Source organism: Mercenaria mercenaria, chromosome 4 (assembly GCF_021730395.1).
Source record: "Mercenaria mercenaria strain notata chromosome 4, MADL_Memer_1, whole genome shotgun sequence".
Classification (NCBI taxonomy): domain Eukaryota; kingdom Metazoa; phylum Mollusca; class Bivalvia; order Venerida; family Veneridae; genus Mercenaria; species Mercenaria mercenaria.
The window spans coordinates 15,313,717-15,457,895 of NC_069364.1; the positions used below are offsets into that span (position 1 = coordinate 15,313,717).

Genomic DNA, 144,179 nt, shown 5'->3' on the forward strand with positions numbered 1-144,179 from the left:
CGTAACATGAAAACGGCCATGGTGACATTCACTTTTGATCGTTGAAACTAATGGTAGACATATGTAAATTAAACAAAAATCTGTCCATAGAAAAAAGTTCTAGGCAATGTCCTGTGAATTTTGTAATGTTGACCAACAATAGTGATTATAAATCATAATTCCACACGTCATTGAATGTATTATTTTACAATGTACTAGAAAGGGTAAACACCTATTTATTTTAGGTGTAACACTGTGTTGTTTCGCATACTTGCGCATGCAGGGTATTAAAAGATTAAATTTCGAAGTTTTAGCATCATTTTACGGTGTTCCCACTGTTGCGATATCCGCAGCAAATGTTAAATGCCATCGTCGTAAAATAGTATTACGAGGCATTTTTTCTTTTATTTATGTTATTACCTGCCGTTCGTTATTTATCCTGCTAAATTTCTAAAGTGGACTGGTCCATCATTTAATTTGGGCAGTACCACTTCAAGGGAGTGTTCACTGAAATGACTGAATAGCAACGCGTAGGCTGATCTTGGTCTGCACTGGTCGCAAAGGTAGAATCACTTTCAGGCTAAAGGTTAAACATTTAACTGATCACTGTTTTTCCCATTTCTGTTCATCATCAAATAATAGAGAAAAAAAGTGTTTAACGTGAAAATTGAACAGCCTACAAAACATTTATATTATTCTTAAAAACAACTGTCAATTTACTGATTTATGCTTGATTTCCGGAAAAAGGGACCACATAAGGGGCCACACATCTGAGCAGTTTAGCGATTTTAAAAAGTAACCATTTCATAGAAATGTTACATATTTCACATAGGTAAAACATCGTGTTCATCGCTTCATAAATGTAATTCTTTTTACAGGGGCTTCCTATTAAAAGGATTCTTTGAAAGAATCTCAAGCAGGGTATAACTTTTGAGCGAAGGCTTCCATTGTCGACAGGTCGCCGACTTAAAGTCACGTACCCTTCACCGATAGGGGCTCAAAATCTCGCTATTCATATAAGGAAGTTATCCAGCAGGCTTAAAGAAGGTCAGTGGTTCTACCAAGGTAGCTCATGCCTGAAATAATGTCTGGAGAGGCACGTGCGATCTTCTTCTACCACCATAAGCTCGAAAACTTCGTCTTATTTTCGACGACATACATTGTTTCTTTGTCGTTAATAGAAAATGAATAGTCTAGTATCTAAATGGATGAATTAGATATCTTAACACGCATAATGTGTTCTATATAAAGTCGCTCTAATTAAAATTACTGATTTTGTTAAATATGATAAAAACTGTAAGATGATGCTGTATATGCATAGAACACAACCAAGCAAATAATAGCAGACTCGGTTTGATTGAGTCCGTTCATGGGAGGTAATGGGTTTAATTGAGTCCGTTCATGGGAGGTAATGGAATGTGCACCGACTTAACAGAAAATATGTTATAGTAATATTGAATGGATTACATGATCTGATCCCAAACGACCAGAAAATATAACAACACTAAGTCCAAGTACGGGGAGACTTTTTACAGCCGCCACACGGCACTTAAAGATTGCTGTTGTGATAGATAATAAAGTCTGTGGAAAAGTCCTTAGGAAGCATAGAATGCAACCATGCAAAATAATTGCAGACTCTAGTTGATTGAATATGTTGATCAGAGGTATATCACACACGCCCTCTGGCATCGGCTTAAGCTGAATTCTATTACAGTAAAAATTAAATGTATTCCATGATCTCAAACAACAAGGAAATATAACAATATAATATGTAAATCCTAACATAGGCTATAAAGTAGAAAGCAATATGCAGTATTATTGTAACAAAAGCTGATACTTTGGACACCTGAGTAAAGGGCGATTTGAAATACATCTGTCAGTATCTTAGGTGTTCACAAACAAATTTGAAGAATGTTTATGCATGTTGTGAAGTGTTTATTTTCAAACGTTCATAACTATTCAAGTTATTCGTCATAAAACGATAGAAATAAAAAGAGGTTGCATTTGAGTACAAATCAAAGCAAATTACTGACGTTAGCAGTGTGTGGATGGACTCATTTTATGCGTACTTTGCATAACATAAGATTTAAACATATTGTATTGTTGTTTTGAATATGATAATTACAATAATATAAAGAGAGACTCCGTGGCCGAGTGGTTAAGGTCGCTGCATTTGATTACTTGCCCCTCACAGGTGTGGGTTTAAAACCACCCTTGGGGTATAAAATTGTTCGTGTGAAGAAGCCATCAAACTGACTAAAATGTCGATGGTTCTACCAGGTTATGCATAAGACAAAGCCCGGGAGCGGTGGGGTGGGTTGGGGTGCGGGGTTAGGTCTTCTTCTACCATCAAACGCTGGAAAAGTCTCCACCTGACCTTAACTGTGTCGAGGTAACTCTAAACACACCGAAATTAAAAAAAAAAACTTCCTTAAGTAATACAATAAAAAGCGAGTACAAAGACTTCGTAAACAATAAATCGCAACAAACAACTATCAATTTCGTGAATAAGACACTTCCTTATTATCATTTTTGTAAAAGTACCTGTACTGATATCAGTTAAGTTGGTCTGCAGTTCGCAGTTCGCAGTTCGCGTTTCGAATTGCGAACTGCAAACTGGTCTGCAGTTCGCAGTTCGCGATTCGAATTGCGAACTGTAAACTGGTCTGCAGTTCGCGATTCGAATTGCGAACTGTAAACTGGTCTGCACTTTACGATTCAATGTCAACGGCGCTGACTACACTTCCTGCGCATTGCAGACAAGAATGCATTTCACAGTTGGTCTGCAGTTCGCGTTTCGAATTGCGAACTGCAAACTGGTCTGCAGTTCGCGATTAGTGTTGCGAACTGCAAAACATCTGCATTTTACGATCAAATTTCAAAGTGCAGTTGATAGCACGTCCAGCGCATTGGGGCCAGAAGCATTTAAAATTTAGTTAAATTTTCTTTTCGGGTTTTTTCCAACAGCAAGGGCCCGGGGTTCGCGTTCCAAAGGGCAAACTGCAATCTTGCTGCTGATTACAAAAAAAATTTTCAAAGTGCAGTCAAATAAACCCTTTTTGCGCATTGCAGCAAGAATGCATTTCACATTTTGGTCTTAGTTCGCGTTTGTTTTAAATTTGTGAATGCAAAACGGGTTGTATTTCGCATTTGCGTTTCGAATGCGAACTGCAAAACGGCTGCAGTTCGCAGTTCGCAGTTCGCGATTAAATTGCGAATTTGCAAATGGTCTGAAAAGTTCCCCGATTCGAATTCGAACTGCAAACTGGTCTGCATTTCGGGTTCGTTTCGAATTTGTGAACGGGACAAAATTTTACGATTCAAATTTCAAAAGTGCATCTGATCACACTTCCAGCCATTGCGGAAAAGAATGCTTTTCAAAATTAGTCTGTAGTTCGCATTTCGCGTTCCATCTGCGAACTGCAAACTGGTCCCCCCAGTTGCGTTTCAAATTTGCAAACTGCAATCTTGTCTGCGATTAAAAAAAAATTTTTCAAATCATTTGATCAGCACTTTCTTGCCTTTCCCCCACAAGAATGCATTTCCCTTTGGCATAGTTCGCCGTTTGTGTTTCCAATTGCAATTGGAACGCCAAACTGGTCTGCGTTCGCGTTTCCGTTTCGAATTGCGAACTGCAAACTGGTCTGCGTTCGCAGTCGCAGTTCGCGTTCAAATTGCAAACGCAAAACTGGTTGCAGTTCGCGATTCAAATTTCGAACGCAAACGGTCTGCAGTTCGGGTTTCTTTATTGCAAACTGTAAACGGGCACAACTACGTTTCAAAAAATTTAAAAGTGCAGTCTGATCAGAAAACTGTCAAACGAATGCGGACAGAATGCTTTTATAATTATTTGGGGTAGTTCGCATTTCGTTTTCCCCAACTGCGAACTGCAAATGGTCCACGTTGCGTTCAAATTGCCAAACTGAAATTTGGCCCCTGATTACAATAAAAATTTTTCAAAGTGCGTCTGATCCTTTCTTGCGCTTTTGCAGAAAAAATGCATTTCAAGTTGGTCAATTTCCCGTTTGTGTTTAAATTTGCGAACTGAAAACGGTCTGCAGTTTCCCCCGATTCGAATTCAAACGCAAACTGGTCTGCAGTTCGGTGCGTTTTCGAAGTGAACGGGGACACAATTACGTTTTCAAATTTAAAAGGGGCATCCTTGATCAGCCCCGTCCCAGCGCTTGGGGACAAGAATGCTTTTCAAATTAGTCTGTAGTTCGCATTTCGGTTTTCCAACGCAACTGCAAAGGCCCCAGTTCCCCCCCCCCCCGTTTAAAATTTGAAAAACTGCAATCTTGTCTGTGATTACAAAAAAATTTCAAAGTTCAGTCTGATCAGCACTTTTTTCGCTTTTGCAAAAAAGAAGCTTTTTAAAACCCGTTGGTCTATAGTTCGCCGTTTTGTTTTTCCCAAATTGCAAAACTGCAAAACGGGTCTGCATTCCAGTTGCTTTCGAATTGCGAATTTGAACGGGTCTCCCCAGTTGCAGTTCGCGATTCAAATTTTCGAACTGCAAACGGGTCTGCAGTTCGGTTTCGAATTCGAACGCAAACTGGTCGCATTCGGGATTCGTTTTGCAAACTGTAAACGGGTACAACTTACGATTCAAATTTCAAAGGCAGTTGATCAGCACGTCCACTCATGCGGACAAAATGTTTTCATAATTAGTCTGTTGTTCGCATTTCGCGTTTCCAACTGCAAAACTGCAAACTGGTCCACAGTTGCGTTTAAATGCAACTGAAATCTTGTTGCGTTACAAAAAAATTTCAAAGGCAGTTGATCAGACTTTTTGAGCTTTCAGACAAAATGCTTTAATTGGTTTTTAAGTTCGCATTTTGTGTTTCCAATTCGAACTGCAAACTGCCCTGAGGTTACAATTGTATTTTATATGTCAGAAATAATCCAAATTTAGGTGAGCTATAGTCAGACGGAGAGGCATTTTTTAGTGGGCTGACAGTGATTTGAAATCCGGGCTGTTATTTCAATACCCGGGGAAATTCCGTTCAAATGAAACTTTCTTTGAAAAATTCTACAATTTAATTTTTCGTTGTTTTTTAATACAACTGGCAATATAATTTTGTTTAAAAATTGAAATAAATACAAATGACGTAATAGAAATCACAAAATTTGTAAAGCTAAATTTTTTTACAGGAAAAAACGCACTACTGCAAAAAGCTGCCCAAGACTTTTTCATTTTTTTTTATATGTCAGTTCATTGTTTTATGATTTTTAATAAGTCCAAAATACAATAGAAATGTTTTGAGTTAAAACATTCCAAAAGAAAAATGTTATAACTCATGACAGTAAACGGTGGGCTTTAAGCCATTCAAGAGTTACATTACCCCTATTGGCTGTAACGACCTTAAATGGGTTAAAATGCTTACATTGAAACAGTCACAATATATATAAACGATAAAATAAAGATAAAAAATACAAATTTTTCACAAAAAAAAAAAATTCACGCGCTCGTAAAGAAATACAAACTACAAATATTAAAGATTTTTAAAAAATTTTCCCCTTGCCACACCGGGGGAAATTAATTAAAGAAATCAAAAGAATTCAAATGATTTTAATTCAGTTTTCTTAAATTTTTACGTATTGCTCGTAAGAGTGCATTAACTACCTGAGCGTAGAAGGAAAATTTGGCAGTAAAAGGTCTAAGAGATACCAGTGAATTTCTTTTTTCTTTCTAGTTTCCTTTTACTCATAAACAAACCAAAGAAGATTGGTCATACAGGAGGGAAATTAACCAGACCGGGAAGTGACTACTAATGTTTACATGTAAATTTTCCAAAAAGAGTTCCATGTAAGGATGAAGTTGGTATAATGAGTGAATGAGGGGGTGACAGTTAAAATTTTTTGGGTTAGTTTTTGCTTATTGTATTTAGAAAGTTTTAGACCTTTTTTATTGTAAATTTCTGGAATAAATTTTATCTTTGGAAAAAAAAAATTACCACGCAAATTTCTAAACGGCTGTTTCTGGGGCATTTTTAGAGGGTGATGTTTTCGAAACAGATTATTTTTCTTAAATAAACATAACTGTCAATTTTTTCTATTTTTTTTAAGAAGAAGTTAACTAAATGACCAATATGGTTTTCAATCATTTAAACTCTAAAGTGCGAAAATGAGGTCTGAAGTTTGTTATTAATTTAAAAAATAAGGAATTTAATTGGTAGAATTTGGGAACCACATGACAAAAAATTTACAAAGACGTTTGGGGAAGGAAAAGTTCGGGGAAACTCCGTTAAATGAAACCCCCTTTTTTTGCGAGGGAAACCATTCAATTAAAGAGCCGAGAACCCCCCGGGAAAAGGTTTTGTTTCCCCCGATGGCGGCGCACCCTATATTTTTAAAATTTTTTTTAAAAAAACATAAAGGGGGTTCATCCCGTGAAAACAGGGGTAAACTTCACCCCGTTTTCCCCCGATACTTGCTTACAAAACCCCCCCCCGGTTTGTAGGGCGGCTCCTCCAAAAAATGTTACAAAATCAATGGAAAAAAAAAACTGCAAAATAGAGAAGCTCCCTTCAAGATTTTTCTTTCTCTTTTCTTTTCCAGTTTTTCAGATCGCATTTGAAAACGTGAACTGAAACGCAAAATGCAGACCAAAATGTGAATGCATTCTTGTTAAATTTTTTGGACAGTGCTGACGCGCACTTTGAAATTGAACCGTAAACTGCACCAGTGCGTTTCAAAACGAATCTCGAATGCAGACCAGTTTTCAGTTCGAATTTGAATCGCGAATGCAGACCATTTTTTCAGTTTGCAAATTTGAATCGCGGGAACTGCGAACTGCGAAGCGGCCCGTTTGCAGTTCGCTTTCGGGAAAAGCGAACTCGAAACCCCGCGGACCGTTGCAGTTCCCCAAATTTGAAACGAAATGGGAAAATGTAGACCAGCGTGAAATGCTTTTTTGCTGCATTTAATGGAGAAGGGGGGGGGGGAAAGTGCCGACTTTCCAATTTTGTTTAGCAAACACTTTTCCCATTACTTTTAAGGGATAAGAGTAAGCTTAATTTTTTTTCATTTTGAAACTTGAACTAGGCCAGTTTTCAGTTCGCAAATCGAAAAGGCGAAAATGCGAACAGCGGACCCGTTTGCAGTTTGCAATTCGAATCGCGAACTGCGAACTGCAGGCCGTTTGCGTTGCAATTCGAAAAAAGGGGATCTCAACTGCGGACCAGTTTGCAGTTCACAATTTTGAAACGCAAACGCGAACTGTAGACCAGCTGTGAAATGCATTCTTGTTGCAGTTTTTAATGGGAGAGGGAAGTGCAGGGTTTTCACATTTATGTTTTGCAAACCTTGCCTTTTTCTTTAAGTATAAGAATAACCTTCAAATTCATTTCATTTTGAATCTTTAACGCAGACCGTTTGCAGTTCGCAAATTTGAATCGGGGAACTGCGAACTGCAAACCGTTTGCAGTTCCCAAATTGAATTATGAACCGAATTGCGAACTGCGAACTGAGAAAAAGCAGACCATTTGCAGTTCGTAGTTTTTGAATCGAAAACTAGGACCGCAGATTGCCGGCACTTTGCAGTTCTACGAAAGGAGGAAATGCAGACCATTAACCATAAAAGACCAGCTTGGAAACCGCGCAGTCTGGTAGGATACTGCTGTTCATTTTAAAGCCTACCTTAATTAGAGAAACCATTAGCGAACAGCAGGATCCTGACCAGACGAGCGGATGCGCCCAAACTGGGCTGGTCCCTGCTGGTCGCAAACCCCCTATGTTTTTTTTCTCATGGGACGGCTCAAAATTTTATATTTGCAAAAAACTGACCTATTACTTAAAAATAAGGAATAACGTTCAAAAAATTTTTTTTTTTGAATCTTGACCGCGACCAGTTTGCAGTTCGAATTAAAACAAATGCGAATGCGAACGCAGACCTTTGCAGTTGCAAATTCGAAACGCGAAGCAGACCAGTTTGCAAGTTCGCAATTTTAAACAAAAGCGAAAAGACAAAATGTGAAATGCATTTTGTCCAATGCGCAAGAAAGTGTGATCAGACTGCATTTAAATTTTTTGTAAGGCAGACAAGATTTGCGTTTTTCAATTTGGGAAAGCGAACTGCGGACCATTTGAGTTGCAGTTGGAAACGCGAAAGCAACTGCAGACTAAAAATAAAACATTTTTGTCCGCAATGCGCGGACAGTGCGATCAACTGCATTTGAAATTCGAATCGTAAATGTAGCCCCCGGGGTTTCGTTTGCAATACGAATCCCGAATTGCAACCCGTTTGCAGTTCGAATTCGAATCGCGAACGAGACCGTTTGCAGTTCGCCCCCCCCCAAATTTGAAACGCGAATGGAACTGAGACCCGTTTGCAGTTCCCCAAATTAAAAACAAAACTGCGAACTATAACCAACTGTGAAATGGCAAAAAAAGTGCTGTCAACTGCACTTTTAAATTTTTTTTGTAATCAGCCGACAAGTTGCAGTTGCAATTCGGGGAACGCGAAACTGCGGACCATTTGCAGTTCCAGTTGGAAAAGCGAAACGAACTGCAACAAAAAATTTTAAATGCATTTTTTGCGCAATGCGTGGACAGTAAGTCAAGCAAGTCAAAAATTTATGAAATGTAAAAAGGCTCCGGCCCAAAAAAAAATACGTAAATTTTATAAGAAATATATAAACAGTTCTTCCACAAAAGTTACATATCAATCGGATAAGTTAAAATTACTAATTTAGGTTTAGCACACGTCGAATTTAAACAAGGCTGCTGAATTCATTTAACAGGCAAACTTTTTTTTAAGAGGGTTTTTCAAAAAATACAATGCTGTTAATTAACACCTTTTTATTTTCAGAGCTAAATGTTATAAAAACTTTTTTTACTTCGTCAGATTACCAATTAAGAAGATATGATTTTGGATCTCACTAAATTTCTCACATTGAAAAAAAAACAGATATTTTACTTCAACAAAACTATTTACTTCATTATAACAAAATTGGCAGATACGGATACAGATTTCCCAAAAGGTGTATGTTGTGCCTACCCGTTTCAACATCAGCTTATCTTGAAAAAACGAAATTTTGAATTTTAGTTGTATTTAAAAAGGGAAAAATTTTTTGTAAGGTAAAGTTCTGTATTTAAAAAAGTTTTTAAAATGTTTTTAATGGGGGACATCTACTGATTTTCGATAACTCTTTCCAGTTTTTGTTTATTTTCAATCTGGAGTCTTTGACGAAAAAAAACTAACGAAAAATATCAATTTCCAACATCAGTGAAACCCAAAAAAAACCAAAACCATACAAAAATAACAATGTTTGAACCAGTAGCCCGGGGATTTTACCTCGTTATCTAAAAATTTTAGCAAAAAAACCCGGTTTTGGGTTTGCAAAATTTTTCCATCGTATTTGTTAGCTGATCGACTGCCTTTTAAATTTGAATGTAAAAGGGGCCCCTTTACGTTTGAAAACGAATCCCGAAAATGCAGGGCCATTTGCGTTCAATTCAAATCGCGAACTGCAACCGTTTGCTTTCGAATTCAATCGCGAACTCGAAATGAGACCAGTTTTCAGTTTGCAATTTGGAAAAAAAAATGCGAATATAGACCAACTGTGAAATGCATTCTTTTTCCCAAAGCGCAAGAAAGTGCTGATCAGCTGCATTTGAAAATTTTTTTGTAATCAGCAGAAAGACTGCAGTTTAATTCGGAAAAGCGAATGCGGACCCCGTTTGCAGTTTGCCAGTTTTGGAAACGCGAAAAGCAAAATCCGACAAAATTAGAAATGCATTCTTCCGCAATGCGCTGGCAGGCTGATCGACTGCACTTTGAAATTTGAATTGAGACTGCAGCCCAGTTTAAAAGTTCGCAATAAAAAATCTCAAACTGCCCGACCAGTTTGCAGTCGAATTTGAATCGCGAATTGCAGACCAGTTTGCAGTCGCAATTCGAAACGCGAACTGCAGACCAAAGTGAAATGCACTTGTCTGCAGGCCAGGATGTTGATCAGCGCACGTTGGGCATTTATTGTGAAGCGCAAGACCAGTTTACAGTTTGCCCAATTCGAATGCGAACTGCAGACCCGTTTGAGTTCGCAATTCAAACGCAAACTGCTAAATCAGCCAAAGTGAAAGTTTTTTTCTACAATTTTTCCGGGGGGAGTGTGATCAGACTGCAACCCTTTTAAATTTGAAAACGAAAACTCAGAATAGTTTGCAGTTCGCAAACACGAATGCAAACGCAGCCGTTTGCAGTTCGCAAATTTGAAACGAGAACTGCAGACAAAAAGTGAAATGTTTTTGCTGCAATGTGCAGGACATTGTTGATCGACTGCCGTTGATTTTTGAATCGTAAAAAAAAAAAAACCATTCGTTCGCAAATTTGAATCGCGAACGCAGACATTTGCAGTTCGCAATTCGAACGCGAACTGCGAAAATGCGAACTGCAGACCAGTTTGCAGTTCGCAAATTTGAAACGCGAACTGCGAACTGCGAACGCAGCCAATTTAATAAAAATCCTGTACTGTCTGACATCGATTAAAAAACAAAATACAGTGCTTTTTTTAAAGCAGCTCTCAACTAAAGTCTTTTTACCACTTTACAAGGAAAAAATTTTATTTTTCTCATTTTTGGGGTTCGTTTTCCTAAAAAATTTCGAGAAATGTCATCAGGTTCAATGCCTTTATTTCATGTTTGCATGAGTAGTAACTCATCAGCCGGTCCTATTTCTTCATTAAGTAAATCATATGTATATAAGTATTAGATTATATAATTTGAAAATAAATATAAACTTAAAGTTTTCATACACAATCTTACCTATATGCAGCGGAACCAATGTCAGGAAAATGTAATACATGTGCTAAAATATTTCAATTAAGTCACACTAAACGTCTAGTATGGAACGACGCAGCTGTCTTATGTCGGGTGATTTCATATTATCTTGTGTGTGGTGTTAACTTGTCAATACAGTGTCTTATTATAATAATAAATATGTTAAAACACTATGTTATCATGTCAAAATGTGGCGTTAACTTGTCAAAGCAGTCAGTGTAATAGCCATGTTATCATGTCAGAGTACAGTGTGATCATGTCTACAGACTGTGCTATTATGTTTAAAAAACTAGTCAAGATCAAAATTAATGATACTTAAACAAGATCACATAGCTTTTTGACATCATAAGTCACTGTTTTGACAAGTTAACATCACACTTTGACCTGATAACATGCCTAGTTAACTTGATAAGATACTATATGGACAAGTTAAAATCACACTTTTTTGACACGATAACATTACATATTAACATAATAAGACACTGTGTTGAAATGTTAACACCACACTTCGACAAGTTAACATAGCTTTTTTTAAATAATAGCACACTTGGTAGAAAAAAAAAACACATGGTACTTCGACATAATAACATAGCTTTTTAACATACATGTAATTAGACACTGTTTCGACACTTTAATACCACACTTTGACACTTTGACATGATAACATAGCTTTTTTAAATAATAGGACACTGTTCTGATTTTAGTTAAGTTGGTCTGCAGTTCGCAGTTCGCAGTTCGCGTTTCGAATTGCGAACTGCAAACTGGTCTGCAGTTCGCAGTTCGCAGTTCGCGATTCGAATTGCGAACTGCAAACTGGTCTGCAGTTCGCGATTCGAATTGCGAACTGTAAATGGTCTGCACTTTACGATTCAAATGTCAACGTGCAGTCTGATCAACAATGTCCTGCAATTGCAGACAAGAATGCATTTCACAGTTGGTCTGCATTTTCTCGTTTCGAACTGCGAACTGCAAACTGGTCTGCAGTTTGCGATTCGTGTTGCGAACTGCAAACTAGTCTGCAGTTTACGATTCAAATTTCAAAATGTGCAGTCTGATCAGCACTGCCCGGCAAATTGTAGACAAGAATGCATTTCACATTTGGTCTGAAGTTCGCAGTTCGCATTTCGAATTGCGAACTGCAAACTGGTCTGCAGTTCGCGATTCGAATTGCAAACTGAAACTGGTCTGCGCTTTACGATTCAAATGTCAACGTGCAGTCTGATCAACACTGTCCTCGATTGCGACAAGAATGCATTTCACAGTTGGTCTGCAGTTCGCGTTTCAAATTGCGAACTGCAAACTGGTCTGCAATTCGCGATTCGAATTCGAACTGCAACTGGTCTGCAGTTTGAGATTAATATTGCGAACTGTAAACTGGGCTGCAGTTTACAATTCAAATTTCAAAGTGCAGTCTGTCAGCACTGTCCAGCGCATTGTGGACAAGAATGCATTTCTTTAATTAGTCTGCGGGTTTGCATTTGCGTTTCCAACTGCGAACTGCAACTGGTCCGCAGTTCGCGTTCCAAATTTTGCAAACTGCAATCTTGTCTGCTGATTTAAAATAAAAATTTCAAAATGCAGTTGATCGCACTTTTTTTGCGCATTGCAGACAAGAATGCATTTCACAGTTGGTCTGCAGTTCGCGGTTTCAAATTGCGAACTGCAAACTGGTCTGCAATTCGCGATTCGAATTCGAACTGCAAACTGGTCTGCAGTTTGGTTTAAATATTGCGAACTGTAACTGGGCTGCAGTTTAAAATTCAAATTTCAAAGTCCCGTCTGATCAGCACTGTCCGCGCATTGTGGAAAAGAATGCATTTCATAATTAGTCTGCAGTTTGCATTTCGCGTTTCCAACTGCGAACTGCAAACTGGTCCGCAGTTCGCGTTCCGAATTGCAAACTGCAATCTTGTCTGCTGATTAAAATTTAAAAATTTCAAAATGCAGTCTGATCAGCACTTTCTTGCGCATTGCAGACAAGAATGCATTTCACAGTTGGTCTATGTTCGCAGGTTGTGTTTCCAATTGCGAACTGCAAACTGGTTGCAGTTCGCAGTTCGCGTTTTCGAATTGCGAACTGCAAACTGGTCTTGCAGTTCGCAGTTCGCAGTTCGCGATTCGAATTGCGAACTGCAAACTGGTCTGCAGTTCGCGATTTGAATTCGAACTGCAAACTGGTCTGCAGTTCGGGATTCGTATTGCAAACTGTAACTGGGCTACAATTTACGATTCAAATTTCAAAGGGCAGTCTGATCGCTAACTAATACAGATGGTAACTCTAGCTACCCTAAACGGTGTTATTTTATGCTAAAAATCTTCGATACGTAGGTAGAATCACCTGGGCTACTCGGTCAAACATTGTTATTTTTGTATGGTTTGGGTTATGTTTGGGTTTCACTGATGTTGGAAATATTGACTACTTCGTTAGTATTTTCGTCAAAGACTCATAGATTGTAAAAAACAAAACTGGAAAGAGTCTATCGAAGAATCAAGTAGATGTCACCATTATAAACATTTTAAAACTTTTTTAAAATACAGACGTTACCTTTCAATAAATTTGCCATTAAATACAGAAGTTAGCAATGTCAAAATTTCGTTGTTCAAGCCTAAGTGCATGTTGAAACGGGTAGGCACAACAATACACCCTTTGAATCTCGTTTCTTCGTATCTGCCATTTTGTTATAATAGAAGTACACTAGTATTGTTGAATGTGAATACCATGCTTTTTTTCAATGTGAGAATTTAGTGAGATCCGTAATCAGTATCTTCTTAATTGGTATTCATCTGACAGATGTATACAAGGTTTTTATAACATACTTAGCTTTGATAATGAAAAGGTGGTTATATCTAACAGCATTGTTCTTGAAAAAACTTTAAATAATGTTTGACCTTTTAAAATATGATATTCAGCAGCCTATGTTTACTAGTCAACTGTGTGTGGCCCTATGAATATGTATTTTAACTTATCCGATTGTATATGTATACATTTTGTGGAATCACAACGTTTATATATTTACTTACTTTTATATTATGTAGTGTATTTTGGGCCGGAGGCCTTTGTTACTTTTTCATAAACTTTTGACTTGACTTGACTTGACTGCCCAGCGCTTTTGCGGACAAGAATGCATTTCATAATTAGTCTGCAGTTCGCTTTTTCGCGTTTCCAACTGCGAACTGCAAAACTGGTCCGCAGTTCGCGTTCCGAATTGCAAACTGCAATCTTGTCGGCTAAATTACAAAAAAAAATTTCAAAGTGCAGTCTGTCAGCACTTTCTTGCGCATTTCACAGTTGGTCTATAGTTCGCAGTTTTGTTTCGAATTGCGAACTGCAAACTGGTCTGCAGTTCCCCAGTTCGCGTTTCGAATTGCGAACTGCATAACTGGTCTGCGGTTCGCAGTTCGGTTTCGAATTGCGAACTGCAAACTGGTCTGCAGTTGCAGTTCGCAGTTCGCGATTCGAATTACGAACTGCAAACTGGTCTGCAGTTCGCGATTCGAATTCGAACTGCAACTGCTCTGCAGTTCGGGATTGGGTATTGCAAACTGTAAATGGGCTACAATTTACGATTCAAATTTCAAAGTGCAGTCTGATCAACACTGTCCAGCGCATTGCGGCAAGAATGCTTTTCATAATTAGTTGCAGTTCGCTTTTCGCGTTTCCAACTGCGAACTGCAAATGGTCCGCAGTTCGCGTTCCAAATTGCAAACTGCAATCTTGTCTGCTGATTACAATAAAACTTTCAAAGTGAAGTCTGATCAGCACTTTCTTGCGCATTGCAGACAAGAATGCATTTCACAGTTGGTCTATAGTTCGCAGGTTGTGTTTCAAATTGCGAACTGCAACTGGTCTGCAGTTCGCAGTTCGCAGTTCGTGATTCGAAATTGCGAACTGCAAACTGGTCTGCGGTTCAAGATTCAAAAAAAAATATTTGGGACGTTACTTTATAGCTTTAAGTAATAGGTCAGTATTTGCTAAATATAAAATTTTGACCCGTCCCATGAGAAAATCAACATAGTGGGTTTGCGCCCAGCATGGATCCAGCCCAGCTTGCGCATCCGCTCAGTTGGTCAGGATCCATGCTGTTCGTATGGTTTCTCTAATTGCAGTAGGCTTTAAAAGTAAAACAGCATGGATCCTGGCCAGCCCTGCGCGGATGCGCAAGTGGTTCTGGATCCATGCTGGTCGAAAAACCCACTATGTTGATTTTCTCATGGCACGGCTCATTTTGTTAATGGTCTGCACTTCCTCCTCTTCAGTAGAACTGCAAAGTGCCGGCAAGTCTGCGGCCCCTAGTTTTCGATTCGAATACGAACTGCAAACTGGTCTGCAGTTCCCCAGTTCGCAGTTCGCAATCGTAGTTCATAATTCAAATTTGCGACTGCAAATGGTCTGCAGTTCCAGTTCACGATTCGAATTGCGAACTGCAAAACTGGTCTGCAGTTCAAGATTCAAAATGAAAATGAATTTGAAGGTTATCTTATACTTTAAGTAATAGGCAGTGTTTGCAAAAACATAAATGTGAAAAGTCTGCACTTCCCCCCCTTTTCCATTAGAACTGCAGACAAGAATGCATTTCACAGTTGGTCTACAGTTCGCAGTTTGCGTTTCGAATTTTTGAACTGCAAACTGGTCTGCAGTTCGCAGTTCGCCTTTCGAATTGCGAACTGCAAACTGGCCTGCAGTTCGCAGTTCGCGATTCGAATTGCGAACTGCAAAATGGTCGCTGTCGCAGTTCGCAGTTCGCCTTTCGAATTGCGAACTGCAAAACTGGCCTGCAGTTCGCAGTTCGCAGTTCGCGATTCGAATTGCGAACTGAAAAAATGGTCTGCAGTTCGCGATTCAAATTCGAACTGAAAACTGGTCTGCAGTTCGAGATTCGTATTGAGAACTGTACACTGTGTGCAGTTTACGATTCAAATTTCAAAGTGCAGTCTGATCAGCATGTCCAGCAAATGTAGACAAGAATGCATTTCACAGTGGTCTGCAGTTTGCAGTTCTCAGTTCACGTTTTCAAATGCGATCTGCAAAACTGGAAAAGTAAGGAAGAAATAAAAAAATCTTGAAATGGAGCTTCTCTATCTTGCAGAATTTTTTCCAATGAATTTGTAACATTTTTATGGAGGAGCCGGCCATTCAATTACCGGTGACAATTAGTAAGCTTAAATATAAAACAATGAAAAATGTAGAAGTTATAGCATGTTTTTCACGGGATGTAACATTTCATGTTCTTTAAACTTAATAGTGACGTGCCCGCGCATAGGGAGAAACTTATACTTTTTCCTGGCGGTATCGTCTGCTGTTTAATTGAATTGGATATCCTCGGCAATGAACGTGTTATTACGAATATTAACGGAGTGTCCGAGGCACTTCTTCCTTTTCCCCTTTCAGTCTTTGTGAATTTTGTCTGTAAGTTACATTCTACCAATTCAGTTCCTTATTTATTTCATATTACAATGTAATAACAAAACATTCAGACCTCATTTTCAGCACTTAGAGCATTCCAAGATATGAAAACCATATATGGGGCATTTAGTATAACATGTCTTCTTATCCCAAAAAAAAAATTTTTGAAATGTTTTATGTTGTATATAAGAAAAATAAATCTGTTCTGAGAAACATCACCCTCTAAAAATGCCCCCATGAAACAGCCGTTTAGCAATTACGCGTTTGGTAGACATTTTTCGCAAAGAAAAGAAATTATTCCAGGAAATTTACAATGAAAATGGTCTAGATCTATTCTCAATACAAAAAGCAAGGGAAAAATAAGCCAAAATTTAACTGTCAACCCCCTCATGTCACTCATTTACCAGACTTCATCCATGCATGGAAACTAAATTTTGGACTACTTCACATGTAAAAACTGGGTAGTCACTTCGGTTTGGTGTAATCCGTCCTGTATGGACCAATCTTCTTGGTTTGTTTTTGAGTTATAAAGGAGAGCTAGGGAATGAGAGAAAGAAATTCATGGTGTTCTCTTAGTACCTTTTACTGCCAATTCCTTCTACGCTCAGAGTAGTTAATGTTTCTCTTACGAGCAATACAGTAAAATTCATAGAAAACTGAATTAAAATCATTTAGAAATTCTTATGATTACTTCAATTAATTCACCAGTCGGTGTGGAAGGAATATTTTGAAATATCTTTAATATTGTATTTTGTATTTCTTTACAGAGCGCGTGTTTTTTTTTTTTTTTTTTTTTTTTTTTTTTTTTTTTTGTGAAAACTTTGTATTATTTTATCTTTATTTTATCAGTTGATATATATTGTGACATGTTTCAATGTAAAGACATTTAACCCATTATAAGGATCGTCTACAGCCAAACTTTAAAGTAACTCTTGAATGGCTTAAAGCCCCAAATCGTTTACTGTCATGATGTTATAACATTTTTTCTTATGGAATGTTTTATCTCAAATACATTTCTATTTTTATTTAGGACTTATTAAAAGGTCATAAAACACATGAACTGACATATAAAAAATAAAAAAAAAAATCTTGTGCAGCTTTTGCAGTTTGTGCGTTGTTCCTGTAAAATAATTCAGCTTTACTTTTTGTGATTTCTTTTTACAGTACATGTGTGTATATCATTTCAATTTTAAACAAAAATTATTTGCCCTTTGTAAATAAATCAACGAAAGATTAATTTGTAGGTTAATCAAAGAACTGTTTTTTGACGGAATTTGCCCGGATATTGAAGTAATAGCCGGAATGTTCAAGTCACTGTCAGCCCACTCAAGAATGCTCATCTCACGTCTGACTATAGCTCACTGACTTTGGATTATTCTGACATATAAAATATTCAGATTGTAACCTACAGGTCAATTTCAAGCTTGAATATTGCGTTTGAAGCCTGTATTGATTGTCCAGTCAGAGAGAGAGGCTAATTTTGCGATGAACTGCCCTGAGACGGGCTAATTTTGCCATGAACTTTACCTATTTCTAACTTTCTGAAACAGAACAATTTGATAAATAGTAACGAATATTAACGAAAATAGTCCACACACAAGCAAAGTACGCGGTCGTATTTTGACAGTGTTTAAAGCGAAATATATGGGGCTTATTGTACAAAATATTCATAGATAGTGTCTATAAAGAAGAAAGTCCGTATAATCTCGTCCTGGCAAAACCAGCATATTACATACATTGCTAATAAAATTCCAACATTTAACACCATTCTTGCCGCCCCTTGGATATGTCCAAAGGTAGCACTGGAATGGCTCATCGCAGATCCCCCCCCTTTTATTGTCTTGGTATTATAATGGGAAAAATGACATAAAAAATCTGCAAACGGTCAGTACTAGAGCTGGGCTTTGATCTTGGGTTAGAAACATTACTTTATAAATCTTGTTTGGTTTATGTAAGTGGAGCTTTGATATGTACAGGGGTCTAATACTTTTAGAGATTTTATCTATTTGTGCCATTGATAAGTAATTTGAATTAAATTGTCCATAACTAATTGGAACGACGACATTTTTTGTGCAGTCGCAATTATGCACTCGGCACTAAGACCTGCATGATGGCCAACATACCTTAAATGGGCGTAAGAAGAGAGTTGTGTTTGTTTGTCTGTGCAAAATGTAACCAGTCAAAATGTTTAAATGATCCAATGGGGCTAAAGTGATTGAATATATGTCTCGCAATTTTCTTAAAAAATTTTATGGACATTAAACAATAAATGTCAAATAATTTGTTGTCTCCTTTATTTGTTTTTTAAAGCATTTTTTTTCCAGTTCCAAATGATCGCTAATCAAAGTTCAATGCATTATTCACAATTTTAATTGTAACTGCATTTACTTTTTGACAGAGAGAATGTTTTAAAATCCAGTGATTAATCCCTTTTTTTTATTTTATTAAAAAACCGCTAACTTCAGGCCGTCTTTACGTATCTTTAGAGAACATCAATTTTTCCTACAATACTTTTCAGAAAAGCTCTGTTACAAATGATAAAACAAGAAATGGGGGTTGGATATTTCCCATTAAAATGCCTGCCCGTTGTGGTCTGCTACCCTTAAAATAGCGCATATTTGCTCTAGTCCGCACAATAAACATTTACTTCCCGTTTCGATCTGCAAAACTTGCCATGTGGGGTGTATGAAAATGTAAACTGTTCATTCCATGTAGAATGTATTCAGTAGTGCAAAAGTGTGATTTATTAAAGCACTCGTTCTACACGATGTGCCAAATAAAATGGGGTAAATTAGGTACCATTTATTATGGACTGATTTCGAAATACACGAGCATTTTTTTTACCAATTTACTGGAAGGACAAAACATATAATGTATATGACTTGATTAGAGTAATTTGAAATTATTATTATTTACCATGTTTATATATAGTCCTTTTCATGATAAGCCCGTTTAAAGGCGTTTTACATAGCACAAATGCAGCCACTCTGGTCGCGAAAGTAATCTGACACCGAACGATCTCACCAGATGAAGAGCGAGATCCCTCAGAGCAGATGGAGAGAAATCGTGCTGATCAGACTGCACTTTGAAATTTTTATTGTAATCAGCAGACAAGATTGCAGTTTGCAATTCGGAACGCGAACTGCGGACCAGTTTGCAGTTCGTAGTTGGAAACGCGAAATGCGAACTGCAGACTAATTACGAAATGCATTCTTGCCCGCAGTGCGCTGGACAGTGCTGATCAGACTGCTCTTTGAAATTTGATTTGTAAATTGTAGCCAAGTTTACAGTTCGCAATACGAATCCCGAACTGCACAGCAGTTTGCAGTTCGAATTCGAATCGCGAACTGCAGACCAGTTTGCAGTTCGCAATTCGAATCGCGAACTGCGAACTGCAGACCAGTTTGCAGTTCGCAATTCGAAACGTGAACTGCGAACTGCAGACCAGTTTGCAGTTCGCAATTGGAAACACAAACGGCGAACTATAGGGCCAACTGTGAAATGCATTCTTCTCTGCAATGCGCAAAAAAGTGCTGATCAGACTGCACTTTGAAATTTTTATTCTAATCAGCAGACAAGATTGCAGTTTGCAATTTGAAACGCGAAACTGTGGACCAGTTTGCAGTTCGCAGTTGGAAACGCGAAATGCGAACTACAGGGCTAATTATGAAAAGCATTCTTGTCCGCAATGCGCTGGACAGTGCTGATCAGACTGCACTTTGAAATTTGAATCGTAAATTGTGTCCCAGTTTACAGTTCGAAATACGAATCCCCAAATGCAACCCGTTTGCAGTTCGCAATTCGAACGCGAACTGCAGACCAGTTTGCAGTTCGCAAATTTGAAACGCGAAAATGCGAACTACAGACCAGTTTGCAGTTCACAATTGGAAACACAAATGCGAACTATAGACCAACTGTGAAATGCTTCTTGTCTGCAATGCGCAAGAAAGTGCTGATCTGACTGCACTTTGAAATTTTTATTGTAATCAGCAGACAAGATTGAGTTTGCAATTGGAACGCGAACCGTGGACAGTTCGCAGTTGGAACGCGAAATGAGAACTGCAGACTAATTATTAAAAAACATTTGGTCCGCAATGCGTGGACAGTGCTGATCAGACTGCACTTTGAAATTTGAATTTGTAACTGCAGAAATTTGTTTGCAGTTCGCAACACGAATCGCGAACTGCAGACAGTTTGCAGTTCCCCAATTCGAAACGCGAACTGCAGACCAACTGTGAAATACATTCTTGTCTGCAATGCGCAGGACAGTGTTGATCAGACTGCACGTTGAAATTTGAATCGTAAACTGCAGACTAGTTTGCAGTTCGCAACACGAATCGCGAACTGCAGACCAGTTTGCAGTTCGCAATTCGAAACGCGAACTGCAGACCAACCATGAAATGCATTCTTGTCTGCAATGCGCAGGACAGTGTAGATCAGACTGCACGTTGTCATTTGAATCGTAAAGTGCAGACCAGTTTACAGTTCGCAATTCGAATCGCGAACTGCAGACCAGTTTGCAGTTCGCAATTCGAATCGCGAACTGCGAACTGCGAACTGCAGACCAGTTTGCAGTTCGCAATTCGAAACGCGAACTGCGAACTGCGAACTGCAGACCAACTTAACTGATATACTGTTCTGACAAGTTAGCATCGTGCTTTGACATGATAACATGAAATATCATAACATAAGACAGCTGCGGCGTTCCATAGTATGTCTTTTATTTGTATATTATTTGCTTTGTTAATTTTGTAAATGACCGAAGTGTCGCTCAATAAAGTCTCACTGTAAGAGAAGACTTTTTTGTCCGTTTGGGCGTGTTTATGTTAATCTTAAAAAGACACGTGTAAGAAAGTGACACGCATGTATCAGTATTTGTTCAAATGTCACCAGAATAAAGGATTAGTTTTTGAATCATACAATGCAATCCTGTTATAGCGTAAAATTGCATATTACTAAATTTATGTTAAAGCATAATAACAAAAGCTCACAACAATTCACTCCTTTTTTGTTAAAGCAAAAATAACCTAAACAAAGCCCTAAACTTCCTTTTCATCCGGTTCTAGATCTTCTAAGTCAAACTCATTTTATCAAAAACGTAATTATAGAGCTATAGTTAGTTGGCAGTACACACATTTGCAAAGTTCTATCAAATCAAAAAGCTCGAATATGTTTCTATAAATATAAAAAGTCTAATAGAAATGAAGTCTTAAGGCTATCGGCATCTATTGTGTTGATATGTACCTAAATGAGAAGGTACGTTATAATTAGGAGTCTGTAAAATGCTGCAGGGAGAACATTTAACGTGCAGCAATTGTCAAATTCATCACACCTTTGATCCTTAATTACTTTGTTCATTTATAACTGATCTAAATTACTGACTGAATTGCTATATATGACCGGTTGTCTAGCCAATGACCACAGTACTTTAATGAAGACTCTGCAATCTTATTCGAATGGCAACGACTTGCCTTTCTTTGCTGATGCAGTTTATATGCAACGGCAAGATATAATGGTCCATCTGATAAAACAATACTTGAATCTGATTTAGATACTAAAGTAAAGATCCAGATGATGTCACTATTTGATAAAAGAATAATTTTGTTGTTGTTAAGATGACATTCTGCAGGCATCCAATAAAAATAATTCAGTCAATATCAAATTAACAGCATGCTTCATTTAGCAAACGTGTTCTGTGTCGTGGTTTCACGTATTCTTCAGTATGATCAATGTCTAAGTGTTGTAATGAAATGATAATGATGATGGTGGCAGATTCAATTAAACATTTCTATCAAGACAATTAATCATTAAATTAGGAATAGCAACAATAGTATCTCATTATTGCAAGAAATATCCCCATTGGTTTTTCTCAGGAATTAAACTAAATAATACTTTCAAATAAAATATATCAGGATATTCTTTGAAAGAATAGAACTCAACCGATACAATATAATAGCAGTCTCTGTTTTATTAGGTCTGTTCATGGGTGGTTATGAAATGTGCAACACCCTAACACCCATAACACTGATTAATTCGAACCCCTTGTGTCCAATAACCTCGAGTGAAAGCACTAAAACGCCTGTGTCAGCACCAAACGCTTTACGTAATCTAAGCATTCACGTCACCATTAAACTGCCAGTATCGTGATAGAATTTCTTGTCTTTTAAAATATTTACAAGTTACAAACATCAACATATGTAAATTTTATACAGCTTGTTTTTCAGCGTACTTTCTACCGAAAAACTTGACACAAGAAGATAGAGTTTCGATGTTGATAATGTTTAATGCTCTGTTTGACTGGATCGTATTGTCAATTTCATGTCTATTTCAGTCTTAATGTGGTAAAGTTTTAAACAAAGTGGACTTTGCAGTATAAAAAGAAATGCACATAAATTTACGTTACTTACTGAACACGTTTATCAAAATTTAAACATAAGTGTGCGTAAAAATCCGCCGCTTGAAACTGGAAGCATAAAAACAAAAAAATAAATTAATAATAAGTGCACGCAAAATACGACATAGCGAAGAACCAGTGAAATTTTCATTTATTCGGGATGAAAAATGGTTAAAACATGACAAACACATCATTGCGTGACAAGTATTTATAAGTAAACAACGGAATTTTTTTTATTTCACAATCGTTTAAACAAGAAAATAAGGCGTATGTTTTAGGTGTTGAGGAATTAATTATTTGGCATCTGGAAGTTAAAACGACCACTATGGGATTTGAACATTTGATTTCATCTGCGCTAATTGGATTGTTGTGTCTTAAAGGTATGATATTCAAATTTGATATTAAATTTACATATTATTTACATACAGTCTAATTGATTTATCATCAGTCAAATATGTCACCTCTTTGTTTAAATATGTTACCTCTGTGAAAATAGATTTTATTCTTTCGACTGATGGTTTTCGTTAATTTAAGTTATTGAAAGTTTGTCAGCTCTGACACGAGGCTAACAAACGCAGACGTTTTAAATCATGTTTTTTTTGCAATGTGCGTGTTTTGTTTGTAGATTTTCTTGGAATTCAAAGTATGATGAGGAAATTTCAGTTCTTGCATTCAAAGATTCTGTAAATGATATGATGTCATGAAATAACAATTTTACATGGATGAGATTAACAATAACTACTTTGTTCATTTATAACTGATCTAAATTACTGACTGAATTGCTATATATATGGCCGGTTGTCTAGCCAATGGCCACACTTAACATAGTACTTTAATCAAGACTCTGCAAAATACTATTCGAACGGCAAGATATAATGGTCCATCTGATAAAACAATAGTTGAAACTTTGTTAGATACCAAAGTAAAGATCCATATGATGTCACTGTTTGATAATAGAATAATTTTGTTGTAAAAGATGACATTCTGCAGGCATCCAATACATTAATTCAGTCAATATCAAATAAACAACATGCTTCATTTAGCAAACGAGTTCTGTATCGCGGTTTCGCGTATTCAACAATAGGATCAATGTCAAAATGTTAAAATGAAATGATGATGGCAGTAGAGTTAATTGAACATTACTATCAAGACAATTAATCATTTAATTAGGAGTCTACGTTAGCATGTGTCAGTAATAATAATAGCAACAACAGCATCTCATTATTGCAAGAAATATTCCTATTGGTTTGTGAGAAATTAAACTAAATAAGATTTTTCAAATAATGTATATCAACAGATTCTTTGAAAGAAGAGAACTCAACCGATACAATATAATAGCAGTCTCTGTTTAATTATATCTGTTCATGAGAGGTTATGAAATGCGCAACACCCCTAAAGCCCCTAAAACTGGTTAAATCGGACCCCTTATGTTCAATAGCCTTGAGTGAAAGATATGACCCCAAAGCACTAAAACGTGTGTGTCGGCACCAAACACTTTACGTAATCTAAGTATTCACTACACCATTAAACTGCCAGTATCGTGATAAAATTTCTTGTCTTTTAAAATATTTACAAGTTACAAACATCAACATATGTAAATTTTATACAGCTTTTTTTTTTCACCGTACTTTTTACCGAAAAACTTGACACAAGAAGATAGAGTTTCGTTAATAATGTTTAATGCTCTGTTCGATTCGATCGTATTGTCAATTCATGTCTATTTCAGACTTAATGTGGTAAAGTTTTAAACAAAGTGGACTTTTGCAGTATAAAAAAGAAATGCACATAAATTGACGTTACTTGAACACGACTATCAAACTCTAAACATTAGTGTGCGTAAAAACCCGCCGCGTGAAACTGGAAGAATATTAAGGGGAAAACACACACACAAATAAGTGCGGGCAAAATACGACATAACGAAGAACCAGTGAAATTTTCATTTATTCGGGATGAAAAAATGTTAAAACATGACAACCACATCATTGCGTGACGAGTATTAGTAAACAACATTTTTTTTTTAAATTTTATTTCACAATTGTTTAAAAAAGAAAAAGGTGTATGTTTTAGATGTTGGGGAATTAATTATTTGGCATCTGGAAATTAAAACGACCACTATGGGATTTCGACATTTGATTTCATCTGCTCTGATTGGATTGTTGTGTCTTAAAGGTATGATATTCAAATTCGATATTAAATGTACATATAATTTACATATAGTCTAATTGATTTATTAATCAATCAAAATAAGTGACCTGTTTGATAACTGATTTTTCTTACCACTGTTGTTTTTTGTTATCATACCTAAGTTAATGAAAGGTTACTAGAAAGTTTGTCAGATCTGACACGAGGCTGACAAACCGCAGACGTTTTAAAATCATGTTCAGTGCAATGCGCGTGTTTTGTTTGTAGATTTCTGGGAATTTAATGTATAATGAGGAAATTTCAGTTTTTGCCTTCAAAGATCCTGTAAATGATACGATGACATGAAATAACAATTTAACAAGGATGAATTAACAATAAAGACAGTATTTTATTTCATTACTGGTTCATCCCGGTTATATCGATAGCTACCGGGTTTGGTAACTGTAATATTTAGTTACGAGAATGCATTGACCTTGAAAACATCCTCATCCACATTTTTCTATAATGGTAGACCTCATTAACTACTTATTAACTACTGAGAACCCTCTTGCTATTACTTTTTTCCCGCCATCAACATAAATATCATCATCATCATCATCATTGTTGTCATCATCATACCATCATCATCATTACATCATCATCATCATCTTCTTCACTACAACCACCACCATTACTATTATCATGATTAGCATGATTATCTTCATCGTGAAAAATATTTGACAATAAACATACATTTTAAAAAGATTTTTAAACTTATTTAAAGAAACCAGGAGGTACATTTAGCTACTACATGTATATTAGAATGTTTACAGTGATAGGTGAAGAATGACGTATTGTCTTTTTTGTATTTTGTTTTTGTTATTGATGTATAACATCATTTGTTTAATTTGTTATAAATCACATAATTTGTCAGTTGAAAGAAGGCTCTTTTGAATAAATTTCCTTACCTTAGATTTATTGATATTAATTCTTTGTCTTGTCAATGTCGTGGACAAACCACTTTCTTAAAATAACAACTTTTCATAAAGGGCGTTTCCTGTCGGTACCAAAAAAGTACATTAATTTTTTGTTGGTATCTTAAAGTTACTAACTATCCGCGGTCATGGCATGATAACATTTCAAAGCAAATTACAAATATAATCTTTGGGAAATAATTCATGTCACCTTTATGGTGTCATTAACATTAAAAAATCAAATCTTAGGATATTGAAGTTTTAATAATTCTTTATGGAAAGACGTTTGATAAGAAAAAGCTATTTACAAGTAATTGTCTTTCATATAATATCAAAACTGCAGAGTCCTGTGTATTGGTACTTTACATCTGGCACGCGAAAGGACCATATAACTTCCGGAATCGGAGCGGGCTATGTGTCTTGCACTACCCTCCACAGTCTTCTAGAAGAATACCGATGGCGTCTAAGTATAAGCTGACAAACAAACGTATCAGAACACCATAACTGAGCCACTCCATGAGAAAACCAACATAATTGCATTTGCGACCAGCATGGATCCAGACCAGGATCCATACTGTTCGCTTTCAAAGCCTATTGCAATTAGAGAAACCGTTAGCGAACAGTATGGATGCGCAGTCTGGTCTGGATTCATGCTGGTCGCAAATGCACTATGTTGGTTTTCTCATGGAGCGGCTCATTATCTTACCGTTGAATGCTTAAAAGAAACGACAACAAACTGTGTCAACATACGTTAAATTTTTTGCGGTTCATATAGTATAAAGCTAGAAAAATATGACGTGAAATAAATATATTTATAAGATGTTGAGTGCGATTGCTTAATTAAAACATTAAAAGAAAATCAACTCAGTCTGTTGCGCAATGGATTTTAATGGCACGCCACGCTTGAGACTTTATACAATTATACAAAAAATAGACAGATTCATAAAAACTGTCAGAAGCCCTCGTTGCAAAATGTGTGTTTTGCATTGTAAGGAGTTTAAGGTGACGTACTGGCAAATATGCTCTTGGTTCAATTTTTATATAACAACAACATTCATACATAAAATATCGTCATTTAAAGTATGCTTTATCAACAGAGGGAATAGAATATGAAAGTTGTTTCGTGAATGTGATGCAGGGATGACAGAAAACGTTTTTTTTTTTCACTATTCATGTAGTTTTATTTTGTTCAAAATAGCTATGTACTGTTGAATATTCAAGATAACCCCGCCATCTTAATATAATTTATAATAATATTTACTTACCGTAATGCCTTTCTAGAGGTGGTACCTCTGACCTTGAAAAATGACTTTGCAATTTTAATCAAAGGAGTGTTTCTAACTCGCTCGACAAAAACCTCTAATATGAAATAAGAAACTGCCTCAATCGGGAATTGTTACATTTATACCAATTTAAAGATAGATTTTGGAATAAAAAAACAATACCGCCCATACGTGTACTGATGTACAAGACGTTGCGGTTCGGACAAGTTATGTGGACGCTTATTACGCAGAAGGAAAAAGCGTATTCTTCCAAAAAATCCGAAGTCAGACGCTCTGTGCACGTGCAGGAATGACACATTTTTTAATTCTCATTCGGTATAATTCGATAGTATATCTCATTCGGTATATATCGCATGTTACCGTAGAGGGATCGATCCCCTAATATGAAATAAGGCAAAGCCTCAAAGCGAGCTCAAAGAAATTGGATTTAGCTTAAAATATTATGCATCATTTATTTGTCACAAAGAAACTATTCACTACTCACAAGAATTCAGGAGAACCTATTCACTTGAAAAAGTGTACATTTAGTGTCACCATACCTATAACAGTGAATATCATACGTTGCAAAATTTATGGGAAGCCGGTGTCACGGTGACGTCATTACCGCGTTCCCGTTTCTTTCTGCTTATTAATGACATTTTTTCCATTTTCTGGCCGATGCTTGATCTTTTAAATGAAAATAATAGCGAGCATAGCTCGCGAGCAATTGCGCGAAGCGCAATTGCGAGCGCGTAGCTCGCCTTACGGCAATGTGTAGGCGAATATAACAAAGATGTGCCGAATGGGGCAAAAGTGATTAGCTGAAAATTTTTCCTCTCGTCTGGGCGCCGCCATTTTGGGTGCCGCCATTTTGTTCTACTTCCGTCAAAGTCGGGAAAATTGTTTTTGTTTTTTTTTTAATTTTATATTTGAGTTACAATCTCTATGTTCATTAGGTGTCTTTAATTTTAAAAAAGTTATGTTATGGAAATAATTTCAATTTTGCTTTTATTTACAAAGTGCGTGTCCCTACAGGACAGGTGCTCACAGGAAATGCTTTGTTGGCAGTGAATACAGAACTTCATTTGATTGCTGAATATTATCCATCACTCAAAAATAATGCAAGAAAGATTTCCAGTTGGTAGAAAAAAAAAATATGATTTTCTTTTAAAAGATCAAGCATTGGCCAGAAAATGGGATAAAATGTCGTAAATAAGCATAAAGCCATAAGAACGCCACAAACAGGTAATGACGTCACCGTGACACCGGCTTTCCATAAATTTTGCAACGTATGATATTCGCTGTTACAGGTATAATGACACTAAATTTTTGTTTCTTTTCAAGTGAATAGGTTCTCGGAATTGTTTTAAGCAGTGAATAGTTTCTTTGCCGTTTAAGCTACGCTCGCTCAGAGGCTTTGCCTTTTTCATATTAGCGAGCGTAGCTCGCCTTACGGCAATGTGTAGGCGAATATAACAAAGGTGTGCCGAATGTGGCAAAGTGATGTAGCTGAAAAATTTTCCTCTCGTCTGGGCGCCGCCATTTTGGGTGCCGCCATTTTGTTCTACTTCCGTCAAAGTCGGGAAAATTGTTCTTGTTTTTTTTTTAAATTTTATATTTGAGTTACAATCTTTATGTTCATTAGGTGTCTTTATTTTTAAAAAAGTTATGTTAAATAATTTCAATTTTGCTTTTATTTACAAAGTGCGTGTCCCTAGAGGACAGGTGCTCACAGGAAATGCTTTGTTGGCAGTGAATACAGAACTTCATTTGATTGCTGAATATTATCCATCACTCAAAAATAATGCAAGAAAGATTTCCAGTTGGTAGAAAAAAATATGATTTTCTTTTAAAAGATCAAGCATTGGCCAGAAAATGGGATAAAATGTCATAAATAAGCATAAAGCCATAAGAACGCCACAAACAGGTAATGACGTCACCGTGACACCGGCTTTCCATAAATTTTGCAACGTATGATATTCGCTGTTCCAGGTATAATGACACTAAATTTTTGTTTCTTTTCAAGTGAATAGGTTCTCGGAATTGTTTTAAGCAGTGAATAGTTTCTTTGCCGTTTAAGCTACGCTCGCTCAGAGGCTTTGCCTTTTTCATATTATTTTTTTCAAACAAATGGAAATCATTATTTCATTATTGTTGAGTGATGAATAATTTTTAGCAATTGAATGAAGTTCTTTATTCACTCCGGAAAGAAGTATTTCCTGTGAGCACCTGTCCGCTAGGGTGCGCTTTTTAAGAACTTCCGACGAAACTTTTCAAATCCATCACCAAGTGTGAAAGTATACTTGCGTTACCGTAAAGCTCGATTCTCGAGCAGGCCCTGCTCTTCGAGCTCGCTATTAAACTGATTAGAACTTTTCATCTGTCTTATTTTTATTGTTTCATTGATATCAGATCAAAAAGACTTAAAGTATAACGATAATCTTATATAAAAAAAAGTATTGATGCTTTTAGGCGAATTCGGTCACTTTTGACGTAACTACTTTCGTGCATTCTGAAGATTTAAGTGATAAAAGTCCATGCTCAAGTTACAGTTTTACGTTATTTTCTGACATTTTTCAAATATAAAAGATAATGAAGTTTTCTATTTCATTTCAGTCTTAAATCATTGGCATTCTGTGTGCACTATGACGGCGCTTGCGTTTTCACATTAAGTGCCAGTATTTTTAATGTTATCATTATGTTAAAAGGTTGTGAATTCGAATACCGCCGACAGTGCGCTTGTTCTTAGGTTCGTCTGCCGGCAGTCTGCTATACGTGTGTTCCTTCATGTAAGAGTTGGAACCAAATTAGTTTGTCATTCGGCTATAAGCAACACGTTACCCGAACCAACACAATAATCATATGACAAGTAATATTTGTACAAAATATCTGTTTTATACCTTTCAGACAACCTAAGCATACATACACTTGTCCTTATTTGACGGTATCATATTTTATCAATGAAACTTACTCCCTGTTTACCCGCAGTATCTCGATACGAATATCTTGGTCCGAGAGCTCACGGACTTTTATTGCAACAATTGAGGCCAAAAGAAGTTTATACATTTTTGGAAACACTATTTCATATCCTCCATGAAAACCCATTTCTTAAGTGTCAAAGCCGTGCCTATCTATATTTTGTTCACTTATGTTTGTGATATGGAAGGTTAAACTCACTTGTAAAAATTTAGGGGGTAGGGTAAAGTTTAAGTTTACCAATTTTTTCACTGTTTAATTACAGTAGCTATTTGATTGTCAGTAAATGTATATATGTCAACCAATGTCAGCAAAAAGAAATTCATCAAAAAGGAATGAAGGGCAAACTTGATATTTAAGGTCAAAGGTCAAATTTATGTACAAATCACAAAAATTGGCATATCTGAAATTTATTTTTATTCTTAAAAATTAGTTTGTTATCATAAGTCACTCAGTTTTACTTATGTAATGTGTTTATATCAGCCAAAGTCAGAAATGCAAATCTTGTTGCAAAACGTCAAAGTCAACCCTGATAATTGAAGGTCAAAGTTCATTTTCATGCAAAAAATGTGAAAAATGTTACCTTTACTTTTTTAATCTGTTTAATATGTATTCGCATTATAAGTCACCGAAGTTAATTTGTTTGAATGTCTGTATGTCAGGCAAAGTCAGCAGTGCAGATGTAACCCCAAAACTGCCAAGGGTAAAGCTTATATCAAAGGTCAAAGGTCAAATTTGAGTGAAAAATTGCATGAATAGCTTCCTGTTTGAAATATAAATGCTATTCCTAATCATTATTAGTAATTGCTAGTGATTTATTTTAATGTATAAATATATTATATGTCCCACAATGTCAGTAATAAAGATATCATTTGAAATCAGAAAAGTTCAAATGTGATATAAAGGGTCAAAGGTCATTTTCATGTAAAAGGAAGAAAAAAATGGCTCTTTAACTTTCTTCTTGTTGATAATATTTTGTCGATATTGGTCAACGATATCAGTTCATTTAATGTATAAATGTTAGGCGATGTCTAGTATGCACATACAATTTCAAAACATTCAAGGTCAACCATAATATCAAAGGTCAAAGGTCAAAGGTCAAAGAAGTGAGTAAAATGTTGCAAAGATATCACCTATTTGTAATAATTTTTATTGTTTAAAAGTATTTGTTTTGTCATTTTAGTAACTGATCGTTGTTCATTTTACTGTATATATGACAGACGATGTCATAGAAGAGAAAATAAGTCAAGGTCAAACCTGGTATTGGATGCCAGGGGTCACTTTTGTATAAAAAATCACAACCTTTACCATACTTACTCATTACTTTAATCAAAAATAGCTTGTTGTTATAATTCACTGTTAGCAATTTACTTTAATGTATACATGTCAAGCAAGGTTAGCAATGAAGGTCTTATCCTTATAAGTAAAAGGCAAACCTATTATCAAAGGTCAAAGGTCAAATTTGTGTAAGAATTCGCCAAATAACAAGAATTTTGCAATGATTTTTGGTTGCGGGTTTAAGCCGCTACCGAAGTTAAAGTGTATTTTTGACTATCATAACATCTTTATTTTATTCAGAAATCAAATCCAAAAGATGTTCATGTGCTACACAAAATAGCCCCATTCATGCACAGTGCGGATGAATTATCAATGAACAAGCAATTCTTATTCAGCCTGTATCCACTCACACTAACCATTTATATTATATAAGAACTATCAATGATAAGGTATTCCAGCCCATGGTTACATCACAAGCTGGGTCAGGCAGAGTTCATCTTAGATATGATGCACATTAAATTTGTATTTGTTTCTCATTCATGTATATTCATAGACTGGCATTTTAAACAGAAAATAAATCTACCAAAAACCCGCAACCATCACACATTTCAAGGCTTCGATTCTTTATTGTGTAGGTTATTTCTGTCACTACTAGTAAAACTGATCAGTATTCATTTTCAAATATATACAACTGACAATATCACGGTTGAAATAATAATGAAAAGTAAGTCAAGGTCAAACCTGACATTAAAGGTCAAAGGTCATTTTCATGTAAAAATTCAAAATACAGCATTTTTAATTTCTTCTTCGTTACAAATTATATTGTCATTTTGTTCATTGAAAGCAATTTTGTCTTATGTTTATTTGTAAATCAATGTCAGCAATGCAGATCTAATTTCAAAAACAGTGATTGTTAAAGCTTATATCAAAGGTAAAAGGTGAAATTTGCGTGAAAGATCGCAAAAAGTAGCATTTTTGCAATACTTTTCATTGTTTAAAAGTATTTTGTCATTATTAATATTAATATTTTCTGGTTATTCCTTGAAGTCTCATACATGTATATACATTATCTATATATGGGTCAATGTCTACAGTGGAGATATCATAAGACATGGGTCTAGATCAGTCCTGAAGTTAAAGTTTAAAATTCATTTTCGGGTAATAAATACAAAAGATAGCATTGTTATTTTATTTCTTTGTTCAAACATATCTTGTTATAGCTTGATGTTAATTCATTTTAAAGTTAGCCTTTACTTCCTTACTGCCTTCCATCTTCTTATGGCCGTTTTATATTTTATGATTAGATGCGGCAATGAACTGCATCGTATTCTGCAGGTCGCTGATATCTCTTCACGGCTTGGTCTCAAATTGGATGCCTGTTGGCCAAACTTTCTGGCGTGCTTCTTCCAGATAGGAACAACTCTGCAGAATGTGAAACGGTGTTTGTTCCTCTGATCCGCACTGACATTTAGCTTTCTCTAATTGGCTGTTTAGCTTGTGTAGACAGTCATGATTTGGCGGGTAACCTCCATTTATGTTCTTCAAGTCTGACGCAAAGCTGTTCTTCCACAGAGTCTGAGCTTCTCTGTATGAAGTTTGAGGTTTGGGCTGTATTTATCTGGTTGTGTCTTTGCAAGATTGTGCTCAGCTTCATTTCCAGCTATGCCCATATGTGCAGCAGTCTATCGAAATGCTACATTGTTGTTCTCAGGCAGGAGACTGATGTTTTTCAACAGCTGTCTGATTAAATTGTCTGATGGATCTGCTGAGAGAGCCTGAAGAGTTGACTTGGGGTCTGTTAGGAATAAATTGTCCCTTTTCTCCTCGCTCATACTGTTCCAGTGTCGCTGATGTGAGGGCTTGCATCTGGATCTGTAGTTGGAGCATCTCTTGCCGACTGTATGAGAGAGTATGAAGGAGGAGCTGTCTGAAAATTTGATGTAGGCATCACCCCAAGCTTTCTGAACTGCTTTTTTCACTGATCCATTGGTATATTCTTGGATGCAAGAGTGTGCTGGATAGCGGTTATTGATCATTTCTAGCGTAAGAGATTGTTGGTAAGCCTGATTTTGCTTTCTCTTTTCTTCTACTCCTGGCACCTCAAATGTGATCTTGGGAGCACATTGTCTGGGAAACCATTCATTGGGCTCGAGCGGCTCTGCCTCTGTGTCCAGTGCTGCTGTTTTCTATTTTTGCAGTTTTTGACGATGTGGATAAGACTCTGTCTTATCAGTTTGTTCTTGGTTCTGCTCTCGAATTTTGAGTGGAGTGGGTGGGATGGTAGTCTCTTTGCCTTCTATGCACGGTCAAAAGCTTTGTACTCTCGTCTTGTCTCTAATTGTTCAGGGTTGGCTGTCTTTTCGATTCATTTTATTTGAGTTGTTTTCATTGCCCCTCAGACCTGAAATTTAACCTTGTCCAGTTTATCTTTACTGGTTTTGGAAGCAGGTACCAATGAGGTTGATGCGTACTCTGCTATGTATCGTACGTTGCCTGTGTAGACTTGCAGAGGAATTTTGCATTCACTCCCCAACCTGTTCAAGCCAGTTTCTTTTCATAGTGGCGAGTTTTCAAAGGCCCTCTTCTTTGACCTTTAATGTCAGATTTGACCTTGACTAATTTTTCATTATTATTTCAAGAATGATATCATCTGTTATAAATACATTAAAATGAATAATAATTAGTTAATAGTTTTTAAATACCCTAAAAAATAATGAAAAATCGTTGCAAAAATACTGTTGTTGTTTTTTTTTTGCTCATTTTCACGCAAATTTGACCTTTGACCTTTGGGAATAGGTTTTGCTATGCCTTATTTGAATAAGACCTACATTCCTGACCTTGCTTTACATGTATACATTAAAATAAATTGCAACAGAAAATTCTAACAAGAGCTATTATTTTTGAACAAAGTAATGAGTAAGTATGCTACAAATTGATCTTTTACATAAAAATGACCCCTGACCTTTAATAACAGGTTCAACCTTGACTTATTTTCTCTTCCATGACATCGTCTGACATATATACAGTAAAATGAAAAACGATCAGTTACTAAAATGACAAATCAAATACTTTTAAACCATAAAAATATATTACAAACACGTGATATTATTGCAACATTTTATTCACTTTTTTGACCTTTGACCTTTGAAATTATGGTTGACCTTGAATGTTTTGAAATTGTATGTGCATACTAGACATCGCCTAACATTTATACATTAAATGAACTGATATCGTTGACTAATATCGACAAAATATTATCAACAAGAAGAAAAGTTAAAGAGCCATTTTTTTCTTCCTTTTACATGAAAATGACCTTTGACCCTTTATATCACATTTGAACTTTTCTGATTTCAGATGATATCTTTATTACTGACATTATGGGACACATATACATTAAAATAAATCACTAGCAATTACTAATAATGATTAGGAATAGCATTTATATTTCAAACAGGAAGCTATTCATGCAAAGTTTCACTCAAATTTGACCTTTGACCTTTGGTATAAGCTTTACCCATGGCAGTTTTGGGGATACATCTGCACTGCTGACTTTGCCTGACATACAGACATTAAATCACATTAACCTCGGTGACTAATAATGCGAATACATATCAAACAGATTAAAAAAGTAAAGGTAACATTTTTCACATTTTTGCATGAAAATGAACTTTGACCTTCAATTATCAGGGTTGACTTTGACGTTTTGCAACAAGATTTGCATTTCTGACTTTGGCTGATATAAACACATTACATAAGTAAAACTGAGTGACTTATGATAACAAATTAATTTTTAAGAATAAAAATAAACTTCAAATACGCCAATTTTTGTGATTTGTACATAAATTTGACCTTTGACCTTAAATATCAAGTTTGCCCTTCATTCCTTTTTGATGAATTTCTTTTTGCTGACATTGGTTGACATATATACATTTACTGACAATCAAATAGCTACTGTAATTAAACAGTGAAAAAATTGGTAAACTTAAACTTTACCCTACCCCCTAAATTTTTACAAGTGAGTTTAACCTCCCACATCACAAAGATAAGTGAACAAAATATAGATAGGCACGGCTTTGACACTTAAGAAATGGGTTTTCATGGAGGATATGAAAAAGTGTTTCCAAAAATGTATAAACTTCTTTTGGCCTCAATTGTTGCAATAAAAGTCCGTGAGCTCTCGGACCATCTCTTCAGGGCAAACACCGTAAAGCTTAAGATTTCAATAATAACCATTACATGCTTTCTGTATTCTAAACTAATCATTAACTTTTATTTTAATGTGTCTCTATTGTTCAAATAGTGTGAAATGTAGATGGTATCGTATTATAAACCCCATCTTTATGTTATTTAATGACGGTATAGCTTTTGCAACCCGCATTGTCATAAAAATGGGCACTTAACTGAAACAATTACATTTTGATGGGTGCCCTTTATCTGGGCGTTGAATTTTCACAAAAAGAAAAGACGGGGAAAAATTTGCCGTAAAAAGTACGTATCATTTCAGATTAATGACCTTGCTCATCTCACACGTATCGTTCTTAATATGAGTTTTGTTTGCTCGGTCTGGTCTAAAGGTCACTCCAACATTTGATGACATTTTGCACAATTTTCATTTGTACAGGATGCATCTTGCTGCCCCTGTAGGATTTTTAAAATTTGAATGGAAAATAAATCACAAAATACAGAGGTAAAAACCACACAATTTTGTACAAATATTTCTTACCTTTGATTTATTGATATGATTTTGTTGTTGTCAATGTCCCAGTCAAATCGCTTTAAAAACAGCTGTTCTTAAACAATGTGATAAATGATTCAACTGAAATCACGACTGTCTAATCTTATCTTACTTAGAATTTATACCGTTTGATTTTCAGCTGAAATATATGCACATATCGAAATATCTGATTCTGTTACGTGCCCGGTACACCCGAAGCTGTCTTTCCTTGGAATAACTAGCACTGGCCTCTTAAGTTAGGTGGGAGACACTCAAGAACACCTCAGAAGTCTAGACCTAGTAAATTTCTGAAATTTCTCACACATTTAGATAACTACGGTTTTCATAAAATGTAAACGCTTTAACAAATTCGAACCTCAATACAATGTTGCATATTAACAAAAATATACATACGCTCAAAGTATATGAGCGATACAAATGAGAGAAGTTCATTATAAGGTAGAACAATCACGGCAAAAAAAAAAAAAAAAGAACTTATTCTCAGGAACAGACTCAATCAAACCGAGTCTACTATTATTCTGCTTGGTTGCTTTCTATGCTTCCAGCAGATCTTCTGATAGATTGTATTGTCTATCATAGCAAAAGTCTTTAGGTGCTGGTTGGCAGTCGTGAAAAGTCTTTACATACTTGGATTCAGTGATGTTGTATTTTCTGGTCCTTTCGGATTATGAAGTCAATTCAATATTTGAGCCGCACCATGAGAAAACCAACATAGTGCATTTGCGACCAGCATGGATCCAGACGAGCCTGCGCATCCGCGCAGTCTGGCCAGGATCCATGCTGTTCGCTTTCAAAGCCTATTGCAATTAGAGAAACCGTTAGCGAACAGCATGGATCCTGACCAGACTGCGCGGATGCTGGTCGCAAATGCACTATGTTGGGTTTCTCGTGATGTAGCTCATTTGCATATCATTCCGCTTACGCTGATGATAGAAGGCATGATGGGTGGTACTCTTTTCTTTATAATTAGACATTCAAGCAGTAAATATACAACACTGATTTGGATATTGCAATAGATAAAATTCAGATATTGGAATACATTTATCAGTTGATTCGTAGTTAGTCGAAATCCAAGACAATCGTTTAGCCTATATCAAATAACAACGTATTCAACAGTATCATGACAACGTTCGGATATGTATAGAGTGTCACTTGTTATACGAGTCATCTGGGTTAGTTTGTCAATAATGATACCATCAACAATTTATAAATAAAGTAATACCAATACATACCTTTAATGAAATCTATAAGAATATACTTTTAACCTTAAGCCTGGTGGGGTAAGTGATTTTACCTTTGCGACCAGAGCAGACCAAGATCAGCCTGCACGTCATGGTCTGCACTGTTCGCTATTCAGTCAGTAAATTTTCAGTAAACACCACTTTGAATAATAAATGGCACTACCCAAATTGAATGATAGACCAGTCTGTTTTAGAAATTCAGCAGGGTAGAGGTTAAAACATATAATGCAATAGAAAATTGATAGCAGACTCGGTTTACTTGTGTATGTAAATAAGAGAATAATGAAATTTGCAATTCCCACACGTCCTTTACACCGGCTTAAACGGACAATTATTATTCAGAAACATTTATTGAAATTTTGAAGTCTCCTTTTATTTCAATACATTAACATCCTAAACTTTGTGTTACTGTATCATCTTAATCGTAAAAATGCAAGTACCGTGATAAAATTACTTGTAATTACAAGTTACAAACAAAACTTTTAAATATGTAGTTTTCAGCGCATTTTCTACTGAAAACTAGACACACGGAGGTAGAGTTTCAATGTTAATAATGTATGAGGATACTATTGACGCGATGGTGTTTATTTCAAATGTTAGCGTAAAGGTTTAAAGAAAATAGACATTTCAAAATAAAAAGATTCGCGCATTGCCAACATAAAATAACTTGACTTAGACACATTTGCATGAAAAGGAGCATAAAAAGTAAATGTAAATGCGCTTTATATTGAACTGAAGGTATTATACTAGAAAGATGAAATTCGCAGATGGAAAAGTGCACAAGACATGGTGTTGAGCCATATTTTAGATCAAAATATTAAAACATAACAACGGTACCAAAGCGTCTATTACTTCACATTTGTTTAAAAAGCAACTAAGGTGTGTTAATGAGTTCATGTTTTACATCTGGATAATTAGACGACCAAAATGGGACTTATAAGTTTTATTTCCACTGCGTTAATTGGACTGTTATGTCTTAAAGGTATGAAATTCAAATTTAATGTCAAATTTACATATAATTTGCATATCTTCTAATTAATTGACCTACCAGTAAAGTATGCGACCTTTGTTCTAACATATTTCAGGCATCTCTAGCGTATGTTTGTTTTTTTATTTAATAAGCTTAGAATAGGTCAATTAAAGCGTTGTACTTGCAATGTTTTTTTCATGTAGGTTTTCTCGAATGATTTACATGTTTCTAAAATAATCATATTCATCTTGCCATGGCTTAAATGATCAGGCATTCATTGATCATTCAAATGATACATTATGATTCTTTACACCATTGACAATATTTTATTATAAATTAGTTTATTAAGGTTTTGCCTGTAGCTTGCTTGTAGCTTGTAGCAGTTATCAAATCGAGGAAGGATTTGTGATCTGTTGTAATTAGTTATAAGAACACCTACAATTCCCGACAACATCAGACCTCTCTAGTCATTTAAATCACTCTCACTATTGTTTTCTCGTCATCGGCATAGATATCATCTATATAACAAAATGACCATGATAATAAATGACCATCATATTTATCTTCATCATAACAAAAACATAAACTATCTCTTTGTATATCATGTATACTATAGTGGCGCATTGTCGGTATGTAAAAAATACGTGGGAATTCCGCAAGTCGCCAAACACGACAAAAGGCTCGGTTTGATTGAGCGTGCTCGTGGACGGTAATGGAAATGCATGTTGTTGTCTACGCCCTCTAGCCTAGTATAAGCCTTTTTCTATAGTTGTTTAACAGAATTTGTTTTAATTTGTTACTACTCATAAAATTTGTGGATGAAGAAAAATCCCTCCGAAATAATTTTCCTTACGAAAAATGTCTTCCTGCTGGTAGTATCGCAAACAAATACTTTTCTTAAAATATTTTTTTCTCAAAATGGGCATTTCCACCGCTTAACCCTTAGTCTGCTGGCAGCAAGTGATTCTGCCTTTGGGACCAGTGTAGACCAAGATCAGCCTGCACATCCGTGCAGTCTGATCATGGTCTGCATTGTTCGCCATTAAGTCAGTATCTTTTTGGTAAGCACCCCTTTTTACAGTTAATGGTACTGTCCAAATTAAAAGGTGCACAATTTCATTATAGAAATTTAGCAGGGTAAGGATTAAGCACGGTCAAAGTATCACATTACCTACACGTAGTTGTGTAGCTTTAGCATTTCAAAACAGATTGGGTAAAATCTTGTTTAGAAACTTTCTCAGATAATGTGTTGCTTGAAACATAGACAATTTCTTTAGTTTAATTGATATTAAATTTATAATGATTATCCTCTTTCTCTGTCACAAAATGCTTTTATTTCCCATGTATCAAGCGGAATATTTCAAACAACAAGCTATATTTCCGAAAACAATTGTACTTTTTTATCCTTGTGCATTCTTTTTTTTTTCTTAAGGCAATATTTAGGTGTTTTCTAACTTAGTTTTTTACATTGCATAGTACAGATAAAACTAAGTTTTACTGTTGATTGCTTGTATCTACACAAAACAGAAAATTGCAAAAAAAGTCAATCGTGAGCTGAAATGAAAGTAAAAGGTGACATACGTTGAAGTAGTAGTTCACGTAGTGTAACGCAAATAAAATTATGACATGATTTATGCTTAATTTATTCATAAAAATGATGGATAAGGTAGGCTTTGAACTAAAACAAAAGAAACTCAACACAGTTAAAGCTGCCTTTAAATGGAAATGAAATTTGAAAAATCAGAAGTGTGACAGAGAGATTTTATGAAAAATGAAGGTTTTTATTAAGATGGGGACCACACTCCTTATTTACGCAAAACGAGATTGTACAAGTGCGTAAAACTATTAATGTCCATCATGAAAGTAGTAACAACTTGTCAAGCCAATTATCCGGCTCCGTCGCTGTATTGACTACCCTGCATGATACTGAAATGAGTGGCATGTCATTGGTGGCTCTGTTAAATAGGACTTTGTTATATACAGTAGCATTTAATTTTGATTCTTGTTGTCTCCATTGCTTGATGACACTCCTGTGTTTGATTTTGTTACTTCTTAACGTAGTTGCAATTGTTTGTCTACTGCGTTTGGTTTTGTTGTTTATTGATTCTGTTGCGTTTGATGTTGTTACCCGTTTCTCTATTGCGTTTGGTTTTGTTTCTTGGTAACTTAGTTCGACTGGTTATGGTGCAGTGTCACTTTGTTGCGTTTGATATTGTTACTTTGTGATACTGTTATATTTGATTTAATTTCTCGGCGACTCTGTTGCATTTGATTTTCTTACTTGGTAACTCTGTTGCATTTGATTCTGTTATATTTTTTGTCTTTGTTGCAACTGATCTTGTTACTTTGTGTCTCTACTGCTTTTGATTTTGTTTCTTAGTGATCCAACTTAGTCTGATTGTGTTAATTGGTGAAACACCTGTATTTGATTTATAATTTGGTATCTCTATTGCTTGACGACTACTGCGTTCGAATTTTTTACTTGGTGGTTCGTTTCCGTTTGATTTCGTTATGTTATTGATGTTATTACTTGAAATATCTACTACGTGAGAAAAGACAGCAAAGTTGCTTTTTTGAAATCAGACTTCTAGGAGTTTCCGGGGGAAAACTCCTAAACATGTTAAACTTGAACGGGAAAATGGGCTTTCTTATGTCATTTTCAGTGCGAGTTCTTCCTGATTTTAACCTATTCAGACTTTTTTATCTTCTTTTTTAAATGTTATTTCATTATTGATATTATATCAAGTATGTAGATTTATTGCGTAACTATTAAAGAAAACATTTCAATGCATTTTTTTATACTAAGAAGTCAGAACTCGTCAAAATGTTCCATCTTTTTATCACTTTGGACTAGTTGTATTTTAATTCGTTTTCTAAAGATTTAACGTATCAAATTACTGGCCGAGGTCACCGTTTTATATATTTTCTGGCATTTCTAAAGTATAAAAGATAAAAGAGGTTTTCTGTTTCATGCCAGTCTTGGATCATTAGAAGTTTAGATCAGAGACTGTGTAACTATAATGATGGTGGTTGTGTATATTTATTTTGTTGTCTTTTAGTTAAACATAAGAGATTGTGATTTTGAATATCGCCACTACGGTCTGACTCTCCGCAGTCTGTTAATTTGCTGTCGGTATTATCTGACATGAATGTTCCCTCGTGTAGAAACAAATTACTAAAACCTCTTGGCAACCAACACATTAATAATAACAATTAGATTAGATAATAATTATAATGAGGATAACATGTTTGGCTATAAGCAGTATAACATATGGTCCTCTAAAATAATTATTTTAAAAATTCTACCTTTAGTATTCAGCATATACATTGAAATGAAAGATGTGAATTAAAATAACAAATTATGAACAAACTGATTCTTCATGTCATAATCAGCGTCATAAACAGTATCTCGTAATATGACAAGAATATTGCATATGTATACATACATATTAGAAAATTACGAATTAATAACAAAATGTATATCAAGTAACATATAGTATATGAATAAAACATAAGTAAGTTATAAAACCCATACAAGAAAATAAATGCACAGAAGTTTGACTGCCACGAAATGTACTGAAGGACTCCAAACCGCTTAGAATGATTTTGTAATCCCAATGTAAACAGCCCGGAGAAGCACACTGCAGCAGAAATGCCGCTGCATTAACCCAAACAAAGTTCAAATAATAACATTGCTCCAAATAACATCATAATTACGCAGCAAGTATAGTAATTGTTGTACAAACTATATTTTTATACCTTTCACACTGACACGCGTTTTTACCCTACAGTATCATGTTTTTACAAAATACAAAACGGTCTAATGTACACCATATTTTTACCCGCAGCTTCTTGGCATGTATGTGAGCTATCAAATGTCGCTCTAGGATGACCTGGATATCGATTAGTGTCAACATATATTCTTAACAAATCATCAGTAGATTCTTTGTTTATTGTTCATAGATCATGACATCACAGATATTTCAGATAGGCCATGTGGTAGTCACGTTGTAAGTGTGTTTCTTTGGTGTCTCTTTTATTTGTTGTTTACATTGATTATTGGGTGGTTCTTTTGCTCCTTCGGTATTTTCGCAAACATTAGTTTCTTTCCTACTTAAAGATGTTACTCCTTAAAATATTTAAGAATATACTTAGCAAAACTTCTGACGCATTTCTCGATACTTTGGTATCTTTCAGGTTTTAGTGGAATTTTCTTGAATAAAGCCAGTACAAAAAATTCTTTCACGTAATTTCTTGCATCTCTGCATCTAAGAGACTTTTTATTCAAATGATATCGGAATAAATGATAAATTTTGATTAGTGCATACCGAATAAATAAGAAATTATCATAGTAACAATAGTTAACCAAATAAAATTCAGAATTGTATGTAAATAATAAATAGACTTGATTAAATATACAATACTTGAAATAGGTATTGTAATAGTCAATTATAAATGTTATGAAATTTATTTGTTTGCGGTTAGTGAACATGAATTACTTAGACAGTTATCAAATGACAACTTACTCAGCATTATTGCCGATGTTAGGAATGTTAAAATGAAATCATGTATAGAGTAATTGTAAAGTTAATAAACTTTAGGATCACATGTCTTATTGAACGAAGAGTTCGGATTAGCAAATCCATAATAACAGATAATTGCAAGAAGTTCTTACAAAAAGCAAAGTACACAGTGAGAAAATGATGTTAGAGCAGACTCGATTTAAGTGAATTTGTACATGAGAAGTAATGGCTTGAATGGACTACAATTACTCAAGAGTAGTGTACGCTTTAAGTGAAGGAGGTCTTGGGTTAGATCCCCGACTGCGTCATACCAAAGACGTGAAAAATGATACTGGTAGCTTCCTCGCTTGGTACTCAGTACGTAAAGGGTTGTGTCAGGAAATAAAATAAGTACAGATAGGTATCTCTTACTAGATGCCTAAGCATTGGACGTTAGATAAAGCGTACATTTGCCTTTTACCTTTTTATTTAGTAACCTTGAGTGAAATGCTTTGCACAAAGTACTAGAAAGTCTCCATTTATTTAAATATATTATTATCATCATTACTACCTAAATTGTTAAAATGTCATATCGTGATCAAATGTTTACAAGTTTTAAACGAAACATCACATTTGTAAATTGCATGCATCTTTTTTTCGGCACACTTACTGCTGAAAACTAGACACTTTCAATGTAAATAATGTATGTAGACAGTTTTGACGCTGTCGTGTTAAATTCAGCTTTTAGCGTTATTTGTTAATTAAAGAAAAAAGACAATTCAAAATTAAAAGAAATGCGCCTAACATACTTTTACTTGTATAAGTTTTAAGGTGGGCGTAAAATAGACATGAACATGAAAGCATTCGATTTAAAGAAAGTCACAAAAGGAAACAAATGCTCATTACTTCCGTTGAAGCAGTGAAGTTTTTCATTCATTCTGGATGATAAAGTATTAAAATATCACAACCACATCAGTGCGTGACCATTTTTACTAAAAGACAACTTTTTTCACAATTATTGTTTTAAAGCAACTTAGGTGTGCTGATGAATTCATTTATGCAGCTGGATAACTACTCGACCAAAATGGGACTTGAAAGTTTAGTTGCATCTGCGCTAATTGGATTGTTATGTCTTAAAGGTAGGAAAATTAAATTTTATGTTAAATTTACGTATAATTTGCATATCTTGTAACTGCTTTATTCATTAGTAAAGTATGTGATCTCTGATCTAACAACGTTCTGGCATTTCTTGCGTATGCAGGTTTTTTCCTTATCTTACTTAATCTTAGGAAAGTTTACAAAAAATCTTGTCGGGTCTGACACTAGGCTAACAAATTACAGACTTTATTGCGATGCACGTGATTTTCTATCCTACATATTTTCGGGGAAAATATTTCAGCTATTTAAAGTATATCTTGCAATGACTTAGCGGATCTTGAATTCATAGATCATGTACATGATATATTGTCACGAAATAACTATTTTAATAAGAGTGATAGTACTTCGTTTAAATATCATTTCATTTAGATTTTGTATGTATCTTGTAGTGGTAGATTTTACGATCCGTGAGGAGCATGTTACATGAAGTAACGGATCACTAGGATCCATGCTCGTTACATAGAAGCGCTCTCACAAAAAACTACCTCTGTGCTGTCAGTAAGAATAATGCCACATTTTGTAATTCATGTTAGATATAAGTCTTCATCACAATAATAATAATAATTATTGTGTAATACGTAAAACACTATCTGTATAAGAGATTAGTTATTTTGTGACAGGACTTGAATGCGCGATTGCTTGCAGAATCAAAGGGTTTGAATGTTATATAGTTCTCAAACTATGTTATATAGTTCTCAAAGTAAATTCTAGCCTGAAGAAATAAATTAAATCAAATTTTAACGTAAAAAATATAAATTATAAAACGTAATTTTGTTTAAAAAGTATAAATCATATACAAATCACAAAATTATGTTTTATCAAAGACAGTTTGATTAAAGTATACATTGCATCCCTAGAGATAAACTTTCCAGTGTGACATAGTAGTACAGGAATGTATTCAAAATTATGAATGTTCTAATGACTAAGGGAGTTAGATTATATCCAAAGTGTAACAGTTTTGAATGAAAACAGTGAGACTTCAAAAAATATAGGATTTTGTCAAGGGACATGTTGAACAATATTATAGTAGAATGTGTATTTTCTTTCTAAACGTAATGCCAGTTTTTCTTAAAATATATCAGTAGCTGTTAGAGTCCCCAACTTGACGAATCTGGTTGACCAAGCGCTATCTGACATGCCTGTAATATTTAGAACGTTCAAAGAGGCAGATTGACCCAAAGAACTGCTTCATGAATATTTCAAACGGTCAAGTAGGGGTCATGTGTGATGGTGCATATAATTTTCGCAAATATTCCGCATGCCTTTTTGTTACCGAGTGACTCCTTAAAATGCACTTGATTGTCTCTTTAATCGTTTGCATTTTAATTCTTCGTCACTGCTTTGCATTTGATTTTGTTATTTTGTGACTATATGACTTCGTTACTTAGTAACCTTATTGTGTTTTATTTTGTTACTCTGTTTGATTTTGTAACATTTTGAGTGTTTTTCACTAGAGTTTATAACTTGCTGACCCTTGGTAACTCTCTTGCGTTTGATTCTGTTACTTGGTCACAATTTTGCATTTGGCTGAATTCCTGGTTAACACTTGACTCCCGTGTCCAAAATATTGACATGTGTTTATATGTACCTAACGTGAATGTATTCAGTTGATCTCATATCTGCATATTTTATTGGTCGATAAAATGCCAATTTGGTTGAAATTTCAGATATGAAAAAAGAACATCCAGTTTCCCTAAGATGTGCCCAAAAATGAACACACGCATGAAAGAATACTATACCCCAAGCAGTGTTTCTAACCCTCAGTGGTAAAGAGCAGGTGATTCGAGGTCTGTCTTAATGGGTGTTGAAAGCTTAAGCATTTAACCATTCATACATCTGGATTATGCTCGTAAACGATGTACTCTGTCGAATATTTAAGATCCCTTGCCCCAACTTAAAAACATTCATTCCGGTATATTTTCTTTCAAAAATGGAAATGTCGTTATGACAACTACTTCAAAACTGATAAAATGCCAGTATCTTTTATTCCCGTGAAGAAAACTTTAAGAAACGGACCGCACGCTTTACTTAATTTAATCCGGAAAAAAGGATTTTTCTGTTATAAAAGTTTTTTATATGATTGACTAAAATCGTGTATTAAGATTACAATATAACTAAGTAAAAAATGAAATTGTGAAGCATTCTACAACATAAGATTAATTGCCCAAATTTTCTCAGAAATAGAAATAAATTTCAGACATGTGAAAAAGATAAATTGTTGTTTTTTTGTGTTGTTTTTTTTCATAGAGAAGGGTGGCATTTGGTACTCTTGCGGTGATTTCTAGATAAGCTATCTCTACTTCTTACAGATATATTGCATTTCAAACAGATTAACATCTGCATGAAGTACAATTTTAATTCAGAAAATATTTAAACCTTGGTGGTATTTGTTCCTGGTTGTGAGAGGTTACGGCATATGAGCCGCGCCATGAGAAAACCAACAGAGTGGCTTTGCGGCCAGCATGGATCCAGACCAGCCTGCCCATCCGCGCAGTCTGGCCAGGATCCATGCTGTTCGCTTTCAAAGCCTATGGCAATTAAAGAAACTGTTAGCGGACAGCATGGATCCTGACCAGACTGCGCGGATGCGCAGGCTGGTCTGGATCCATGCTGGTCGCAAAGCCACTATGTTGGTTTTCTCATGGCGCGGCTCATATATCGTATACATTTCACACGAACGGCAGTTTATTGCCATTGTATCAAGCAACTCGTCGTATCCAGTACCTATATGCATTGCCCTACGTTGAAGACAAATTTGCCTCTTTCCGCCCGTTCTTATCTATGTCCTTCCGTCCGTGGGTCACATTTTTACGTGCTGCTCAAAAAGTATGTGATATAGAGACAAGTGCTAATCAGAATGTAAAGTTGTGCATCAAAGGTTTCTTTGACACACCTTCCATTATAATGGATATTTAAAGAGTTTATCCATTGGTTCCCAGCATTTATTAAGTATGAAAGAAAAGGTGGTAAGGTGATTTTCTCTTTCATGCCAGTAATAAACGCCACCAGAAGAATGAATTTGTGATTTAGTAGGAGCCTTGTTCAAGATAAAAGTAATGCTCCAAAGTCGTAATGTTGGACACCATCAATAACCGTAATTTGTACCCAAAATATCAGTTCTCATAACATTAAGATAACATGAACATATTGACACACGTTCTTGTTCCACTTTGGAATACCATCACAAAATACAATACAATGTAAAGTATATTCGTATTTACCCGTAGCTTCTCAACATATACTATCTCTCTACAGCAAACTCCTGGTTTTGACTATTACCTCCATGTATTGAAGACTATTTTAACATTCCTTTGTTGTTCAAATAGAGCAAATCTAGGTGGTGTCAGACAATCATCATGTAATAAATATCAAATGCCGCTATTAGCTTTGACTTACAATTTGCAATAAAATTGGAATTACATTTGGCGAGTGCACTTTACCTGGGCGTTGACTTTTCACACCGAACTAAGTAATAGGCCGTAAAAAGGCTCGGATTAGCAACTTTGCTGTCCTTACACGCATCATTCACAGTATTTGATATCATTTAACGACATTGTAGCTTTTAACCCTTACTCTATTAAATTTCTATACTGAACTTGTCCATCTATCAATTTGGACAGTACCATTAACTGTTAAAAGGGGTGCATACCAAAAAGATACTGACTGAATGGCGAACAGTGCAGGTCGAGATCATGATCTGCACTGGTCGCAAAGGCAGAGTCATTCGTGTCCAGCATGATAAGAGTTAGTTAATTGTATAGGAATTCCCTATGTGAGACCCTCCGGGATTTTTAAAGGATATCGTATGTTCAAAACAGTCATAAATCCCAATATATACAAATGTATCAAATATATTTTGAACATGTTTGTTAAGTTTGGTATAGTGAGATTACTTTTGTTGCTGATCGGTTTTTCATTTATTTAGAATTAGTAGATATCCTGATTCAGACTTTAATTTCATCAAAATCAAATGACACCTTGACGTATTTAACATATTCAATATTATGGCCAATGTCAAACTTGTTAGGTTTTCGTAACAACATTCGGATGACTGTATACGGAGGAAAAAGTCAATAATCTGACTTGAATGACATGTCTTATTTAAATAAGGAGTCTGGTTTATCACATATCAGTACTGATATCATCAACAATATCTCATTATTGCTAGAAAAAAAAATCATCGGTATCTTTATTAGCGAAGCAATTACAATAAATACCCGTTAAGATCTATAAGAATGTCCTTTGAAATGATATAACGCAAGGAGAAAATAGTACACACGGTTTATATATAGGAGTCTGTTTAATGAGAGGGTATGGAATATGCAAGGCTTTTCGGTTTAAAGCGGATCTTTGTTATTCAATAACGTTGAATGAAATGCATGTTCCAAAAGACCAGGAAGTCTCCTTCAACATCATAAACTTTGTGTTAAGTTATTTATTAAATCGTTAAAATGCCAGTATCAAATTTCTTGAAGTTACAAATTTCAAACAAAACATGACATGTAAATTGCATACACCTTTTTTCAGGGCATTTTCTACTGAATAGTAGACACAATGGCTTTAATAATGTACGAGGATTATATTGACTGTAATGTTTATATCAATTAATTACGCATGTATTTTTAAGAAAGGGGACATTGCAAAATGAATCAAAATACGCAAAAAAGGACATACTGCTTGAACATATTTTGAGGAAGAGGAATGTAAAATAATGATATACAATTATGCGTGAAATATCAGTCACACGAAACGGTTAGTATTGTATAAAGTGGACTTTGCATATGACGAAATGCTCGTAAACCGTTTTCAAATGTTTGAGATGAAAAATTGTTAAAGTATGACAACCACAACAAAACATGACAACTGTTACTAAACAATAGTTTTTGTTTTATGAGAACTAAGGTGTTTCCATTTTTTTCGCATCTGGATAATTAGGCTTCCAAAATGGGACTTAAATATTTTATTTCAACTGCGTTAATTGGATTATTTTGTCTCAAAGGTATGAAATTCTAATTTAAATCAAGTTAACATATAATTTGCATATCTTCTATTGAAGAGTGTCATTGACCATCCTGTAAGAAATTACAATAAGTGACTAGAATTACTCTACAACTCTTTTTTTTGTGATTTTTATGATAAAAATGTCTTGCATTTAATTTTGTTGCGTAGTGGCTGGTTCTTAGAGGCATTTTTTTGTGTTTGATTTCGTTACTTTGTGGCAACGCTTGACTCCAGGGTTAATTAAATTAAAAATTACGTGGTCGGTCGACCCTAGAAGTAGAAGATTCTTCTCAGATGCGCATTTTTGTTTTAATGGGCATATGATACTGGATATGATGTTTTTATGTGATAGTTAATATTTATTTAAATATATCTTTAAGGTGGATTTGTTTTGAGTTTTGATATGTTGTATATTTCAAAACTCGATGGATTCAAGATTTCTAAATTTGATTTGGTACGATAATGTGAACACTTCTACAGCATAAGATTTATTAAATAAACTGCCTCAGAAATGAAATGTAAAACTTTTTTTTTGACATATGAATAAGAAAAATATCTTTTAGAGAGGCTGGAGGAATTTGATAAATATGAGAACATTCTCTCGTTATGATTGTCTAGATAAGCTATCTCTGGCCCTGATTAGTCTATTTCAACTTCAAATAACTTAACATCTGCATGAAGTTAAAGTTTAATAAAATATTTAAACTTTGGTGGGATTTCTTCCTGGTGGTTTTCATCAATGTTGACTTAAGTATCGTATGCAAAACACAAATCGTCTAATCGGGTGATACAGAAGCGTTGAAATGTATTGTCATTGTATCGGGCAATACCGTAGCCTGAAGGTGAACTCATTGCCTTTGTCCGTCCATCCGTCGGTCTGCGTGTTCTTGCATCGCAGTTTTGCACGTTGACACACGTATTTGACATAGAGACAAATGTTAATCAACATGTGAAGCTGTGCATCTGGGATTTTTTAATATTTCTTATATCTTAGTGTTCCAATTGTTTAAGATCAACTCTTAGAATAATATTTTAATGTACAGTGCAATCTCTGCAGAGGAACACCCTTAGGGAGATGCAGATATTGACCTCTGTTGAGAGGTTGTGGCTCTATAGAGGTTAAGTTGATAGTAAATTTCAGCTACGGGAAATTTTGAAGATGCTGTTGTGGAGAGGTTTTTGCTGTAGGGAGGGCAGCTCTGGAGAGGTTGCACTGTATTTTTAGCCCATCATCATCATGATGGTGGGCTATTCAAATCACTCTGCGTCCGTGGTCCGTCCGTCCGTCATTCCGTCCGTCCGTCCGTCCGTTAACAATTTCTCGTTATCGCATCTCCTCAGAAACTACTGGGGGGGATTTTGACCAAACTTTGTCAGAATGATGTATTGGTACCCTAGTTGTGTCCCCCTGAAAATCAGACTGGTTCAGCAATTGTTTAGTGAGTTAAGGCCCTTTGTTTATTTCTATAATTTACATATATTTATATAGGGAAAAACTTTGAAAATCTTTTTATCCAAAACCACAGAGCCTAGGGCTTTGATATTTGGTATGAAGCATCATCTAGTGGTCCTCTACCAAGATGATTCAAATTCTTTCCCTGAGGTCTAATATGGCCCCGCCCCGGGGGTCACATGGTTTATATAGACTTATATAGGCAAATACTTTGAAAAACCGCTTATTCAAAACCACAGGGCCTAGGGCTTTGATATATTGTGTGTGACATCATCTAGTGGTCTTCTACTAAGATTGTTCAAATTATCCCCCTAGGGTCAAATATGGCTCCGCCCCGGGGGTCACATGGTTCACATAGACTTATATAGGGAAAAACTTTTAAAATCTTCTTGTCCAAACCACAAAACCTAGGGCTTTGGCATTTGTAATGTAGCATCATCTAGTGGTTCTCTACCAAGTTTGTTCAAATTATCCCCCTAGGGTCAAATATGGCCCCGCCCTGGGAGTCACATGGTTCATATAGACTTATATAGGGAAAAGCTTTTAAAATCTTCTTGTCAATAACATACAACATTTAAAATTTGGACCACATGTATGGTTTTGAGTGGCAAGATGAACCTTGACATGAGTTGACCTTGATTTTGACCTAGTGACCTACTTTCACATTTCTCAAGCTACAGCCTTCAAATTTGGACCACATGCATAGTTTTGTGCACTGAAAAAAACTTTGACCTTGACATTGACCTAGTGACCTACTTTCACATTTTTGAAGGTACAGGCTTCAAATTTGGACCACATGCATAGTTTTGTGTTCGGAAATGAAATTTGACCTTGATTTTGACCTAGTGACCTACTTTCACATTTCTCAAGCTACAGCCTTCAGATTTGGACCACATGCATAGTTTTGTGTACCGAAACAAACTTTGACCTTTACATTGACCTAGTGATATACTTTCACATTTTTGAAGGTACAGGCTTCAAATTTGGACCACTTGCATAGCTCTGTGTTCCGAAATAAAATTTGTCCTTGACATCGACCTAGTGACCTACTTTCACATTTCTCGAGCTACAGCCTTCAAATTTGGACCACTTGCATAGTTTTGTGTACTGAAATGAACTTTGACCTTAAGATTGACCTAGTGACCTACTTTCACATTTCTGTAGCTACAGGCTTCAAATTTAGATCACATGCATAGGATTGTGTACCAAAACAAACTTTGACCTTGACATTGACCTAGTGACCTACTTTCACATTCTTGAAGGTACAGGCTTTAAATTTAGACCACTTGCATAGATTTGTGTTCTGAAGTGTAATTTAACCTTGATTTTGACTTAGTGACCTACTTTCACATTTCTCAAGCTACAGCCTTCAAATTTGGACCACTTGCATAGTTTTGTGTACCGAAATAAACTTCGACCTTAAGATTGACGTAGTGACCTACTTTCAGATTTCCCAAACTACAGCCTTCAAACTTGATACACATGCATAGTTTTGTGTACAAAGAACTTTGTCCTTGAAATTGATCTAGTGACCTACTTTCACATTTCTCAAGCTACAGCTTTTGAATTTGGACCACATGCTAAGTGTTGTGTACGGAAATGAAATTTGACCTTGAGCTAGTCAATAAGTCTTGAAATTTGGAACACTCAAAAATGGCAAATTGGTGGGCGCCAAGATCACTCTGTGATCTCTTGTTAAACATGAAATTGATTAAATTCCTTGCTCAAGTAGCAGGTTTGTTAGCAGAGAATTTAGCAGAAGGATAGTGGCTATTGTTCAGTTCACAAAGCCTCCCTGGCTCTAGAGTATGCCTGGCGTAATGCATACACACACACACGGATTTCGTAGGAATATAAGTAATTTTACAAGGTGGAGTGGGGGATCAAACTCGCAGCCCCTGGGGCCCCTGGCGTTTTACATCTGACAAATACGTTCGCTTTTGACACAGTGTCAGTATGGTGTTATAAAAAGGAAATTAGTAGTAAAATGTCATTTGACCATTATGGGTGTTCGTATACTACCAAAAGCAGGCTATCGGGTTCCCTTCCGGAACACGGAATTTCCGAGTCTCGAACCATCGTTTTCTTGCTTTCGGTCCTCAAAGGCAACCAGTCACATGTCACTGTTTCATATTGTCATTTTTAACTAAATGCAAAATAAAAAATATAAAGTACGCCGGATTTCGGATATAAACAAATAACTCTCAACGGCAAACACTGGATTTCGATTGTCCCCTTCATGGATTCTAGAGTCATATTATTCAAATAGTGCGATGTCTACATAGCATCGAGGATTCACTACGCAATAAACTCCCATCTTTATGTTATTAAATGACTGTACATACAGCCTTTGCAAAATGAATTGTCATAAAAATAGGCACTTAACTGAAACAATCAAATTCTTATGGGTGTAGTTTATCGGGGCCTTGACATTTCACACTAAAGTAAAAACTAGGCGGTAAAAACGTATCGTCTCAGGTTAGTCACATGCATTAGTTGAACTTTTTGGCTTGCTTGTTAGGTTTAAAATCACACCAACATTTGATGACATTTGATGCCATTGTTATGTTCATTGTAGAGGATATCCGTAGGTAGCCTTTAGGAAATCATTTTTATTTAATTGTTATGAATAACCATATCTGTTAGAAAGCACAAGTTATCTTACATTGTACCTGTGCCACTCTTAAAAATGTAAGATCTGACGTTTTTGAGTGAGACATATCTTAATCTTGATGTAAAATAATTTTCATTTCAAGTTTTTTCAAAGGTTTTAAGCAAGTTTTACATATTTTGTGGTAATGTACCATTAAATGAATATCGATATGTTTCGCTCAGTCGAAAATACCAAATGTATTTTTCGCTGTAATATAACCAAACTATATTTTGAGCTGATATTTTAAAAGTTCATTTAAAACACGTGATAATAATTGTTATTTATCATTGCATCATAACCTGTCAAAACTGGAATAATAATCGTTTAAATTCTACTGTAATGGTAGTATGCCAGTGAGACTGTAAGCATATATACTTTCTTTAGCATACCGTATTCATTTAATCGAAAATTTGCAAATGATAAAAAACAAGCCTTGGATAAATATCTAACAGATAACGTCGCGTTCCAAGAACGTTGCTTTTTGCAAACCGTAATTTACAATATCTTAGATGCAGTTTCAGTTTAAGTAGTTTGTTTTCTTTTTAGCAGGTCAAACGCATTATGGTAATTACATTTTGAATATAAAACATGTCATGGAATCTGCATTTTCCTTTCAAAATAATAGCTGAATCACCAAACTATATTTGTTTATTTATAGAATTTTCAAACCGCAGAACAACAGGGACTTTAAACCTTTGCTTTCTTTCTACGTTCCCTAGTATTTTTCAAACTAACGATTCTTAGCACGATTGCTAGCAGATAATTTGGTGACTCATTGGCATCTGATATTGTCTTTTCTGCAGACCTGCATATAGTTGTTTGTTTTCTTACACCTCTGAGACTACTGTTTGTTTATCTCGTTGTTTTATAAATCGTTGTTTATTAGAGTAGCTTTGAGTTTAGTTTTCGGATGGACATGTGATTAGTTAATATCTCTCGTTTTGCATTTCAGTTCTTCGAAGCATTTGAGCTTCTTTTCCACTCGTTTATATATACATTGTTTTCGCTAATATATGGTAATGCAATAGCTTTCTCTTTCCACTTCATTTCTGTGTCGACATGGTATCTGTTTATAGAGACTATTGCGTTTAGTTTTAATTCTAAGTTCTGTTATTTTCTTACTTTTAGGTCTGTGTATGTAATGTACTGGTGCTCTTGGTATTACATTGTACACCATCATTTATCAATTTTTATCATTTGCACTTACTGTTCGGATACTGGTCGAATACCAGTAAGTTTTTGATAAAACTTGGTTTTTCTATATAGTACGAGACAAAAGCAGTGAGTTGATGGCTGTTGTGCAATTTGTTCCTTGGTCGACAGATTGTGAGCTGGTGACATTGTTGATTCATGATATAGATTAATCTTGCTAATAAACGATAAATGCGCGTTTATTAATTATATAGATTAATATTGCTAATAAATGATAAATGTGCGTTTAAGAATTATATAGATTAATCTTGCTAATAAACGAGCGTTTATTAATTATATAGATTAATCTTGCTAATAAACGATGAATGTGCAATGATTGTCGCTGTGTCGCGGCCCAATATTGTTAAAATTGAGATGCGTCAAATATTTTGTCAGTGCCGAGACAGCAGTTGGTTAAACACTCAACATAAAATACCTCGTTCCTTATGGCCCTTTGTTAAAAAATTATGTAAAGAAAAGTCGGCTTGTTTTATATCATCTATGTTATGTCAAATCCATGAGTAAAAACCTTTATAATCTGCTCACTTAAACAGAATTAGGAGCAGTTTTATGTAATATACCAGTATTAAAATATTTTATGTTTTTCTCGTCTTTCATGTCTTCCGAACATGCATAATTTTTACCTAACTAAAATTTTGTAATCCTGTTGAAAATGTTGTTTTAAAAGTAACAACATTTATAGCATATGGGATAAAACGTCTTAACATATTTAAAAATTAAGCAAACGAAATAGAAAAAAATGTTATTGTCAAAGCATCCCATTATCTTTCTTAGTGCTTCTTTAATCATACGTACCGTATCTCTCTGTATCCTATCAGGTAAACAAAAAGATATTTTGTAAGGTAACGCAAGTTGACCCTCACTGAAACATAAGGCAGGGGAATTATCAAGGGGGTGGGGAGTAGTTACAGATCCGTTGAGAGATTGTTTACAATACAGTTGAAAAGCTGAAAAAATGTCCATGGTAATTCCACGACAGAACAAACCACGTCTTCATACACAATAAACATGAATAATTTCTTACAAATGAGAAAAGCATTTTGATATTATTTTTTTTTTTACTTTTTTTTCGCATATTTGAAATGCTTCCTACATTTCAAATTTGAAATATGATAAAATACCTTCTTTTTTTTCTAAATGTACATTGATTAGTTAGTATATCAGAGACCTTGGCATTAAATAATGATTGCTACAGACAGAATTATATCTATATAGTTACGCTTTTCTCATTTCTTATCATTATGTATTTTAAGGCGGGCTAGAATAGTTGTTGTTCTATTTTCAGAAGAAGTGAGTTGGTCGACATTTGCATGTCTTAAGTTTTGTAGGAAAGTTTTGTCAACATACTTAGCTTTTAAGCGAACTTAATTTCAAGGTAATGTCTTGTTGACAACTGTGCATTTGCATGTTTTGTCAAAAAATGTTTTGTAGTTTCTGTTATGCATTTGACGTTTTGGCTGCAAAACGCGCACGTACGTCAAGTTTTGTGTGTGAGAAAGTTGGAAGCGCAAATAACTTTTAGGAAGTTGGCTCGCGCGTGATTCTCTATATTTCGTATGTGTCTTACAAGTAAAGTGTAACTGTTGCATGAAAGTAGTAAGTTTTGTTGCGACCTTGTACTGCCTATGTAGATGTATAGCTTGCTTAAGGTTCTTGGTTGAATTAGCGATACGTAGACAAATGTTTCTTTGTTCAATTGACGAGAATATTTTCAAAAACAAAAAGTATTATATATTATAAGTTGGTCACGATGGAAAACCAGCGTATACGTTAATCTCCTATAAATAAATTTCAAACGTTCGTTTGCATGCTTTGCATATAACTGTAAAATATAATACACACTCAGGACTTAAGTCTGATAATAATAGCCTAAATTGTCATAGAGATCTGTCGCAGTTTAAGCAGTTTTCGCCATCTTGTTTCTACAATTAGTAAAGTTAATGTGAAGTATATTAACAAAAAATATCTCATAGAGTTTATACTGATATGGTGATATGAAGACGAAGAACCGTGTATGAAATCTCTGTAATGCAATGTCATGTGCTATTAATAAGAGAATAGTTTAGTTTTTCAGAAAAACTTGAGGAATTTTATAGATATCGGAATGTTCTCTCGTAATTCATGTCTAGATAAGCTATCTCTGACCCTGGCAAATGAATTGTAGTTTCAGACAGATTAACATCTGCTTTTAGTAAATTTTCATCTTAATAAAACTTGAAGCCTTGCTGGCATCAATTTGACTAAAGTACATCTCCAATTAATGCTACGCTTTGGATCTGAAGACGTGCTATTGATAGCCTCGTTCTGACTACCCTTCCGCTAGCCAATCAGAGCCTTGCTTTCAACATTTTGAAAGTGAAAATAGAAGTTTAAAAAAAATATATTTAGCCTGGGTTTTTCATGTTTATAATTCTTATGACGACCACACCATGACTGCGCCCTCGTGTTTTGATAGGAATTATATGTCACGGTAAGGACTTGGTCACGTAAGGTGTCAGGCAGCCGGTTAGATCAGTCGTTAGAGCACTCGCTCTGTAAGCGAGGGGTCCCGGGTTCGAGCCCCGGACTACCTGCACATTTTTCTCACCCTTTGATGGTTAAGCCAAATGCTTGTTGGAACGAGTCGTCTGACTGGTTCAAATAAAAATAGATTTGCGAAAATACAAATAGCAGTATCGGAAATCCAAATATACAGAAAGATGAATATGAATGTGTCATCCTCAGATCTTCGTTTAGCTGTTCGGCGTTTTTGTTGACTAGTGTCTTATATATCTTTATGTTATCAGCTAAATCACAAGTGATATGCGAAATCACTTAAATTAAAGAAAGATGCTAGATGCACGTATTTGTATTCTTGCTCAGCAAATATAAAGATCGCTGGCATCAAGAAATATCATAGCAGCTAGAAATATTCAAATATTCATATCGATACCGTATGAAGCAAGGACAAAGGGCTTGGACGGTAGCATGCGTTTCTACAACCGTCAATGAAAAGTTAATTAAACCGAGCTTACAACATTTTCATTTTTGTCTTTTTTTGCGACCTGTGGCGTTTCTACATTTAGTGTTTACTTAAGTCTGAATCTATTCCATTACATTAATATAATATCAACTAGTAAGTATTCATTAAATTGTTAAAACACCGGTATAGTGATAAATTTTCTCGTCTTTAACGATATGTTATATGAATCTGAAAGTATAATAAAGGAAAATAACACTTGCAAAGTGAAAAAAATACGTACGTGTAAAAAATAATTCATGATGATGAACCAGTCAAGTTTTTATTTATTGTGAATGAAAAATTACTAAAATATGACAACCACATGAAAGCGTAACAAGTTTTTTTTTATTAGTTCATAATTGTTTAAAGAGCAACTAAGGTGTATTTTTCACGTGGATATGAATTAATTGTTCGCATCTGGAAATTTAATCGACTAAAATGGGATTTAAAAATTTGATTTCAACTGCGCTAATTGGATTGTTATGTCTTAAGGGTATGAAATTTAAATTTTAACTAATTTAACATATAATTTGCATTTCTTATATTAGTAAAAAAAGGAACCGTGTGTTCTTTACATCGTTTGTTTTGTTGTTTATGTCTGTTAATTTGGCAGATGCTGTTCTTCATGGCAATACACGTGTAATTTTGTTATCAAATGAGAAACAGTTATTCAAGGTTATCTTAACAATATAGGTATAGATGACGTTGACCTGTTTCCATCTCAAGGTACATTGGGGCGATTTTACGACAGTAAAAAGCTTTTTTGAAGGGATATGTTCTGAAAAGTTGATTTCAGTTGAACAAGAAACAGCATATCATTCTTGTAAGATAATTCAAAATACTCGAATTTAGTCCCATTTTCAAAACATTATACACCAGAAAACGTTTTGATAATAAGCATGAATATAGGTTCTTTTGATTGTAAATATTTCAAACGGACATTAAAGGGTACATTAAAATTAAAAGGTGATAATGCACGTTGCTTTGACCAACATATCAAACTACAAGTGCTTAGCTTAACAACTTTAGTTTATTTTACTGTATCATTTTTCTTCAGTTTTGACTGTAGTTTGTAGGTCACACTGAGGACCTTGTTACCTGAAGTAACGAGTTGTTAGCATGCATGTTCGTTAATCTGAAGGCCGTCCCATCTACACCTTCCGAGATTGGCAGACTTCTCCTTAGCCACTGAGAACACCTTCAATGTTATTTCATCATTATTTATATATACATCATCATTATCTTCACATTCACCATCATCAGGATTATTGTCAAAACTATCGCCATCATCATTATCATATTCATCTTAATATTCATCATGTTATACCAATATATAGGTGATAATACTACTTAAAATGATATAAAAACTTATAAAATAAACGTTTAGATCTTATTACCTTTATAAAAAGTTACATTCTTATTTAAGTAATTATAAGGTGATTGATGATTCGTTGTCTGTTTATAAAATCCTTTTTACTTTGACGTATAACATTGTTTCGTTTAATTTGTTATTAATCATTATGAATAAATTTCCTTACCTAACATTATATACGTTACAGTCGGGACCAGCACTACATGTACTATCCATAGGCACTGAGTATTCACATTTCAGAACAAATATTTCCTGTAAGAAACCTTTATCATGGCAATGGGCATTCATGGGTTATATAATCTTGTCTCAAAATGAATCATGATGTCAGACTGATTTTAGTGGATTTGTCATGGGGAAAATATTCATATGGAAGTGATTATTTACAATTCGTATTTATATGGTGTCAAAACTGCATTTGCAATGGCACCATAAAAACCTAGGACATGATTTCAAAGAAACTGAAGTATACTTTGGAACGATGTATCTTACCGGATCATTGTGTCTGCTTCTACCAAATGTATATTATAGGTTCCTTTTTAATGTTTCCGTAGAACTGACGAGAATATTTTCAAAAACCAAAAGAATTATACTTTTTAAGTTGGTCACGATGTTTGTTTGTATGTTTTGCACATAACTGTAGTCACACGCATTGAAATATGATACACACTTAGAACATTAAATAGGCAAATTTGCCGTAATTCAAGCAGTTTTCATTATCTTGTTCATACAGCTGGTAAATTAAATGTGAAATATAACCTTTTAATAACTATGTCCGTACTAGCAAAAACTAATTTTATTGAGTTTATACTGAAAAGCTGAAATAAATACACTTAAAGAAAATGAAGTGCCACTTACCATATAACTGAAAATGTAACAATCAGATAAATGAAAAATGTAAATAGTGGGTGACGGAATTTGATAGAAATCAGAACGTTCTGTAGTAATGTATTTCCACATAATGTCAAGTTAATTGCAGTTTCAGACAGATTCAAATCTATCCGATTTAAGTAAAGTTTCATCTCAGTAGAACCTGAATCATCGCTGGTATTAACTGTTAGGGCGTTTGTTATGTCTTATGTCTTATATAGCTGTATATTATCGGCTACATCATTAATGATATGCAAAAATAATTAAACCAAAGAAAAGACGCTGAATGCATGTACTGGTATTCTTGTTGAACATATATTAATATCGCTGGTATCAACAACTAAAGGCCCGTAGGAAGCTTGCCATATGATGCGCAAACTTGCTGGAACAACGTGGGGAGCAAATGAGCAAATACTGAAGACAGTATATCAGGGAATAGTGAGACCCCACTTAGAGTATAGCTCAACTTCCTGGTCCACTACTGCCAAAACTAACCAACAGGCTCTAGACAAGGTTCAAAACCAAGCATTGCGGATCATGACAGGTGCTACGAAGTCTACACCAGTTTCCTTCATGGAGAAGCTAACAGGCACACAGCCGTTACAAGACAGGAGACATGCAAAGGTCCTGCTTCAAGCAGAGAAGTTCAGGTCTTTTCAAGACCATCCCATGAAAGCCAAGTTGGAAGGCTACATCAAAAAATTGGCTCAAACGTAGCAGCTTCGTTCATGAGGCAAAGAAAATCGAGAGCTGAACATACCAACGACTACCCTAGGTAGTGAAGACATTATGAACCCACTAGCGAATGATCTGTCCTCAGTGACAGTGAGACTTGCCATTCCTCGTCTTGACCGCGGGAGGCAAGAGGATGAAGGTATTCGGAAGAGCCTCACACTTGCTATGATCAATGAAGACTCTTCTCCGGAAACATTGACTCATGTCTATACAGATGGATCAGCCACATGCGCCATCAAAGATGGAGGAGCAGGTGTTTTCATTCAATACCATCTGGTAAGAGAGAAACACTACATGCAGTCACGGGAAAACACTGCAGCAATAACAAGGCAGAGACTGAAGCACTCATGAAGGCCGTCTCAATGGTTGAAGACTCGACAGAGGAAAGCTCCTCAGTCGTCTTTCTCACAGATGCACTGTCTGTCATGGAAGCTCTGATCAACAATAAAGCTCCGCAGCTAGCCAAAAGAATACAGAGCCTGAGTATAACCGCAAAGTAGCACTTCAGTGGATTCCACCCCATTGTGGACTTGCAGGCAATGAAGAGGCAGACCAACTGGCTAAGCTAGGAGCTCAGTCAGAGCAACCAACAACACCTGCGAGTTACAAAGAGAAAGTCACCATCATCAAGGCACTTGATCGGTCTGAACAAGTGATGCTGGTCAGGATTCGCTCAGGGCACAACAAGCTCAATGCTCACATGTACAAGAAATACAGACTGACACCATCACCAACTTGTCCATGTGGTGAGGAAAATCAGACTACGGAGCATATACTTCAGAGATGTAAAAGGCATGACCAGGAGCTGGCTGCAACTTGGCCGACAGATACCTCAATCCACCAGAAACTGTATGGAGGCATTGAGGATCTTCGGAAAACCACAAGCTTCATTGAGGCTACTGGTCTGTCAGTGTAGTCGCGTACGAAGAAGAAGAACAACAACAACAACTAGATGCCCACGGGCAACATGTCGAGCCCGCCCTTTGACCCATAACTGTGACTTTGACCTTTGAGATAGAGTCCGTCTCATGAAGTTAAACATTCATGCCAAATATAAACAAGAATCTTCAATGCATGTCGAAGTTATGGGCTGGACAAGACCTGACATGACATTTGGCCTCCAACTGTGACCTTGACCTTTGAGATAGGAACCTGGGTTTTGCGTTTGCCACTCCGTCTTACTGAGGTTAACATTCATGCCAAATATAAACAAGATTGCTCCATGCATGTCAAAGTTATGGTCCGGAAAAACAAATCCGGAAGGACGGACGCACAAACACCGAACAGCCATTTGGACAACTATGTCTTTGCTTCCGCTAACGGGCTCGACGATAAATCATAATTGCTAGAAATATCCAAATATTCCTATAGATGCCGTATGAAGTAAGGACAAAGGGCGTGGACGGTAGCAGCATTTTCACTACAGCCCATAAAAAGGTTCAAACCGAGTCTTTTATCATGTTGGGTCAATCTTTTTCTAATTAATTTAAGTCTGAATCTATTTCATAACATTACCACCAACAAGTAAGTACTCACTAAATCGTTAAAATACAAGTATAGTGATAATGTTTCACGTCTTTAACGATATGTTACATGAAACTGAAAGTATAATAAAGGAAAATAACAGTTGCAAAGTGAAAAAATAAGTACGTGTAAAATACAATTCATGACTATGAACCAGTGAAGATTTTTTATTTTGGATGAAAAATTGTAAAATATGACAACCACATCATAGCGTAACAATGTTTTTTATTAGTTTATTGTTTAAAGAGCATCTAAGGTGTATTTCTATGTTTTGGTGAACTAATTTTTCGCATCTGGAAATTTAATCGACTAAAATGGGATTTAAAAGTTTGATTTCAACTGTGCTTGTTGGATTGTTATGTCTTAAAGGTATGAAATTTAAATTTGAATTAAATTTACATTAAATGACATTTCTTACATTAGTGACTGTGAAATATGGAATTACTAGGTGTTCTAGCATCGTTTTTTCTCTCTTATTTTCGACCTCTTATGTTACTTCATGTTCATTGCAATACATGTGTTTTGTTCGTAATTTTATTACTAAGTTGAAACAGCTATTCAAAGTTTGACATAAACGATTTCGACCTGTTTTGATCTCAAGGGACTATGGGCGATTTTACGACATTTATAACATTGAAAGATCGCATCTTTTCAGTTCAAAAGAAACTTTATGTTTTTCTGGCCAAAAAAAGGGCGCTTCCATCTAAAACTCCCGAGACAGGCAGACCGAGAACCCCTTCATTGTTATTTTCTCGTCATTTGTATATACGTCATCAGTATCATCATCTTCATTATTATTGTTAAAACTACCGCCATCATCATTTTTTATATTCATTAAAATATTAATCTTATAAAACCAAAAAATAGGAATCAAAAAGTTACTTAAATGATATACAACCTAATACCAACTAACCATCTTAATCTTGTTACCTCTATAACAAATTATATTCCTATTTAAGTAATTACAAGGTGAATGATGATTCAATGTCTGTTTGTAAACTTCCTTTTTATTTGAAGTATAACCTGGTTTCTTTTAATTTGTTATTAATCATTGAATTTGTCAGTAAAAAGGAAGCCATTATGAATGTATTTTCTTACCTAACATTACATAAGTTACAGTCGGGACCAGCACTACATGTAATATCCATAGTCACTGAATGTTCACATTTCACAACAGATATTCGGTAAAAGAACCTTTCTGTTAGAAATCTTTATAATGACAATGAGCATTCATGGGGTATATAATTTTGCCTCATTAATATTTAATGAAATGAATCATGATGCGAGCTAGTTTACAGGGGATTTATCACAGGAAAATGTTCATAAAATGGTATCAAAACTGCATTTGTAAGGGCACCTTTAAAACCTAGGACAGGATTTCAAAGTAATTGAAGTATAATTTTGAACGGTGTATGTTTACCGGATTACATGATTTCTAATTACTTCTGCAACATGATATTAACATGCATAAACTTTCTCAGAAATAAATTGTATTTCAGACACATAAATAAGATAAAAAAAAATATCCAGGGAGACTATTATAAATGTTTTATGTATGAACATGCATTCGAATGTTTCTCTAGATAAGTTATCTCTGACTCTGACACGCATATTGCAGTTTTAAACAGGTTAACAGCTACATGAAGTAAATGTTTTAATCATTAAACCTTGATTGCATTTCTTACTGATACTGACTTTTTTACCGCCACGAAATAGTTGGCGACGGCACGTTGTAATTTAGTGTCATTCTATAACGAAATTACGTAACCTGAAAGCAAAATAGATATAATTGCTGAATTTAGCTATTTGTTATTCCCCTACAAACACTAGTCTAAATGTCATATTGATTTGCCTTTGTCCATCCGTCCTTCTGTCTCTACTTCCGTGTGCCCGTATGTCGCAGTTTTGCAAGCTGCTTCTTTAAAATGATATAAAAGTGACATATGGTAGTCTGAGATGAAGTTGTGCACCCAGTGTTTTGCGAGATCACTTTATCCCAGAGTTGCTACCGTTAATTAACAGTTCTACTTGTTCGGTGATTTTAATGCAATTTTTATGATCTAATTGATTGAAATATAATCAAATTCATTGCTTAAGTCACAACAATTTTTTATTATGTTTTCCATGCATTCATAAGTATAAACGATAACTGGTTTACTTTTCAGGCCAGTCGTAGACATTTGGAACTTGAAGCATATGTATTTTGCACCAATGTATTTGAGCCTGTGGTTCACACATTTTCCCCTGTACCTTTACCCAACATCTTTGTGTTTGTTTGTTTTTGTTTGTTTGTTTGTTTGTTTATCTATAGTCGTCACCAGTAACCCATTTTTGCGACTCCTCCAGAAGACTGTTAGTAATGTTAGAGGGAGGATATTGCAAGATACAGAAGATGTTTCGATTCCAGAAGCTTCCCTGGTTCTTAAGCGTGCAAGGTATAACGCACCCATACACGGGACACATCATTATATTGGTATTTTAGTTGGAAAAGCGGGACACGAACTCACGAGCCCTGGTTTCGTTTCCAGGCAGTGTTACCCCTGGACCACTGTGACTGCTCTCACCTATGTGTGTATCTTGGTTGTTTATCTATAGTTGCCGCTAGTAAGTCGTATTGACGGCTGTCCAAGGATAGTGTTAGTAATTTTAGTGTGAGTAAAGTGCATGGTACAGAGGGTGCTCAAGTTCCTGAAGCTTTCCTGGTAAAACACGCTAACACTGGAACATTATTAATATTAGTTGTAGGATAAGGGGATTGAACCCGCAAACCCTGGTTTTGTAATCCGGGATCCGCTGGATCATTATGTATACTCTTCACACAGTATCAACATTATATGAGCCGCACCATGAGAAAACCAACATAGTGCATTTGCGACCAACATGGATCCAGACCAGCTTCCGCGCAGTCTGGTCAGGATCCATGCTGTTCACTTTCAAAGCCTATTGCAGTTAGAGAAACCGTTAGCGAACAGCATGGATCCTGACCAGACTGCGCTGATGCGCAGGCTGGTCTGGATCCATGCTGGTCGCAAATGCACTATGTTGATTTATTCATGGTGCGGCTAATATATGGCGAGGCAGTAGTAAATTATGATACCAGAACATTCTGGTCGTGGATCACGTTTCCTCGTGGAAGAAATTACGCATGGGACTTTTGAGTCTCGAACCAACACAATAACTACTCTGCAATAAAGTAACGTGATTTATTTATACATATATATTGTCACATGTCCTTTTTTTACAGAGTCGTGTTTTAACAAAATAGAAAACATACCCCATTTGCTGCCCGCATCTTTTCTCAGTATGTATATGAACTATCAAAATTCTCTACATAGCAAAATCCGGGTATCGATTGTTACCTACATTTATTTTCACTTAATCGTTAAGTCTTATTTTAACGTTTCTCCGTTGTTACAATAGTGCGAAATTTAGATGGTATCGGGAACTCGTCACGCAATAAACTAATATACAGTAAAGCCTTTGCGCAAGGAATTGGAATAAAATAAGCATTTGACCTTGATGGATGCACCTCATCTGGTGTTTGCGCGTGCGTGCATGCGTGCGTGTTTCTGTACTGCCTATGTAGATGTATGGCTTGCATAAAGGTGCTTGGTCGACTTTGTGATTCCTGAACATGGTTGTAAGGTAAAATGTATGTTTCTTTTGAAATGTTTTCGTGTAGAACTGACGAGAATATTTTCAAAAAACCAAAGGTATTATAATTTTTAAATTGGTCACGATGGGAAACCGACATAATTGAGCCGCGTCATGAGAAAACCAACATAGTGCGTTTGCGACCAGCATGGATCCAGACCAGCATGCGCATCCGCGCAGTCTGGTCAGGATCCATGCTGTTCGCTATTGGTTTCTGTCATTGCAATAGGCTTTGAAAGCGAACAGCATGGATCCTGCGCAGGCTGGTCTGGATCCATGCTGGTCGCAAAGCCACTATGTTGATTTTCTCATGGCACGGCTCATATACGTTAATCTCGTAGAAATATATTTGAAACGTTTGTTTGCATGTTTGGCATATAACTGTAGTCATACGCATTAAAATATGATACAAACTTTGGACTTTTAATAGGTAAATTTTCTGTAATTCGAGCAGTTTTCATTATCTTGTTCATACAGTGGGTAAAACTGAATTTGTAATATAACCATTTAATTACTATGCCCAAACTAGCAAAACCAAATGTTATAGAGTTTATACTGAAATGTTGATATGAAATGAAGTACCACGTATCATATCTCTAAAATAGTAATAATCAGATGAATAATAGTGAGTGACTAAATTTGATAGAAATCAAACCGTTCTGTAGTAATGCATTTCTAGATAAGCTATCTCTGACCCAGTCAAATGAATTGCAGTTTCAGACAGATTCATATCTGATTTAAGTAAATTTTCATCTCAATAAAACTTGAATCCATGATAATATTAACTGTTCGGGTGTTTGTATAGACTCTGATGTCTGTGTATCATTGTCTATATCAATTATGATATGCGAAAATATTTAAATAAAGAAAGGCGCTAAAAGTACGTATTTGTAATATTGGTTAGCATATATCAATATCGCTGGCATCAACAATAAATCATAATTGCTAAAAATATTCAAATATTCGTATCGATGCCGCATGAAGTAATGACAAAGGGTGTGAATGGTAGCTGCATTTCTACCACCGTAATCAGGTTCAATCAAACCGAATCTGCAACATTTTCATTTTTATCATGTCGGGTCCCTTTTTCCTAAATAATAGAAGTCTGAATCTATTTCATAACAATACCACTGATCAACTAGTACGTACTAGCTTATTCTTTAAAATACAAGTATCGTGATAAAGTTTCATGTCTTTAACGATACTGAAAGTAAAAAATAGGAAAATAAAAGTTGCAAAGTGAAAAAATAAGTACGTGTAAAATACAATTCATGACGATGAACCAGTGAAGATTTTTATTTTGTATGAAAAATTGTAAACTATGACAACCACATCATAGCGTAACAATGTTTTTTTATTAGGTCGTTATTGTTTAAAGAGCAACTAAGGTGTATTTTTATGTGTTGGTGAATCGCATCTGGAAATTTAAGCGACGAAAATGGGATTTATAACTTTGATTTCATCTGCGTTAATTGGATTGTTATGCCTTAAAGGTATGAAATTTAAATCTGAAATAAATTGATATTAAATTGCATTTCTTAATCAGTGAAATATGGAACTATGTGTTCTAGCATAGTTTGTTCTGTTGTTTTCGTCCTCTTATCAGTAGGCAGATGCTGTACATGTGTTTTGTTCGTAATTTCATTATTAAATGAACAACAGCTAACGATGTAGACATGAACGATTTCGAGCTCTTTTCATTTCAAAGCATTTACGCGCGTTTTTACGACATCAGTAACGCTTCTGAAAGGCATTGTTCTATTAAAAGATCGCACCTTTCAAATTGAACAAGAAAAACCGTGCTATTCTGATAAAAAATTAAAAACATCAATATCTTGCTTTATTTTCGAAACATATAATAACGTAATTCACCAGAAAGGTAATGAAAATAAGCATGAATATAGGTTCATTTAAACTGTAAACTTGAAAGGTCGCTGAGGATCTTGTAACTTGATGTTACGTAGAGATAGTACCTAAAATTTTAAATTATAAAAACAATTGAAAAACTTGAGTGCTTGCATATTACATTTAAGGCCAAGCATAATACTAAAGTCTGGATTTGATCATTTCCAAACAAGTTTTTAGCTTTTCTGACATTTCTTATCTAATGTCCATGTAACCCCTCTTTGCAGATAGTCCTATCTGTTAAGTCATTGATAATATTTAATTGTACCCCCCCCCCCCCGACAACAAAGTTGTAAGGGGGGCTATACTGGTTTCAGGTTGTCTGGCCGTCTGGCCGTTTGTCCGTAGACGCAGTCTTGTGCGCACCATCTCTCCTTATCCCCTTGACAGAATTTAATGAAACTTCACACAAGTGATTAGTACCAACAGTAGTTGTGCACGGGGCATGTTAGGTTCTTTTAGAAAAAAAATTGCAGAGTTATGGGACTTTGTTTTTTTTTTGTTACCATACTATATACATAGACACAATCTTGTGCGCACCATCTCTCCTCATCCCCTTGACACAATTTAATGAAACTTCACACAAGTGATCAGTACCAACAGTAGTTGTGCATGGGGCATGTAAGGTTCTTTTAGAAAAAAAAATTGCAGAGTTATGGGACTTTGTTTTTTTTTGTTATTATACTATATACATAGACACAATCTTGTGCGCACCATTTCTCCTCATCCCCTTGACACAATTTAATGAAACTTCACACAAGTGATCAGTAACAACAGTAGTTGTGCATGGGGTATGTTAGGTTCTTTCAGAAAAAAAATTTGCAGAGTTATGGGACTTTGTTTTTTTGTTACTATACTGTATACATAGACACAATCTTGTGCGCACCATCTCTCCTCATCCCCTTGACACAATTTAATGAAACTTCACACAAGTGATCAGTAACAACAGTAGTTGTGCATGGGGCATGGGGTATGTTAGGTTCTTTCAGCGACAAAAATTGCAGAGTTATGGGACTTTGTTTCTTGTTAACATACTATGTACATACAGTCTGCATATGCAATCTTGTGCGTGCCTAATCTACCAAACCCTTACACACAATTTAATGAAACTTCACACAAGTGATCAGTACCAACCCTAGTTGTGTATGGTGCATGTTGCATTCTTTTAGATAATTATTCTGCATAGTTATGGGACTTTGTTTTTTGTTACTATACTGTATACATACAGCCTATATACATACAGTCCACATAATTATGCAATCTTGTGTGCGTCAAATTGCAATGTACTGTGTCAGTGCATGCGGGGGGTACATTCATCACCTTTAGTGATAGCTCTAGTTCCTAATTATAATTGAGTAATTGCGGAAAATACTTATCTGACTGCGAAAAAGTTGCGAAATACTTGATAGTGTATGGAAACAGAAAATGTTTTAAGTCTAATCTAACAAATTCTGATACACTATTTAAGCTGATTTTCAAGCATAATGTTGTTTGTATCATATCATAATATTATATCACAATATAATGTAAAAACAGGCAAGAAAATTCTTCATTACCTTGAAAATTAACATCAAATGAAATGATTTACCACGATTTTATAACCGTACAGTAAGTGATTGATCTTTTTAACTGGTGTCATGCAAGTTCATAGATAATGCCATGTAGGATATTACTTGTGCCATCGATCTCTAGCACTATATCTAAGTAACGAGTTACTCGCATGCATGCATTGATATATAATCGTCATCATTATCATCATCATCATCTTCATCATCATCATTATTACATTGAAAACTACAGTTATCATCATCACATTCATTCATTTTATTAACAAAAGCTACTGAAAATGATATATAATCTTACATAAACTAACCATCTAAATCTTGTTACCTTTATAATAAATTACATTCTTACTTAAGTTATTACAAGGTGAATGATGATTCATTGTCTGTTTGTAAACTTTCTTTTTATTTGATGTATAACCTCGTTTGTTTAATTTGTTATTGATCATCTAATTTGTCAGAAAAAAGAAACCCATCATGAATAAATTTCCTTACCTAACATTATATACGTTAAAGTCTGGATCATTCACTACATGTATTACCCATAGTCACTGAATATTCACATTTCACAACAGATCTTTCCTGTAATGGCAATTGGCATTCATGAGTTATATAATCTTGTCTCATTAATATTTAATGAAATGAAACATGATGTAAGCCAGATTTTAGTGGATTTGCCATGGGAGAATGTTCATAATATAAAGAAGTAATTATTTACAATTCGTATTTATACGGTATCAAAACTGCATTTGCAAGGGCACCATAAAATTTAGGACAGGATTTCAAAGTAATTGAAGTATAATGGAACGGTGTATCTTTACCGGATTACATATTTCTACGTTAGTTCTTGGTATGGAAATGTGAACACTTCTGCATCATAATATAAACTTTCTTAGATATAAATTTTATTTCAAACTTGTGAATAAGATAAAAACAAAAATCCAAAAGAGACAGGTATAGTTTTTGTTTTACATATGTGAACATGCTCTCGAATGTTTCTCTAGATAAGCTGTCTCTGACCATGCCACGTATATTGCAGTTTCAAACAGATTAACAGCTGCATTAGATAATTTTTTAATTCATTAAACATTGATAGTACTTGTTACTGATACTGACATTTATATCGCGTACAATACACGGCCACAAAATATTTGAAGACGACACGTAATTTAGTGTCATTCTATAACGAAATATCATAACAATACAGCAATTGATATTGCTGTATTAAGCTAACTGATACCCCCTACAAACACAGCCTGTAGGTCATATTGATTTCGGCCTTCTTTCTGTACTTCCGTGTGCCCGTAAGTCACAGTTTTTACAAGCTGCTACTTGAAAATGATATAGTGGCATACGGTAATCTGATACTGTTGTGTCCCCATTGTTTTAGACGACTTCATCCCAGAAGTTACTATCGTTTACAGATCTAATCGTGCATTTTAAAGATTTAATAAATTACAGTATAACTAAATTCACTGCTCAAGTCACATTTATGATTTTCCATGCACTCATAAGGCGGCATAAAAGGTAATAGGTTTATTTTTCAGGCCAATCATAGACATTGAAATCATGAAGTATGTGCATGTTATGTACCAGTGTGTTTGTGTCTATGATTTACACATTTTACCCTGAACCTTTATCCAACATCTTTGTGTGTCTTAGTTGTGTGTTTATAGTCCCCAACGGTTACTCATATTGTAAGCTCCTCCAGGAAAGTGTAAGTGAGTTTAGGCGCTCAAATTCCAGAAGCTTTCCTGGATCCAGACCGCGTCAAGTGTAAAACACACAAACACCGGACTCTTGTGGTTAGTTTTAGGATCAGGAAATTGAACTCGCAAACCTGGATCCACTGGATCATTGTATCTGCTCAGTACACGGTATCAGTACGAGGTTATCATTCTATATATTCTATATTGAAAGGCAGTAAGTATATTATAATACCAGAACATTCTGGTCGTAGATCACGTTTCTTCATAGAAGAAATCACGCAACAGACTTTTGAATCTCGAACCAACGCAAAAACTAATGTGCAATAAAGTAACATGATTTGTGTCCAAAATATCTGTTATGTTACCTTTCAGACAATCTTGACATATTGTCACATGTCCTTTTCTTACGGTGTCATGTTTTAACAAAATACAAAACAATGTAACGTAAACCATATGTTTACCCGCAGCTTTTCTCAATATAAATCCGGGTATCAAATGTTACCTACGTTTATCCTTTTATTTTTACGTTTCTCTATTGTTAAAATAGTGCGAAATCTAGATGGTATCGGGGATACGTCACGCAATAAACCTATCTTTATGTTATTTAACGAATATAAAAGAACTGACATAAAAATGCGGATGCAATTTATCTAGTGTATGTTTTCAACATATTATTAATGTTTTCATCATATAAGCGACAGAATCTGTCATTTGTCCGTCCGTACGAACAAGATTTTACTGTTTCGTCTACAGCCTACATTAATGATCCAGTTTAATTCATACTCACACTCAACAGTCCTTGTGACAAGACCTACAGACTGACCTATAATATTTAATGACATTGACCCTAATATGAATTTCACCTTTAAACTTAAAACATCATATAACAACATCTTATGTCATACACTCGGGACAATATTCTTTACTTGGAAACACAGATCCTTGCTGGTTAAATTCAGTGCAAGTTACAAAAAAAGAAAAGGTTAGAAAGCACTGAGCACAACAAACACAACCAGAATCTGTCATCGCAAAGTACGTCAACCACAAAAAGAAACTGTTGCTTCAAAAATAAGAAGGATATAAAAACGGGGAGAGGGAAGGTGAAAGGGTAAGAAAACAACATCGCAAACTTATGTAAATGAAACGTATACCTTTTTTTTTCAGAGTACATAATATCTAGACACACAGAGGTAATGTTTCAATGTTAATAATGTATGATCTCTTTCATGTCAATAGTTATGATGTTATTTTCAGTTTTAATGGAGTAAAGCTTTAAAAAACAAGAGGGCCATGATGGCCCTATATCGCTCACCTGTTATCATTGCACTTAAGGACAAGTCTTCAAGGTCAAAAGATCATAATAGAAATCAATCAAAAGAATTATGAGAAAATATAGTTGAAATTTTCTTTAAGTAACTTTAAAAACAAGATTTGAAAACTTGTTGTAGAGGTCCACTAGGCAATGCTACATGTCAAATATCTAAGCTCTTCTGGTTTATTTTTAGAAAATTTTGAAGATTTTTCTATGTACAATCAAGTAACCCCATGGGGCAGGGTCAATTTGACCCAGGGGTCATGATTTGAATAAACTTTGTAAAAGTCTAATAGGCAATGCTACATGTCAAATATCTAAGATCTAGGCCTTCTGGTTTATTTTTAGAATTTTTTAAAAGATTTTCCTATGTAAAATCAAGTGACCCCTGGGGCGGAGTCAATTTTGACCCCGGGGGACCAGGTTTGAACAAATTTTGTAGAGGTCCACTAGGCAATGCCACATGTCAAATATCTAGTCTCTAGGCCTTCTAGTTTATTTTTAGAAAATTTTTGAAGATTTTCCTATGTAAAACCAAGTGACCCTGGGGCGGGGTCAATTTTGACCCAGGGGGTCATGATATGAACAAATTTTGTAGAGGTCCACTAGGTAATGCTACATGTGAAATATCTAAGCTCTAGGCCTTCTGGTTTATTTTTAGAAAACTTTTGAAGATTTTCCTATGTAAAGTCAAGTGACCCCTAGGGCGGGGTCAATTTTGACCCCCGGGTCATAATTTGAACAACTTTACTAAAGGTCCACTAGGCAATGCTACATGTCAAATATCTAAGCTCTAGGACTTGGTTTTTGAGAAGAAGATTTTTTAAATATTTTCCTATGTAAAATCAAGTGACCCCTGGGTGGGGTCAATTTGACCCCGGGGGCCATGATTTGAACAAATTTTGTAAAGGTCCACTAGGCAATGCTACATGTGAAATATCTAAGCTCTAGGCCTTCTGGTTTATTTTTAGAAATTTTTTGAAGATTTTCCTATGTAAAATCAAGTGACCCCTGGGGCGGGGTCAATTTAGACCCCGGGGTCATGATTTGAACAATTTTAGTAGAGGTCCACTAGGCAATGCTACATGTCAAATATCTAAGCTCTAAGGCTTCTGGTTTTTGAGAAAAAGATTTTTTAAGATTTTCCTATGTAAAATCAAGTGACCCCTGGGACGGGGTCAATTTTGACCCCAGGGTCATGATTTGAACAAATTGGTAGAGTCCACTAGGCAATGCTTCACACCAAATATCTAAGCTCTAGGGCTTCTGGTTTTGAGAAGAAGATTTTTAAGTTTTTCCTTTCGGTTGCCATGGCAACCAGTGTTCTGCATGGAATTCAATTCTTTGAACAATTTTGAAAGGGGGCCATCCAAGGAACATCCCTATGAAGTTTCATCAAAATTGGCCTGTTGGTTTAGGAGGAGATGTTGTTTAAAGGAAAGTGTGGACGGACGGACGGACGGACGGACGGACGCCGGACGGTGAGCGATCACAATACCTCACCCTGAGCACTTTGTGCTCAGGTGAGCTAACAAGGAACAATTCGATGTAAAAATGCATATAAATAGCGTTGCTTGAACATGATTTAAAGAAAAGGATGTTACAAGTTTGAATGTATGAAATTAAAAGTGGACTTTACAAATTGAAAAACGTTTAAAAAAAACAAGACATGACTTTTTTAAATATGACATCCTCATCAAAGCATAACGACCAGTCCTAAACAACGCGATTTTTACTTTTTCATAACTTTTTAAAGAGCAAAAGTAGTGCATCCAAAGTATTTTTTCATAGTTGGACAATCAAGCGACCAAAATGGTACTTAAAATTTTGATTTCAGCTGCACTAATAATATATTATAATTCAACTCGATGCATAACAAATCTTTCTTTTTGACATACCAAAAATTGAAAAGATAAGAGAAAACTGCAAAACCGAAAAACTATTCAGATTTCTAGAGTCTTTCTTAACCTTGTTACTTTGAAGTAACGAGATACTTCTATGCATGGTCGTTAAACTAAAGACGCTCTAAGATACACCTCCAGAGATGGGTAGACACTGAAAATGTTCACATACATCATCATTATCATCATCAATATTATTGTAAAAACTACAATTTTGTTTTGTTACAATGATTAAACGTTTAAATAAGTTTGTATGGATGGAACTAAAGATCAAGTGTTAATTAAAATGACAAAAAAATCATTCGGCAGAACTATATGGAATAGCCCTGATGTAACTCGCAATTAAAAGGTATTTCAAAAGGAAACAAAAGACATTTACTTATTTTGGAACATTTAAGATTGTGATGTATATCAAAGCGTTAGAAGATATTTGAAGCTCATAATAATTATTAGCTATACGTCCGCCACACCATACGCCAATCAATCTCGGGAGTAAAATATGGGCAAAGGTCGTCATGGGAACTGCTTTAAAACATTTTTAAAAAAACAAGACAATGTTATGTCGTTACAATTTATGTCATTAACGCGAAGCATGACAGAATTGTTTTATTGCATCGCAAACTTTATGTGCGAGACCGCTTAACTTTAAACTTTAAAAAGAATGATTTTGTGTCATCCCGTAATAAACAAACATATAATTGTTTCAACTCTCACAAGCTACTCATTTATTCTCTGTAGCTTTGTATTTTGAAGAAACTTAACACTTTCAGAAAAAGATAAAATTACATTTTTCTCAGAAATGAAATGATTTCTCAGAAGTGTCAAGATTAATATGAGATGGTGGTGGGATTTTATAAACATCAAGATGTTTTACCATAATGCATGAATTGATAAGATCTCTGAACTTGAAAAATATAGTGCGTAACATCTGCGAGAAATTAGTTTTAAATTTATTCAAACTTGAAACCTTGATTATATACTCCCGATACATTTGAATAAACATATTCGTGTTTTCCTCTATTTTATAATTGATATTAAAGCTATTAAAAGATATTTTAAAGGGACATTTATTAAAATCTTTAGCTATATCGATGACTGAATGCAAACTCATAAACATAGACTCAAACCTGAATTCAACAGCCAGTCAATGGAGGGGCACAATACTGCTGCTAAAGACATGTGACTGCCCAAGACAACATAGAACAAAAAGTCATTTTTTTAAAGTTACTTGATCTTGACTGGCTGCTTAAGACAGGCGGCTGTTTAATACAGGCGGTCGCTAAGGAAGCCTTAAAACGCAGATAAGAGACTTCTCTCTCCCACCAGCATCATTCACTTTATAATATTTGTTTTGTATGGCAACAGTGACATTTGGTGACATTTTATGAAACGAAATCATACTGACCAAATTGTGTACCTATGAAGCACATAATGTCACTGTCCTCGTGAAACTGCTTTCTAAGAATAACTCTTCCTAGAAAATCTGTTTCCAAACGAAGCATAATATCAAGATCTAGTCCTATGCGAATTACCAGTAGAGCAAACTAGAAGATCGTTCTACTAATAAAACGGTTATGGGATATTTATTAAGATTTTAAATACAACTCGTTCATAATACTACTCGGATTATTTTTTCAGAAGACACAATGGTCTTTTAGCTGAATGGATTTAACAGTCATATCTGATTAATAAGTAGCGATAAAACACGTACTTTATTGCAGCTTTGGGCAGCTTATACAAAATTTATCTTTTAAGACTTGTATTGAATCATTAATTATAATCAAAACTGCATGCCTACTTTCTATAAACTATGTTAGAATTCACACTGTGTGGTTGTCAACAGAAGCATAACAACACATGATTGAATTGTGCCACTAAAATAGTGTGAAAAGGATACTGTATTTGTAAAATGGGTAATTATTGTTTCTAAAGTTGCCTGGCTCATAACCTTAATACACTATGACAGAAAATCGCATTCATGAACATGCACAATAAAGCTTTAACGTTTTACAAAATAAACTCTGAAAGGACCGAGATATTTAAACTGTTATATGACTTTGTTTATTGCTTCCACCGGAGAGAAGTAGAATTCCAAACAGCATTTATTGTTTCAGGGAAGAATGTTAAATCCTTCGGTATCATCCTCATGTTTCCTGATGCATTATTTAGTAGTTTTCTAATTTAACTTCCTGTGTGTGTTATGACTGTCAGCGAATGACACCCAAGTATATTGTTTCAGGGTAGGCATATGGTTGAGCAGTTGACTTCAAGAATTAGAAACTCTTTTATAGTTGGTATCGTGGAATTAATGTGGTTAGATTTTAATTTGTTTCTTGGTGAACTCTTATATCTCATTTCTAGGTCAATATGTGGCTAGTTGGTGGCCTTCTTGCCTTTGATTTTTATGTAAACGGTGTTCTTAAGCTTTCAAGTTCTAGTTTCATGTGTATTTTTTACTAAATATTAAATATGCATTTGAAGACGGATTGGAATCTTTGTTGCCTTGGTGACTGGTTACCGTCAGTTATGAGTATGTCTTAAGAAATGGATTGGTATTGTCACGGTATAGGACTTCATTATTTAAACTGGGAGAAAGTGCATAGGTGACCGGGTAGTTCAGTCGGTAGAGCATCGGAACGGTATTCTCGTTAATTTTTCGATTGAAGAAATAGATTGTTTTGAAGACTGTGTCGGCCTTTAACATTTGTAGGATATTTAGCTTTTTAAGAGAACCAAGTGATGTCTTTGGTGGCAACAGTGTGGCTCGTTTATTTCTCGTTTATTTCTGCTTTTATTTTGTACGCGGCTTTCATGTATCACGCTGTTGGCGTATTAAAAAATAAAGGTTCAGGTACATATAATCATAGCAATATTTTGTGCGACATGCAGATGATATGGAGTCCATTAATATGTTTATGTTTTGTTGTTTTTTGTTCTGTTACAACCGCTGAATAAAATTCATTGTAAGGTGAACTTATTATCAAATTTTGCTTTGTAATATTTGGCCATTGAAGTTACTTGCATATGTTTTCTAACTCTAGAAAATGACTAATAATGCATAAGTTCGACTTCTCATTAAGAACGTAAGTCGCAGTGGAAAATGCTTTTAAACTATAAAATGTGAGCTCATTAAAAGCTTGAAAGCTTTGTCTTTATGCTTTAGCATTATAGCCATAGTCGTGTAAAATTAATAATAGACTTTCAGGTTATTAATAGCCGACTGTGTAAGCAAATATGTCACAATTTCAGAAGTTAAATGGAAATATGGATTACTAAGGTCATACTAGCTGCGAGATTTACGTTACGTGTTTTCCATATAATTTATACTGTAAATATTAATAAATTTCTACAGCGTAAAATACCATAATTATATTATCATTTCTCTGAGATAAAAAAGCATATGAGCCGTGCCATGGAAAAACCAACATAGTGGCTTTGCGACCAGCATGGATCCAGACCAGCCTGCGCATCCGCGCAGTCTGGTCAGGATCCATGCTGTCCGCTAACAGTTTCTCCAATTCCAATAGGCTTTGAAAGCGAACAGCACGGAGCCTGACCAGACTGCGCGGATGCGCAGGCTGGTCTGGATCCATGCTGGTCGCACACCCACTATGTTGGTTTTCTCATGGCACGGCTCATATGGTACGTAAATAAGATAAAAAGTTTCGCTTTCAAAAAGACTGGTGGAATTTCTTGCATAATTAATTTCAATGAATTGTAGTTCAGACAGATTAGCACCTGCAGTAAATATTTGTATCTCTGTGAAAATTGATTCTTTAGAAGTATTATATAATGGACCTGCGCATTGCAAGTCATATCATGACAGTATTTTCGGTCAGATCTCACGAGCAGTTACTGTGAGACTGTGAACTGTGTGGCCTCTTAAATATTATTTGCAAAGGAAGTAACAAGTTCTTCCAAAAAGCATATACATTTAAGTCAAATAAACAATTAATTCTGCAGACCTAACTTTCAGTACTTTAGAGCCTTTTAGTACTTTGAAAAAATATCAATCAAAGTATATAGAAATGTTATGCTTATTTAGCTAAGAGTATGTCACAAAGAACAGCTGAAGAGGAGGTAGAAGCCTTTTCCTTTTCTAAGAATGCAATGTTCACTTTATTTTTTTGATGTTTAAGAAATACGTAAGAATATATTTGAGCCGCGCCATGAGATAACCAACATAGTGGCTTTCCGACCAGCATAGATCCAGACCAGCCTGCGCATCCGCTCAGTCTGGTCAGGATGCATGCTGTTCGCTTTCAAAGCCTATTGCAATTAGAGAAACCGTTAGCGAACAGCATGGATCCCGACCGAATTGCGCGGACGCGCAGGCTGGTCTGGATCCATGCTGGTCGCAAAGCCACTATGTTGGTTTTCTCACGGCGTGACTCATATTTATAAGCTGTATTTGATGTGCTCATAGTACCTCTCATGAAATCCTTTAATTCTAAATATCATCAAAAAACTAATCATCATCTCTTGATTGTTCTATTGTTCACATATTGTAAAGTGTAAATGTTACTGAGACATGAGACATATCTGACATTATGGCGTTTACAAAACACATTGCAAACCTTATGACAATATTATACTAAAATTAAATGTATCATTTTTGGTTAATGAATAGCACAAAACTAATGTTGAAACTTATTTAATACACACACACACAAAAAAAGATTTTGGTCTTTATCCAGATGGAAAATTTTGCAAAAAAATATAAATGCTGACGATCTTTTATATGCAAAACGAAAAGTTATTGGCTATAGCTATCATAGTATTTAATGCCTTGTACGGTGTCAGAATAATTTGTATAGGTCATTTGTGGCTGATTTGGGTTCATTATGTGGATAGCTGGATCCCAGCATCACACATTATGTCATATACAAAAGTTAAAGGGAACCGGATATGTCATTACCAACTTTTAGTAACATCTCGAAACCGATAAAGCGGGACAGATCTACCTATCATAAAAATCAATAAAACCAATAATCCAATATCATCGCTATCGGACAGATTCGTTGATTTCCGTACTAATTGTTGTTGTTGTAGTAACACAGGTGAAAAATCGATACTTAACATCTTTGGTCATTATCTGATGCATTTACAGGCGGGCGGTTTGCTAAACGATGTACTTGAATTGAAGGAAGTTTTGGTAATTATTAAAGTGAAAATCAGATCAGATTCTGGGATTTTGATCAAGGGGATTTTGATTGTCTCCCTTCTGGGATATCCTTGCTAGAATTTAAGCAATTATATAATTTTTGGTTTCAAAGTGAAGTTGATTAAGCTTTGTATTATAAATACGGAAGTCGAAAAATTATATAATACTTTATAAATTGTCAAATAAAAGTAATATTTAAGAATATGAATATGTTATCTAAAATATTTAAAAATCGTTACATTTTATACATCGAACACATAGATTTACTTTCTTTTTAAAACATGAAACATCATGCTAACGTATATCTATGTACAGAAAAGAAATATTTTCGCACAAGAAACTGTCTGTAAATAAAATAAATATTCAAGAATATAAACATCGTATATACTTCCTCTATACGCGCTTTCTTTCACATATTATGAACATTAGAATATGAGCTTTTGATTCTAAAATATTTTCAAAATTCTAAACCACTAACGTTTTTCGATTTTCATCGCAAAAGGTAGTAAAAACAGTAAATTCTCATGTATTTCCATAACATAAAGTTTGTCAGTAATTAAGTTTTGAAGCCTTTATAAGAAATATAGCATTTTTTTTCAAGATATCTAAAAAGTATTTTTGTTGTCGAACGATCTGGAGGCCGGTCGCTTTAAAGAAAAAGAAGTATAGAAATAAGACTTATACTTTTAAAAGGAAATACTTAACCCTTACCAAGCTGGACACGATTGGTTCTTCCTATGCAATCAGTGTAGATCATGGTCAGCCTGCAGATCCGTGCAGACTGATCATGATCTGCACTGTCTGCCATTCAGCCAGTAACTTTTTGGTATGCACCCTTTTCATAATTAATAGTACTGTCCAAATTGAAAGATAGACAAGTTCATTATTGTAATTTAGCATGGTAAGTTTCTTATATCGTGCCTAAATAGAAATATCATATTTGCGTGACTTGAATAAGTACTGCTGACAAATACTACTACCATAGTATACTTTAACTATAAATATATTGTTACAGGAAAAGAAAATATTAAATAACAATAACTTCACAAATATCTCAATTTTAGAACAGCGGATTTAACTAAGTAAACTTAAGATTTTTCATGAAATTTGGGCCAGGATCTTTACTCGGTAAATATTTACGGAACAACTCTGTTAACGATGTGACTTGTAAATTTGTACTGATTCTTTCTACTGTCATACGATTCATGAAATAAGGAAGGGTAAAAATCGTAAAAACAAATTTCATGACAGAAAGGGAAAAGACTATATAAAGACAGAAGAAAGTGAAAGACATATATTACAACGCAAAAAAACATAAAACCATAAAATACCTATCACTTATAGTATGTGGGGTAACATATTTTTATGACCCGCCTTGAAACAACACTGACCCGGGTATTGTTTACCCCTAGGCAATATTGTAAAACATAATAAAAGTCAAAGGGTAATTTTAAGATATTTGTTACAATTAAATCAAATAAAAGATGTCGCAATTTTTTAAAACGAATGATTAAAGAATGTACCAAAAACATGCATTAATTGAAGAATACAGAATAATATATACAAAGGAGGTTCGGAAAGAAGCAGAATTATCAGTTCATCAAGGCTATCTTTCAAATTTAAGTTTGGTCATATTATGAATAAAAGAAAATGATTTTTGTTTGTTTAAAAATTATTTAAAAAATCCCATGTGAAGAAAAAAAGATGACCACGTCGGAGATCGGACCCGGACCGCTGCCGCAATAAAAAAAGTCTCCAGATCGTTCGGCAAAAAATAATAAAGATATCTGGAAATTAATAAATTAATCATCGTTATATTTCTTAAGAATGCTTTGAAACTCAATTACTGACAGATTATATTTTACGGAAACACATGAGAATTAGTTGCTTTAAGTATATTTTGCAATGAAAATTAAAAGAATTTGTATATTTAATGCGAATTGAACACTAAATCCTCTATAGCGTTATTTTAAACGACAGCGGATCTAGGTTTCGGCGTTTCTGAGTGTTTTTTTTTCTGTCAATGTAAAGTTGCCTGCAATTTATAGGTTTTGAACTATAACAATTTGTACCCACAAAGTCAGACTAGCAGACGACAACATTTTCCGTAACAGCTTCCGAGTACTTACGGATAACGGCGGAAAAAGCCGGAATTTTTTAAGAAATGTTCACTGTACACACTAAAATGCAAAAAGGACCAAACAAACTATTATAAAATTTAAAACAAATTACACATAACGAAAACTGAATAATTTTTCTACATTTTTAGGGGTATCGAATTTTTGATTTTTTGCTGAAAAAATCTCATTTTATCTGTTATATTTGAAAAAGTCAGTTTTTTTTACCCGTTTCCTTCAGAGTCTATATGAACTGAGGTGGGTCTATTTAAAGTAAAAAAGGACCAACCAAATATTAAAATATTTTTTTTAAAAAAATATTCATAATATCCGGAATAAATTAATCTTTAATTTGTGGGGTATCGAATTTTTGATTTCCAAATAGAACTTTTTCTATTTAAGTTTAAGTATTTTTTTCCTTCTTTGTTTATATAGGCAAATTTATCGATTTTCCAATAGATCGATGTTACTAAAAGTTGGTAATGGATAGAGCAAGTACTCGTTGTAAAACGCTATGTTTAAATTTGGACCAATCAGAAACAAGTTCTATAAATAGCACGTCTGCTAGTGTATAAATTGGTAGATGGATGGCAGAGAGAGAACATTCGGTATCCGGCGATCGAAGAAGACACATCGAGGATTCAACTAATAATTTATCCCAGTACCTTGATAAGGAAGTTATTGCAACTACACTGTCAGGGCGGATAAATTATTAAAAAGAAAACGTTTGAAGTTCATAGACTAAAGAAGAGTTGCAGAATTTCAACAAGGTTTCGAGCTATAGGGCCAGCGCATAGGAGTTTTACCTTAAGGGTAGTTGAATGCTATAGACGATAGCAAATATAGGCTGAGCATCGGAAAGCTGAGACAGGGACCCAGAGTTTGGTAATCTACTGAGATAGTAGGAGAGTTCCAGCTTATAAACGGTTCAGCACTATTGGCGAAGTACAGCCAGGGCATCGGGGATATACCTATATGGTACTTGAATGCTACATATGATAGCATAGGCGCTGAGCCTTCCAGGAGTCGGGGCATTCATATAGAGTTGTAACTTCAATTAAGTGGACAGAGGTCGAGCATGTATGCGATAGGACTCGTATGTTGTTGATTCAAAGACATTGTCTGACGGGAACTTCAACAAAAATACCAGTCAAGTGTAGAGTCTCCAGCCTGTAGGAATTTGAGCAAATTATTGTTAATTGAAGATTGTTAGTTTGAAACATTTAGAAATTAGCCTGATCCCTGAAATTATCGAGCTCATAATTGAAATCATTTAGGCAAGGTAGCCAGAGGAAAATTCTATATCATTTGTCAGCTAGTCTAAGACATAGTCACCATAGAGATTGGGCCCATTTCATTGTTCAAGATACTAAAGGCGTAGACACTTCCCTGGGCCATATAACTCGTATCCTGACATACGGAAATGTGAAATAACAACCCCATAATTCCTCAGTTAATACTTGCCTACATTTGTAAACCTTTATGGAAAAAAACGTTTGTACTTGTGAAGATGCACTGCATAGACTGACGTGTTTAAATAAATGAACATTTAAAGACATATAAAATACAATCAGGTAATTTAGATAAATAACTTTCTCAAATGCATTCCTAGATAAGTTATCTCTGACCTTGGCAAATGTATTAACGTTTAAATTGAAACCGTGTCGGTATTTACTAGAGTCTTGCTGTTACACTCAAGACATGTATATTTCATCGGCTTATCAACGGAAAGTTAATTAAAGAAATATATACTCAACAGAAATGTCATGTCAATAGCCGTTAATTGTCTTTATCTTCATGAACTTGTTCTTATATCACTCTTTCTCCTAAATGTACTATGTGTACAATTGAAAGTTTCGAGTGTTCCAAACTTAGACAATATATTGAAAATGGGCGGGGATAACACGAATCGCGGATGCTGAAATGGGCGGGGACAACACGAATCGCGGATGCTTAAATGGGCGGAGACTACACGAGTCGCGGATACTGGGAGTCACTTGTGCTCGAGCGAATGGTATTTCACTGTTCTGAAAACAAGAAATTTGTTTGATGGAATACTTTGTGTAGTTTTTTGCTTTTTCGTTAATTCACACAAGTCTTGTTTTCGGTTAAAGTATTGCATATGTTAGGCTCAAAATTATAAGCAATAATCTACATTTTTGAGATATTTTGTGACTATGTAGCCTTTACAAAGGTATTATCGTAAAATGGGCATTAAAGATATGCACCTCCTATAAGGCAATGCACTGTGTCGTCCTGCCATGAAAATCTTCAGATATTTGTTAATTTAAATAAAGACAAAAAAAATCTTATAAGAAACTTTACCTTTCGACAAGTTTTGTCTCAATATTTAAACAATCGTTAGGGTCAAAATTTCAAATTAGTGATTTGGAATTTTCATTTCACTTCCGTTTCGCGGGTTGTGAAGGTATCATGCCCTCGCCCTCGCCCTCGTTTGATCATTGTCCGTCTGTCGGTGGGTCAGTAGGTTTTAGTTTTCCGAACAGTAACTAGATATTGTTTTGGCGTAAAATAGTCAAACTTCATAGGATCAATGCCTCTGTTCAATAGATAGGGAGTCTATATAGTTTGGAGGTCAGTAGCTCAACGTCATAAGGACCTATAGACTGAAAACTTTTCCCACTCTATAGCTAAAAAACCATTTTGGTCTACAGTGGTCAAACTTTTAAGTGGGATGAATGCCTATGCTCTTTAGATAACCTTATATTTTGGACCAAAGGTCAAGGTCACAGAATGAACGTCGAGAAGGAAAAGGTTTCTGTTCAATATCTAAATATTACACTTTAACTCGGATGATTGCCTATATTATATCTGGGGTTAGCACCAGTGACTTCGAGACTACAAAATTGTTTCCAGTCAGTGGATCAGTTTAGGCTGAGATCTACAATTGTCAACTACCTTTGGTCACGCAGTAAGTCCTATTGACTTAAGGACATTGACCTTGGTATTGAAAACCGTCAATGGTTTATTACTGAAGAATGTTTGGTCATATGACTTTCAAAATTCAGAAAATGATTGGCTTCAGTCATATTTTTCCTAGAATATTAAGTCAGCGGTCAAGGACACGTCATACAGAATACATGCAAATTTACTTCTGACAGACCATCATGGCGGACATATGTGTTTCAGAAACTGCTTTTGATTGTGTGTCGCTCCGTTTGCGAATGGAAGTCCAAATAAACTGAACGTGAAAACTACCTTATATAAAGCAATTTAAACACCTTAACAAAATAGTACATGTCAAAAGGCTGCAAAAATACAAAATACTCCAGGTTTCTGGTATATGATGCGGCAAGGGAGCGAACCCAAGACCTCCAGCACTCGAAACGGGCGCTCTACCACTAGGCTACCGAGGCGTTTGTTTTTTCATTTCTTTGGCGAACTATAAGCAGGGGTTCTGTTCTTTTCATACATATGGTACCAAAGCATTCAAAGTGCTCCTTTTGGCACTTAAATAAAGGTTTTGTTTTGTGATTTCAGGTGTAGAGTGCACGTGTTCTTCAATTTATCCTAACATGCATAGTGACCAAGGTTGGTATTGTGATTTGTAGGTTTTATGTTTGTTGTAATTAACACTGATATGAATGTAATTTTGAGTCGTACTGCCCCATATTCAAATATTGCTTTTCCATAAAAACAATCCAGTTGATCGGAAAAAAATGTATTTATCTATACATTTAATTACGAATATTTTATCTAGGACTTAATGCAGCATTTGTTCAGTTTTAGAAACCAAAGGAAAAAAAGCCAAGTGTTTTCCGCGCATGACGAATATGCTGTCAAAAAAAAAAATTAAAAAAATAAAACACAAAGTAAATACATGTGTGATTTGTTTAGTTGTTGTTGTTGTTGTTTGCACATGTCAGCTAAATGAGTGTGCCTTTAATTCAACGAAGTATCTCTGATACGTAACAGCGATTCAGTAATTTCCAAATAGTATTTTCTTTCTTTCGCCTCACGAGCTACAGCTTTCTCACACGATACAGATGCCGAAATATGTTGTAAATGATTGAAAGTGCTCCAAAGCGCAGCCTCTAGTGAACTTGGCTGTAATATTATAATCAAGTACTTTTTTCAATATCCATTTCAGTGGCAACCATGTGTAAAAACTCTGTCGTACAAGGCATATATCTTTTTATCGACGTGGATCTGGGCAACACAACAACTCTAGAAAGTGGTACCGCATGCAGGTGCCATATTCAAACACAACGTGGTAAAAAATTAACCGTCCGCTCAGACTTTACTGGGTACCAACGCAGCAAGTGTGGTACATCAGTAGACTTTACTGGCAATGCTATCGGCTTAAACACGATACTAGGGACACCTTGCTATTCGTACCAGTTTGGTGTGGAGACGCATACATACACAAACATCTCTGTGGGTTTAAGACGAGACTATGAGCCGTATAAATCAACTTATTGTGTTAGCTTGACACTAGGTAAGTATTCTGATTTTAATTTTCACAACTTTTGAATAGTTTTGAATTCGTCAGTATGTAATACGAATTCAGAAAAAAACTTACACGTAATAGAACATATTCTTTCATAAATTCCTACATTAATATACATTTGAGCCGCACCATGAGAAAACCAACATAGTGCGTTTGCGTCCAGCATGGATCCAGATCAGCCTGCGCATCCGCGCAGTCTGGTCAAGATCCATGCTGTTCGCTTTCAAACCCTGTTGGAATTAGAGAAACTGTTAGCGAACAGCATGGATCCCGACCAGACTGCGCGGATGCGCAGGCTGGTCTGGATAGATGCTGGTCGCAAAACCACTATGTTGGTTTTCTCATGGCGCGGCTCATTTAATAATACAAAATCTTAGTTAACATGATAGGTAAAACAATTCTTCTATACCTGGACTTAAAATTTACGCCTTCTATAACTTGAACTAACTCATTGCATACAACAAACGAACTGTGTCCTGCAAAGCAATATGGAGTGATATAGTCTTTACAACATACGCCTGAACTCATGCAGTATGTATAATTTACACCCTCTGTAATATGAACTCGTGCAGTATATATAACTTACATCTTTTATAATATGAACTCATGAAATATATATAACTTACACCGTCTGTAATATGAACTCATGAAATATGTATAACTTACACCCTCTGTAATATGAACTAATGCAGTATGTATAGCTTACACCCTCTGTAATATCAACTCATGCATTATATTTAACTTACACCCTCTTTAATATGAACTCATGAAATATATATAACTTACACCCTCTGTAATATGAACTCATGAAATATGTATAACTTACACCCTCTGTAATATGAACTCAAGCAGTATGTATAACTTACACCCTCTGTAATATGAACTCATGCAGTATGTATAACTTACGCCCTCTGTAATATGAACTCATGCAGTATGTATAACTTACGCCCTCTGCAGACTGAACTCATGAAATATGTATAACTTACACACTCTGTAATATGAACTCATGAAGTATGTATAACTTACACCCTCTGTAATATGAACTCGTGCAGTATGTATAACGTACACCCTCTGTAATATGAACTCATGCAGTATGTATAACTTACACCCTCTGTAATATGAACTCATGAAATATGTATAACTTACACTCTCTGTAATATGAACACATGCAGTATATATAACTTACACCCTCTGCAGAATAAACTCATGAAATATGTATAACATACACCCTTTGTAATATGAACTCATGAAGTATGTATAACTTACACCCTCTGTAATATGAACTCGTGCAGTATGTATAACTTACACCCTCTGTAATATGAACTCATGCAGTATGTATAACTTACACCCTCTGTAATATGAACTCATGAAATATGTATAACTTATACCCTCTGTAATATGAACTCATGCAGTATATATAACTTACACCCTCTGCAGAATAAACTCATGAAATATGTATAACATACACCCTCTGTAATATGAACTCATAAAGTATGTATAACTTACACCCTCTGCAGTCGGAACTCATTAAATATGTAAAACTTACACCCTCTGCAATCTGAACTCATGAATAGTAGGTATACCTGACGACCTCTGAAACCTTAGCAGATACAGTATCATTCAACATACACCTTATGGACGATGCAATTTGGATAAATACGAAGTCTGCAGCCGAACTAATGCAGTATGAAACACGTTGGCCTTCTGCAACCTGAGCTATCGCTAGATGTCCAAATACGCCTTCTGTAATCAGAACTAATGCTATAATGTATAGATTAGTATGCAATATACGCCTCCTGAATGTTTAACTAATGCGGTATAACATATAATAGTTTTAACCCGAGTTAATGCAGTTTGTTCAACATAAACTTCCATAGCCTGAACTAACGTAGTAAGAATATTCGCACTCTATCACTACGTCATCTGCAGCACGAAATGCGCCTTCTGCGGTATGTCCTTTGCATTCTACGATAATGCAGTTAGTGCAACTTACGCTTTCCGTCATATGTCTTCTGGAAACACTTCCGCACATCTTAGCATGAAATTGCCCCCGCGCTGATCGGAAAGCAAGATACTATTATCCAAGAAATACAAAATTAAGCTCGACTTTTCGATAAAACGGACCAACGGCAACGCGACCAGGTGTGCAGAAAAACATAACAGTCCGATGATAAGAAATAGGCTAAGGTATTTGTTAAATTAATCTACGTAATACAATAATATATACCAAAATTTGATTCATTCCAAAATCCCTTGATTAATTCTAATATATGCACTTTTCCAACACGTTTTTATCCGATCAAAACTTGGCCGCATTTTTGTACTGATTACCAAAATGCGTTAGTATCACTTTGGTGCAAAGTGCATCTACCTACAGTCTGACCAAATACGCTACCAGATACGCTACCAGATACGTTACCAAATACGCTACCTGATACGTTACCAAATACGCTACCAGATACGCTAAAATCAAGGCAAGACCAAGGAAATGATCATCATCGACATTTTCTTCTTTGTATACACACAATACTGATAAAATGTACATGGACTGTCTTAGATTCTGCAATAAAGGCCAAATATAACTAATAACTGAAGTCAATTCAAAATGAGCAATGATGAGAAAAAACAGGTGTAACATTAACGGCGGAAGAAATTTGGAATATACATTTACTTTCTGTGTTTAGATTTTTGTGGTGCTGGCTTTTTCCAATGTAAAAGCGGCAATTGTATTCCAATAAAATGGCGCTGTGACGGGGAACATGATTGTGCTGATATGTCTGATGAGGAAAACTGTGGTAGTAGTAAGTCAACCGTTTGGTGCAGGATAATTCTGTACTATACCCTTGGAGGAATTGTACTGTATATAGAAATTGTTCGTCTCTGTGGTGTTGGGTAAACAAAGAGATTTTGTGCTATCCGTAATGCAACGTTTTTGGTACATTCATTGGCTAAACTTACACGAGGCAACTGATACGATAGGTATAAGCGTATTTATTTGGAGAAATTAGTGGAAAATTGTCTAAATGTCTGGTTGTTGATATATCAAATGTACAAATATGTGTACTTATATATAATATGCAGGAAATTGTATTCAACCTCAGTGTTATGTGTTATATTATTCGTGATAGAAATACGCAGGCATACATATATATGGTAGTCAAATGCACTTATACGCAATTTATTTATGATAGTGTTTTTAATTTTAAAGAAAAAAAGGTCTACGAGGTATTGTCAATCGTCGACATCGTTTTCGGTGTGGGTTTTGAGTTTTGTTAAGGTCCACCTTTTCTCGGAAGCTAGCTTTGAAACTTTGCACACTTGTTTATCATCATGAGGTGAGCAAGTATGTCAGGAACTATAATCTCAATTATATATTTTAAAGAATTATAGCATTTCATGTAGTAGAAATTGATTTTTTTTTCTTTAAATATTTTGTTTATGTCCATCTTTCGAGCGATACCTTTGAAAGTTTGTATACTTATTGTCATTAGATTTGTAAGTAGGCCACGGAACATAACTCTCTTGCATTTTGTCAGATTTATGGCCTTTTTCAAGTGAGAGAATTGGCATTGCATGGTATGTTTACTTAGGTTTTCTTTTCTTTAGTAATATAACTTTGAATCTTTATACATTTATTCTTTATTTATATGAAGTAAGAATGCCATGAACCATAACTCTTTCCTTATATATAGCCTTATGCCAAGCGCTTGTTTATTATAAAACGTTCTATACCTTAAACTCGTTGAAATACGAACAAGTTACTTTACCCTTTTTTGATCGGTGTGCATGAATACATTTCAAAATGTTTTCAAGCTGTAATACTTATTCAGTTACATCCGATATATATTTCGCTTATCTTAAGTATTTTTGTCGTTACAAATCAGAGATTCGTCTTGTTTGACTGAAACATATTATTAAGTCGCTGAAACAATTGCTATCACATCGACTCTTTAAGTATTGGAATTTCTAGAGGTCTACATCTTAATATTCGAGTTAGAATACTTTTAACAGTGAGATTTTTACCCACATGCACTGATGCAGAACGTTCTGGATCTAAAATTCAGGAGACACGTGCAATCCAAGTTTAAAAGTAAGAATGTTGATCACGTGCTGCTATAGCAATAGTGTGTTCGAATAATTCATAGTCTTCGTTAAAATGTGTTCTTACAGAATATTGCAGTGATGATCAGCACCAGTGTGGCGACGGCTCGTGCATTCCTTCTGCCGAGAAATGTGACAACTTTCCCGACTGTGACGACGGATCGGACGAACTGTCATGCTGTAAGTTCATACTGCTGGAAATGGTTATATGACTTAATACCCCGTGTTCCTGTAAACGGCTTAAATGTTTTAGAACTTGTAACAAGATTATGCCAGGCCGTCATGCCGCCAGGCCGTTGACTTCAGGCCGCTGGGCCGCCAGCACGTTAGGCCGCTAACTTCAGGCCGGTAGGCCGCTAGACCATCAACTTCAGTGAAATCTATTTTTGTTCATTCTCCATTCTGATTAAGCTTTGTGTTTATATATATGTATAATATAACTAAATAAGTTTCTTGTGTCATTAATCCTTTTAAGGATATTTTCGCTTTACTGAAAAAACTTTATATGGGTTTTAAAACGATTAAAATAAAAACGATTACATACCCAGTAATTAGGTTCTCTTGATATTTAATAAATAGTTCCTTGGATATATCTATTTATATGTAAAGACGATTAAACACTATTTATACACTATATTTTCAGCAAGCATTGTGTGTGCTGAGGGCCAGATTCCATGTGACGATAACGCTTTCTGTATTAACACGTATGATAGATGTGATGGGGTTTACCATTGCCCAGACCAGTCTGATGAATTTCCAAAATACTGTAAGGTTTCTTTATTTAGTGATATAAATAGAAACAAAATAATGCAACTCTGCGAAAACCAACCTTATCTACAGCTTTGCGAACAGCAATGATCCGAATCCGTGCATATCCATCCGTTTATCCCCATATCCATAATTTACTTTTATCAGTTTCAGCACTTGTATACAACAAATAAGCGAATAAAGTGGATCCAGATGAGACTCCACAGAAGTGCAGGTTGATCTTGGTCCATACTTGCCACAAAGCTGTAAAGCGGTTCTTATTGATTGCCCCATGTGGTTCTGGGACGATCTGTGTATGAAAAGAATTGGAACCACTGCCTTACCCTTGCATGATCGCAAGAGGCGGCTAATAGGGTCTTAACACTTGGTTTTGCAGTAACTCTGTGATTCCAGCAGGTATGCAAATTTTGATTCCATACCTCATGTTTTTATTTCGATGTAAATGAGATGTGGAACCAAAATTTGTAGTCCTGTTTGGCGCCATATAACCTATACTGTGTTGGTGCGCCGTAAAACCCAAATAAATAAATATAATACTATAAGCAATGCTTACTTACAATCCTGTTTTCGTATTTATACGTTTAATGTCTTCTCTTTTTTAATTCCAATCGCTCCTGATGAGGATTTTTTATACTAAACAACCTGACCCCCCTCTCCTCTTGACTCGAATTCGGGATCTCCGAGTGGTGAGGATTTTTGTATGAAACAGCATGATGCCCGTCTGCGCATGATTCGAAGCTAGATTCCTCGAGTCTACCAAGTGAATTATGTAAGTCCGTAAACCATTTGAAAAATGATACCACGTAATCCTGTTCAGTAGATTAAAGAAAATACAAATATTTCAAGAATATTTAAAGTATAAAAGATGATAATGATGCAATATCATGCTGATGCAATACTACTGATATTTCAGGCTCAGGCAGCAACAATGGTAGTGTCAGTGGTGGTAGCGGAGCAACAGGTTTGTTGTTAATTGTTGTTAGCCGGGCTGGTATTTGAATCATACCTTTCCACGACTTCTAAAGGCCATACAAAAATGAAATAAAATTTACAAAAAGATCCTTTGAAAGCATAGAACACAACCAAGCAAATAAAAATAAAAATAAATAAAAATAAAAACAGATTCGGTTTGATTGAGTCTTTTCACAGGTTGTAATAAAATATGCAATGCCTTTTAGCACTGACTTAAGCGGAACTCTAATATACATATATTGAATGGACTCCATTTTTCGGGGAAAAACAGGAGATATAACAAAACTGCTAAACATCATTGGAAATAAAAATACAAGTTCTAAGTATATCATAAGTTAGCTGAAGTATGAATTTCCACTAAACTTAAGTAAATTAACCGTTACAGTTATGAAGGATTTGAGTACTAAGATTTAGAGGTGTAGTGTGTAATGTGGATATACGGAAAAGCAATATAATAGCAATCTCTGTTCGCATTAGATTGCCAGAAAAAACCGTCTTTCCCTTGTACGATAAAATCTCTCATCATGTTTTGGAATATTTTCTTTATTTTGTAATCGTAATCTTTTATCATTTTTGTTGAACAGATGAGCTACCACCACCGTTAATTACAGTCACGTGCGAGGAGAGCCCCTACCTTCCAGAGCCTACGACTACATCAACGACGACCACACCCGAGACTACCAGCACTACCTCTACAACTACCACAAGCACTCCTACAACATCTACTTCTTCTTCTTCTACCACAAGCACGCCTACCACATCTACTACTACTTCATCAACCACAAGCACGCCTACCACATCTACTACTACTTCATCTACCACAAGCAGGCCTACCACATCAACTACCACGTATACTTCTACTTCATCTACCACAACAACGCCTTCTACGACTTCAACCACGCCTACCACAAATTCAACCACGCCTTCTACAACTTCAACAACGCCTACTACTTCAACATCCACAACAACTACGCCTACTACAACAACATCCACTACAACAACAATGCCTACCTCAACCTCTACGACCTCAACCTCTACTACAGCATCAACTTCTACTACCACGCCTTCCACAACCACAAGCCAGTCTACCACGACTAAAACCACACCAACCGAAACCACGCCAACTTCCACTCAGACTACTACCGCATCCACTCCTTCATCCAACACTACAACTACAAAAGCCACAGACTCGCCAACAACAACATCATCAACATCAACATCTACCACGACAACTCAGCCAACAACTATACAGACAACAACACCAAAGCGTAAGAATTCTTTATTCTATATAACATTCATCGCATTTAAATACTGCGTAATTGGGTTTGTATTAAATGAGTGGAACTACTTCTTATAGACATACATTTTGTATAATGTAATGTTAGCGTATAGTGTAATGTGTTGATTGCATCAGTCTAAGAGTACAGTGCAAGTACCGGTAAAAAGGTTTTTCTTCCTCTGCGATGCTTTATCGTACATTATAGTACCATAACTGGAATTCAAACGAATATTGTTCCTGTATCAATGTCTGAAGATACAAAGTCAGTGCACAGTTTTGTTGTGATAATGCAGTAGGTTCATTATTTTTTTTACTTTAAATTTTTTTAATATCCCACAGCTAGGTGCAATATCAATTCACAATTTGAGTGCGGTAATGGTTCCTGTATTCCACTAACATGGCGATGTGACAGCCTAGAAGATTGTATTGACAAATCGGACGAGTCTGGGTGCTGTAAGTTAAAAAACGATAAAATAGCTGAGAATTAACAAATAAGGCCTTCGGGTGGTTTGTCGTCTAATTTATCACGGTTCATAGTTCAGATGCGCAGAAATTGAACTACGAGGATGTAAGCCCGAATCGTAAAATATCTAAGCATCTGAACGATGAACATGGTAAATTAGGTGTCAAGACACAAGAAGGCTTTGATTGTTTTCATTTTTATATGTTCATAGAAAGCTTTTGATAAAAATTAAGGTGGCTCTCATTTATCCGAGAAATAAAGCACAGGACGTCATGCTGCAATTTGACGCCATCATTGACAACAACATGGTTTCTTACCGGTCTATTTATCGCAGAATATACAAAGCTTGACCTTCTTCTTTGTTTAACTGGCAATGCAATCAAATCGAGCCATGTTAAAATGCATGAGTATATCATGTTCCTGTTAGGCGTTCATTAAACAATAATCTTAAAAACCTTTTGCAAAATATATCACTTCGTCAGGCTGTAACAACTGAATTTACATATCTTAATACTTTAAAAAATAAAGCTAAGCCAGCGAATCACAATAGTTTTAAACTACATTGTTTCGGTTTGTCATCAAGATATTCATCGTGCAATAAGATGCTATTTTCACCGTCCGTGCCGTAGTTTCTAGTTGAAGGCACCCGCCGCCCTTAACTTGCAGCAACAAGTCAGACTGGTGGAAAATGAACTTATAAACGTTTCAGGGGATGGGGGCGTATCTGTAGCTTTTCTGTAGCTTTTCTGCGTTTATATTTTACGCATGAACTTGCAAAGACATTTTACTAAACTGTTTTATTTTTTTAAAGTAAAAAATAATTAGCCTGTATCATTATAAATACAGCATATTTACCCGAAATCGACTTCCCGAAAGTTCCTTAATGGAACGAATCGCTATAAGCAAGTCTTGTCTTTAAATAAGTTAAATTGGACTTTTTTAATATTTGCGCTAGAAGAGAAACTCTATTCATATCTCAGATTTAACATGTTAAAATAATAGTTTAATTTATTTACTAGCAAGTTATGTATGTGGAGAAAACATGTTTCTGTGCGATGAAAGACGCACGTGCATAAAAGCCAGCGAAAGATGTGATGGAACTTATCAATGCCCCGATCTATCAGATGAGTTACCTAAATACTGTGGTAAGAATTTTTACAACATTTTACCATTATTTATCAACATTTGAGGTCAGCAATTTATAGCGAGGGTATCAAAATGTTTCAGGAGACTGAACTTCCTTCCAACGATGATTGTGTTAAGTGTCCCTTGTTTCGAACCAATTGTATCGCACCGTTATTTATTCGAAATATTTCTTCTTCTGAACGTACCAATATGATTGCTCACGAAAGTTCTTCTATCAAACTCTGAATGAATGCATGCAGGGCAGTAAACATTCATTGATTAAGGTAGTGGACCCGTTCTTTTCACTCGGCTATTTCCGTGTGGTTACGATTTCTTGTTGGGTAATTCGGATCCTTCGGATGTAAAGAGATCAACGCGCACATGATTTTACATAAAAGCCGGAGAATGCCGAAATCGTTTACGGAGAATACGGACTTTGCCGATTGTCATTACGGGTCCACTACCTTTAGCGCAATCGCCCATAAATAAATGAGCCGCACCATGAGAAAACCAACATAATGCATTTGCGACCAGCATGCATCCGCGCAGTCTGGTCAGAATCCATACTGTTCGCTAACAGTTTCTCTAATTGCAATAGGCTTTGAAAGCGAACAGCATGGATCCTGGCCAGACTGTGCGGATTCGCAGGCTGGTCTGGATCCATGCTGGTCGCAAACGCACTATGTTGGTTTTCTCATGGTGCGGCTCAAATGTGCTACTTCAAAAGCTGCGAGATGCTTTGATGCATAATACTTATATTTTTAAAGATTCAGTTTTTCTTAAAAATATATACTTTCATTTGCTTGAAATAGTCTTGGATTTCATAAAACTTCTAAAATATTTCCAAACAGTTGTATTACAGATGTATCATTCGTATTATTTTCGATAGATATATTTGTGTATTTTTTGATGATATAAAGGAAGTTTCATTTCTTCAGTTTCTTCAGTTTATTTAGTTTTATACAAATTTCAGAGAAAAAAAACTTGTTTACTTTAATTTTCAGGTAAACCAACATCAGCCCCTCTTAAAGAAGAAGACAGTTCATTAACAGGTGGGGTCTTTGTTACAAATATAAAACATTGCGGAACGTTTACTTTGTCGAAACAATACTCGAAAAGTTATTCTAGGAAATTTCAAAAGCTCTGACAATATTTTTTATATCTAGACTTTTGTTTGCTATCCTTATTAATAAATACAGCTTTTATACTTGCTACAACATCTTTGAAACATTTTGATTGAAACTAAAAAGCAACACGAGACAGTTACATTAGTGCCGCCTTACCGTGTTATTTTTTTTTTCATATTTATGATTCCTCTTTAAAATTTCAGCAGTACAATTGTACTGGAACTTAATAAGCAGTGTTTCAGAAGAATGAACATGACTGTGAAACTTTGTTTTTGCATTTGTTCCATCAGTACATTTCTATACATTATAATGATAAAGCTGCTCAAAATGATGGCCTAAGGGAGATAACTTCTGTTCTTTTTTTCAGCTATCATTGTTGGAGTTATCTGTGGCGCCTTGCTTCTGATCATGACTCTAACCTGCATCATATACTGGACCAGGTCAAGAAACTGGTGAGATCAATATAAATAAACAAACTTTACATACCATAAACAAGTCAGTCGTAAAATAACATTGCTTCAGTACTTTAAATAGACGTTTTATTACACAACTTACCACATTGCGTTACTACCACATTGCGTTCAAAGATGAAATATGAACTGTGATAAATTTGCAAATATATTGTTTTTCCCTTCCTTAGATTATTTTGTTTTAAAAATAAAACAAATAACTATGCAAGAAATATACATTGTCCTTTAATCAGGTACCTTACATCATTAATTAACTGTTCCTTTTTCGTTTACAGGAATAACAGGTAAGTCCTTCAAACAAATTTAACATATTAGTAGTAGCAGTAGCAGTATTAGTAGTTGTATCATATGTTATTACAAGTGAAGCTGTGTTTAACTTATACACAAGATGTACGACTGATTTTAGTTTCACTTAAGTACTTGTGCTAATCTCATTTTCTCGAATTGATAAGAGTTTATGGTATTATGAAATATATTGAATTTAAAAATTTGTTATTGAAAAACATAAACGCACATATTAAAATAGTTCGATGTTTACATGTAAAATGTGTGTGAACAGATCACCATTGTAGCTTACCCTATAGGCGCTAATTTACTATCTATTCACTATTCTGTGATATCTTTAATCATTTTGTGATATCATTAAATGTAGGTAGTAGTATCTTAAAATATAATGCATTTTATGATATCACTTATTTTCCGGCAACATATCATTAAATGTACTTTCTAATATCATAAACTGAAATTACAGATATCACAAAATAGAATATTGGATGACTCTTAAAACGGTTTTTATATATCCCTAATAAGATTAAATGATATCCATTTCTTTCATATTTGATATAAAAAAATGCATTTTACGATTGTTAAAAGATATCTCAAATTGTGCGTGTTGTACACAATAGCATAATTTTATATGTTCTGTCTTTTCTGAGATAATTATATCTAAGATATCGAAAAATACTATTATAATTTTGGCTTATCTAATCAAGATGGTAAAGGTCATTTCTATATTTATATAATATTAAGATGTCCGCACTTGGCACGGAAACGAGTAGCTACGAAAGTTTCGATGTGTCCAATGGGTGGAGAAAACGTTAAAGATAATGATGTTCTGTTTGCAAACCTTTTGGAAGACAATAAATTGAATTTTAATCTTTCTAGCCCAGAAATGGTAAGTTTACAGCAAGATTTGCTGCTTCGTTCTTAGAAGCGTGTTTATAGCATAAATCGAGGGGTGAATGCGAAAGAGTTCTAAGTGCTTCTTTATTTATATGCTCTTAGAACTCTTTTGCATTCACCCCTCGAAATATACACTTAGTTATGATTGACAGTTTAATGAGTTGGACATGTTCTTTTTTTATTATTCCTTATTTTATTTATTTATTTATTTATTTATTTATTTATTTATTTTTGGAGAGGAGTTGTGATTAAGTGCATATACTTAAGCTAACAGTACTTCTTTCTAGTAAAGGATGATGTGTATACATTCTTCCTTCTTATGTCCTGTAAGTTTTTTTATCATTTTTGTGTCTACTCCATATTGATAAAGAAGTTGTTGCTAATAAGTTTACACCAGATCTGAAATGCTACAGCAGATTTTTAAGAACTATTTCTGAAGTCATGCTCACTATGCTAATAATCGCGGCTTATCAAATTTCATCTACTATTCTGAGCGGCTTTAAGTCAAAATGAGCAGCTGAAGTCTAAATGCTATATAGGTGTTGTAAAGAGTAAAGGTTTTTTTTTTTTAATTTTTATAGTTTCATATAATTCTGTTTAAGAAATGTGTTGCAGTTTTATTTTGAATGATATGAATGTTTGAATACAAGTGTAATACTTTAATAAAGAATGGATATGATACAACGGGGTTTATCTGGAGATGAGAGTGAAAGTGTTTCGGTATGAACATATCGCCGCTTTAAAAAGAAATCAACGTTGTAACGGGGGTTTACTTGCAATATCATGAAAGTACCATTTCATTATACTTTGTAAGCACCTAGTGATCAACCAAAGTTATAGTTAGTACTTTACTATTATTGCTTTTTACAGAGGTCGGTATTAGGATTTATCGACCTGCAAAAAGTGATATCGACCGAGGGCGTAACCCAAATTGCCATCACTTTTTTCATGTTGATAAATCTGCATATTGGTCAAACTGAAAGGCAGCAATTGTTTTGTTTTTAAAATCAGACAACTCTTAGGTTATCTGAGAAAAAAATCTTGAGATTGGTAGCGGTTGGTCATTTTTGAAATGTTCTAGTCTTGAATGACCTTAAATTGTGTATAACGTCGGCATGTTGTGACGTCAAAACGTTATGACGTCACTACAATGCGTAATCTGGCTCGTCCTACGAGTCAGTATGACTTGTCATCATTAATCATTGACTGTTAACTTAATAATTAAGAATGATCACTTGTGTATACTATAATAATACTGCATGATGTTCACGTGTGTTTCAGAGCTGATAGATATGCGATGAATCAAGAGTCAGAGAAGCCGGTTTCAACAGACAGCGCATACGCATCCCCTGCATTTCATACCCCTACAGTTCATATTGTACCCACGACTAAAGAAGCCCCAACACATATCTGGTACCCTTCGTCGAGCCCGAAAGGCCAACTGTCAGACTTATATGTTGTAGAACAAATTGACGGAAATACCGGAGATAAACATTATATTCAGACACAGTAGCAGACGATTTAAATCATTGTTCATTATGTGTTTTTATGGTCTTGTATTGTATGATCAAAACAAATTTTGAGACTTTACATGTATATGTTGAAGAGTTGTTAAAGCTGCTTGTCGTCCAAGAAAATAACGTGCATTATACTAACATCTTTGGTGGGTAACAGTTCTCAAATGTTAGTTGTTTACATTTTGGTTTTTGAAGATCTGGATAATGCAGAAGTAACTAAAAGACCAGAAGTATCACGATTTATATGTCCTCGATAAATACTTGATATATTTTCTCCTGAAAATCGCAGTCAAAGCTAAAAGTGACAAATTAATGCGTAGAGTGATTTCGAGGTTTTTATATAACGTGTGATAAATAGCAAATCCAAATATCAGTTCCGGAAAGAATCGTTTATAAAAATTTCTTCATATGTGTAAAAAGTAAATTTATATGCCATTTAAATGTGTAGACACAGTCATGAACATATATCATTAAATTATATTTTTAAAAGTATTAATGATATATATTTTTAACAGGAATTTGACTTGACTCTTTTATCAAGACCTTTATATCAAAGTTGTGCGTCTTAGGTTCCTGGACGGCCAAACCATTGATAGCAGTTTAGTTGATCATAGCCCGCATTGACAATTTCCTGTTAAGCAAAGGGGTACATCACATAAAGGTTTTGGGGTGGTCTGGGTATAGTTTAACCCTTAGCATGCTGGCGGCAAGTGTTTCTGTCTATGCGACCAGTGCAGACCAAGATCAGCCTACACATCCGCGCAGTCTGATCATGGTCTACACTGTTCGCTATTCAGTCAGTAACTTTTCAGTGAACACCCCTTCCAATAATGAATGGTATTGGCTTAATTGAATGATGGATCAGTCCATTTTAGAAATTTAGCAGGCTGAAGGTTATAGAAATTGGTAACTATACCCCCAGACCACCCCAAAACCTTTATGTGATGTACCCCTTTACTGTTAGGCATATTTGCATCTTTAAGTACTTAATCTTCTGGCGGTTGATCAGAATATAAGAATTATTATTACTATTGAACTAATACGTACTAAATAGTATAGACCTTGTATAAAGTATTACATTGAACGCACCTTGTGTTGAATGGGTTTTTTCATCTTGTGAATTTTCATACGCTGTCTAAGGGAAATTTTTAAAGCATTGTACAGTTAGTGTCAAAGGTTAGTTAAAAAGACTTTTGAAAGTCACTGTTGATTTATGAAACTTGAACAGAGATTACAAATTTTAATATGTAAAATTAAAGCCCAAACTTTAACATACCATCACTTACATACAGAGAGATTTCGCTTTGAAGCAACAACATTTGATACTTGAAGCAGTATTGCTGTTCAGTAGCGTTTTATATGGGAAGAACTGCATCGTGCCAACCTTTATTACCTTTGCTGTGTTATGTACGTCTTTTTATCATCATCGCAGCTAAACAGTTCAAAATGCTAATTTCATGGTGATATTGCTGACATAATTTCATTCGTCATTTTAGAACTGATACGAAAAAAATCTCAGATTGTGCATCAATAATAGCAACTGCACCACGTGATCGATACGTCATTTCCGCTTTTATAAGTTTTATAGGGAGCTAAATAATATGAATTCCAGTAAATTAAAATGCCCTAGTGCGTTTCTGTTTAGTTAATCTCTTGTAGCTTCTTCTTATATAATCTTACAGCTTTTCCTGGGATTGAAACTTTTGTATCGACTTTTGATAGCACCATTCTCATCCATTAGAGGTTTGTCAAAGTCTCGAGACTAACTAGGGAACCTCTGATAGACCTCTGGTATGCGAGAATGAATAGCACAGAATCATAATAATCAAATATTAATGCTATAACATACTTATTGAATCGTTTGCCGGTCAATGTTCAAAAACATTTGCCGGAGGTCTAGGCAATCTATTCAGTAAGTAATTATATCATAACATCAGAAATAAATTTGATTTCCAATGTTCTCCCCTCAGTTTTTTTCACTTACACGTTGAAAATATGTATAAAACTGTAGGCTCGTCAATAGCCTAAAATATGGACTGGCGATTTATATAAGAAGTCCTGTAATATACTGGTATATTGGACTTACTGCCCTCCACCACAGAACTATTATGATCGTTCTAATACGTTACATCATCCATTTCCGTACATAATTTAGCTTTATGAAACATCAGAAGTGTATGTAACACCAGGAAATATAAGCAATGGAAAGTACAAAACAGTTAATTCTTTTACTGGTACTTACCTTCTAACAATAACAGTTTTGACATTTTCTGAATATTAATATTAGGTAATGTATAAGCGATAATAAAACTGATGGCATTAAGCTGAGAGGGAGTGTCAGTCATATAAATATTTAGAGCTTTTCCGGTGAACTTTTCTGGAAGGAAATCAAGTCCGTTTAAGTATAAAAGTGCATTGTAACAAATTTGTTACATAAATTTTTTAACACAAGCAAAAATTCGTAAAAAAAAATCTTATCTTTAATTATATAATTTCATCTTAAAATTTCAAAGACCCACATTCGTATCACTTGCGTTTATTTTAATTTTGTATTTTTTTTTCTTTCTTCTTTTGACTTTATGTCGTAATTTTTTTTTTTAATTTTTAGGTGTGTAGAGAGGGGGGAGGTGGGGTGGGGGAGGGGGGAAGAATTGTTAGAGTTTTGTTTGGTTCCACTCGTACATCCTAAAACCTGAACGACAATATGAGCTTTTGGTACGTTCATGCAAGTTATTTCACTTGACAATAAGCATTGCAAACATCAAAGGTATGATGGACGAACAGAAAATAATTTTGCACCTTTTCAACTGATCCATTTAGCTATTCATCTATAAGTAATTATATACAACTATATATTGAAATGTTGCGGGTTTTAGTCCCGTGTATACACGATAATATATATCAAACATAGAAACTGATTTAAATAGAGAATCGTTTGCTTTGTCTCAATTTGACATACCTAGGTTTATTATGGATTGCTAGACAGGCTTTATAGTCCTCCGTGGCAGCGAAGTTAAGATAGTAGACTTCATACCACTTGCTTCTCATGGCTGTTGGTTCGATTCTTCGCTTCAGTGTGTAATTCTTCCATATTAGAAAGCCATCTGACTGGTTAACAGAAGGTCGCTGAGTCACCCAGGTGCCCGCCAGCGTCTGACATAATGCCAGTTTGGACAAGTGTTAATTATATATATCTTACTTCTATATGTCAGACGATTGTCTGACAAAAAAGTTGGACAGATAGGTCCTTCCCTATAAGACTAGAAAATTAACACATATGGTGACGTACCAGTAAGTTAACTTCTATACTGATGGAAACAGAGCAGCAGCTTGAATGGGATGAAAAGAAATGCCTTAAATTATCTAAAGAAAAAGTGATCAAACGAAAGAAAAAAAATCTTTTTGAACATTTGGCTGTGTAAAACCAAATTACTGACCCATAGCTGAATTTCTTGCTAGTTAAAAAAAGCGTATCTAGTGACTAAACTGAAAGTAGAGAACGACCACAAACATATAATACTCGTACAAACTTTGAGCACAAACCCACTTCAATTTCTACATCAAGCAATTTACCTTTGTCTTATTAATATATATATCAGTAGAATATAAGGATTATTTTTAAAAAAAAAATAGTATAAGGCCTAACATAAAATGCGTTCGGTAACATGCTAAAATAGGAGGGTAGCATGCATTTCCACTACCGTCCATGAACAGGCTCAGTCAAACCGCGCCTGCAACATTTTCGTTTTTGCCGTGTTGAGCGACATGTGGAGTTTCTACTATTCTATTTTGTCAAGGTCAAAACGGAGGATTTATTGGTTTGCTGAGTAAAACAGTCTTACCAGTTATTGCAAGATTTGCTAAAAAATATTAGCTTCATTGGACGTTGGTGCTTCACATCACTGTTAAGCGGTAAGGGCCAGGGACAAAAGTCAGTGACATTAGTCCCTCCTGCAAGCCGCCCCAACGGTCAGGGTATCAGGATATACATACTGATTCTCAGCAAAGAGCGTATAGAATAATTCCTTTTGTATCAGTAATATAAGTAAAATTTCGCAGTACCAAGGGTACAAACTCAAAACCCATAGTTTTTCAAAATAAAGCCATTTCTAACTTTGAAATTGAACAATGGGTTAAACAAGTACCAATTAAAAAGGGTGTAAAGTAGAAATAATTTGCCGAAAGCACCAAAAGTAAATAGTGAATGTGGAAAATTCAATTTGCATGACTCTATTGGAGTTAGAACGCATTGGATGTGTTATACAGATAATATATATTTTGATGCATTTGGACTGCCTCCCCCAAAAGGAGTAATCAAATGTATACCAGAAAGTTAGTATAACAACACACAATATCAAGACAAAACAAGCGTATTATGCGGTTATTATTGTTAATTTTTCATAAAAATGTTACAAGAAGGTATAACAGTGTATGATTTATTGTACAATATACTGAACATTGATAATCCCAGACAGAATGAACAGACAATCATTTCCTATTCCATATCTCATTATAAATCGATATTACTAACACTGCTAGAGATCTTCAGCTTGAGTGACATTATGATCAACATCCCTATTAAGTTTCGTGATACAAGGCCCAATCGTTCTCAAGTAATCGTCCGGAAACCTTTTAGTTGTTCCGGGTCACTGTTACTTATACCTTTGACCTACTGATCTCAAAATCAATAGGGATCACCTGCTGATCATGACCAACCTCTCTACCACCTTTTATGATCTTAGGCCCAAGCGTTCTGAAGTTTTCGTCCGGAAACCTTTTAACTGTTCCGGGTCACTGTGACTTTGACCTTTAACCTACTGATCTCAAAATCTATAGGGGTCATTTGCTTGTCATGGCCAACCTTCTTGGTAGCTTTCCTTATCCTAGGCGCAAACGTTCTTGAGTTATCTTCCGAAAATCGTTTAGTAGTTCCGGGTCACTGTTTCCTTGATCTTTGACCTACTGATCTCAAAATCAATAAGGATCATCTGCTGATCATGACCAACCTCTCTACCAACTTTTACGATCTTAGGCCCAAGCCTTCTGAAGTTTTCATCCGGAAACCTTTTAACCATACTGAAGAATTGGGTAAAAATCAATTCTATAATCTTTCCTTGTTTATCGAGATTTAACGCATACATTTTTTCCCTCAACCGTCTAGCTAAATATCGTCACTATCAATATTTTTATTGCGAGTGTGCAAAACCGTTAGTGTTCGGCTTATCTCCGCTTATCATATCACGGGAGGTGCGCCGATCTAAACATAACTACTAGGATTGAAGCTTAGAGATCTACTGTAAAAACAGTGGAAGGCGGGATTTTATTTTAAACCAAATTTATAGTACTGGTTGAAAACAACAACAACACATAGAGTCATCTTTATATTTACCAGGATACATACAATGTGAGTTGGTTTAATTCTGTTTTTCAATAATGTAAGATACAGAACGGAAAAATGAAGACCTACTTATTTTAATTTTTATATTTGCATGTTAATGAAAATTAGATTCAGAATTAATGGGTCACTGTAACTATGCACAGAAACATTGCAAAAAATATACCCCACATTCTTTTAGAGGATGACTTTAACACTGTAATTATAGGTCGCGGAAAACTAGTACTGGAATTCCAAAATAAAAGATAGATTTATCTTCCGAACACTGCTTCAGTTAGAGGTCTGCCAAAATTGGTACCTGAGAATTCTTTTAAGATTTTTTTTTATATCTGTTTATTTGTGGTGAGTCACTCGCTGTACAAAATTCAGAATGGTTAATATTTTGGTCTCTGACTTGTAACGTATTACTAGAACAATTAAAAGCATATCTATAATTCATACAAACCAGCTGTGATATTCATATGGCTCACATGTGGATAATTCGTTATAAATATTCTATCTCTGGCGTTTGATATGCATTTTTCTTTTCTTTTGATGAAATAAATAGCATCCCTCAACGATGAAAGAAATTCAACTAACTTTACTTTGGAGGACAAAACTACAGAAATCCAAGACATTTTTGACATTTAATTGTAATTACGGTAAAGGTATTTTTGTCGTTGCTTTGTGTGCTGTGTGTGTGTGTGCGTGCGTGCGTGCGTGCGTGCGTGCGTGTGTGTGTGATAGGTCATATGGCGACTTTCCTTTCTCTAACTTTGCATTATTTCATGACAAGCGGGCACCTGGGTAAATCCATTGACCTTCCGTAAGCCAGCTGGATGGCTTCCTCACATGAAGAATTCAAACGGTAAAGGTAAAGGGTAATATAGAGCAACAGTTATTCTAAAGAGCAACATGTGCAAACATTGTCATCTTTTATTTGATCTCATTTTAAAATATTATTATTCTTGCGATATATGCAGTGCGTGAAACGGCTTGTCAAAAGATACAATCGCATGAAATATGTAAATTATTCCCAAATTTTAAGTTTGCAGAAATGCGCGTGCATACTAATTTATTAGTGAGACATGATTATCTTTAATAAATAGTTAATAAATATTGAAATTAAAAAAAAATAGCAATACTTCAGAGTTTTCGGAGTTCATTCGAGGTTTCATTCAGACTCAGTTATTACTGGGATGCATGTGCGTCCAGGCGCTCTCCATTTCCAGGTCGCTATTAATCTGGCTGTTGGCCCAAAATGCAGTATAAACCTGCTAAACTGGGTTAGACCAGGGATATTGAAAGGTACTGATGATAGCTCTGACAAGTAATTTATTTATGAACATGACTGTTGTTTGTTTCACAAATTGGGTTTGATAGGCATATAGAGTTAAATGAAATTCCATTCAAGGCTATTTCAAAAATCCGACTAGTCCTGAGCTTTTAAACCTATTTGACACCAGTAAAAGAACACGGACAAACCTAGAACCATTTCTCGTACCAGATATCGGAAAGAAGAAATGGTGACGAGCTCGTCTTATATATGAATTATACAAAAATTATAACAACCAGACGAAAGATATTAAATGACGGAGTCAGTAGTGTCTTGCGGGGACAGCAGACAGCATGAGGACTTGAAACATAAAGACTTTTAAGGGCCCGTTTAAATTTCATTTGACCGTAGTTTGTATCTCTTGGTCGTGTATGTTCGCGGTTCAGTTAAAGGTACTGTCCAGATCGAAACTCCGCGCGACTAACATTTATTTCTACCCTAAAAATAAAGTGACAGGCAACATCTTGGTTACACATCTTCTTTTATTTAAAATTCTTGAATAACATGTAAAAGAAATACATCGTCAGAACGCTTTATAAAAAAAGTGTTGTTGGTTTTTTCTTCATTGAAGAAAACACTCATTTTAACCTACTTATGAAATAAAGTGTCTGCTAAATTCTAAGAACAGGCACACTGTTACATTCAAACATTCATACAACGAACATGCAAAACTTCTTTGTAACTAATGAAAGAAGCAATCACCTACCGGGGTATTTATAACGCATCTCAGAAGTGTCACATTGAAATAGACATGTAAGCGTAAAACGACACGCACATTAAAAAAATCTCTCAAAATATACATTTCAGGTATATCCAAACGCTCTAAACACTGAATAAAACTTGGCTGTCACAGTTGCAATATAATCAAGTACTATACTGATTGTTTGAATATACCTCAAATGAATAAAATATTAAAAAAAACTTAGTTTAATAGAACATTGTAAATCTTAATTCTCTGACTTAAGAAAAGAGAGTATATCTTTGAATATCATTTTGAAGATGACTCCCATGAGAAAAATGTACTATCAACACGCATTGGACCTATTGCTCTCAAAAACAATTTGGCGAATAGAAGAAATTTTAAGAAAAGAGTGTAAGCGCGTATACCAATAAATATTCATCTATGTATGGTCTTGTCTGCAATGTGTATAGGCTGGAGGACATTTCATTCCAGACCGGATCCGTGGTGCGATGCGATATTTTACCACATCCGATAAGAAAATATACACAGGGCTTTGTGTTGATTAGATCCGACTGAAAATGAAAAACAATTGTAGAATTGTAAAAAAATAATAATATGATAGGTTGCTTCTTGTTATATGATAAGAGTCCAAATAGATACACTATTTTAAACACCCAGACTGCAATAAAATATACAAGATTGTTAACAAGGCATTTCGGATATACGAGTTTTAAAGATTTACATTCTCTCTATTTGTTCCAATGAAAATTAAGCCGTTCATTTTGTATGAAACAAAAACGGAAAAGCACCAAAGCCACAAACAATATAACCGGGAAAAAGACTGAAATATCAAATACAACAAAACTTTGCAAGTTATGAAAATGCCTTGTCAACTTATGGAAAGGAACACAATGTAAATACGTAAATAAAGAAATAAAATTGTAGTTTTCAGAGTTCATGCGAGATAAGTGACAGAATCTCATCGACAGACTAGCCGCGAATCGCTAGTGTATGTATGGCTTTGTCGATCATATTCTGTCGTTCATTTCTCATTAACTCCGATAAAAGTAATTCCATTTCTTAATAAGATTAAAAATCCTTATTATTTCTAAGCTAATGATTGATATCTTGCTTTGCTATATACGACTACTTCGGTTTCCGTATCCACGGACAAAGAAGTATTGGGAACAAATATTTTCAATATTTTTCCCGTCTGAGTAGTTTCTTCAGATACCACAAAATCATACTCCTGAGTATCTGAAATTTCTACCTGGATCGAACCGCTAGGCCTGCATAGTATGTCTGTTTCAACAGAGCTTTCCTCGACTGTACGAGGTTCACAGATAGTCTGAACTTCAATATCTTGAACTTTCCATCGTTCTTCAAAAATGTCTATTCTATCTTCTAATAATTTTCCCCAAAGACTGATTTCAGCTTCTGACATATTCCTAATGTGAGACTTTGAAAAAAACTTCTCGAATACAAACGGTAAGAAACCCCCTCCTAATGCAACAATAGTTTGAACGCCTGATGAAAGGTCATGTGCCCTTCCCAAAGCAAACACGACAATGATAACGAATAGCAGAAATAAAACAACGAAGAAAAAGTCTCTTAATGCTTTCAGGTAAAGAATATACTCGGATCCTGGACATACCACACTGGGAATCGAATTCACTTCTTGGAAGAACTGTTTTGATATGTATGGCGTTGGGATTGCTTCGGACCTGTCAAAGAAAACTACCAGGCGTTTGGCTTTTATGTATAAACAATCTTGGGGGACATAGGTAAAGCATATTTCATTAGGTTGTTGGTTAGAAGAGGAGGGCACGACATGAGCGGTATTTATCGGGCCGTTTGATGGATAAGCACTTTCATTATCTTGACGACCAAAGTCCTTAAATTGATTAATTACTTTTGCCTGCATTTTCATATTCAGTAATTTGCTGAAATATGAATATCTTTTATGTACATTATTGAAACAATCGTATCCATAAAGAAAAAAGAGTAGAATTAGGAAAACATACTTAAAAACGTCGTCGTAGTTAAGTAGAAGACCTGTCATTGAATAGACAAAGCAGTCAATAAACAATATCACACAGTCTGAGACAACAAATACAGAAATGTATATTACCTGTATGCATGCAACAAATGTAAAGAGACAGGTCCAAACATTTATTTGTACCTCTTTGCGTAATTCTTGAAACTCTTTATATAGCAAAATGAGGTTGTTGAAAACACTCACCAAAGGAAGTGTCTGCAGTATAAAAAATAGGAGCAGAAATGGGACAACGAACGTAACCCAAAAAGCAAAAGCAAAACAACCACAAAAAAGTCCAAACGTTTTTAAGGGTAAAAGTAACATTGTAACAAAAAGTGAAACCGATTCTGAAAAAGGACTGTTTCCATAGATGCAGAAATAGAATAGTGTTTTGATAGCTAAACGAAAGAGGTCATTTGTACCATTGTATAATATGAAAAACAGGAAAGCCGAGCTTATCATCACATAATCGCTTGTGAAATCGGTTTGGGTCGGAGAGATTTCGACATGAAGAGCATTGCCAGCAGACTTAACTGCCTCAAGGAAATGATAATCATAACTGTAGTAGAATACAACTGTAAACCACCACGGCGAGACAAGAACTGCAAAAAGAAGCACGTACGTAATACATTTCAAAAATTGAATCCACGATATATAGCATTTGAAAGGTTTCAGTATGTTTTGATTACAACATTCCTTTAAACCATCGTCAACTTTTCTCATTTCGCATTCAATGAACGTATTGAATAAAAAGTTCCAAAATCCGAATGGATGTGACTCTTCTTCTATGAGTTTGTCTTGTCTAGCTTCAAAGTTTATCGACTTTACTTCAAGGTTGTGAATTCCTTGTACTTGACTACCCATGAATGTTTCAAATTTAGGCAGACAATTTGGGTTGATTTGGGTATACCCTTGAGGATTCTGACTTGAACCATTTTTTTTCACAAGCAGTCTTAGTGATCTTCCATTACACTGATTAGGACTATACCTGAATATTGATACTGTTTTGAAAATCCGTTTCGGGATGAAAAGAGGGCACAGAAAAGGTACCATAAACTCTATAATTAGTTTACATGTATCTAATATATTTAGCCATATTCCTGGCTTCAAAATGTAACATGCTTCTATCACATCATTACAACAAATGTATTGAAGTTCACCTGTTGTGTTATCGTTTTCGAAACTAACCTCGCGATTGCATACTTCAAAGTTATCTGGCACGTTACTTACATCGTTTGTAAAATTCCGAAGAACGTAGAATCGGATCGTGTTTAGAATTTGATCTAAAGTATAATTTCTATTAAGACAATTTTCCGGTTGTTGATCTAGAGTTATTTCAAGAGAACTCAATCCAAACGAAAGCGTGTATAGAGACTTCGCAACATGATCGTCCGGGAAGAGCAATAATGACTTTCCTGCTTCCTCAGTTATTAAGATCCATTTCTTCGGTTCAAAAAGCCCACCAGGATATTGTTCCCCTAATGGTCCTAACTCGCCAGTAATTTCAATATTTAATGTAATCTTTCTGTTTCCATCGTCAATTAATTCTTTCAACTCTCCAGTAATATCAGTGTTTCTCGGTACCATAGTGCAGTTTGTTATGTCGGTTGTATTTCCAAAACTTTCCGCCGTTTCGCCTTCTGTAAATTGCCATACAGAATATAAAAGCAAGGTGAGAACTATAAAATGCGCATCCATTTTCAAATTGCCAATATTTCAAATAGAAAAGCAGCTAATATTTTTCAACTGTTATTGTTGAACGGGTATATTATACTGCGTAATCATTATCCGGGTTTATCTTTTTATATCATCAGGACGGTCAGCAGATTTTATACAATCTCACCAGGCATAACAACAAAGAAAATGACGTCAGATGACCTTCAGCTCTTCCCGGAAGGAAAGAAAATGAAAGTAAACAAGCTAAACTTGAAATCGAAAACCACATTTACATTACTGAATAGCCAGGGTTCACGCGCAGTGGGTCACCTCGTCTAAATGTATGCGTGTGGACTTTAATTTCAATTTCCATGTGTTGGGACAATTACAGTAAAAATCATCTATATCATTGAGTTTCTTTATGTGTAAATAGTGCTTTTCTATAATTTTAGTTTCCATTTGTATGGGTAATAATGGTTAAAATTTCTGTATATATCTCTTTGTTTCTCCGTTTCTAGCGATTTCAGCTGCTCTCAGACAATGACCAATATTACATAGTTTCTCTGTAAAGGTAGTGCAAATTATTTGAAACCTCTGTCAATATTTTACTACTCCCTCTGTAAGATCTTGAACAGAATTAAAACTCCCACGTATTGATTTCAGTTCCCTTGAATACAGAAAATGACCTTTCTTAAAAATGCAGGCTGTAAATCTGTTCAAAATATCATTCATTTTTGTACTCAGACATCATGAAAATATTTTAGCCTTGTGCGTATACTTTAAAAATTTGAAATATCAGGCCGCGTTATTAGATTAAATATCCAAGAATCTAATGTAAACATGTTGTTTGTTGATAATCCTTGAATTTCACAATATTTACATTTACATTTCATCCAAGTCTTGATATAATAGCTTATAAATGCAAATTGCATAAAAAACGAATGCAAAGCACATAAGAAAAGCAAACATACGTACACCGTCTTTCGGGTACATATTGTGTGAGTATGATACATAGCCATAAACAGCTGTACTGGTAAATCCTCTGAAAATGTATCTTATTTTTAACGTACTGTAATTGATGTGGAAATTTTTCAATAGCAAATATTGATAATTGCCAGGGATTAAGCTGTTGTATCAAGAAGTATTACATGTCTCTAAAATAAAATACTGGATTTTTTAGAGAAAAAGTTGAATTGGCAATCTAATGCTTCTGTCAGCCTCTTAGCGTTTTGACGGCATGCTAACTTGAAAGTTAAGACCTTTTGAATGGACATCCTAATTTGTAAGTTCAGACTTTTCTCAAATACATGCTAATTCAAAAGTTCAGATGTTTTATAAGGACATGCTAGTTTTAAAGTTCAGACCTTTTCCAATGGCATGCTAATCAGACCTTTACAATGACATGTAATATCATCATTCCGTTAATAAAATAAAAAAAAACTTCTAATTTGCTGTTAACATGAGCTTATGGTAGTGAAGAAACAATAAAAACTGTAGGTAATTTTTGTCGGAACGCCAATGCAAACTTGAGGAATGACTAGCACAATTTTGCAAAATAAGACCGCTGCCCTCTTTTGTCTTCAGATACAGATCATTTAAAAAGTATTAATCAGAAGTGACACTTGTTTGTTTTACAGGTAATTGCTGTCACTAATGTATCATTAACAGTCTTTGTTTTACTATGCATGACAAAACATCTAAGAATTTTTGTTTTGACCCGGTTATTATACCTTTTCTGCTAATCTGTGCAAGAAATCAAGGGCAACATTTCTGTGTGAAAACATCCCTGATACTGCTTGCTGTTGATTACAGTCTCGAACACCATCTTCCGAGTAGTGGGGTGAAAACCGACTAAATTTGTCCAACTCATACGCAACCGTATTATGTAAAGACAACATCCCAGTAACTATGTGCTAAAACAGAGAACCACGGACATCAATTTTCATATTAAATAAACAACATATTATGTCAGTTACATTTTTGCGTGATAAAATTACCAAATGCATATCATAAAGCCTTAAGTAGGTTCAAAGGTTACATCGACTTGATAGATAAAACAAGACAGCTGTTTCAAATTCATGGAAACGCACTTGAAATACTTATAAAAGAGACACATCGTGCCGCGAATTTAATTTTTCAAATTAGGAAATTCCCCGTGCCCTTCGTTTGCATAACTCGGGCATGTCAACATCTCACCCAAATCGGGGCTCTAGTTATGATATTACGCATTGAAATAATGCATATGCATATGTCTGATAATTTTTATGCGTATAAAAATTTACATAAAATTGTAGAAACGCTTTAAATGTCGTTTTACTAGTGTAAACAAAATCTGAATTGTCTGGATGCTTTACGTAACAGAACAAATGTGTGAGCATGCACCTGACAGACTTGGTAATATTCCTATTGTTTATTAGGCATTTTTGTTTGCATTATAACTACAGTGCGGCAGTGAATTTTAAAGTATGTGTTTGTGTGTTTGGGTTTGAGGTCTCTTTCAACAGTTTTACGTCATGTAAACGACGGTGTCTACTTTAAGCAGTGAGCACAATGCCCAATTTTATAGTGCTGCCTCACTGGAATATCAAGCCGTAGACACATGACATAATACACCTCCCAGTCACACAATTCACTACATTGGGCTGACAAGCCCTAGCACTATTTTAACACTATTTAATTGTTGTCTCCTATGCATGGAAAACACGAACGTGTCAAAGAAATTAAAAAGTGAACAAACACTGATGTCTGAGTTTTCTCGTTAACAGAATTTTTCAAGAGTAAAATTAGTCAATTTCATATTTTACCATTTTACTCATTCACAAGAATTATGATGAGTAAATACTCATAGACCTAAAATATTTAACCCGAGCCCTGCCAAACAACAGAAAATTTGGCAAACGGACCTTGAATCAGCCGAATAAATTGGGGTTTTTTTGAATGAGAGGACTATTTTTGAAGATATTTAATTTCCAGTCATACACAAGCAGATGTACAAAACAAAAACACCCAACGGTTTGTTGGTTCCATTTTTATACATAGTCTATGGAAAAGCTCTGCTTTTTCATGATTTATATTTGTATTGAGTTTCATGAAGATCCATGTTGGAATTTCAAAACAATTAAATGGCAATAACTCTGTAGTTGCTGAAGAGATCCTGGTGAAATGTACGCATGTACTACTTCCCTACGGTGATCTATATTTGTCTTAAATGTTATGAAGATCCATTTATGGATTACTTTGTTATGTGGAAATTGATGGCTTGTGAAAAACGAAGGACAATAATCTGGTTAATGAAGTGATTCTGACGATGAACCACTACCCTATACTGAGTGATCTACATTTGTGTAAAGTGATTTGAAGATCCATCAATAGGTTACTTAGATATCAAGGTCCTCTTTACTGAGTCACAGGGGGATAATACAACATATGAAGAAAGACAATAAGCTCATCAGTCATTATGTGAGGTTTGGTGACATTCTGGATTATAAGTATTTACATTTTTTACCCAATCAAGGGAAATACACTTTGCTAATGCTAGGTAAAGAGGGGATGTGCAGGGATGGGGGGGGGGGGGGGGGGGGGGGTAGAATATTTGACCACAGGGCATGAGTCTATTAATAATTATATGCGGTTTTCTGATTCCAGCTGAAGTGTTTTTTGAATAATAAGCGTTTACCAAACCAAGGGGGGAACTGCTCAACATGTGAGCAAAGGCCATGTGGTTAGAATAATTATGCGAGGTATAGTGATTCAAGCTGAAATACTTCTAAAATTATAAACTTTTTTTCATTTATTTTTTTAACAAATCAAGTGAAAACAAACATCTTTCTGGGTCGTGGGGGTGGGGGGATAATTCTACATGTGAGAAACTGTCATGTGCTAATGATAAATATTTTGAATATAGGACGGACGGACCGACGCTTAGATGGAAGGCATTTCTATAGTCCCTTCCAGTGTCCCACTGGCATGGGACATATGATTACTCTCCACCAAGTGAAAGTGACCACAGGAACACATTGCAGAACATAAACACGTTCATTTAAAGACTCATTATAATGTAAAATGTAACTTATTGTAAGGAAACAGAAAATAACACACTGTAAGGTCTGAAATAAACATTGAATATAGTGATAATTTATGTCCATTTATTATATTATATGTAGAATTATCATAATTTATTTTAACACAAATACATTGCCTAAAATATTAAAATATGATGTCATTCTCCAAAGAGGTACAAGAGACTATACGAGTAGAACATAATCAGGGCCCTTTGTGGCCAAGTGATTAAGGTCGGTGACTTCAAATCATTTGTCCCTCGCCGATGTAGGTTCGAATTCTTCATATAAGGAAGCTCTCCAGCGTGCTTATGGAATGTCGAAGGTTCAACTCAGGTACACGTTCCTGATAAAATAATGCACAGAGGGCCACATGGATCCTTCCTCAAGCACCAAAAATTGGTCGCCATATGACCTATAATCGTGTCGATGTGACGCTTATCCCCTCCCCACTCCCCAAAAAGAAAAATAGCACAATTATGCATTATGTAACGTAGTAGCCAGTGTACCTGAAGATCTCTTTAAAACACAACACTGTTTAACAGTTCTAACAGATTTACGTCCTACGAACAACTATGCACATTGTTATAAATGTTCAGTTGAGTTTCAAAGATGTAGTCAATTTTCAATAACCTTTTAAAAACAGTTCTGTTAACGCTTAGCCTTACGTTTTGAGAGAAAAAAAAATTAAACAACACCCAATCATAGAAAGAAAGAGTTGTTTCACATGAAAATTGAACAGCATGTAAAACATGTATATTACTCTACAAAACAAGTGTCAGTATAATGATATAAACATTGCATTCTAGAAAGGACTACATAAAGGGGCCGCACTTCCAGAAAGTTAAACGCCTTTCAAAACTCACCATTTTCAAAGAACTGTTACATATGTTCGTTTTTATGTATTTACAATAATGTACAAGTGTTACAATTTTACATAACTAACTGGAAAGCACTTTTCAGCAATTGTTTATTTTATATCTTTACAAATGATATTCATTTTCAAAGGGGAATAACTTTTTCAGAATATCAGGAAAACACAGGAAAACTACGCAGACACATTATTCAACTTCCTATCAACTTGGTAATTAAACTAAAATAATTCACGAATTTGTTCTTGTTCAACACCATCCAGCTACTGAAGATTTGACACCTAGCTTGTCTTTTATAATTAATGAAATGTACAGCTTTTTTATAATTTTTATAGTCTTAAATCTCAGAAAGAAATATCCAAATTAAAATACAAAACCTAGCCATTACACTACAATTATTCTCAACTTGGTCTTAAAGATTCTTGTGTTTTTGTTATGGCCATCCCCGCATATAATAAACTCAGAACAGCCAAAGTACGATAATACGTTTAATATATGTTAGAATATATTGAAATGTCAATACAATGAAACTACGATGGTAAAAAATTGAAACCACGATGATGAAAATACGAAACAACGACATTTCTGTCAGCTTCTTCTGACACAATTTTGCTAGACCTCTCATGACTTCGTCGCGTACTGTCGGACATTTGAACATATTTACCAGCATATCGTCTAAAAATACAAACCAACGTAAATGGTACAACACTCAAAACTCTGACGTCTGACTAAAGTAATCCGTAGATGCAGTAGATGCATAAAACAGTAAAGAAAGTGAATAATCATATGAAGTCAAGCTGACTACAACAGGGTTTGTTTCAGCCGAAATCGTCATTTGTACAGGCTGCTTTCAGATTATATATTTAGATAATCTTCCTTATTAGTTATGTAATTTTGTAGTGTACGTATCTGGTATATCCGTCCGTCTATATTAAAACATTGCAAGCGCTACCAACGCTTCCATTTTGAAAGGTTCTTCTACTATAGGAGTCTATCCAATGGAAATGCAGTAAAAAAAATACAATGCTTTCTCTTGAAAATCTAGCCGCAATATGCCCCAAAATTTATGTACACCATCTGGTCAATGCACAAAAGAATTAACTTAAAGGTAGAAATTGCATTGCTTTTAAATGATATGCGTACCGTTCCACGATAGTTAAAACTCGAAATTATTTTATAGATTTCTAAAAATTATATTTACCATAAATCATTTCATTTCCTGTAGCAATCTGAATTTCAACATATATCTAAATTGTGTTATCATTCAAAAAGCGATTCACAAACAAGAGATGCAGAAGTATGCAATTTAAATGGTACGGAAAGTAGAATTTTACGCTATTTTTGCATTTTTCATGGAATATGACAACATGAATAAACAGCCAAAACGGTTATGGCATTAACAGGAATAATCTTTCGTGGGGAAAATGATATTAAAACATGGAGACAAAACTAAAGTTTCTAAAAAAAAAAAAAGAAGTATCACATGACCTTATTGTAGTTTTCAGAAATAAAAGTGCATTTATCTGATCTTCATATGACGCTCGGAACTGACGGCTACTATGTTTAATGATCGTAGTTCTACTATAGTAGAATTCCGCATAAGCCAGTGCCCGGGAGTATGGGACATTTCATAACTTTTCAAGAACAGAAACTGCCATTAATTTTCTTGGTTGCGTTCTATGCTTCCAAAGGATCTCCTTATAGCCCAACAACAATCGTTATGTGGTGTTATGCTGCAAAACGTCCCCGGAACTAGGATTATCAGTTGTTTTATTTTCTGATATTTTGGGGTCATGGAGTTCATCTAATTATAAAGAATTCCGCTTAAGTCAGTCCTAGAGAACATGAGGGGTTTAATACATTTCACTACATCTCATGATAAAGCTCCGTCAACTCCATATACTATTTACTTGCTTGGTTGCGTTTTGTGCATGCAAAGGATCATTTTTACATCACAGCAACAGTCTTTAAGTGCATTGTGACGCCTGTAAAATGTCAATTCAATTCAGTTGTACTTTAAAACAACTCTGCTTAAGCAGATACGAAGAGGAAGCGAGGAACATAGGACGTTTCTGACAGCTTACTGTCATATTTTCTCTGATTTAGGTGGATTGAAATCCGTTCTTTTGAAATAAAATCCTGTCGCAAACCTTGGAACTGATTCCAATTTTCTGCAGTGTATGCTGTTTTTGTGTCATTTTAAGGTTTTAGACGAGTAATGCAGGTAATAAAATGTCTACTAAATACGGTTTAAGATGTGAAGGATGTCGTGGAAAAGTTTGCAAATGGGAGTGTTATATTTTTTTTATTCAGTGACAGATCAATGCTGAGAAAGCTGATTTTTCTTAAGGTTACCTTGTACTAAATTAAATTTAGTCCCTTCTTTATTTCATGTAAACAATTAAATATTGGGTCCTTATTTTCATTGCCTTTGAACATTTCAATGATATAAAAACCAGATATAGCCTTTTAGTATAACATGTCTTCTTACCAAAAATGAAAAAAAAAATGTTGAGATGTAATGTTACATACAAGAAAAATAATCAGTTCTAATAAACATCACCCTCTGAAAATGCTCCCATGATTAGCGATGCAATGTATAAATCTAAAACCTGGAAATTCACAATGAAAGTGGTCTAGATCTTTTCTCAATACAATAAGCAATACGACTAAGCTAAATATATAACTGTCATATCCTTATATGACTCACTATACCAGATCTCATCAACAGCATTGAACTACATTATGGACTACTTTAAATGGGATACTGAGTAGTCACTTTCTATTTAGCGTAATCAGTGCTGTAAGAAGAAGAGCACGGGCATTGCACTGTAGAAAACAGAATTTGCAATATAATTATTCATCTTTCTTGCAAATGTATAATAACTTTTGAGACAGATGTAAAAGGGTGGTGGGAGACTGAAGGCTATTAGGTCACTAATAGAGAACCTCCTTTTTGAAGAGTATTCAATTCCTACGCTAAACCTACTTTAACTGCAATTCTTAGGGGGGCGTAGGTTCAAGCCCTACTGGGACCAAATTTGTTTTCCTTATTTTCCTTTTTTCTAGTAAGTTTTTACTTCTTTCATGACTTTTTATTGAAAACTTGTACAAAAATGGAAAAAGATGAATCTTATAAGCGATTTCTTGGTGTTCAAAGTGAATTTACTACTTATTATTAATAAACAGAAGGGGCAGAGCTACACATCTTTAAAAATATTGAGTTACGTGCGGTGAAAGTTCTCTATTTTGCTTTGACTCTTAGATTATATATTGTGGAAGAAATATAGGTGGGTTTTACGTCTGCCCTAAGGTTATTTTTAAATGGAGTAAGCAAAATTCAAAACAGAAACACAGCATTCGACCTTATTTTTTCAATGTTGAAGTATGAATTCTGTCTCATTAATTCCGTTTACTTGAGGCACCATAGAAAAAATGATGTTGACATTTTTATTTTGTGTTTTATAATTGTTTACCAATAGTTTGATGTTTCTTTTATTAAAATTAATGGTAAAATGAGTTCTCTGCAAACGTTTTGGATAGTGGCTATCACTTTGAAATTTGTCTCTACTTGAGCTTGGGGAGAAGATATACAAAATTTATAAAAAAATGGCACGGTAAAAGTTGTTTAAAAATTGCAAAATAGTGCAAAACACGGTTACCTTTCAGAATATACCAAGCAAAAGCCATTTTGTAAACATTACTATTAGTAATCTAATACCTTACATGAACGGTTTTCATTGAGGTTTCAGGTTTAGGAGTATCATCAACAAACAAAAATATTAGATAAACGAACATCTTTACCAACAATCTACCTAACCAATAGATGTTTTAGTCCACGGCCATTCGTAATCCCGCTCGAAAGTAGTTGAGAAATATAGCCACATATATCAAATTATTCCTTGGTCCAAGATAAAAATAATATGTATGTATCTCTTTTGGGGACCGCGACTGGATCCGGGAATGACGTCATCAATATGGCGACCGTTTACGAAAATAATACTGCTGAATAATGATTAATAATATTAATAAAATTGCTTATAATATCGGATATGATGTAATTAAACAAGCCAATTGGACATATCAAATATATTATATTTGCACTTTCTCAGTAGAAAGTATATTTAAATTATTTTAATTGTTTTTTGTACCCCACCCACCTAATTTACAATGCATTTTTACATATCGCTTCTACCTCTTGAAATAAAATATTTTCGACTAATCTTATGTCGTTGAATCTGAAATAAGATTATTTCCAAACGTTACAAGATATATATCATACAATAAGGGAAAATACGTTATTAATATCTGGTTTTAATCAGTACCTAGAAGGAAAGGATTTTGTCGAAAATGCAATACAAATCAATGTCGGCACAAGTAATTGTCTATGCTGTTATTATTAGAACATGTACAGCATTAGAACATGTGCATATTACATGCATTGTTTGCAATTTTATTTAAACAAGATTTAAGTACGATCAAGATTACTATGCCGGTGGACATTTAACAGACATTTTCTGAAAATTAGATTCATGATAGTCGACTCAATTAATCAGAATTACTGGTTAATCATATGCATACAAACTTGACATCAACACTGAAAGCGTTAGATACTGAATTCGTCTTTAGCTCCGCGATAACAAAAGTATCTATAAACAATATTATTCATACATTTAAACGTTTATTATTGGCTTTCTGTAATTATGTTTAGCTAATTGCAGGATGAGGGGCATCATGGGCAGGGGATAATCATTTCATTTTCTTTCTTTCATCCTTCTTTCTCTGAAACTGAAAATATTTCTCAACAGATCTGATTTGTGATAAACTCTGATTCATGTTAATGCAACGCATATTTGAACCGTAAAACTCTGCATCAATGCATTTATAGGTTAGAACAGGATAAATACCTGAACGAAGTAAAGCCAACAGACAGAAAGCTTAAAACGTAAAATAAAGGAACGTAGTGCGGCAAAGCCTTGAAAAGGTCAGTTGCAAAACAATGCTGGTGTGCTTAAACATTAGTTTGGCAATAATGCTCACACTCTATATCTCCACCATATTCCAATGTTAAAGAACAGTATACGTAAACTTCATCTCCCGACTGCTGAGTGTCTTATTCATGCAAGGGAAACTGAGGGCACGCTATTAATTGAAACACAAAAATGATCTAGTAAATATCTACATTAAATATGTAAATAGCCCCTGGTCCTTTAGTATTATGAAGTTCGTTAATATCATTATAATATAATTCAGCTTAAGCTGGTGCATAAGGGCATGAAATTTTCACCTTTCAAAACCTCCCCGGAACAAATTTTGGTCAAACCGAGTCTTCTATTATCTTGATTATTTGCGTTCTATACTTTCAAAGGGATTTTCTTAAAGCTTTTAACAAATCATTTGCGCATGTTCTCCATGCCGTTACAGAAAGCAGAATACCAGCAGAACAGTATTAAAGATCCGACAAATCTGGAAAGTAGAAATATATCAAAGCAGCTTAGTCCCAATGGCCTTTTAGAACCATCAGTCATGGCGTGGTCCACCTCTTTCGTTGGTCACGATCAAAGAGGAAAGTGTAGCATCCAGCTGACAAAAAAATGAACACCGAATATGCAACATACCTCCAAATAAGAGGGTCAGAACCGCATATGATAAAACATTTCATCATTTGTAAAAAAATTCATTGAAATTGATAAATAACTACTGTTTTGTTACACTTAGTAATAGAAGTGTTTTTAAATTCCTATTAAACTTTTAAAATAAATCCACACAAGTCTGAATTACAATCGTAAAATTTAGTAGAATATTCTTGCACTTGATAATAGCAGTATATCTGTAAAATGACATACCCGGTATTAATAACGTTCACTGAATTCTTGCAAGTCGCTTTTGCAAATATATGAAGATTATATAAAAGTTAAGGAAAGTGTATTTATAAAACGTCGCATATAACCATGATAACCGACAAACAACATGACCTACAGCTGATTGTGACAAACTACGTATCTAGTAACAGATAGTTATCTAAGCTGATATATTGCAGAAGATTGTATGGGGAACATCCCCATCTGAATAGAGAAAAACTCCAGTAAATAAACTTCAAAGTATAAATCAATTTAAGATATGGGGATATATCAATCCCAAGCGATGCAGTATAATAATTGTTGTCTTTGAATTGTTAGTTTCATTTAATAACTACACCTCCCTGACATAAAAAGTATCAACTTTTCGAGCAACAATTGTTTGTTTGTATTTGAAAACTTCATCAAGAATGCATAAACTGTTTTCATATAGTAGCCACACATAACTGTGTTTAACGTTTTCTAAATCATACGACAAGCTAGGCAGAGGTAGTTCTCATGGATTACTTATTATCTCTCGAAAAACTGCATTCCCTTACCGGACATCGTTTAATAAGGAGAGGCTTTGACAAACTGCCTCACAGGTTCACATGGAAATTGTATTTAACAATGTTACAGGCAGGAAAAGGCTTAACTGAAATTAAATACACAAGAAAAGGCGCTTAATTAAAACAGTTCCGTTGTAATTCAATGGATTATTTGGTAAATAGGTATAAAGAGTAAAGGAATCATATGAAACGACGGAACAGCACACCCTGTAATTGCTGGATTTTAATTTTTCTAGGAATGTTTTTTTTTTTCAGAATCTGCATATACTTTGTCGCAATATTTTTTTTACATGAAGTTATACGATTTAATAAATTAGAAGTGGTACGTATATTAAAGGTTAAATTATCTATGAAACGAAAATAATCTAATTGTACATTGTGTATATGCAATTAAGGAATCAAAAATAGTATTGCTGATCATATATGCGAGCTTTGCTTGAAAATACAAATGAAGGGATGTGATTAGTGACTAAATCTTGTTTATTGAAAGGACTCAATGTGTAGTTTTTAGTATTATAAATTTTCTTCTGTAAAACGTAAATATACTGTAGCGCTAAACGTCGATGACATCATAGACCATTAGTATGCTGGACAAAAACATTCTTAAAGAAATCTTCTGATGATTTCTTTCGTAGATGTCTTTAACTTAGTTTTATTTGATTGGATTTATCAATTTCAATTGGAAAATCTGCATTACAAAATAGTTTACAACAAGCTGTAAGTGCATTAGAAAAAGCATTTTTAAAATTGTAACATATTTTTTCTTTTGATTTTGAGTTCTAACCACAGCGTCGGGGCATTAAGCTGATCTGACACACTCATACGGATAACAAGGGTAAATAGATACATATAATTATGCTAATCGACTATGGTAGTGATAGATTATCAGACTATTTCTATTTTAAATCGAACAAACTGCGCAATTATATAGACATTTGCTCACTTAATATCGCTATTCAGTCATTTTCGTCACTTTTTGATATATATGGATATATTTTCATTTTAAGCATAATGAATTCCATCCTTTTCCATAAAAGTGTTTTATCTGCTAGAATAAGCATTACGTTCACTAAATATATCAATTTTGCAATCATAACATGGTTTTCAAAGACGTTGTCACCTGTATTTATTCAGCAGCCTACGATTTTTTATTTTCTCTTAAGCCGCCATATATATGACGTCATAACTTTTTCCAGTCGCGTGTCTGGAAAGAGATACATGGGAAATTACAATAACTCACTTCAATCTACAATGTGGTATAGGTCTCTATATTTCTCAATATTTTTCTCACGGCGGCCCATATTCCCACAATTTGACATGCACTATTTGCCGTACTGTCCCGCACAATGGATACTTAAAATATTCTGACAAAGGTGCCCCCATACCTTTAAAATGATTACCATTTGTAAAGGTATAAAACAGAAAATTTGGTGTAAATGCAGTTTTTTTTCAAAATGTAAGGCTAAGCGTTAATTTAGACACACTATACCATATCCTTCCTAGAGGACAGTCACAGATTTGCTATAAATGTAACCATGCTACGTACGTTTTTGAAAATTGACTATAGTGCAAACTCTCTGCCACATTTTCGTCGTTTTTACAAACTACGTTAGAAAATTATCATATTTTTGTGAACGGGTATCATTATGAGCCTTTTGTCACACGTTTTCGTGGTTTAAATTTTGTCCGTATTGTTGACGGCTTTTATCGAGTACAAGAGTTGGTTCGATATTATAATAACTACATTTAGCTTTATTTCCTCGAACGAAGGCAGAGTAAAGCTGTTTCCGTCAATTTATTTGCGAATTTTTAGAGTGGTATAGCATACAGGCCTGTCTTTCACATGGACACCTGTTAACATACTTTATTTAGAAAAGCCGGTTAAATGTATCAAAGTTCATACAATGACCGTGCTAACATCAGTGTATCACGAATTTATATGTAATGACGATTGTACATGATATAAAACTCATACCAGTTCTCCGAGTGCTCTAATGAGTACATTTGTACTTGTAACGTAACAAGCATTGTTACATGGAAATAGCCATTGTTGCCAAATAAAACGTTCACTGTTTTGTACAAACCAGAGATGTAATTTGCATTTTATTATACCAATGGCTCCGTAGTACTTAATAGTAGTCATTATCTTCATTTAAAAGAGGGTATTGCCTTATCCATCAAATCCATTACATTTTTTCTTGACTCTGTTTTGCAAAATCCGTTATAAAGAATTCAATAGTATCATTCCAACTCGAACCAGGGGGTTTAGCCCTTACCCTGCTAAATTTCTATAATGAACTTGTCCATCTTTCAATTTGGACAGTACCATTAACTGTTTAAAAGGGTGCTTACCAAAAAGATACTGACTGAATGGCGAACAGTGCATGATCTACACTGGTCGCAAAGTCGGCATCAATCGTGTGCATGATAAGGTTAAGTGGGATTTTGTTTTATCTTTAAAGATATCTTCAAAAATTTCGATTCTATAATTAATGAGAAATTAAGGCAAAACTTTGTTACAAGCAGTAATAACATTACGCACGTTTGATTACCCGGAAATGACGTAATGTTATTTTCAGGAAACCCAAGAATTATGACTGGTCGCCGTTATATGGTCAGCATAAATGTTTATACCGTGTACGAAGTAGTAAACTGTCTTTCTCAAAGTTGATTTTTACAGTTGTAAATTTATTCAAGATACTAGTAATAATATAAAACATGCAGCAACGTAAGGAATCCATCAGACTGTTTGGTAACTTGTGCAAAATATAGCACACGGGCCTATACATTGTACCTTACCATATGGTTTGATTTTTGTTTGTTTGTTTTGGGTTTAACGCCGTTTTTCAACAGTATTTCAGTCATGTAACGGCGGGCAGTTAACCTAACCAGTGTTCCTTGGTTCTGTACCAGTACAAACCTGTTCTCCGCAAGTAACTGCCAACTTCCCCACTTGAATTATCAGAGGTGGAGGACTAATGATTTCAGACACAATGTCGTTTATCAAATAGTCACGGAGAACATACGCCCCGCCCGAGGATCGAACTCGCGACCCCGCGATCCGTAGACCAACGCTCTTACCTACTGAGCCCATATGGTTTGAAGTATGTAAATCCATATATATGTAGCTACAACTTTGAAAAGTTTTATTATAAAATCTACATACTTGAACCTTTTCTATTTGCAAAATTGTCATTTCCCATAGAAGCCCATTGTGGAAATTGCCTAGAGGACAACTAATATTACGTTCAAGTCGGTCTAATACAAATCAAGCACAATGCCCTGTTTCATTTGCTGAACTGCCTTAGGATGCAATGCTGAAGATATGGTTTAATAAAATTCTACACAATAAAGGAATAAAGGAAATAATGTTAAAAACATTCGTAATCTTTATGATGGCACTGCAGTACAATAACTTACTGGTAAAGATAAAACTGTTTACGTCTAATTCACTTGAGATCGATCCAAGTTTCAAGTTTCAAGTTTATTTACAAATAAGAATGAGTCCCACTTTATGTGGGCAGCACCATCATATATATTTCTTTAATACATACATTCAGTAATATATCACATGACAAAAAGGAAAACGGCTACAAATTGTTCATATATAGGGCTATATACAATGATTGATTTCTTACATATAAACACAGTAATACACTTTACAGTAAAATATCTTCTTTGCTCTATGAAAAATAATAGTTTCTCTAAGAAAGAATCCGTATGTGTTTCCTCTTATTATTATTGTTGTTGTGCGTATCATTATTATTATTATTTAAATGTTTACTGTATTATAAATATGTTTTATTATAAATATATATTGAACTCCTAGCTGCCTAAAAATGAAGAGACGAAAGCTTTAGACGAGCAAGAAAGTTAAATACAAGAGAATGATCTGAAATAACTTGACCACCTGTGCCAGCAGCCTAACTGTACGATCGAAAGTCAGGTTAGACTGCTAATGTAGTCAGCTATTTTCTACATGTATATTTTTAAAAAGCGCTATGTAATATATACTTAACTGGTGAGATAGATATATATATGTGCTATGTCAATTGGTCACAGGTATGTTTGAAAATTAATCAGATATTTCATTATCTTGTCACACATTATACTAAGATTTTTCTATTTGATATGGTTATCTGTCGTAAACAAGTCGTTTAAGTAGTAAATAGCAAGCGATTTCGCAAAAACAATAACTAACCAAAATGCGGTAAACATAAGCTGCAAACATTTCATCTTTTGTGCTGGGGGCGAGAGTGGCGTTGCACATTTCACAGGTTATACCGATTCTGCTATTGTTTCATCTTGGTTGCGTTCTGGGCTTCTAAAGGATCTCATAGATTTTATGAACTATCACAAGAACGATCTTTAAGTGCAATGAGGCTGCTGTAAAAGTTCTACCCACACTTGGTTTTACCGTTGTTAAATTTTCTGGTCCCTTAGAACCATGAAGTCCATCCAATATCTATGAATACTAGAGCCGGTGCTAGAAAATGTAATCGGCATTGCATGTTTATGCCTCTTACGAACAGTCTCAATCAAACCAAGCCCCCTACTGTTTCTGTTTGGTTGTGTTATATGCCTACAAAAGACAACTTAGATTTTATTTCAACTTGATAACAACAAGCGTTCCAACGATATCTGCTTGCTGAATATTCGAAATAAAGTAGTATTCTTTAAAAACAGATATTGCAATATATGGTGTTAAATTACAGATTGACCAATAAGACACCAACATATCACTTCACCAGTTGCTTAAGTATTAACCAGATACATACAAGACATTATTTTAACAACAAGAACAATATTATTCGCAAAACTAACGATCATTCTTATATATTTATTACAAATCTTGTACATGTTTACATTGTTTGAATATACAAACAATTGTCAATTGTTTACAAATTGTATAATACAAATAATAAAACGTTGTCTCAACATACAAAATGTTCTGTACAGTTTCTTCAGTGAAGTCTATGGGAGAATTATTTAAAAACTGGTTCATGTAGTTTTGCAAGTGTGTGTGTTTTAGGGGGGGGGGGGGAAGATTATGAACAGTTCATTCCAAAAATAAGTGACCCTCTCTTTTGATGGACATCGCGTACTTAGTGTTTGGTCCGTCTAGTCACGTGTTCCTCTTCGGTTCGGTGGAAGACTCCATGTTAGACAGGTTTAAAAGCGGACTAGGACTGAATTGCTTTGATATTTTTGTCTTCTGGACTTATTTGTTGGGTCACTGATATATTTCTATTGTTGCCTTTGTTTTTTGCAGAGACATTCACTTCATACCCATTTGGTGCTTTATTTAAAATAATTTTACACAAATATTGTTGTGGTATTTTGCTATCAATACGTAAGAAATTCACCCGACGGGGATAACTTTTATTTATATTGTCCTTTAACTGTTACAACATTTCAAAGAGTGTGGGTTTGTGCGTAGTTAAGCAGTTTACGCTCTTCCAGTAATGTGTTTTGGCGCTGACCATTTGATCGCGGTTCATCTCTAAGTCTCTTAATGTGTCTTTCTTTGTCATTGTCAGTGCAAACCAGTTCCAGCTTTGTACAAAATATCATTAGCATTTGAATTTCATTTACTTTTTCATGTTTCAATATTGTCCAAAGAGTAACTGTTATGGGTTTTTTTTCATGTGGCCATTTCTCATGAAATCCTCTTCTGTCGAAAAATGACGAATTAAATAGTGTTGCTAATATGGTCTACTTCGCAGAAATATTTTTGACCTTTTTAAAAGTCATTACGCCATTGGAAATTTACATTGCTTCACCAAACAGACAATCGAAATATCAGCCGTAGTGAGGTAAAGTCACGTAACAAATGATTAATGGAAAACCATGGAGCTTTCGATAATTACATAGTATCAAAATGTTGTGAGTGAGTAGCTTTGTGCATGAATTAAAACTTTTTTTCTGTTTTGTAATTATGTTTATGGCTTTCTGTTACTTGAACTTTTGACTATCATGCGCTTAGTGACTGATCTTTTGAAGTCAGATCTGCTCCATTTTTTCAGAGAAACGCTCTTCAATGCCTGTCTAAATTTTCTTGAGACGAAGTTGTATACAATTGGATTCAAGGCGTGATTTAGGTAGAATATAATTCTTGTAGAATATAGTATAGTCAGATATTTTTCAAGACCGAGGGAATATATGACGTTTTTGTCCTCAAAAGTGAACCACAGTCCCGCTACGCGTAGAGGTAAATGACACAGAAAGAAAACAAACACGATTGAACTGATTAGGTTCAGGACCTGTCTCTGAGAACGTTTTCTTTCACTGTAGAATGCAATTCTCCCAACCTCCGACTGTCCGAAACGTGCTCCTTGAGCCATGTTGCTACGACCTAGTTCTCGGCAAATTTCTACATAAATGGCGAGCAATATTAGGCATGGGACCATGTAAAAGAGTGCTGTCAAGCCGGTTATGTACACCCGTTGCCAATTAAGACGAATCGGATTTCGACACACCTAAAAGGAAGAAAAAATGATTACATTATTAAAAGTTTACTGACGCTTACCGCAAATTTGATGAGTCCAACATTCAAAGTTTAAACCGTAAGGTACTGATGTTTATGGTCGAAGACACTTGCGTCTCGTAAATTCTTTTTAAAATTTCAAATTACTTGTTTTCCTAAATGTGACATTTTCTCAATGTAATTATAAACATTTACGTCCAAGGTTAGTTAACATGCTTCCAAATATGGGCGTGGCTGATGTCATTGTCGAGAAATCATTATGGTAATATGATTACTGGTGTGACGCCGCACTCGTCAACCAAGGTAATTCCGAAAATGATGTGATTTTGAGCAAAGAATTCTAAAATTTAGTGAATTAAAAAGTTTGTAGTACTTTCTTGTATCAATGGAAAATTACAAATATGTAGTAAAGAGAAAACTAATTTTACGGACAATGAACAACTAACCCAGATACGAAATTTGTAATGTCATAACCTTGTATCCTTATCCCTACACATTCGATAAAATTATGTTGCTTTTCCAGTTTCATGGGTCATTATCTTCATGTGTCCTTTTAGGATTTAATGACTGACCATCTATTAAAACGATTCATGCAAACACATTTTGTGAAATCTGAAATAGTTCACGAGAAATGCCAGACAAAAAGACAGATATTATCATGTAAGTGAATAGTATTTCTACAATACAATTTTGCAGAAAATCATCGAGACACCGAAACAATAGACAAAAAGTACCATATTCAGTTGATTAAAGGTACATTTATATAATATTATTATCTAAAACATTAGACTCTCAGACAATGCTAGTAGAAATTGACATGTCAGCTTGCCTGACGAGATTACATCTCTTAAAAACTCATTCATGCATTTAGACAACATTATATCTTGACATGAATAACTAAACGACAGATATTTTACTTGACTTGGAGCGAAAACATGAAGGACGAGTATTGACCTTTGCGTATCTAATAAGTTTATACAATATGTAAATAATAATAAAAAATATAATAAATAAATAAAAGCGACAGAAAATCCTTAAATCAAAATAAAATAAATCAAAGAATTGTTTAAAAGTTCTTCGAAAATTCCAAGATGTAACTGACGCTTGGCCATAATTATTATTACATATTACTGTTCTACATGAAATTGACCAGAATTTATATTACCTTAATGGGCGTTCCGTCCACTAGCTGAGAGCTTCTGTAAACAGCAATGTAAAACCATGGAATACTAGCAAGCACAGAGATTATCCAAATGAAGATGATCACCTTGACGACCTACAATACAGACAGCATAGGGTTATTGAATGAGAAAGAAAAACTTCAGTACTCTTACAATGTATTGGTTTGTTAGGTTTGACTATGAATGATACAAGTACGAAAATTGTTGCAAGATGCAGCAAAAGAAAACTCCGCGCCAAACAAATCAGTGTATGTAGTACTGATAGAACAGGAGGTGATGTTGATGTCTTTGTTGTAGAACCTAGGCAAACAGACAGTCTGATGGGGTTTTATGAATGTTGGACAAAGAGGTGTGAAACTCACAGTTTGAAAGGGGAAAGACGTTATGGCTATTTACATTACCAATTTGCATAATTTAACATTGAACTATAATGCCAAACAAAAGTAAGATTAAGGACGTAATTAACGTTCTTGGTAAAATTACAAAATTTTACAAAAACAAACTTTAAATACATGTCATGATTTGATATCTTATTCGTGTGTTTGGGAAAATTACAATTTAAGTTTTTATATGTTAAACTACCAAAGCATTAAAATACACAGGGGGTGACGATAAGTAACTCTAAGAACGACTTTTAAAGAAAAAGTACGTAAATTACCAAGGATATGAATATCTTCTTCAAATAACTCCATAAATACATGGATCACTTTATCATCTAAAGAAATATACACTTAAAACAAAATGGTTCGGACAATTCACACCTTCGAGAATGTCTTGGGTTTTTTTTGTCATTTGTCTCAATAATCAATATACATTTTAACATAAAAGGTCCTTTAAGAAATTCTGTCGGAAGATAAAATCAGTATGTCTTATATTATATAAATATTGCATTCCTGAGAGGGTGATATGAAAAATGTTCATCGCGAGATATATGAATACTGACCGAGGCGCCAGCCGAGGTCTATATTCATATTTCGAGGGGTGAACATTTTTCATATCACCCTCACAGGAATGCAATATTTATTTTATTATACCGAAAGATTATAAGGGTCAAAGCATTTACTTGAAAATCAACATAATTTATTTAACATTCAAAGTAATTACTAACCAAACAATGAAGACAGAATTAAAGAGTCTTTACTTGTTAGCACTCATAATTTATGGCGACTTTGCTGTGTAATAAGACTTTTTTTATAGATTTAGTCGAGACGCTTACTATCGCTGACCCCTATATTTACTCTAATATTTCAATATTGCGTCAATCAGTAGCATTCGAAAAACGGCGATAACTTTCTTTTTTCTAAATGAAACATATAATTGATAGCACTCATTTTCTTAGTTAGATTATTTCCAAACTTATAGTGGTAGTTTCGATTCAATATTTGATAAAAAATTGTTTTTGAAATATTTTGCACTTAGCATAAAAAAGAAAGTTCGGCCCTGTTCGCACATGCAAGAGCACCAGAAAAGGGTAATTCAATGCTAAAGTAAAATTATATAAGCGCCTCGTCTGAAAATTTATGGAATCGGTCTTTTAATCAATGCGAAAGTATCAATCCCTCAACGGGTGGTATGAAAAATAATATCACATGCGCAGAAAAACAAAATAACGCTGTTGCGCATGTGATATGAAATTATGGATCATATCACATGCGCAGAAATTGAAAATAACGATTTTGCGCATGTGATATAAATTCACTGGGGAATATGATATATCACTCAAGTTAAACTAATGGGAAATTTGCATCGGACATTTATGTGAGGTATAATAAAACAAATTGTTTATTTCCGCTGTGCGATTACAAAACGCGCAGATTGGTTATTTGCACGAAACATTTGCGCAACTACTGCCAATATCATTATGCAAATGACGCAAACAGTAATTATTGCAACACACTGAACAAAGTATAAGCATACGCTTACATTTAAAGCATTATTTGTAAACCATCAATTTGTGCTTTAGAAATGCATATTCATATGTTTTAGAATTTATGGATCATAACTATTTCTTTTTGGCGCCTTCATAAAACTAAAATGGAAAAGAATTGATGTCCACAAAAAATTGCTTTCTTCTAGGCTCTTTGATTTCCTTCCTGTCTTATGAAACTTATTTTTCTTGTTTGTGTTTTAAAGTAGATGCCTTTATTATGTGCCAGACCAGACATTAAAACATTAAAATTTGAAATTTTGCCAATCGAAAGGATAAAATCGACATTGTCGACATACATTGAACTGACAAAAAGTCATCACAAATACATCACGCCTGTGGGCGCGGAGAATGATGAAATGATGTGTCTAACAGTTTTATCTAAATAAAAACATTTAAGAAAATGATATGCTTTCCAAGTAATTTCGTTTTCCTAAAAGAAGTTTAAGTTAAATGGATTTGTAGCAATAAAAAATGACGTTTTCCGCATTATCTTTCTACATCCAAAACTCCTTTCTGTGCACCAAACACAATACGGAACTAATACATTTGTATAACATATATCTAAAATAAAATGACATTTTTTTTTCACATTTTTTACCTGAGGGTAAAATTTCGACCTAAGGGTCTTTTGTTAAGATCAGAATATCTTCTCACAAATTGTAGTGTCATTTGTTAAACGTCTGGAGGATTTTTAAAGCATTAAATATATTTTACATATGTGTTCCCTAGACTGATATATTTCTACTTTCCACAGCTACTTTAGAAAGAGTGAAACTGTTCAAAGGATTGATTGATTGAGTGAGTGAGTGAGTGAGTGGCTGGCTGGCTGGCTGACATGTCTTTGGTTTCCATTTTAGTTAAAACATGCAGTACAGTGTAATAAAATCTAAAAGAAGATTATTTGGAAGGATAGAACGCCTTCCAGCTAAATATAGTAAACTTTCTTCACGTTATAACCAAGTTTATAAACTTGAAATGTTAGGCAAGAAATGTTATACTGTTTTTGAGTACAATTTATGAATTTATATGATAATAATGTTTGTCTTGAACACAATTTGTGACTAAAATATACAAAGTTATTTCATTCTTGGTGATCACGCATGGTAATTCTGACATCTGTACTGAAGGACCCTGCGTGGCAGTTACAGAACTGTTCACACTACTGAATTTTGAACAGGTTGCCTGTCACTGGTTTTGAGTTTTAACATTTAGAATGCCATTTAGTGGGAACACAAACGGCCAGCGTTGTGTTGCTATGTATGTCTTCCACCACCACCAAAAGCTAGAAAAACAAGTCGACATATTACGGTAACCTTAAAAGTGTCTGTGTGACCAACAAACCAGACATGTCATAGTACAGCTCATGGTTAATGCATATCATAACACTTTGCATGAAATAGTGATTAATGCACAATATACCTAAAGTTCAATCTATATTTGCGGTGATAAAGTGGTGTTCTATAAAATGAAAAATGAAAATAAATTCATTTGGTGATCTCCTTTAACTGACATAGATAATTTACACCTTCAGGCCTGTCTGTTGCACCAGACTGAACTTTGTGCTTTATTGCTTGATAATATCTCAAAAAGTACCTGCAGTTTCTGTCTGTGCAATTGATTACATTGCATTAACTGTGGCAATATCATATCCCATAAATATCAACAAACCGTGTTAAACCGTACTTAAAGTGTCTTCAAAGGGGGCTGCATAGATCTGTTTCGCGTGGCTGAATGAACTATGAATCTTTCATCTTAGAAAATAGGTTGCACAAAATCATTGGCCTAAAGTTTACTCTTTCTCTAGCAGACACGATTGTTTTAACCCCTTAGCATTTCTGGCTATCGTTCGCAAATACTAAATTTGTTGTTGCTGTTGATGTTGTTGTGGTGGTGGTGGTGTTTGTGAGTGATCAACATCAAACCTGCGACCTTTTTTGAAGAAAAATTAAATTAAAACCATCATATTAATTTCAAAGACACTGAAATAAGATTTTGCTAAAAAAACATCAAGTTACCTTGTTGCAATTTTCAGCTATTCCAAGGAAAGGTTTTCGGATTACCCTGTAACGCTCGACACTGATCGCCATTATTGTTAACACGGAGGCATTGGAGACTGTATGCTCCACAAAAGGAACAAGTTTACCTGAAAAATATCGATTTCTCATGATATAATAGAACATATTTTTTGTTGAATCAATTTGTTTTATTTCATATCACAGTTTCTAGTTGACTAGTATTTAAATTTGATTAAATAAACCCAATTTTGACGTGGAGTTTACTACTAAACATAAATCTTGGCCATCACCTGAACAAGAATCAAAATATCCTTAAATCCACTCAAACTAAGCTTTCACTATCCAATAGATGATTTTCAGAATGGTATGATTCATTCTGCTTCTGAAGTGAGAAAATGTTGTAAATCAGTGGATCAAACAGCAGATTATAATTACAGTCGAAGTGAAAATAGAATAATGATAAATATCATAGAGATTTAAAGTGTTTCTGACGTTAATTATAGTAATATTTATTACCAAATGGGCTGTATACAGTGTAGATAGTAATTCGACGTTTTAACGGTTTCTCGTAAATTTTATTAGTCCTGTGAGAGGAATCAACACTAGGATAAACACAGTTTTAACTGATCCCGTTATTCGCGAAGAAGTTGTTAATTTTTACATAAAACTGGATTGAAATACTTTATATAGTTTTTTCTTACTGTGTAGTACTTACTAAAAACTAAGAATAAAATACATTTTTTAATAAAAAATGTAACTTTGCAAAATGAAATATTTGGTGGCTGATTTCTTAGATGTTTGCGTGGTGGCGCCCTTCAAACTCGCTAACACGCCAGAACGAAATGGCAGAAACCTCAACCTACATGTTAATGTTAACCCAATGCTGTAGATAATGACCTAGTTGGCATGCACCTTTGAAACGTTATTTTGTCATTAATGTCCGCCTTTTGCATTGAAGCCTAATAATCAAAGAATCATAAAATTAGTATCTTGCAATGTTTAGGTCGAAAATGGTTATTTTGGAAATAAATCTCACTTACTGCATACTTTTAAGAAAATAATTATGTAAAAAAACTCATGTTTTCCTGGCAACAGCTTTATAGCCATCTCAGCTTCCCCATGAAAATTGTTTAAATGTCCCCTGAACACAAGATTTTCAGAATTACATATGTATAGAAATGTGGCTAAAATCTGAATGTTACAAACGTAAAACATTCGTGTCTCTAATCTACAGTCAAAAATTACAATTGCACCTCTTACAATTTTCAAAAATACCGCTATTAAAATCTTCTTACAGAATCGTAAAAATTCCATGTTTCTAAACTATAGCTGTAAAAATTGCATTAAAATATTAGGCGTAAAAAAAAACAGGGTAGGTCGGGATACCAGAAACAAACAATTTTTACGCCTTACAGGTGTTATGCTTTCAAGTGTCAAAAATGCAGCTGTGAAAATTTGCATGATAGATTCCTTGAACCTTGAGAGCCATATGGAATTTAACTGACATTTGGAACACTTAAACAAATGTATCTTACGTATGTAAATGATTGTTTCACTACCGGATTTTTTTTCTATGTGGAATAAATGAAAAAGTGAGGCATGAAAAAAGTTTACGAAATAAGTAATTAAAGAATAAGACTTAATGGGCAATCACAATATTATACTGTAAATAAATACCAAACCAAAGGCGAGTTTGTGGCAATATGAAATTCCTTCTATGCGTGCCACATTTGTTTTGGTTCAGTATTATGCAAAAATTGCTTGATTTTGCAATCATGAATAAATATTGATTATAAACATTGAATTGAATCACGCAGTGTGATAGATCGCTTGGCTAAGCGTGAGTTTCCTTTAACACAAAATAATGTTTTATCAATTTAATTTTATTTAGTTTATTTTGACTGTAGGTGCGAAATAAATCTCAAATCAGTCGTCTTTCAAAAATACTTACACATAAACTCCCCGAAAAACCAAGCTTCCATTGTAAATATTTCCGCCAATGCCGTCGGCATGCATACAATTAGCACCAAGATATCAGCAACGCATAAATTGAGCAAGTACATATTCATCGTTGTTTTCATGGCCCGAACAAGGCTTAAAACCGTGACGACCACAACGTTACCACTGACACCAAGGATGAAAATAATAACGTAACATATTGTAGCCGTAACGACTATATACAGAGGTGCCTCAGGCTGAACTACCGACGTCACGTTAAATTCCTCAAAACCCGTTGTTGACCAATTTTCAAACAAAGATTTTCCATCATATGTACTTTTATTTAGCGACATATTGTCACTCCTTTTTACATGCAGACGAAGTATTGTTCAGTATCGAGCCACATCATCTCTAAATAAATCCTATTGCTAGCTGAGTTTCATCCACTAAATTCTTTGAAAATGCATCTACGCTTTATGCACGCTGGCGATTATGAAAACTGTTCTCCTACGACGGAACAAAGATACATTGATATCCAATACGTAGTATGCATAATTAATTACTATATTATTACTATAACTATAATATCTCATTTCCTGCCGCAAATACCATATAGAATATTTTTTCTTTATAAGATTAAGCAAATAAATCTCAGCGAATACGATTAGCTCCAAGGAAGGCTGCGCTCTTTGAAAGTGAATATTCCTATTGAACTTTAGTCTTTTGCAGTAGCTGAGTCACTGTGTAGACCGATGGTTTACAAAATATAGAAATATAGAAATATAGTATCATGATTTTATATCAATCTTTGTAGTCTTTCAAAAACGTGTTGTTAGTAAATTATTACTCTTTGCAAGAAACAATTTTAAAACTAAGAAACACTGCAATGACACATGACAAGTAAAATGCATGAGAATACGATAATTTGGAAGTTAATACTCTCCAGTCGTGCTTTTGTCAAAGCCTCCATTGTCGGAGTTGTTTACATGTATATGGGTAAATATTGTTAGGCACCCTACCTTGTCAGAACTTGATGTTATTTACCGTTTAATTTTGTGTCCAAGATTTTAGATTTTCACCGGGACACCAGTGCCAGCCCGCCCCTATTCGTTTTCCCAGCTTCTCCATGGTTGCCGACGGTCAACATTATCTGTTTCAATTGGTTATCAACTTCCTTACCCAACTAGCCCGGGTATTCCTTAAAACTTGGCCCCTAGACCCTTATTTGTCCTTAAATCACTCTTGTCTCTACATTGCTCTACCTAGGTCAGACGCCAGCTTTGTTATTTACTTCGGTCGTTTCCGGTTGAGCTCGATTCTTTAGAAATTAAAGTATATCGAGTTCGATGTCCACGGAAACACCGAAAGGTATCGGAGCTCTTCTTCGTCATCATGTTGATGACGTAGGCAGAACATCTATGACGGATATAAATACCCAAGTTTCCGTCTCTTCTTTGCCAATCAAATCTCCTCTCAAAGTGAAGGTGACCCGTACTTAAAGGTCAACTCAAAGCTCTACATCACAGAGATTTATTTACATATTATATTTAGAAGATCTACGTAAAAGTATTAATGCCTAGACCGAAGAGTGAGGTTTGTCTCTACATTACTACAACAACAAAGTCCTACAATGAGTAGCCCCGGTCCTTGTGGTCTCCCCCGGAATTACCCCACCCTGAGAACTCCTTTGGATAAACCCTACAGAATTTACATTACCTACATGACTTAGAAGACTATGAACTTATAAGATAAGATAAGATGAGATAACCTTTTATTATAGTGACATGTGTATGGTATTGATATATACATATAAAATAATACAAATTGTAAACACCAGGCCCAACGCGCTTATATGTCACATTTAAGAACTATTTAACAATATTTCATGAATACACACACTAAAAGAATACAATAATGAACATGGACATTTTAAATTTAAAGTAATTAAATAACTCTTAATAAGCTATTGTACGTTATTCATATATATTTGATATAATAATGTAATGATATCAGTCAAAGAAAGCATAGTATAAATGTTGTTGTTTTTTGTATATCTTTACAAAGTCATATGATTTACACAAAAATATTTAAGTATTTAGATCTGGTAACATGATATATTCTTATTAATAGATCTACTCTTCTTGTCTTCACTTATGTAATCTTTTCACTACTGTAGATCTACATCATGTAGAGCTACTATGAAGAACTTAGATACACAATACATAGAGCTGCTATGTCTATGAAGAGCTACTTATTACTTTATTAAAACTAGTAACCTTGTTTATTTTATTTATTTTGTTGGGTTTAACGTCGCACCAACACAATTATAGGTCATATGGCGACTTTCCAGCTTTGATGGTGGAGGAAGACCTAAGGTGCCCCTCCGTGCATTATTTCATTACGAGCGGGCACCTGGGTAGAACCAACGACCTTCAGTAAACCAACTGCATGGCTTCCTCACATGAAGAATTCAACGCCCCGAGTGAGGCTCGAACCCACATCGATGAGGGGCAAGTGATTTGAAGCCAGCGACCTTAACCACACGGCCACGGAGGGCCCCGACTAGTAACCTTGAGCTGGCGTTGTGCTATATTATGTAGTGTAGTAACCATGTACTTATATTACAAACCCGAAGAGCCCGCCCCCCCCCCCCCCAACCTCCCCCCCCCCCACCCCCCTTATGAAGGAACTGTGACACAAAATAGAAATGTACAGTCTGACCTGGATTCGAACCAAGTGCCATTTGTCTACAGAGTACATGATCTCGACTCCTGATTGAGCCATCCGGCCTCTTACGCTGCCGTACTATACCCTGACATCTACATATGGTAGAGCTATAGACTCACGTAGAGCATGTACAGCTCGCTCCCTTCAGATTTATAACATGCCAACGCCTAGAGAAACGAACCTTAATGTTCACGAGCAAGGGCAGGTGCACGGGCAGAACAATATTTCATTCAAATTTTTTCAGTGATACAGTTCCCTTTCATCCGTAGCTAGTGGGACAGAGAATGCTGCATATTTCGTTACCTGTAATGAACTTATCATTCCAAACCTGTTATTATTGTGCATGGCTGTGTATTATGCTTTCAGAGGATCCTCTTTTTGAATTTATCAACAATCCTGAAGTACCTTGTGGCAATCGTAAAAGTGTCTCCATGCTTTTAGACACAGCATTGGTATACTTTATGCACTACTTGTATCATGTAGTCCATTCAATAGAGTCAAGTTCCGCTAAAGCCGGCGCAGGCCTTATTGGCGATGTTACACATTTCATTATCTGACATGTACAGACTCGAGTCTACAGTCATTTGCTAGGCTGTATTCTATGCTTCCAAATGATATTCTGATAGAGTTTATTTACTTAATAATGTTTTATGGGCACTTATCATGTTCAAATTCATACACCATACACTGCTAAAGACTTTCGTTTTAAAGGAGACTTTGTTCCTGGAATATGGCTATTCGATTTTTGTTTTCGTTTTAACCTTCAGCCTGCTGGCGGCAAGTGACTGCCTTTGCGACCAGTGCAGACCAAGAGGCTAGTATGTCCATGCAGGCTGATCATGGTCTGAACTGTTCGCTATTCTATTGGTAAATTTTCAGTGAATACCCCTTTGAATAATTATTGGAACTGCCCAAAATGAATAATGGACCAGTCCATTTTAGAATCTTAGCAGGGTAAATGTTATTAGCTTGCTTTATACTCTTTGAAAACAATTTGCCATTACGCATGCTACCTTGAGTTTCTTCAGGTTTAGCATCTTTTTTTCAACAGTATTTTAGTTATGTAATGACGGGCAGTTAATCTATTTCTGTACCAGTACTAACCTGTTTTTGCAAGGATCTGCCAACTTACTTTCCCTCTTGAATAAGAGAAAAAGGTCGAATCATTTTATACACAATGCTTTTTAACCGTCACGGAGAACATACGCCTAGCCCGGTCTTCGAACTCACGACCCTGCCATCCATGGATCTGAGTCCTATTGAGCTAAGCGAGCGGGCTGAATTTTATAATTTTCATGTTTAACCCATATCTCGTTTGGAAGTTTCAGTCTGTCCACTTGGAAGTTTTACATTACGTTGAATACTACCACTAGATACTTGTTATCTATATTAGCTCAATAGGAAGAGTGCTGATCTACGGATCGCAGTGTCGTGATTTTGAGACTCGGACGGTGCCTATGTTCTCCGTAACAATTTTATAAAAGACATTGTATCTGAAATCATTCGTCCTCCGCCTCTGATGATTCAATTGGGGAAGTTTAAAGTTACTTGCGGAGAACATGTTTGCACTTGTACAGAATCCAGGAACACTGGCAAGGTTATCTAATAACAATAATAATAGTAATAATAAACAAATAAATAATTTAAAAAATTATTAGACAAAACTTAATTTTTAGACCAAGGTTACACCAGTAAAGCGGATTTACAATATTAAACACTACAGGTACTTCTACAACTGCATATGGACAGACTTTCTTTTTTGTATGTATCTTAATTGTCATGTATAATCTTTGTGACGCATGGTAATTCTTTTAAAACATAGTTATTGTTATATTACCTTTATTTAAGACTTCTTTAATTTGAGACGTGTTTGTCAGTACAGATACAGGTTATAATGCAGTAATTCGGTCAAAAATGTGCTTCCGTGATGTAGATGTGCTTCCGTGGTGTAGTCAAAAGAAGTCCCTAATAAATAGATCCTAATTTTTCCATTTTCGCGCATTTGCGCGTAAATCGGGGGCCAAATGGGCATTGTTTCACTCGTGGAATGAATTTTACATAAAATAGGAAACATTTCTCAGTAATATTCGCATGTTTTCGAGTTTATTCCGCGGACCGCTTTCTGAAATGCGGCAATTTGAGGGTACCTGACTTCAGTTGACTTGCATTTCACTGCATACTATTCAACACCCCTTTTTCTTTTCGTTTTCTTGAAACAAATGTATAGATATCTTGTGGAAAATAGGACTACGACGGAGTGAAAATCTAGAAACTGTAACAAAATTGTTCTGAAGTAGCTGAATTTTATATGAAACAAAGAAAAATTTCTTTTATTGGTATATAGCCTATAAGAGCTGAAATAAGACTTTTCTCGAAACACCTCGCAATTAGTCTTAATAGTCATAAATCGATTGTATATGTTATAAAATGATGTTTTCAATACAAAATAATCATTAAATTTGAAAAAAAGTTTGAATTTTGACCATATTTTCAGTAGATGCGCCTATTTCTGCAGCAATTTCTGCAATAGAAAGGCCAATATTTTGTCTCCAGAATGTGTGAAAATGCACAAAATGCATCTATTTGAGTCATATTCATGACGGAATGAATGATATTTCAGAATCAAAGTGAAAAATAATGCATACAGGTGAAACTTCTACCAAAATTTACAATGACGCGACCATAGAGCCTAAATTTAGCCCAGAAAATGTATAGGGTGTAGCCTCATTTAAATGTCTATATTTCTCTAAAATCTCGAATTTTCACAATGAAACTTGTTAACATGTTCGGTATTACATCTTTCTTGAAAATAGGGATGAAAATGTTATGAAATTTGATAAAAGAAATTTCTTATAGGTTATAATGCAGTAATTCGGTCAAAAATGTGCTTCCGTGGTGTAGTCCCTAATAAATAGATTCTAATTTTTCTTTTTTTCGCGCATTTGCGCGTAAATCGGGGGCCAAATGGGCATTGTTTCACTCGTGGAATGAATTTTACATAAAATAGGACACTTTTCATGCTAAAATTCGCATGTTTTCGAGTTGTTTACTTGAAAACGAAAGTAGGGTGTTTATTCCGCGGACCGCTTTCTGAAATGCGGCAATATGAGGGTACCTGACTTCAGTTGACTTTCATTTCACTGCATACTATTCAACATCCCTTTTTCTTTTCGTTTTCTTGAAGCAAATGTATAAATGTTTAATCTAAAATAAATGGGGTTACCCCTTCACTGGGGGCCTGAAAGGAAAAACAATAGTCGATAAGACACATTGATCAATCATCAGCAAGGCGCATCTCATGTGGTTTTGTATATTTATTCTGTAATAATGTCAGTTTTATTTTCCAAAAACAATCTTTTTCTCATTATATAACCTTTTCAATCATCCTGGACTTAAAACACTCATTCTAAATTTTGGAATGGATATTAGAAGGTATCATTTTATCAATTCTTCCCCGGCTTTTAACAATCGTCCTACAGATAGAAATAAAAGAATATCAAATTTACAATACTTTTCGACAGCGTTATATTTATGATATAAAAGCAGTTGTCCTAACCTTTAGCTGCTAAATTTCTAAAATGTACTGGTTCTTCATTGTATTTGGGCAGTACCATTTATTATTCGAAATGGTGTTTACTAAAGATTTACTGACTGAATAGCGAACAGTGCAGACCATGAACAGACCACCCGATTGTATTTTATTAGCTGCTACTAGTAGAAAATTGTTAGTATTGTTAGGCTGCTAGTAGCACTAACAAAAGACAGATTTTGTATGCCACAGTATAGCTGTTAGCGCTAGTAGCACTAACAAAATACAAGGTTTGTATATCATACGGCATCCTTCCATTATGCGCGCAGTTAAACGGTACGTACGTAGGTCTATTGTAATTGGTGCCGACTTTATATTGTGTTTTTACGTGTCTCAATGAGTAATCAAGTTAGAGCACTAGAATGGTAGGTCAGAGATCAAGGTTCGAATCTTGGTCATTTTTTATCGCCGTGATTTTTCATGATGTGCGGGGATTTCAAAAAAAAAATTTTTGTTTCTTAAAATCATATCAAGGGCTGTAAATAGTATGGTGGCATATTTCTGCCAACCGCATATCCACTTTTTTATGCAAACAGTTTTATATACAAATGTCACATATCCAGTTATTATCTGGCAAGAGGCAAAATTGCGTATTATCCAGATAATTAAGTTAACAGTACAAAACTGCCTGTTAATGCCCACTTCTGTCATCCAATTATTCCCATAACTAAATATAATTAAGTGGTTACTGTGAAAGTTTTCATGGTATCCAGTTAATATTCGTACCCACATTGGCGATTAACGGTTAGACTTTTCGTCCCCTACACGGAATTGTCACAGTACAGAATATTGAAACGGGAAGAAAATGTATAGGCGGCCGGGTAGCTCAGTCTGCCGAGTTTTGGAACGGTATTCCGGGACCTCTGGTTCGAGTCCAGGTCTGGCTGCACGTTTTCCTTATCCTGTGACATTTGGCGCCCAACATGGGACCGTGACGGCATTACACTGGTTAGTCTCCGACGTCTGTGATTGCTTGATTCATAAAGTACCTGCTGAAATCCTCATATTTCATAATTACGGTATAGAACTTGAATATTGAAACGGAGAGAAAAGGTGTAGGCGGTCGGGTAGCTCAGACGGTAGATTACCAGAACCGTATTCCTAGGCCTCGGTTTCGAGTCTCGGTCTGGCTTTTCTCACCCTTAGACAGAATGAATGGGCCAGGGTGTATCCACCTTATCACCTACCATCACCTCTATCTATAGATAGGATTTGGAATTATAATTTTGCATAGTTGCTATGCCCCTTCAAAGAAGTAATAAAATACATTATTTTTATAGCTCTTTGGCCCCTTTATAAATGTATTTTGCATTTGTTCCGTAATGATAGGGAATGATTACGGGATATTGCCAATCATAACTTACTAACTGACAAAAATCAAGATACAGTAGCCTACCTGTAGTTAACGTAAGTGAATAGCCTATGTGGATGGCAGTAGTGGGCACTATTTAAACAGGCAGTTTTGTACTTTCGAGATACTTAAGTGAATAACAAGCAGTTTTGTAACTTCACAGATAACAAATGAAAACCGTAGGTGACATTTTTTACGAGAATTTTAGAAATAAATAAGTGGATATTTGGTTGGCAGAAATTTGCCACCGTAAAACAGAGCCGCAGAGAGGGCCGTGGAATGCCGTAAAATAGGATGTCCAGACTTTGGATTAAGGCCCTTGGAATTTGGGTTAACACAACAACAACAACAACAGCAGCATCAGCAGCAACAACAACAACAACAATGGTTTTTACTAAGAAACGTAAAGTTTATAATGTGCATGTAGAATACCAAAGAGGGAAAAAGAGAAAAAACATAGTTTCGCGACCATGGCGAGGTAGAGCAAAGATAGAGCAGGGACACACTTCAAGTATGGACACTACAGGACAAAGCATTCCGGGGCCATGTGCACAAGAAAGTTTGGGAGGTAAGAAAATGTCACGTGGCCAGTGTGGTCATCTATCTTCCGTTCACGTCAAACCCTTTGGGGGAAGGTATACGTTTTGCGCGTCAAAAAAAAACTTTGGTGATATAAATTTTAAAAAAGGTTAAAACTTGAATTTGCAGGATAACTAGGGCAAGGCATGTTAAAGGCTGCAAACTGCACAAAACTGCTCTATGGTAGGGAGTTGGACAACACGGGGGAAGTTGGTTCCAGTGGTATCTACAGTACTGTTCTCAGAAAATAAGAAAACTTATAATAGTCGGTGGTTGCAGTAATTAACCTATATGTACAAAATGATGTACTGGTTGGGAACCATTTTCCGGACACATTTTCATATTTCGGCGCCATTAATTCCTAAAAGAATATTTGACATAAATGAAGTTCACACTGCACTAACTTCAGCCCCTTCCGCATCCAATGTTGTAATCAGCATCACGTTGTGACGTAAAATATGGGTTCCGTGGGGCCTTAGTCCAAATAATTGTACTCGAGAATTGAATATCGTTATAATTATTTGACTTGTCGATATCCGCCTCCGAGTACAAACCAGAAAAGGTCAAAAATGTGTTGGCACTGTCTTCTTCTTTGCGTATATAACACCCAATGGAATCCATTGGGTGGGAATTATGTTATAATTATGCAACGGATAAAAAAAATACATACATAGAAAGCCTGTAATTTTTCCTTTTCAATGATGTATATATTACCAAGATTTCTTGAGAAAATTTCAAACTATGGCAGTTAAAAAAATGCCAAGGTTTAACACGAGTGTACTACATATTGGAAAATGGCCGATCACCGGTAAACACATTACTACTCGAAGCGTTTTCATTGGTCACGCCTCCGACCGCCATTACATGAAGACGATTGAAACGTTAGAGGTTTAAATTTTTTACAACAGAAATTCTTGATAAATATGTCCTGTTCTTATGTTTTTTATTTAATATTTATGATTTAAAACAACAGGTAAGCTGTTAGGGCTAAAGAAAAATCGTGACTACTGATAAATCTTAATTTCAATCGACCACAGTTTCCACCACAGTTTTGATTGTTTCTGGTTGAGACCTCTAGGTAGACAACGTAAAATATCAAAATGTAGAATCAGTCTACCTGAGGTCTCATTATTTAGACTACGTGGGGCCTCAAATGGGTTTACTAAAATAAGGTATTTTTCCCGTCAGGTAAACCAGTTTCCGGACAAATATTTTGACGGTGTTTTGTTGTTAATTTGATATCAAAATAAGTAATTAAAATATTTCTACACATTTCTTAATCATTCATCTCTTTAAAATTGCACTTGAAACATAACCCGACTTTCAATAGCAGCTACGAAAGCAAACCGAGGTTGACTATAAAACTCGAATTTCTTCTATAACGAATCATTGATCATTCCAATAGAAATAGAATAAAATTAGTGCAAAAATCGACAACCCTACATCTTACGTAACAATTACATTCAGCCTGAAATTAAAAGTAGAACAAGTTATCAGCACGCAATCATTATGTAGACTAGTTTGATTATTTATTCCACACTTGATACCTTGGCATGTGTGAACTACT

The 144,179-nt window shown here is 35.0% G+C and overlaps 3 protein-coding genes across 9 annotated transcripts; 1 reads left to right on the plus strand and 2 right to left on the minus strand.

The window, feature by feature from the left end:
• Window positions 1-22,487: 22,487 nt before the first annotated feature.
• On the plus strand, window positions 22,488-98,911 carry LOC123551061 (integumentary mucin C.1-like). Of its 7 annotated transcripts, none has more exons than XM_053540537.1 (13): window positions 22,488-22,939; window positions 84,420-84,470; window positions 85,030-85,377; window positions 89,560-89,670; window positions 90,134-90,256; window positions 91,172-91,219; window positions 91,815-92,498; window positions 92,849-92,962; window positions 93,992-94,117; window positions 95,102-95,149; window positions 95,592-95,676; window positions 95,970-96,868; window positions 98,158-98,911. In XM_053540537.1, exons 1-12 carry the CDS (start codon window positions 22,885-22,887, stop codon window positions 95,980-95,982), a joined length of 1,806 nt encoding a protein of 601 aa, XP_053396512.1. In that variant the 5' UTR covers window positions 22,488-22,884; the 3' UTR covers window positions 95,983-96,868; window positions 98,158-98,911. The 7 variants fall into 7 exon arrangements, with proteins under 7 accessions (XP_053396512.1, XP_053396513.1, XP_053396511.1 ...); XM_053540538.1 differs by lacking the exon at window positions 22,488-22,939 and adding an exon at window positions 24,267-24,728; XM_053540536.1 differs by lacking the exon at window positions 22,488-22,939 and adding an exon at window positions 43,661-43,757.
• A 7,394-nt stretch (window positions 98,912-106,305) lies between these two features.
• LOC123551062 (uncharacterized) lies at window positions 106,306-109,655 on the minus strand. Its single transcript, XM_045339720.2, has one exon. It carries the CDS (start codon window positions 109,519-109,521, stop codon window positions 106,894-106,896), a length of 2,628 nt encoding a protein of 875 aa, XP_045195655.2. The 5' UTR covers window positions 109,522-109,655; the 3' UTR covers window positions 106,306-106,893.
• Window positions 109,656-125,769: 16,114 nt separating this feature from the next.
• LOC123553217 (neuromedin-U receptor 2-like) lies at window positions 125,770-132,549 on the minus strand. Its single transcript, XM_053542384.1, has 3 exons — window positions 132,429-132,549; window positions 128,468-128,578; window positions 125,770-127,294 (listed from the first exon to the last, which is right to left on the minus strand). Exons 1-3 carry the CDS (start codon window positions 132,498-132,500, stop codon window positions 126,758-126,760), a joined length of 720 nt encoding a protein of 239 aa, XP_053398359.1. The 5' UTR covers window positions 132,501-132,549; the 3' UTR covers window positions 125,770-126,757.
• Between the last annotated feature and the right edge of the window lie 11,630 nt (window positions 132,550-144,179).

Coding starts and splice junctions, on each gene's coding strand:
- LOC123551062 (XM_045339720.2), bottom strand. CDS start 109,521: ATGGATGCGCATTTTATAGTTCTCACCTTGCTTTTATATTCTGTATGG.
- LOC123551061 (XM_053540536.1), top strand. CDS start 43,664: ATGAATTCATTTATGCAGCTGGATAACTACTCGACCAAAATGGGACTT. Junction 84,471..85,029: donor TAACATGCATAGTGACCAAG/GTTGGTATTGTG, acceptor TATCCATTTCAG/TGGCAACCATGTGTAAAAAC. Junction 91,220..91,814: donor TGGTGGTAGCGGAGCAACAG/GTTTGTTGTTAA, acceptor TTTGTTGAACAG/ATGAGCTACCACCACCGTTA.
- LOC123553217 (XM_053542384.1), bottom strand. CDS start 132,500: ATGGCGATCAGTGTCGAGCGTTACAGGGTAATCCGAAAACCTTTCCTT. Junction 128,579..132,428: donor TAGCTGAAAATTGCAACAAG/GTAACTTGATGT, acceptor TCTGTATTGTAG/GTCGTCAAGGTGATCATCTT. Junction 127,295..128,467: donor TGGACGGAACGCCCATTAAG/GTAATATAAATT, acceptor TCTTCCTTTTAG/GTGTGTCGAAATCCGATTCG.